At 38.5% G+C, this 144,179-nt stretch overlaps 1 protein-coding gene across 1 annotated transcript; it reads right to left on the reverse strand.

Annotated features, from left to right (window-relative positions):
- Positions 1 to 9,611: 9,611 nt before the first annotated feature.
- On the reverse strand, positions 9,612 to 80,915 carry BARD1 (BRCA1 associated RING domain 1). Its single transcript, XM_059052785.2, has 11 exons — positions 80,621 to 80,915; positions 70,152 to 70,208; positions 65,706 to 65,854; positions 52,243 to 53,207; positions 45,327 to 45,407; positions 43,464 to 43,636; positions 28,780 to 28,888; positions 22,863 to 22,995; positions 21,985 to 22,077; positions 12,345 to 12,442; positions 9,612 to 11,299 (listed from the first exon to the last, which is right to left on the reverse strand). The coding sequence occupies exons 1-11, from the start codon at positions 80,761 to 80,763 to the stop codon at positions 10,967 to 10,969; spliced, it is 2,334 nt and encodes a 777-aa protein (XP_058908768.1). The 5' UTR covers positions 80,764 to 80,915; the 3' UTR covers positions 9,612 to 10,966.
- Between the last annotated feature and the right edge of the window lie 63,264 nt (positions 80,916 to 144,179).

Genomic DNA, 144,179 nt, shown 5'->3' on the forward strand with positions numbered 1-144,179 from the left:
TACATGACCTTTCAATAGCATTCAATCTATTTTTTTACATTATGAAAGCCAAAAACCAATTTGTCAGTTTATGGTCCCTGAATTTGGCTATTATTTCCTTCCTTGTGTTTTTGTATGTTGCAAATTTTCTACAGTAACTATGTAATACTTCTGTAAGAAGAGTTATTAAAAAACTTGAAGGTAGCCACATTGGTAAAATTTAGAAAAAGACCTATATATTTCACTGATGGAAGAATATTTTGGCAATATTATTTTAGCCAGCAGGCAATGGGGAGTGATTTTGAAAATTTTGTAGTATTAATAATGAAAATATGACTTTCACAAGTTATAAACCAAAGGCAGCAAAAAATCAACTTTTTTTTTTTTAAAGAGATATGTAAAGTAAGTTTATCCCAAAGTCATACAGCAGAAGGGCTGAGGTGCCCAAAAGGGATTGTGACACAATGCTGACAGGAGAAGTTTGGCCAGTGCTTTCTAAGGGGCATATATTAAATATGGAAGGCAAGTAGTCTTGGTACCCAAAGTACATGCATTCAGGGGATGAAAGCCAAACAAAATCTTACCTGAATGGGTAGGAGAGGCTACATAGCTGGGGAAACTTCACTCATAGCTGGGGAGAGAAGTCAGACGTGAGAAATTAGCCAGACAAGCCAGGTCCTGGATGTTGTTAAGGCTAATGTCAGTAAAGTGAAGATAGGACAGCCAGCAGTTGAGCTGGGGATTGGGACAATAGCCAGGATGATTCAGGACCAAGATGAGCTGTGCTACCCAAAGCCACTTTTCAAGAGCTGCTTTTAGAGATGTCTCTGATCCATCTTGCTCACACAGGAATGAAAGGTGATCCTGTGCCTGCAAGGTGCTCAGTGCTTTCATCCACCTTGACATCCAAGTGAGACAGACAGTATTACCCTAACTTTATAACTGTACACACAGGTTAACTAAACTAGTAAAGAGATGGTAAACAAACCCAAGTCCAATTGACTTCAAAGCTTGTGCAGGAGGAATGCCCTTCCTGGGTCTTTAATCCAATCTTCAAGCCTGATGTTAGGCTCACTGACCTCAGAGTGGCTTGCGCAGGCAAACTGGAGCACTGGGACCAAAGGAATCCTTTTAAGTGCTGGGGTGTTAATCACAAACCCTTTAAGCCAGGTCAGTCAGAACAGTTTAGTGTTTTCCTCACTTCTCCCATATCACCATTCTAAAAGAAACTTCCAGGTATGGAAAGGTGCACTCAGAGCCTTAGAAAGCTACACAAATAATCAACAATCCCTAATTCATAAGAGAGTATGCAGCTAAGTAGCCAAACATAATACATATCAGTTGACTGGGAAAAAAAAATTAGAACTGCTTAGTTTTCATTTATTAGTTGCTTTGATGTGCATATTCTTGAAAAGGGCTGACTTATAAAGATATACATTAAGTTCACAATTTGTAGTTCACTCCATCTTCAAATTAAATAGTAGCTTATCATTATCAAATAAAAACATTATTTCCTGCCACATTTAGAGGATATTTGTGACTATAATGAGGTCCACAAAACCTTTAGAACATCATTGACTCTTTTTTCTACCCCAACTCATGGAGGCAGTAAGAGCTAACGTGTAATGTGGTCCCCCTCTCTGCATCTTATTTCCACAGGAAACATCAACCCTTCCAAAACACAATCTTCATCTATGCAGAGGTCATTAATTGCTGAATTCACAAAGAAGGCTCAAAAGAAATCAAGAAAGATGAAATAAATGATAAGTCTTACCTATGAAAATTTACGTATCTCTTAGGTGAATCATTAAAAATCTCACACATTGTTTATTTAACCTTATTTCATCCATAATTCTAATATACTTCCTATCTGGTTTCCATTTCCCAGAAAGTCAAAAGAAAAAAAAATTAACAAATTAGATAGGGTAATGTATTCATGGAAATAGATAAGTAGCTATAAAGTAGCAGCTGTCAAGGGGAAAACTGCAAAATATAGGTAGAACTAGAAAACAGCCATGTGTAACACTGTAGAAAAGCTCCCAACCCTCTGACTTCAGTAGAACAATAAGACTCTGACAGAGGTGATTCAAGATGGTGGCATAGGAAGAGGCTGAACTTACCTCCTCCCACAAACACGACAAATACAAAACTACATTTGGATCAATTCCTTCTGAATAGAACCTGAGAACTAACTGAATACTTGCTCCACAAGAAAAGATAAAAGGACATCGAGATGGGTAGGAGTGGCAGAAACACTCTTGCCAAAAATCCCACCCACACCTGGTGGCACACAATAAGGAGGGATTTCACCGGGCAGGTGCGTCTCCTGGAGGAGCGTGGAGTTGGGGCCCCACATCAGGCACCCCAGCCCCTAGGATCTATACCAGAGAGACCAGCCTCAAAAATGTCTGGCTTAGAAGAGGTCCCAAAGTGCTATAGGAAATAAGACTTCCCTCTTAAATGGCACACATGTGGTCTCTCTCGAATCAAGACTCAGCTAAATAACACCAGTTTGAAAAGTGCTAAGACTGTGTGTAAGAGAGATATCTGCAAATCTGAAAGCATCAGCTGGAGGGGCTGGGATGGTGGAAACACTACCCAGAGATTGAGCTGCTGGGAAAGGCCATTGTTGCACTCCCCACCTAACCTGCTAGCACAGGTGGGCCAACCCACCCAACGGAACTACACAGACAGCAGACTGAAACACAACCCATCTTCCTTGTGAAAAGCCTATTTACTTAGCCTGGAGCTTGATCCTGAGGGGCAGGCTTCAGGATTTCCCCAGATGTAGAGGTTAAGGGGGCACCCACAGGGAATGTAAGCAGGGTGACACCAACCTTATTCACCTCCTTGGTCTCCCTAGAGCTCAAGGAGACCCCCCATAAAAGAGCTTATACACTCATCAGGAGCCCTAATTTTTGCAACTGTTGCCCAAGGAACACCTCTAGATCTCCTTGGAACACTGACAGGTATTAGCACACCCTGAACAACAGAGGCCTATCAAAAATAAATTAGGCAGTATAGACAACCACAAAGACCCAAGAGACAACCAAGAGCTAGTGCAGGGTTGAATGAGAAGAATCAGCACCTATACGAGGCCACTCCTTCAAGACTGAGAGAAGTAGAAGTTTTGCCTAATACACAGAAAAAATACAGAGAGCCAAGAAGAGTGAGGAAACAGAGAAATATGTTCCAACTGGAAGAACAAGACATCAGAAAAAGACCTTAATGATACAGAAATAAGTAATCTATCTGATAAAAAAAAATGGTCAGAAATATGCTCAGTGAACTCAAGAGAATGAATGAACACAGTGAGAACTTCGAGTTACAAAAATGTAAGAGGGAACCACTCAGACTTGAAGAACACCATAACTGAAATTAAAACTACACAGATCAGCAAAAAAAAAGAACACGAAAAGAAAAACTGAATTTTAAAAAATGAGAATAGCTTAAGAGGCTCTAGAACAACATCGAGTGTGCTAATGTTCACATTATAGGGGTTCCAGAAGGAGAAAAGAGAATGGGGCAGAAAATTTATTGGAAGAAATGATGGCTGAAAACTTCCCTAGCATGGGGGAAAAAAGAGACATCCAGGTCCAGGAAGGACAGAGTCCCAAAGAGGATGAACCCAAAGAGGTCCACACCAAGAAACATTATAATTAAAGTGTCAAAAATTAAAGAGAGAATTTTAAAAGCAGGAAGAAAAAAACTTCTAGTTACATATAAGAGAACCCCCACAAGACTATCAGCAGACTTTTCAGCAGAAATTTTGCAGGCCAGAAAGGAGTGGCATGTAATATTCAAAACACTGAAAGGAAAAAACTTACAATCAAGAACACTCTGACAAGGGTGTCATTCCGAACATAAAGAGAGATAGAGATTTGCAGATAAGCAAAAATTAAAGGAAGTCATCACTACTAAACTGGCCTTACAAGAAATGTTAAAGGGAATTCTTTAAGCAGAAAAGACCATAAATAGAAATAAGAAAATATTGATATATGAAAAACATAAATCTCATTGGTGAAGGCAAATATATAGTAAAGGCAATGAATTAACCACTTACAAAGCTAGTATAAGACAAAAGTAGTAAATCAACTGTAACTACAATAAGAAATGAATGAATAAGCACCAAAAAGATGTAAAATATGTTACAAACATAAATCTTGGGGGGGGATGTGGTGTCTTTATTTTATTTTTATAAATTTATTTATTTTTGGCTGCGCTGGGTCTCCGTTGCCATGCATGGGCTTTCTCTAGTTGTGGTGAGCAGGGGGCTACTCTTCATTGAGGTGCACAGGCTTCTCATTGCAGTGGCTTCTCTTGTTGTGGAACATGGGCTCTAGGCACACAGGCTCAGTAGCTGTGTCTTGTGGGCTCTAGAGCACATGCTCAGTAATTGTGGCGCACAGGCTTAGCTGTCCCACTCCATGTGGGATCTTCCTCTACCAGGGATTGAACCCATGTCCCCTGCAGTGGCAGGTGGATTCTTAACTACTATGTCACCAGGGAAGTCCCTAGTGTTTTAAACTGTGCTCAAACTTAAGCAACTATCCACTTAAAATAGATTGCTTTATATATAGACTGTTATATATGAACCTCATGGTAACTACAACCCAAAATTTCTAATAGATATATCAAAAAATAAAGAGAAAGGAATCAAACATAACATTAAAGAAAATCATTAAACCACAAGGAACAATAGGAAAAGAAAATAGGAACAGAGAATTACAAAAAAAAAAAAAAAACACAATTGACCAAATGGCAGTAAGTTTCTAATTATTAACAATTCCTTTAAATGTAAATTAACTAAATGCTCCAATCAAAAGACACAGGATGAGTGAATGGATTTTAAAAAAAAAAAAAAAAAAAAAAAGAAGACCTATCTATATGCTGCCTACAAGATACTCACTTCAGATATAAGGACACAAACAGGATGAGAATGAAGGGATGGAAAAAGGTATTCCATGCAGATGAAAACAAAAAGAAAGCTTGGGTAGCAATACTTATATCAGATGAAACAGACTTTAACCAAAACTGCAACAAAAGACAAAGAAGGACAATACATTATGATAAAGGGGTCAACCCAACAAGAGGATATGACATTTGAAAATATTTATGCATTCAACAGAGAAGCACCTAGATACATAAAGCAAATATTAGCAAACATAAAGGGAGGAATTGACAGTTATATAATAATAGTAGGGGACTTTAATACCACACTTACATCAATGAATAGATCACCCAGACAGAAAATTAATAAGGAAACGTTGACCTTAAATGACACATTAGGGCTTCCTTGGTGGCGCAGTGGTTGAGAGTCCGCCTGCCAATGCAGGGGACGTGGGTTCGTGCCCCGGTCCGGGAAGATCCCACATGCCGCAGAGCGGCTAGGCCCGTGAGCCATGGCCACTGAACCTGCATGTCTGGAGCCTGTGCTCCACAACGGGAGAGGCCACAACGGTGAGAGGCCCGTGTACCGCAAAAAAAAAAAAAAAAAAAAAAAAAAAAAAAGACACATTAGACCAGATAAACTTAAGAGATATACACAAAACATCCCATCCAAAAACTGCAGAACACACATTCTTTTCAAGTGCATATGAAACATTCTCCAGAACAGATCACGTTATGCCACAAGTCTCAAAAAATTTAATAAGACTGAAATCATCATCAAGCATCTTTTCCAACTACAACAGTATGAAACTAGAAATCAATTACAAAAAGAGAACTGGAAAAAACACAAACATGTGGAGGCTAAACAACATGCTACTAAACAATCAGCCAATGAAGAAATCAAAGAGGAAATCAAAATATATCTTGAACAAATAAAAATGTAAACACAACTTTCCCAAATCTGTGGAATGCAGCAAAAGTAGCTCTAAGAGGGAAGTTCAGAGACAAGATTGTGAATAAGAAAATTTACACCTGAAACTAACACAATATTGTAAGTCAACTATACCTTAATTTTAAAATAAAAATTTAAAAAAGAAATAAAATATACAAATAATCTAACTTTACACCTAAAGAAACTAGAAAAAGAACAAACAAAGCTTAAAGTTAGTAGAAGGAAGGAACCAATAAAGATCAGAACAAAAATAACTGAAATAGAGACTAGGAAAATAAAAAATAGAAAAGATCAATGAAAGTAAGTGCTGGTTATTTGAAAAGATAAACAAAATTGATAAGTCATTAACCAGACTCATAAGGGTGTGTGTTGGGGGGGTGGGGTGGAGAGAGAAAGAGAAGTCAAATAAAGTCAGAAATGAAAGAGAAATTACAACTGATACCATAGAAATGCCAAGGATAAGAAATTACTATGAACAATCATATGCCAAAAAAATCATACAACCTAGAAGAAATGGCTAAATTCCTAGAAACACACAATCTTCCAAAACTAAATCATGAAGAAAGATAAAATATGAATAGATTAATTACTAGTAGTGAAATTGAAACAGGACTTTAAAAACTCCCATGGGAATTCTACCAAAATTTTTTAAAGTTAATACTTATCCTTCTCAAACTGTTCCCAAAAGTTGAAAAGGAACACTTCCAAACTCATTTTACTAAGCCAGCATTAGCCTGATACCAACACCAGACACCAAAAAAAGGCAAACCAAAGTCATCAACAATACATTGAAGGATCATACATCATGATGAAGCACAATGAAATAGGATTTATTCCAGCAATGCAAGGAGGGTTCAATACCTGCAAATCCATCAGTGTGATATACCACATTAACATTAACAAACAAAGGATAAAAATCATACGATCAACTCAACAGATGCAGAAAAAAGCATCTGACAACATTCAACATCCATTCTTGATAAAAACTCAATAACATGGGTATAGAAAATGTACCTCAACATAATAAAAACTATATACGACAAATACACAGCTAACATCATACTCACTGGGGAAAAGTTAAAAGCTTTTCCTCTAAGATCAGGAACAAGACAAGGATGGCCACTTTCACTGCTTTCACTCAATGTAGTATTGAAAGCCATAGCCACAGCAATCTGACAAAAAAAGAAATAAAAGGAATCCAAACTGGAAAAGAAGTAAAAATGTCACTGCTTGCAGATGACATGATACTATATACAGAAAATCCAACACGCCATGAAGAAACTACTGGAATACATAAATTTAGTAAAATTGCAGGATACAAACTTTATAGAAATCAGCTGCATTTCTATATACCAAAAACAAGTTATCAGAAAGTTAAGAAAACAGTCTCATTTACAAATGTATAAAAAGAGAATAAAACACCTAGCAATAAATTTAACCAATGAGGTGGAAGACCTGTACTCTGAAAGAATTTGAAGACAGCATAAATAAATGGAAAAGATATACCTTACTCATAGATTGGAAGAATTACCACTGTTAAAATGTCTACACTACCCCAGGCAATCTACAGATACTATGCAATCCCTATCAAAATACCAATGGTATTTTTCACTGACCTAGAGCAAAGAATACTAAACTTTGTATGGAATCACAAAAGACCCAAATAGCCAAAACAACTTTGAGAAAGAACAAAGCTAGAGGCAAACCATAAAACTCCTAGAAGAAAACATAGGCAGTAAGCTCTTTGACATTGGTCTTATCCATATTTTTTTGAAGCTGTCTCCTCAGGCAAGGAAGGGACACAAAAGCAAAATTAAACAAATAGGACTACATCCAACTAAAATGCTTTTGCATAGCAAAAGAAACCATCGACAAAATAAAACGGTAACCTACTGAATTCATAAATCATATATTCAATAAGGAGCTAATATCAAAACTATATAAAGAATTTTACAACTTAATATCCAAAAATAAAACAAAAAACAACAACAAAAAAAACCCAGAACAACCCTATTTAAAAATGGACAGAGGACCTGAAGAGACATTTTTCCAAAGACATACAGATGGCCAACAAGCACATGAAAAGGTGCTCAACATCACTAATCATCAGGGAAATGCAAATCAAAACACAGTGTTTGTCACCTTACACCTGTTAGAATGGCAATGACCAAAAAGACAAAAAATAACAAGTGTTGGAGAGAATGTGAAGAAAAAGAAACCCTTGTACACTGTTGGTGGGAATGTAATTCATGCAGCCACTATGGAAAATAATATGGAGGTTCCTCAAAAACTTAAAAATAGAACTACTATATGATCCAGCAATCCTACTTCTGGGTATTTATCTGAAGAAAACTCAATCTCTAACTTGAAAAGATATATGCACCCCAATGTTCACTGCAGCATTATTTACAATAGCCAAGGTACAGAAACAACCTCAGAGCCCATCAAGAGAAAATGGAAAAAGATGTGACTTATATGTACAATGTTTGTATACAATATCAACAAATTCAGCCATAAAAAAAGAATGAAATCTTGCCATTTGCAACAACATGGAGGGACATAAAGGGTATTATGCTAAGTGAAATAAGACGGAGAAATGCAATTTCTCTATGATTTCACTTATATGTGGAATCTAAAAAACAAAACAGAAGCAGTCTCACAGATACAGAAAACAAACTGGTGGTTGCCAGAGGGGAAAGGGGTTGGCGGGTTGGGTTCAGGCAGAATCAGTGAAGGGGATTAAGAGGTACAGACTTCCAGTCATAAAGTCAAGTCATGGGGATGTAATGCGAAGCATAGGAAATATAGTCAATGATATTGTAATAACTTTGTGTGGTGATAAATGGTAACTAGTTAACAAGGTGACCATTTTGAAATGTATATAAAATATTGAATCACTATGATGCACATGAGACTGATACAGTACTACATCTATTACACTTCAGTTTAAAAAAAAAAAATGAACCACAAGGGAATCACTGTGTAATAAATGAGTCTTAATGATGATTCCAAACTACCAAGGTTACACTGCATTCAAAAAAGTTTAAGTAATAAAGTACCTAATATACTTTAGAAATACAGTGCTCAAAAAGACAAGCTTTTGTCAGCTGAAAGACTTCCTCACAAGTCTTGCAGAGGCTTGTTCTTCAATAGTGCAGAGTAAGTCACCTCTGTAGAAAAAACAGAGATGTGGAAGCACAAAGAACTTTAGTGATTTATGGTAAATAAAAAGGAAGCTTGAATCTATGACTGAAAAATGAAAATAATTGCAAATATATCTATACAGAAAATACAAGTTTTAAGAGCTTAACATCAATTAGCTGCTGCCAAAATAAATATTTAAAGAAACCAAAAACAAAACCGCTTAAGAGTGGGACACAAAACACTACAAAGAGGGAGGAGGACAAACCAAGAAAGTGAATGAAGGAAAGCGAGTAGCAACTCCCCAAAGTGTGTTTACAAGTGGGGATTCAGATCAGAGGAACAAACACAAACCTGTCTAGGAATATGACCAATGAGGCAATAGAAAGTGACTAAAAGTCAGTTATAAATCAAAAATGACAACCAAAATCCCAGAGACTTAAATTATTTAATCCAGACATTATCTAACCCCTCAGATTTGCTTGGTGATATGTTGTTTATCATTCTCCATTTGAATGAAATGTGGAACAAACACAATACTGGTTGGAGAGAGTGTTTCAGAGCTAATTCACCCTTGAAGGTCAGGGTCAACAGTATTATTGTGTTCACATAATTTATTTCTTCATATGGAAAAATAACATGTCAAAGAAGGGATTAAAGTAAATTTTATTTTGAAATAATCAGCTGAATCTCAAACTTCAAATAAATGGCTCTTAAAATGTTCATGAACTTCAGAATCTCAGTATTCTAATCTAGTGGTTACCAAACTATTCCCTTTGGCCCAAAAGGGACCAAACTGGCAAGTCTCAACAGTAACACCCTTTCCATGTCTTTAATATTATACGTACATTAAATTTCTAGAAAGACTTATTAAAGAATTCTACTACTTAGAAAATGTTTTTAAATGATCTAGTCTACCTTATTGATTCACAAATAAGAACACTCAGACCAGAGTAACCTTTCCAGGTCTCTCCATCCTCAGGTGACGTCCTGTCTACTATTCTGCAGCCTTGATGGTCCTGATATTATGAATAAGTCCTTTTCACTACTACCATTAAACTTACTGTCATAGCCTTTTGTATCACCTGGACAAAAATCTGTTCTAAATCAAGTAATCACCAACTTCTGCCTCCCCAGCAATCCAAAAATGAAAAACAATTTATGAAGAAAGAAATTAAGAGCTACAGGAATATTATTTTAGCAATATGTAAGGTCTACCAGAAAGACTGCTCCCTAACTTATTTACATTTGACTAACAATGTCTCTAAAATGTGTTAGAGAAAATGTTCTACACATATATATATAAACAGTTATAAGTTGATTAATAAGCAAATATATACAATAAAAATATATATCATGAGCCCAATGTTGACTTTCACCACCAGAGAACAGTAATATTGAGACTCAAATCATGATTTCCTGATTAAGAGACAAGATTGTTTTTAAAAAGGGAACAAAAATGTAGGAACAAGTAAATTATAAGTAGCAAAATAAATACAACTGTAGACAGGAGAAGAATTTAACACCTATGGTGGCAAATTTAGACCAGGTAATCTATTTTCATTATAACAAAGCCAGAATAAATTATTTGACAATATTATCTGCTAACTAAACGAAGGCAAGTATTTTTGCTGGTGGCAGGTGTGGATTTTTTTCATCAAAGAACATTAAAAGGGTGAGACATAATGATACCACTTGTATGTTTAACCAACAGTTCTGATCCCCTCTCATTAATCTTTGACAGGTGATAATGTGAATAGAAAGACATGATGAATCAACACATATGCCAGTTTTAAAAAGAAAAATCCCTTAAAGCAATCTCCGCATCTAAATGGTAAACATAGAATGAATTCATAATCTGGCAATTTGGTTTTTTTTAATTCAAGGGAAAAAAATGTATGAATGAGTCTACCTATTTGTAAAAATGTGAATGATCAAAACAGTGCAGTCACTGGGCTCTCACACTGTGTAAGTTCAATTTGAAATGTACATCTGGTATAGGATTCAGCTATCAAGAGGGAGCAACTCAAAGGACATCACACAATCTATAAACCAGCTGGAAGGAGCCATCCAGACTTTGCCCTGCCTAACTCTCTCTGGGCGATGATTAGACATATCCTCATAGATGATATACTGTGTGCAGAAGTGCTGATCAGAATCAGGTTTGGCATGGTATGCGACTGTATTGATGGTTTGAGTCACGTCACTGTCTGGCTTGGGCTTTCTACTGAGGATCTGTCCCCCAGCTGCAGTGACAAGTTTAATAAGGTTGTCCTTTGGATGGTGTATGAAGGTTCCCCTCAAATAGAAATAGCATCCATCAAACAGCTTTGGCAACTGAAAAAAAAACAAAAAAAAAGCTCATTAAAAGCAGACCAAAGTATTTTAAAACACTGCATATGAATAGGGAAATAAAAAGAAAAGTCACAAGCAGTTAAGAAGCTACTTAATGAGGTGCTAGGACAAGTTGTATTTCAAATAAACCATTTAGGTCAAAAACATACTCACGCAAATAAAGGTTTCCTACACAATTTTTTCCTTAAGACTCTGGTGCTTTTCACTCTTCTCACATTTTAGGTGTGCTCTGTGTGTCTGTGTGTGTGTTATACATCCACATAAAACCTATTCATCAAGCGTCTTATACCAGAATATTTATTCATATTTCATGGGACTTAAAGTCCCAAGAATTCCTTCCTAGGGTATCCGAAACATGCTTCACGGATACCAAGCTAAACTTAATTGTAAGAGTAACAGCTTTTCTATGGAGTTTTCCAATTCTGCCCATCCATATTTAGGTTCCTATATACTACCAATCTAAGGTCCCCAGGGCAGTGACGTGGGAGTGTGGCCTCCAGGATTCTAGAGATGTTTTCCTTAGAACACAATACATTATAAGGCCATGGCTAGGGATCCAACTAGATATGAAACACACTTCTGTGAGCTTTACAGAAAAAGTTTCACAAGTCCCTTCTACAAAAACTTTTCTCTGGCATTCTTAATATACCTATATGTTAACAAAGTAATGGAATTTTATCCCTTAAAACTACAATATGTGGTAATAAAGACATGGTTAACTAAATCCGAACAGTAGCTCTAAGTCTTCTCTCAAGCTACTTCCTATATCTGAGACTCACCTCAGATTCTGAAAGGTTTATGCGAATGTTCAAGATGCCCCAAATCTAGTAACAGTATGAAATTATTACCTTCTGGTTTTTCCTGCTCATTGTGATCATCTCTCAGAATCAAGTGCTTGAAATAAGCACAATTAAAATTTTAATCAGTCACCTGTACTTGTTGAAAGGGCAGGAGAAGTTTTTCCTGACGGTAATAATAGTATTAAGTCATAATAAGAACAATAAAAGTAGTATCAAAAGGAAAATACCAGCTGTTCTCTGTTGAGCCTGCTTCTATGTGGTCCTTCAGGAATTTCATACTTTTCTTCCTGTTCACATTCTTTTCTTTGTAGACATGCTTTCACCCCTGGGAAAAAAAAAAAACGAGGATAAAAGCAAAATAAATATCAAATGAGCATTATTTCTTTCACATTGAAATTATGCCATTTACCTAAGTGATTTTTCTTCTTCATGGTTAAATATTGTTCTGAAACAGAAAAAGAAGCCTTACTTATGCCAAAACAAAATGTAATAAAACTGGTTTTCCATATAAAGAAAATGTAAGAAATCTTTCCTTCAGAGGACTAAGCAATGAAGTAGTACTGAATACAAATTTTAGTTTTCTTTCTGAAAAACCTAAATCAGTACATTATTTCATGTACAAAAATAAAAATCTAAATTTTAATTTATAACCATTATCAAAATTAAAGTGAATGAAAAGTCCCTCATTTAGTTCAGCCCACAATGATCTGACCCTGAGGTCTTATCATCTGCCCCACTCATTCCAGCAGTCCTATGCCTAACCTCCTGTTAGACTATAAGTGATCTGACCTTAAGGAAAGTACTTGAGTCCAGAACACCTCGCTTATTAAGCTGGTCAAATAACAGGGACTCTACAGCTCTTGTTAAAATAAACAGTAAAGCAGAGTCTGGGACGTGTTTGGAATTCACAGGTGCACACTGAAGTCACCAGTCTAGAGATGACTTGGTGAATATTTCAAATGTTTTAGAGCTGCTTCAACTGAGATATTCCAAGACATTGCGTAATATATAAAAGTTAGAATATTTTAATGACTGAATACATCTATCTCACCAAAAGCAGAGCTTTTTCAAGGGACTGAATTTTTTCTTAACTTGGGACTATTAATGCATATTCCAGTTGAACACTCAACCCTGGCATATCTATAATTCCCTATCATGTGATTCTTAATTTTTTGCTGGTTTTGCCTGTGTTTTAGTCCCCAGTGTTTTCAATACAAGGATCATATTTAGCTAAGTTTGCTACACTGAATTCTACTCTTCTCACTAACATCATAAATATGATGGTTTTTATAAAAAATTGTTGGTTTTTTGCATGTAGTAAAAATTATATTTTAAAAATAGAATTTTTAATAACTACTCACAGGGTATAAAAAACGATCTTTCCAATGAAGCTAATACTAAAATATTAACTTTACTGTATACTGAAAATGAGTCTCAAAATAAAATTTTTGACTAGGTCAAAATCATACAAGAAACACTGACAGTGTGCTTACATGACATCATATATTGGTTCTACATTAAACACCAATGCAAAAAACTTACCAATCTAGCCAAATCACTGACTTACCTCAAACTCATTATTTCACATATAAATTACTTTTACTTTTTATCACTTAAGCATGTAACCCCCTTCCTAAACCTCCTTTTCTGATGATATTTGAAGAGCATTTATACCAGTATCTTTAGATGAACTGTATATGCCAGCATATAAAGCCAAGGACTGAACATTGAATACTCCTATAATATCAAGTAACTGTAACAAGTAAAGAGCTAATGTCTAACTACAGAAATAAATAAATGGGCTGTGCCTATGCTGGCTGCTTATCCATTTTATGGGTTTATTTGACCGGTTATTTAAACTATCAAAAAAGCACACTAAAATGGTTTCAATTGATCCAGGCAATATGCCAGCATTAGTCAATCAACAGAATGTAGTCTTAACAGATACTAGAATGAGATAAGCATGGCATCAAGAGAAATGAAATGAGATGACCAAGAGGGCAGCATGGCACTCCCAGAGGAAGATGCCAGTACTCTTTCAGTGTAAATATGCCTCAAGTCACAAAACTTTCAGCCTTATAGCAATTGTTCAGTAAATTTCTGTAAAGGCAGGCAGAAAAATCCAATGCTCTAATTACAATTACTGAGCTAAATGAAGAATGTGTTCCTCTGATATCCTTTTATTCCAAGTAACAATTTGCCAACTCTCTCTACCACTTAATATCAGTTAAAGAAGGAAAATACAGCTTCCCCCTGAAAACTAAGGAACAGTTTCTAGGTCTGTAACAATCCTTTAGAATTGCCATTGTAGAACAGAAAACATGGAGAACTTTTTGAAACTCGGTGTGACATCTAGTCCTAAGACTGTAACTCGAATGCCTACAAGGGCCATTCAAATTACATAATCATGTGGGGAACCTTGTGTTGAGTGGTAGGGAGTTATGGAGACTGTAACAAATAGGAAAATGTACATCATACCTAAAGACACAAAAATTAAATGATTATGCTGAACTAAACCACATAAATTGTATCTGTTTTGGACTTAGATTGCCAATTTGACTTGATGCTTGTCTAATCAACCTCTTCATTTCATAGATAAGGAAACTTAAATACTAAGAGATTTAAGCAGCTTTCCCAGTGATACATGTGAGATGAGAACTCAGATATCCTCCAACTTCTAGATCAGTGTTTATCTTTATTTTATTAAAAAAATAAAGCATCTTAGGAAATGCCAGGTACTCTCTACTCAGATTTAATATACTGTATCTTAAAATAAATGACATAACCACTTAACAGATGACTAAATAGGAGGATCCTTATTTTTAAGAGATTAGCCAAAAAGTATACCAAAATGTCAAAAACTGCTGACTACCTGGGAGTGGGGGGTTGGAGGGTGGGAGAACAATGCATTTGGCTTTGTCTTCAGTGAATCAATGAGTTTGTTTAATCTGACTGATGCCAAAGCTGCCACTCTCTCATTTGTACCTTATGAGTTTCAGAATGTTCATACTTCTCAGTAGACATTTACGATAATTATATTTCATATCAACTTCCTAGATTTCTTTTCAATTGAACTGATTTACCAAAACAAGAATGAAATGCTTTAAACTTTCAGCAACCTAAATGCTGATATATTAACATCATCAATGAAATGGAAGAATCTACAAGCCAAAATACTACCTAGTTAACAAACCTAAATAATAGATAATATTTTAAGGTTTTAATTACTCAACATAAGTTAGTTAAGCAAACTGCAGCAAGAAGTGTTAAATCTATTTTCCATGTTAAACAAACTATCAGAACTTTCACAACATTCCTAGTCATAAACTCATCTAAAGTATAATATATACTGTAATCCTTAATCTCTATTATAAAAATTTTAAAACAGGTCTTTTGCCACCAATTTAAAGATATTTCCTTACTATAGAGCACGCAGAACTATATCCAATATCCTATGATAAACTACAATGGAAAAGAATATTAAAAAGTGTATATATATGTGTAACTGAATCGCTTTGCTGTACAGCACTAATTAATACATTGTAAATCAACTACACTTCAATAAAAAAATACATCCTAAAACTCAACCAAATTATATTTTGTATTTGTACTTAATAAAGTCCATACTATTCCATTATCTGCCAATAAAATAGTTCAGCAGAAATGGATTCTTGTGAAGAAATATGCATATGCAAATCACTAGATAAATTTCTCAGCTAAATAGGAGGATGTGAATCCAAACTGAAACGACTATACATGAATAATTTATATTGTTTATGTAAACACAGGAGATTTCTGAATATGCCAGAATGATATATATACGTTAAAATGTGTCAAGCCACTATCCTTGTAAAATGTATGCTTTATATCATCTTTCTTACTTTTCACATGTTCTATTATATTTTAAGATTTTGACCAAAGCTATCATTTTTCAGAAATACAGGAATCAACTACCTATCTTATTAAAACTAAGATTCTTTTCAGTGCAGATGTACTCCAGATCATGTCTACCATTTCAGGTAAGCTTTCCTTTTGCCCTGATTTCATTACTTTTTTATATAGAGGTAAGCAGCCCAATTCCCAAAGTACTGCTTAACTCAAAGTCATTAACTCAAAGTCATTAAAGTAGTTCTGGCTACCTAAGCAAAGTCTAGAATCTGTATACTAATGTAGCTTATGAATTCTGGGATATGATTTTTTTTTTAAAAGAAGCTTGTACCATCCAGAAATGTATTCCTTTATTCTGAATCTCTAGTAGCCACTCTTGCCTCCTACCTCATAAAAGCACATATATCCATGGAGGTATATTTTCATTTCAGCTGCATGAACCACTGATGATGTTCATTAATCTATATTAAGCTTAGTCACTTTTCCTAGTTTTAGAAAGAAAAAAAGGATTGTACAAATGGGAGGGAGTAGAAAAAAGGGTTTCTGAATCTACAGCTATATACAAATGATTATAGAATACAATGAAGACAGAATGAAGCGTTAAAATGGAGATCTGTTAAATGTCCAAAGGGGAAAGTATCCCTCCATGAAGACCACAGAATGTGCTTACTCTCTTCAAAAGCTAGAGCAATAAATTCCTAATTTAAAGAACTGTTATTCTTCTGAAGCCACTGGCTATTTGTAACTGAAATAGCACTGAAAATCAGAATTAAATATTACTCTTAGCCAACACTAAATGTTATCCTAAAAAAAAAAAGAAAATACAGAATCAAATATTTTATATCAAAATCAAAAATCCTAATAAATATGTCATTAGATCTAAACTGGGCACTTATGTAACTCAAGAAAACCGCATATTAGTAAAATAAACACTGAAGAATTTCCTTTCTGATTGCATTGAAAATGAACACCCAAATTGTAAAAACAAAAAAAAATATTTTTAGATGCTTTTCTAGTAGGCTTTTTAGTCAAATAGGCTATGATATCACTAAACTTCAGACAAAAGGAAATGGTTTTTAAGAGGAAACTTTTTACAACAATGACAAAAATGGAAAAACAACTTTCACTCTCACTGTAATTTTTTAAAAATTGGATGGCAAGTAAAAGAAGAGCTAAGCCCAATACTATGAAATTCCACAGTGAAGAGTGGAAGAACAATAAAATGAAGGCTAAAAATGTAAAATAAAAGGTAAATGCTCCTCTCGTGCTATCATAAACATTTAGATTTAGGAAATCAACTGTCACAGATCATTAGATTTTGTGTTTTCATATAAATACCATTGAACAACTGTTTATTTTTGGCTACTTTTTAAGCCAATATTCTAATTATAAGCATATTTACACATAAAAATACATTTCCTCATAGGATAGTTTGCTAAATTTATTTATTTTACTTAATGCATATTGAGAAGCAGGTCAAATTCTATCACAAAAAATATAATACTGTATCATAAAATTTGCTTGGGCAATATCTGGGTATCAATTCTAAAACCTCGTATTATGAATAATAATATCAAAACAATCCTTCTCTTTATAAATGTGGTTAAAGACCAAACTCAGCCTAATGTCCAAAATTTTTCTCAATAATTTAAAAATTCATACTTGGTGTTCATTTTTAGTCATATATTTAAAACTGAAATATTTATGTAAGACTTCCATTTTTACTGGACAATAACCATATTAAAATTTATCTGCTAGGTCTGCACAACAGGTATCAACAATCTGGTGTACCAGATTGGAGCAATATACATACACAAGTTCTAATTTCTCTGATTAAGAATGAAACCCTTACCTACCCATTAATTTTTAGAAAAGATCAAAAAGAAGATCTAATTGTTATTAGAACTTAAGAATTTGAATTTCTTCATAAAAAACTTGAATTTAAGAGACATACACTCATTTTAAAACTGTTATAAACAAAAAGACCTCTACCTACCAATCTACAACTGTTTTGACTGTTTCTTTCCCTGTACATATTCACACATTTATATATTGACAGTGAAGATATAATTGTTTTATGGTCTTTAAAAAATTTAAACAAATTTGTTCTTTCATATTTCAGTCCTACTAATTATCATATAAAATTTTTTTTTTTTTTTCAGAAAACACCTTTAAGCATTCCAGAATGTTCTTAATTTTCTCATATTCCGGTTATTCCCCCCTACTTCTTGCTATAAGAAATAACAATGCAAATAGTTTTTTCTCTTTCTTTTGTATTACTTGCTTGGAGTATATTCTCAGAAGTAGGACTATTATATCAACAGATGTTAATTTTATTTTATTCTTAGACAATCTTTGTAAAATATTTCTCTAAGCATGAAGTTGCCTAATCAATCTTAGCTGACAGAAATGCTTTGGGGTATATTTATTTTTTGATAATTAGCAAAATATGACTAGTAAAAGCTACCTGTATTTTTAAAATTCCACAGCTCACTCAACATCCATTTGAATAAATTTTAATAGAAAAGTATAAGTTTATTAATCTGATTATGAAGTTATTTATAAAATGATGATATAATGATTGCCTCTTAGGCTCCATCTTCCTCATCTAAAACAAAAACAAAGAAACACCGTATCTGGCCCTTCCTCTCCTCACAGACACAAGTCCAGTGCAAAATGTCTGGCACATTCCCACAGCAATTCCCTTAGGTGCTAAGGCCTTTCAGAACTTCTATAGCAGCAATTTTATTTAAACTTAGACGAGAGTGGAGAAGAGGAAGAGATTATGAAAGAAGACAACCATCTGCTCTCCCCTTCACAATGAGATGAGAAATGAAGAGGCAGAATTAATTTTTTTTTAAAAAAAAGGTTAGGCTAGAGGAGATTTTGAAAGCAGTGTACTGAAAGAACAGGTCAGTAAAATACATTTTCACTTTCTGAAGGCTAGTTTACATCCTTAGGATGCAATTCCACCTTTTTCATTCTCTAAGAGATGAATAAAATGGCATATTCATATATCTTCTAATCTTCATTCTAGTCACCTCTTTAATTACCAAAATTCACCCTGTACGGGGATGGTTATTAGTTGCCTGTGAGGAATTAGCACCAAAACTAGGACTAAAGCAGAATCTCAGGCACAAATTTAATCTTGAAGAAGGAACTTTCCTAGCTGTATCTCCCGTTTCTGTAAAATAAAGATAAATACCATTTGATAAAATATTTGTAAGATAAATATGATGAGACAGAATGGCTAGCACAATAGTATAATTATGCCCTATTCTTAGAATGTTCATTCAAAGTTCATTAACTATGACACTGTAAGATGCTCTCTCTATATATAATATAAAAAAATAAGAGATATGAACCAATTAAGACAAAATAAGTTTCAACAGAAGACTTCCAATAGTTAAGTTTGGATCCAATGGATCCAGACTGTTTTGTATAATTCTTTTTGTTAATTTGTTTAAATTTGCTTAAGTTTTTAAATAAGATAGTTCTCTACAGAGAAAGTTTAGATGAAATTTCCTCTTTAATCTACTTGGTTTGTGGAAAATGCCATAAAAGTTGATACTAAACTTTCTATATAGTTCAGCCAGTAAAGCTTCTGTCTACCAGGCAAGCTGGTAGATATCCTCAAACACAAGATCTAGTTTTAATAAGTCATAAATCTTTATGATTAATTTTGAAAGCTTTGGTCCACCACATCTTTCCTTAATATAGATTGTTTTCAACTAGTTTTGAATAGCTGTGAACATTTTTTTTTTAAATCACACTAAGTTGCCTGACATTAAGAACAACACAGAAACCATAGAAAAATGTATTAGGATAGAAAGCATTTGAGGGTTCTTGCTTTCTTTTTATAAACCCAATGGCTATTTAAAGTAATTGTCTCAAACCCTAAACCTATTTCTCAAACCTATTTGAACTTTGTATTAGACAATATGGGGATATGAACTTCAGTAAGAGATTCCATCCATCTTTTATCCTAAAAGAATGACTGATATTAGAGTATATTATTCACTACTGTGAAAATCACCAAGCAGCACGCTATTAGGTCAGCTTGAGTCCATCAGTGATTCTATAAAAATGACGTGACCAAGCCATTAAAGTGAAAAAACTTCCATTTCTTAAAGAAGGCAGATATTATGGAAATGAATCATGTAGTCTGTATACGTAACCAGATGCAAGTCTGGCGAATTCACAAGAACTAGACTTACTGGGTAAGTGGTAAATGTCTTAATATTCAAAATTTCACATGGCTTCTTTATTACTGAGACCTTATTATCATGAAAATCCATTCCTTCCTAAAACCACAGGCAAGGTTTCTGACACAAGTTCTGTACAAAAATCTATAATCATGGAACCATTTTAAGTCATTTTTTAAAATACTGAGGCCCAATAAGACTTGCCACAGATTAGAAAGGGAAATGAAAGTTCAAAAATAAGAGACATAAAGAGAAACCTTTTTTTTCTATGTAAATGGCCAATCAGTCCAATTGTTTATCATACTGGTTTAACTGGTTGACAGGCAGAGTCTAGTAACAGATATTGACAAGAACAGAGAGAGTAGCATGACTAGTCACAGCTGACTCTGCAAATCAGTGGAGACGACCATCACGAGAAAAGTGGTAGCTGTATTTTATAAAGACGTGAATATCAGTTGCTAAAAGGAAACTGTTTTACAAACCAAGTTAATTTCAAACAACAGATTAAATTAATAATATAAAGATTCTGATTAAGTCAAGCATCTCTGTCATAAAACCTTCAAAACACAAAGCTATAAAACAAAAGATTTTTCAAAACTAATCCATCCTTTGCTCCTTAAAAGGAAAGTTTCATTAAAAATACTCACTATTCTTTTTTAACTTTTTAATTCGAAATAATTATAGATTCACAGGCAGCTGCAAAGAAACATACAGGGAGGTTCCATGCACCCTATCTCCAATGTTAACATCTTACACAACAATAGCACAATTATCAAAAGCAAGAATTTGACACCGATACAATCCAAAGAACTTATTCAGATTTCATCAATTATACATGCTCTCTTTTGTGTGTATGTGTGCGAGCATGCGCACGTACATCTGACATTCAATCACATGTGTAGACTGTGTAACATAACTACCACTAGGATCAAGATACTCAACTGCATCATAACAAGATTCCCTGTGTACCCCCTTTATAGCCACCATTCTTTTATAAACAATTAGTTAGCAAAAAAGGTCATTTCACTGTCCTATATTAGCCATCATATCACAAGTAGATACTTTTGTGATTGAGGAGTAGAAAATAACCTTGCATGAGCTTTCTTTGTATTTTGTTAAGTCCTAGGTGAATCCAAGGTTAAGAAAAACAAACAAGTGAGAGCTGGGAAGGTGAGAGGCAGCTCCAAAGGTAGTGGTGTTTGACTACATAACTAGAAAGGGGTAATGGGGCCATATTTTCATCAGAGGTTTAGAGACTACCTAGTGTATTTGCCCCAAACCAGGTAGTACAGGGCAGTCTAAATTGCCAAACAGCTTCCTAAAATATACCATATTAGCTAAGAGAGCAAAAGAGAGTTATACAGTTAAGTTTTTAGGAATCAAAAAGGGAAAGCAATAAACTACTTTCATTTCATAGTTGTATATTTAAAACATGCATTTATTAAGTTAAATATATCATGTAATGGTAATACAGATTGTTTAAGCTTACAGGTCTATTACATGATCCACTTACTCTTGATTAAAATAGTTGGTACTGTAGAATAAAAGATTTTGAAACCAGGACATACTTGTGGATATTTACTAAGAACATCTAAATGATACCATTAATATAAGATGCTTTTTCAAAATGCAGTGACTAACCAGAGGCAAAAAAAATTAGCATAAGGTCCTTAAATAATTATTGGCAGTAGTGCATTATAAAAATGAAATTAGTCAATTTCATTTTATTTCATTACTTAATTCCTTTTGTAATTCTCCCAAATCTAATACTTACATTCAAATTTTAGGATCCAGCAACCACTGAGAATCCCAAGCATACATTTCAGGGTGCTTTGAACTGTATCACCAGGTACAATGACGTGAGTTACTGGAGAACAAAAAATGCAATAAGAGAAACAGAAATATAAACCAAAATAGTTTTTTAACCAGTCTGCTTTTTATAACCAGTTAGTCTACATTTTATAAACGTACACCTGAATTTTCTTGAAGGGCAACAATTTTTATACTTAGGTATAAGACTTCTTTTATTTAGTTTCATTCTCTATTCTGGCTACCAACATGAAAAACCAGATCATAAACCATATATCTTAAGGCCACAGTAGCCAACACATATTTTTCTTTTCTATTTCAAATTATAACTAAGGAATTAAAGCATTACGCTGCATTACAATTTAGTTGTCATTAGCAAACTCATAAAATTGCTCTGACGTACTGTTCTGTCTTAAAATAGGTGCAAAGCTTTAAACTTTATATTTCCTAACTAAATTAAGACTTGTAAGTAGTTTATAACTGTAAAAACATTTCAGAATTATTACCAGATTCAAAGTATATAGTCAGATCCCAATGGTTAAAACATATAAATTATCAAAGGGAGCTCTACAATGGAATTAGCCATTTAAAAATTTCTTCAGAGCTTCCCTGGTGGCACAGTGGTTGAGCGTCCGCCTGCCGATGCAGGGGACACGGGTTCATGCCCCGGTCCGGGAAGATCCCACATGCTACGGAGCGGCTGGGCCCGTGAGCCATGGCCGCTGAGCCTACGTGTCTGGAGCCTGTGCTCCGCAACGGGAGAGGCCACAACAGTGACAGGCCCGCGTACCGCAAAAAAAAAAAAAAAAAATCTTCAACCAAAGATAAATAAATAATCCTCACCTGTACTGTCAAACTCAGCACATTTTTTAGCCTTGAGAATTGCTGCAAGATCACTAAGCATTTTCTGTTGTTCTGAAGAAAGTCCACTGCCTATAAGTACAAGAGGTCCATCCCTGCGCTGACCAGTATTTACCTGTCAATGGAAGAGGAGATGTCAGTGTTAAAAACATTTAAAGATTAGAGAAAAATTAAACTGACTTTCAGTTGATACAAGCTTGGATTTCATTCCTTAGTTTATCTAGTAATTCCCCAAAATTTCCATTGAACCTTAATGCTCAATGCATGTGAATAACTGTTTCTATTTCTTTACCCCCTTCTCTCAATAAAACAATACTTGGGGCTAGCTGTCTGTACCCAGGATGTCTTGTTTCCTTGATTCTATTTTTTTAAAATAAATTTATTTTATTATTTATTTATTTATTTTTAGCTGCATTGGGTCTTCGTTGATGCGCAGGGGCTTTCTCTAGTTGCGGCGAGTGGGGGACTACTCTTTACTGCAGTACGCATGCTTCTCATTGCGGTGGCTTCTCTTGTTGCAGAGCACGGGCTCTAGGTGCGCGGGCTTCAGTAGCTGCAGTGCATGGGCTCAGTAGTCGCGGCTCATGGACTCCAGAACACAGGCTCAGTAGTTGTGGCACACGAGCTCAGTTGCTCCAGGCGGCATGTGGGATCTTCCCGGACCAGGGATCGAGACTGTATCCTCTGCACTGGCAGGTGGATTCTTAACTATTGTGCCACTAGGAAGTCCCTCCCTGATGCTAAATTGGGTCTCTCTAGGGTTTTACAACTTCATTCTGTCACCAGTAAGCACTCCCCCCTCTTTTTAAAGTAACCCAAAATACCCACTTAAAATGATCAATTCTCTATCTCCCCCCAACTAACTTATTCCAATGGAGTTAAACTCAACTTGGTCTTTTAAATTTAAACTGAGATTACGTAAAATATTAAAGAAAACTAAGGCTTCTAGAACAGCACTGATCTCAAAGACAGAAAACAAAATTTTAACACTAAAACAGTTACCTCTCGAAACCAAGAAAGTGAAAACAGACAAAGGAATACCAAAGTTACATCAGATCCACCAACAGTAGTAAGTCAATGCAGCTTATGAAAAGGGAAGTGATCTAACAAAGACTAATATTTTCATTTTAATAGAAAGACTTAGAACTTACAGAAGACAAAAAAGACAAGAATAAAAAGGAGGCACCAATGGATACCGTTAAAGATTAGACATGAAAGATTCAAAGAAGCAACGGGACAGTGTTTTCAATAGTAGACAACAGAAATTTAATAAATGAAATTGGAGTGAGAGTTAGCCAAAAGCTACCTGATAAAAGAAAAGCAATGACCCAGCAGATAAGAAAGAAAACGTAAATCAGCACTACTGTATTACAAGATAAAAAGCCAAACACAATAGTTTAATTTTCAAACACCATACAAAGGGTCCTTCTACATGTATGAGTGTATATGTATTCTGGACATCTGGGCTCTCAAAAGTTCCACAGAACATGAGTGAAACACTGCAGGTATAATTACCAGTATAGTTCAGCAAAGAGATTGGAGAAAATTGATATTAAATATTCACTTCACATATCTGAGTAGTGATAATTTAATTTATCCAGTCTGATGCCATACAATATTACGCATAAATTGTTGGCTACAACTGTAAACAGACTGATCTCAATAATTCATTCACTCAAAATACATTAAGTAAGACTCTACTATGTATTTAAATGTGTATTCAAGACATTTTTTTAAAGATTTCTATAAAAAGTTTTTTTTGTTTTTTGTGCAGTACACGGGCCTCTCACTGTTGCGGCCTCTCCTGTTGCGGAGCACAGGCTCCAGACAACGCAGGCTCAGCAGCCATTGCTCACAGGGCCTAGCTGCTCTGCGGCATGTGGGATGTTCCCGGACTGGGGCACGAACCTGTGTCCCCTGCATCGGCAGGCGGACTCTCAACCACTGAGCCACCAGGGGAGCCCTATAAAAAGTTTCTTTAATGGCAATATTCAACACTTAAAAGTTCGGCTTCCTGAATTACTTCTTTCTCTCAGGTTCAAGTTGCAAAGGTTTTCCTGGATATGCTGTGCACACACCACACACATACTGACATCACATTTCTGTCCACTCATCTTTCCTATTCACTAAATTATAAGATGAGGTAACCATGCCTAACCTAAACACTGTAAACACTCCATACGATGAAAATAGTTCAGTCTACTTCATCAATCATTCAAATGCTATACAATAATATTAAAAAACAGCATTTCAAATATTCTGGTCAGTTATACAAGTAAGTGCCATAAAATAGCTCTAAATGGAACACATTACTTTTCAATTTATATAACTCCACTTCAGCTAAAGTAGTTCTCTGCACAAAATAAAAAATGAAGATATCAATTCTAAATATAGCATATGATACTATTTCCACCAACCTCAGGAAAGCACCAAAGTGGGTCAAGCATTTTCCTATCCAGTTTCTAAATTAGAATAAAAAATAGAAACTGGCACTAATTTTTCATAGTTAAGGAAAGCTCTTTAAAAAATGAATAAAACAAAGCAAACAGCTATCAAAGCCACATTTCTGATATGGGGTGGGAGGTGGGAGTGGGGAAGGCATCTGATTTGAGTAAGCAGAGGTCTCAGAACGAGGAGGTTCAAAAGATGTTCAGAAAACATCCAAAAAGTTTCAATACTCTGCTTTTAGAGAGATTAGATATTATGTACACTGGCATTAAATACACTCTTATTTAAGGAATAATTAGATATGAAACTTTTTCTTAGAAAAATTAGTTATTCTGAATTTATCAAAATTAATGAGTTTACCAATAATAGGAGCTGAAAAACAACACAAAGAGTCGAAGGGAGTGAGGAAGCATGCCACGTGTACATCTGGCTCCCTACATTTGTTCCTGGTGGAGAAAACAGCTCATGCTAAGGACCTGAAATGGGACTGTGTTCGGGGAGGATTCAAGAAACAGCAAGGCAGCCTATGTGGCTGAAAAAGATGAGTGAAAGGGAGTCTGATAGTGGCTGGGGAAGCAGATCCCAAAGCTTGATTTTAATGAGTACACGTAAATAAACAACCCTTTCAACTTAAGGACTTGTTACCATTCAGTATGGTTTCCTTAGCCAAGGATCTACCATTAAGATAGTAAATAACGATATTCACAGGCTATGTCCATGTGACATGAAAAAAGTATAGGTTTCTTACATTTAATAAAAACACGATAGTACTTCATAGTTGAATTAAAAGGAAGATTGCCACTCTCAGATTCCGATAATACCATAAAGATATCTTTATTTTTGACATATCTAAAATAATTCTTTCCCAGCTTTTACATAAAAGAAACATTGGCAGATGACAACTTAGTTATGTTATGTTCTGCCAGCTGAGTTCAAGTCCAAATGAATAAAGTAAGTGCCAATTTATAGTTAAGTATGATGGGACTGAATAAATGCTGATCTAAGATTTAAGAAATTTAAGTTCTAATTGATCCATTTTAAAAGTTTTTTTTTTTTTCTATGGCTGGTTAACCCTGGGCAAATCACACTACATCTCAGTTTTCTCATTTACAAAATGAGGAAATTAAACTGCTAATTTCTAGGTTCTCTTCCAATGCTATAGAAGGGGCACACTTAAAAGGCTGAAGTCTAGAGCAAGACATTAAGAGTTTTCAAAGTATAAGGGTAACCTAACCAGCCTGTGACAGCACCTGTGACCCCCTCAAATTATAAACACTTTCGGTTACCTCCTTATTTAAACAATGGGGTCAATCACTACTCCACGGCCCTCACTAGACAAGAAGTCTTCTCTGAACAGTTCTAGATCTCAGCTCATCCTCTTCTCTCATTTTCCCCCATCTGAGCAATTGCTAAGATACAGTGCGTCCACCATCCCTCTCTCTCTAAAACCCCTCGTCTCCTCTCCACACACCTCCTCCTTCCCCCACCACCTGCAGTTCCAGTGCTCACCATTTCACACCTGGATCCCACTTCGGTAGCCTCCTAACCAGTCTTCAGTCCCAGCCTGCCCCCAACCATCCCCTGCAGAGTCCCATTCCACTTAGAGACATGCTGAAGGTGCCCCACTAACTGGGGAATAGAGTCTAAACTCCTCCACAGGGAACTCAAGGTCTTTCACAATCTCTTTACCTCCAATTCCTCTTTAACACACCTCATGCTCCTCTAACACTAAACTCTAGTTTCTCAAATTTCCAAGGTCCTTCGTGTCTCTGTTTCTCTGACCAGCTGTCCCTTAGATTTGGCCTGCCATCCCTGCTTCGTACACCTGATTGCAGCAGGCAGCCAAAATCCGTTCCTCAATCCCTCCACACTAAGAGAATCCTAATTTTGTTCAGACACCCACTCTTCAAGGACTGACCCTATCTTCAAACCGTGATGTACGCCAAAAACAATTGTGTGACCAGTTCTGACCAGTAAGACATAAAGGGGAAAGTCCACTGGAAGGCTTCTGGGAAAGGTTTTGGTCCTAATGCCAGACACTGTCACATCTGGAATTGTGGCAATTATCCTGCAGCCACTAGGAGGGAGATTAGTGAGGACAAAGCCACCAAGTGGAGGATGGCGAAGTAGAACAGAAAGAATTTGGGTCTTTGGTGCAGCCTCGTAATTGCTAACCTAACCAAATTCAGAGCTATCCTATATTGGGATTATCTTTATATAAGATAATATGTTGTCTCTAAGCATTTGAGTGAACATTTTCTGTTATTTGCAGCCACTAGCATTCTATTAGATACCTTGCTAAAAGTTGTACCTTTAAAGGCTTACTTAAACACCTTGTCACCTTCTCTTCTGATCCCTCCTAAAGTCGGCTTCTTCCTTCACGATTCTACTGTACATTTTCTACGGCATGTATTACAAATTCACTGCAGTGTGTAATAATTTTTTTTACATCCATATTCCCCACTAAACTAGAGGTTCCTAAGGAATAGGCATTCTTGCCACAAGGCAGTAAATGGCACCACCATCTTCTCCACTATTAATTCTACTCCTTCTCCACACTTTGTATGTAATCCATCCAAAAGTTCTGGTGGCATTAACTCAAAAATACATACTAATCTCATTACTTCTCATAATCTCCACTGCTGTTACCTTAATCCAGGACAGTATCTTTCTCCTGTCACAAAGAAACAGTCCTAAGTGATCTCCCTGCTTCCACTCTTGCTGCCACCCCATGTCTCTTGATTAGAAAGCAGCTAGAGTGAACTTTCTAAAGCATAAATCAAATCATACCATTCCTTGCTTTAAATCCTATCAATGGTTTCCCATTACTCTTAGACATGCCCTATTCACTAGCAATAATGACCTTCTCTCTAATCTTCAAATACACCAGGGTCATCCACTGAAGGGCCTACATACTTGCTGTTCCCTCTGTTTGGACACTTGTCCTCCAGATATTCACCTGGATGCCCCCTCATTGTCATTCAGGTTTCAGACCAAGTATTGGTTCTTTAAAGGCCCTCCTCGATGACCCAGCTAAAACAGTGCCTTTTGGGGGGCCCCCATTCTCCACACCATTACACTCTATAAAATCTTCTTCAAAGCACTCATTTATAAGTTTCCGAAATTATTTATTTATATTAGTTTACATATTTACAGTCTTTTTCTTTCCTAGCTCTCACTAGAATGTAAGCTTCTTGAGAAGAAGAGTTCTATCAGTCATATTTATTGCCGTATGAGTGCTGCCTAAAACATAGAGGGGGCAGGTCAATAAGTATTTGTTGATTTATTCTGATTATGTCTTTGAACTTGAATTCACAATAGCTACTACACAGAAGTGCTCAATAATGGGTGAATGAAAGCAGTTCACTAACTGGAAATGTTGCCATTATGTTCATTTTATAGCTGATTTCAATAAAATACATAAATTTCCCCAAGCTAAAACCATACTCACTACTGGACAATGGCTAGCTGATGATGATTCATTCTTCTCTGGTAGCAGCAACAGCGATTTCATATTTTCACTGTCTGTATAATCCACAGGCCGCAGACCAAATATGTTACTGGTAAAATAAGTGCAGATGGGTTTAAGTAAATAAAATGTGTGATTTGATTCTTAACTAAATGAATACACTAGTGGAACAACTTTTTCAACTTCCTTAATAATATACAATTTTTACTAAAATAAATGACTCAAGAATTCACACAAGGCATAAGGATCAAGTACCACAAGCTGCTGAATAGAAAAAAGATATAAAATTTCAATTTGACACCAGACCATTATAGGGAGTATTTCTAACTGAATATATTGTTACTTACACATGAATTTTTTCACAACTCTGTATTCTTGTATATTCATATTCATATTTTAAAATATAGCTTCATAATCATTCATCACTGTGGGGTGAAATGCTTTAAAATGCAAATAAAAATCATTTACTGTAGCTATTATAGGCTCCACAGTCTATATAAACAAATAAAGAAATTAGATAAATTCACAAGATAGGAATTTAGATCCACTAGAAGGAAAACTATGCCACATGACAAACAATTTAATAAAGTAGTAAACAGGGCACTTTAAAAATTAATTTAAAAAAAACTTTTACTATGTATGTACACTATAATCTATAATAATCACAGCCATCACAGAGCAAACTGACGTGATGCAGAGAACATGCTGACGCAGAATTCCCAGCATACACTAATTCACGAGTCACAGAATATTATACTGGAAGAGACCTCAGAAACATGGTACAATGGTTATTTCATAGATTAGAAAACAGAGAGAAAGGTTCCAATGACTTGACAAAGGTCATATTTTCCTTCCGTTCGTTCCAACAATATTCCATACTGCCCATGACTAGTCTTCCAATAATAAATAAATTGTTAAAACTACAGTACCTTGTCTATTATTCCACTTCTTTACATATGGTTTCAAAATGATTTTAATTTATTATACCATGGCAGAAAAATTTTCTAAAATGAGCATTTCTTTTAAAATCTTCTATGGGGCTTCCCTGGTGGCGCAGTGGTTGAGAGTCCGCCTGCCAATGCAGGGGACGCGGGTTCATGCCCCGGTCTGGGAGGATCCCATGTGCCGTGGAGCGGCTGGGCCCGTGAGCCATGGCCGCTGGGCCTGCGCGTCCGGAGCCTGTGCTCTGCGGCGGGAGAGGCCACAACAGTGAGGGCCCGCGTACCGCAAAAATAAATAAATAAAAATAAAAATAAAAATAAATAAATAAAATCTTCTATGTTTTTTAAGATTACAGGATATCTATATAATGGTCATTAATGTTCATGTAAAAAAATTCAATGTGTTAAACAGGATATAAAATTATAAACTTGGTACAATACCAGTTTTTTAATTTGTATTAAATGTATAGAAACAGATCTGGAAGGAAACGGAGGGAAACATAAGGGGAAGAAGAAGGAAGAAGGTGTCAACTCTGATGCTGCCTGGAGGGCAGAGAGATGAGGGATTCGAGCATCTACTGGGTTTAGATATAAGGTCATTAATGACCTTGGAGAAAGCTGTTTTGATGGCAGAGTAGGAAAAGAAAGCTAAAAGATTAAGAAATGAACCACAGCAAATGTTTCCCTAATGACTGCTATTCATGACTATCAGGTTCAGTCACTCTTTCTTCTTGGGAAAGTGCTATGTAAACACTGATCAATCTTTGTGACCACCTGGGTGGGGGGATAGGGAGGGAGGGAGACGCAAGAGGGAGGAGATATGGGAACATGTGTATATGTATAACTGATTCACTTTGTTATAAAGCAGAAACTAACACACCATTGTAAAGCAATTATACTCGAATAAAGATGTTAAAAAAACAAAACAAAACACTGATCAATGTGTATTCTCAGATTCAACTATATGCCCAGGTCCTATAACCTGTAACTTTCTTCTGGCAACAGTTTTTCTCGAACTGAAGTACAATACAATCAACTGTATTTCAACTTCCTGATTTACAGCAAAGTGACACAAGTTACTGTACTGGAAACTGGGTCTTCCCAAATTCCCATACATTAAAGCAGACAAGCTCACCTTATTTCAAAAGGTAGCTGGTCTCATTCACTACACTTGATACTTTGCAATTTCATTCTCTATTATGCCCATGTACCAAATATACAAACTCCTCACATACATATGCTGTAAGTATGTATCAAAAAGGAATCAATAATCTAGATCTTAAATCACCAAGTTCAAAAATGAATAAACAAACCAAAAAAAGGTCACTACATGCATTAAAAAAAAAAACCCAATCAATGCACACATAAGGACTTTTTCACAAAGACAAATGTAGATTTCTCCAAGGAAATAAAATTTAAGAGACCAATCAGTGTACTTTAAGGCACAGTAACTACAGAATAGATATTTTACACAAATACAAATAAAAGTCAACTATGACAACATTTAAAAATGTTAAGTGAAACTACTTCCCAAAGAACGACCATCAGCTAATGAGGACTTTAAATTAAAAAATAACCAATGAAACAACTGTCTTTAAACAAGTGAGATGTCTTCACCATCTAAAGAACAGCTTCATAAAATGACTAGCAAGATCCTAATTTACATTTAGAGTCCTTAATACAAAAGCTTACTATCTGATATGGCTTTTAACCATGTGGTTTCTCCACTTGGATTATGGATGGCTTCTACTTACACACAATTTGCTAAACCCTTAGCCCTCCTGCATTGCTAATGAACTGGAGAATGGCATATTAAAAATGCTACAGATTGAAATAATCAGTTAACCCTTAGTCCTGCTTCGTGAGAGATGGAGCCTATTAAATCCTGTCATGATTCTGCTGTGCTGTGGACCACTGAAATTTGGAATTAGACACAGTATTTTATGTGACACCTTCGAAAACCATAGCAAGAGAAGACAAAGCATACGTAAGACTTCTCTATTATGTGGGCACAAGAAAGTCATTAAACTTTTTTTCTCATAATATTTGAATGGAATAATACTTTGCTTACAGATTTATGTGAAAAATCAGTTTAAAATATATATAGATTTATTCTTTTTAAAAAAATAGGCAGTACATGGAGGACAAGTCACAAGGGAGTATCAATGTGACTATTTTTTAAAATTTATTTATCTTTTATTTATTTATTTTTGGCTGCGTTGGGTCTTTGTTGCTGCCCGTGGGCTTTCTCTAGTTGCGGCGAGAGGGGGCTACTTTTCATTGCGGTGTGCAGGCTTCTCATTGCAGTGGTTTCTCCTTTTGCAGAGCACAGGCTCTAGGCACATGGGCTTCAGTAGCTGTGGCATGTGGGCTCAGTAATTGTTGCTCGTGGGCTCTAGAGCTCAGGCTCAGTAGTTGTGGCGCACGGGCTTAGTTGCTCCGTGCGGCATGTGGGATCATCCCGGACCAGGGCTCGAACCCGTGTCCCCTGAATTGGCAGGCAGATTCTTAACCACTGTGCCATCAGGGAAGCCCTCAATGTGACTATTAATTGAAGACAGTGATAAATCAATTATTCCCCATCTCTACATAAGGAAGAAGTGTGTTTTGTTTGTTTTAGATATATTGTAATACCATGGACTCAGGATAAACATCAATAATTTAATTTGCTATTTTATTAGAATGGGTTACTAAGGGAGCTTATAGAATGATTTTTTTCTAAGTGTTCTTAAATAGAGCATGTTCCCTATTTTCTGACATACTTTACCTAAAACCTTAACCTTAAACTAGGTATTTTAGAAGGATACATAAAACTTAGAAAACACTGTCTTTGCCTGTAATCCTGAGGACAAATACTCATTCAAGAGATAAGTATAAAACTGATAAGGTATAAACCAAGACACAAGTAATGAGGCAAAATGTGAGATAGATTTCAAAGGAGGCTAAAAAAAAAAAAAAAAAAGATACACATTAGCAAATAAAATGACCTCAAACCCAGGACTAGAACCTAGAATCTGGTAGATGAATGTGAAAGGCCTGTAGAGGGAATAAGCGATGTGATTGTTGAAATGGATGGAATGAATGGAAGAAAGCCTTCCATCAAGGCTGAAGAGTTTAATTACTATATGCTCATGTGTCTGAGCCAAACACGATATGGAGAATTGATGAAATAATCAGGCATAAAGCAATAGTCATTATAGACAATGATAGTATGTAGCTGTGAAAACAGAGAAGCATAATTGTCTACTGGCTAAACTATATGGGTCAATGCAACACCAATATAATTAAAACTATTTTCAGAACATAGGAAAACATCAACATCTTCACTGCTGAATTTACATATAGTACAGGACAGTATATTAATAGCTTTCAAATGCACCACTTTTGACAATGCAGTTCTCTTAATGACCTTATCAAAAAAAGCCCTTTATAATTCAGTGAATTGTAAATGATTAGATATACTTTATCAATCTTAAATCATAAAAATTGGTAACTGAAACATTTTATATAGTCACTAACCAAGAAGGTATCTGATTCTAAATTTTTTTTTTCTGTTACTTCACAACACAGTACATTGGCAAATTTTACCAGTTTTTTTCCATCTGATATATTCGTGCTCTATTCCTTTAGCTGTGATTTTAAATCATAATTTAAAGAATATTTCATATAAAATTTTTGAAGATATGACTTTTGAAGATCTAAGTGCCTGTAAGTTATTGCTTTTTACTATCAAAAAGTTACTAATAAATATTGAAGGATCATTGTTATTGATACAGATTAATGATTCAACATAAAAGCACATGTATATATTAATATGCATAATATACATATATCACAACTAGTAATAATCATTTATTTATTTAACACACACAGAATGAGTATATGTGTACACAGTCAGCCCTTCGTTTCCACGGGTTCCATGTCCACAGATTCACCAAGAGCAGTCAAAACATTAAAAAACAAAATTATTTTTTTAGGAAGTTCCCAAAAAGCAAAACTTGAATTTTGTCATGTGCCAGCAACTATTTACATAGCATTACATTGTATTAGGTATTATAAGTAATCTAGAGATGAATTAAAGTATATGGGAGGGGATTTCCCTGGTGGCGCAGTGGTTTAGAATCCGCCTGCCAATGTAGGGAACACAGGTTTGATCCCTGGTCCGGGAAGATACCACATGCTGTGGAGCAACTAAGCCTGTGTGCCACAACTACTGAGCCCACGTGCCACAACTACTGAAGCCCATTTGCCTAGAGCCCATACTCCACAACAAGAAGCCACCGCAATGAGAAGCCCACACACCACAACAAAGAGTAGCCCCCGCTCGCCGCAATTGGAGAAAGCCCATGTGCAGCAGCAACGAAGACCCAATGCAGCCAAAAATAAATAAATAAAATATAAATAAATTTATTTTTAAAATAAATAAATAAAGTATATGGGAGGATGTGCATAAGTTATACGCAAACACTATGCCATTTTATATAAGGGACTTGAGCATCCATAGATTTTGGTATCTGTGGGGGGCCCTGGAACCAGTCCTCTGTGGGTACCAAGTGGTAACTGTGTACACATAGGGGAAAAGCTACAAACACCACTTCGCACTCAGTTTGACAAACAGTCGTTCATTCAAGTACTTCTAACGACTCTTTTAGTCACTAAAGAACCAATGAGATATAAGGTCTGCACAGAGCTCAGTGGGGCAAAAGCAGAGGAAAGAAAATAGGAAGAACTTAAAAGCCTAGTGAAGCTGCTTAGATGTGAAAGGAGAAAGAATAAAAGGAGGTACAGAAGTAGAATGAGTCTCCCAGAAGAGAGGAAACCTTGTGCGAAGGCACTGAAGTGAGCTAGTGTGGCCAATGAGAAACACCAAAAAATTTAAAAACAAAGAGAAGAGCAATGGGCTTCCCTGGTGGCGCAGTCGTTGGGAATCTGCCTGCCAATGCAGAGGACACGGGTTCGAGCCCTGGTCTGGGAAGATCCCACATGCCGTGGAGCAACTAAGCCCGTGAGCCACAACTACTGAGCCTGCGCATCTGGAGCCTGTGCTCTGCAACGGGAGAGGCCGGGGCAGTGAGAGGCCCGCGCACTGCGATGAAGAGTGGACCCCGCTCACCGCAACTGGTGAAAGCCCTTGCACAGAAATGAAGACCCAACACAGCCATAAATAAATAAATAAATTTAAAAAAAAAAAAAAAAAAAAAAAAAGAGAAGAGCAAGAAAGATAGAAGAGAAGGAGGAGGAGAAAGACAGAGAGAGAAGAGACAGAATGCATAGAAGAATGGGGTGTTCTGGAAATGTAAGCTGTGACCAGAAACAAAAAGGATGGTACTGAAGAGGTGGACTGTCTCCTTAGGGCACAAGAAACCCTGAACAGCTCCCTAGACGGTTCTGAGCAGAAGGGGTATCATCAATACAGCAGGGCAGCTAAGCGCTAGAGTTACACAATCAGACAGCCTGAATTTAGATTCCAGCTCTGCCACTCAATAGTTGTATGACTTTAGAGGTATTTAACCTCCTATGCCTCTGTTTCCTCATCTGTAAAATGAGAATACAACCTACTTTGTAGGATTAATATATGTAAGGACCAAATGAATTAATGTATATGTAAGGACCAAACAAATTAATGTATCAAAAGCACTTAAAACAGTGCCTGGAAGAGAGTAAGTGCTCAATAATTGCTTGCTATTAATATTATCAGATTGGCATTTGGGGGGAGACAGATACAAAATGAAGATATAGGAACATAAGTTACATCTCCAGTGTTGACCTCTTCTCTTCATTTTCTCCAACTTTATGACATACTTCATGTATGCTTTGTAATGACAATTTAGATGTACACTAAAGGGAAGGACAGAAGCCTGGTTTCTTAGCAACATTAAAATAGGAGTAGATTTAGGTTTTTCTATATGGTACAACATAAAAGATAAAAAGTATGAATGGTACAATGTAAAGATAAAAAGTATAAATTGGATGACTCTGAAAATTCCTTTCCTCACTAGGATTCTTTTTAATCACTAAGGCTAATAAAAAGGAAGTTTAACACTTCAGCTTTTTTTCAGGAGTTTAACATTTTGGCTTTACCCCAAAGGTAGAGTTCAGAATATAGTATAGCACTTCAATGTCCTCTTCCCCTCAAGAATGATAGAATAGACACCCACTTACAACTGTGCCCAAGATGAGTTTTACCACTAGTAGAAGGGTGGAAGGAGAGATGGGCAAATTTAAACTTGCACTTGCACATATAGATAGATCATTCAATCCCAAACACACATGCAAAAAGGCTTTTTTACTAATGCTAAACCTATCATGCATGACAGAATACCAAGATGGTCCGTGATGAAATCCTTTATGAACAACTATGAAATTGCAAACATAGATTTTAAGTTTTCAAGTCACCTGAATTGCGGTGAAGCAAGAAAAAGCAGAGAAAGTCGAAAGAGCAACATGTTTTTTTAAAAGCTATAAAACATAAATTATCTGTTACAGATTAATTTTTTAAACATTAACTAGGGCAGTGGAATAATAAGTCCACTAATTAAGAATTCTACATCCTTGCAAGGAAAACTCTGTTAATAGCAGACCAAGTAACAAATCCTAAACTCTGTATTTCTGTTAAAAAAAAAAAAAAAAAAGCATATGATATTCTCCAAACACTCAAAATAGTTCTGAGGTGACTGGAATAGCTTTGGTTTTAAGTTCACACTGGGATGCACAGAAGGCAGTGCAGATGGACAGCCAGTGAGGTTTTGGACAGTTATCAATATAAATATTCTTGAGCAACAAAGAAGTATAGGAGATATGAACCTTATTCTCATATCTGAAGTTAATATAGAATGAATTTTCCTTCTTAGGTAATGGACTCTTATTTTAGTCCTTAAGAAGTAAATTTCTCATGAAAAACACAAGAAGATTCAGAGTTAAATGAATTAACACTGTATTCAAATGTAAGAGGCATTTAAAAAATGCCAAAGTTTGCACAGCAAAAGCTCAAAGCACATAAGAAAGTACTCTAAGCAAAATGTGACTTTAAGAAAACAGTAAAGTATTAGAATATTAAAATTAAATCAAAATAAAAGATAAAGTCAGAAGTACATATATGGCCTCAGATAAAACTATAAAACAGGTGAACTTTGTATTATAGTCCACAGGGATGATTTCAGAATAAATTTAATGGGATAACAAAAAGTCCGTTTCTCTTTAGTTCCTGTACTCTATTATTAATACATTAGTATTTCTGAGTGATAACAACTAGTAACCAAATTGAGAGAGATCTCCAAATACTATACAGTATGAAAGTTATCAAAATAAATAATGTTCTATCAGGTTGGAGACAAGGGACAGGGGATGGAAAACAGGAGGTAGGGTGGGAATTATTTCTGTAAGATACACCATTCACATCCCCCAGACCAGAGAAGGTGAAAAGCATCCTGATTATTTTTAAGAAGCTGTAAGTATGATTTTCATATCAAAATCTGAGGGCAAAAAATGAAACCTAAAACAACAAACCATTCTAACTTACACCTATAGATGCAAAAGTCTTAAATAAAACCCTAGCAAACTAATGTAAAGTATTTGTTTAAAGAATAACAACAATACACTAAGTCAAGTTTATCCCAGGCATGCAACATAGTGTAATATTTTAAAATGTGTTAATGACATCAACAGGCAAAAAGTCGAAGATCATCTCAAAATCATTTAATAAAATAAAATAGAGTCTTGTTTAAAAATGGTAAAATAACTGGGAGGAAGATCTTTTTTTTTTTTAATTGAAGTATAGCTGATTTACAATGTTGTGCTATTTTCTGGTATATAGCAAAGTGATTCGGTTATACATACATATATACACATATATATATATATATTTTTCATATTCTTTTCCACCATGGTTTATTATAGGATATTGAATACAGTTCCCTGTGCTATATACAGTAGGACCTTGTTGCTTATCTATTTTATTTATAGTAGTTTGTATCTGCTAATCCCAAACTCCTAATTTATCCCTCCCCCATCCCCTTTCCCCTTTGGTAACTATAAGTTTGTTTTCTATGTCTGTGGGTCTGTCTCAGTTTTGTAAATAAGTTCATTTGTATCATATTTTTAGATTCCATATAAAAGTGATATTGTATGGTATTTGTCTTTCTCTGTCTGACTTACTTCACTTAATATGATAATCTCTAGGTTGATCCATGTTGCTGCAAATGGCATTATTTCATTCTTTTTCATGGCTGAGTAATATTCCACTGTATTTATACATATAGCACCTCTTCTTTATCAATTCCTGTCAATGGACGTTTAGATTGCTTCCATGTCTTGGCTATTGTAAGAAGTGCTGCAATGAATATCAGTGTGCATGCAGCCTTTCGAATTATGGTTTTCTCCAGGTGTATGCCCAGGAGTGGGATTCCTGGATCATGTGGCAGCTCTATTTTTAGTTTTTTAAGGAGTCTCCATACTGTTTTCCATAGCAGCTGGACCAATTTACATTCCCATCAGCAGTGTAGGAGGGTTCCCTTTTCTCCACACCCTGTCCAGCATTTACTACTTGTAGATGTTTTGATGGTGGCCATTCTGACCAGTGTGAGGAGGTAGGTACCTCATTGTGGTTTTGATCTGCATTTCTCTAATAATTAGTGATATGAGTACCTTTTTCATGTGCCTGTTGGCCATCTGTATGAGAAGATCTTTATTTTTAATACTGATTTTAATAGTGACTTATAAACTACAGTCAATATTTTTTTTAAATGAGAATAAAACAAGCATGCCAACTATCAATATTATTTTATAATATTGTTCTGGAGACTGTGACAAAGGCAGTAAGAAATAAAAGTTAATAAATGACCATTAAATCCTTCAAATTAGGTGTTGGCTAGGTGTAAGAGAAACTCACTAAAATCAACAGCTTTCCTCTATATCAGGAATAACAAGTTATATTTATTAACAGAATATCCACTTCACCAGGGCAACTAAAGGCTCATATACCTAGGAAAATCTCAATAAATAGTTAGTTGCATGTGTATACAAACACACATATATAAAACAGATTAAAAACTTGACTAAGGGGCTTCCCTGGTGGCGCAGTGGTTGAGAGTCCACCTGCCGATGCAGGGGGCGTGGGTTCGTGCCCCGGTCTGGGAAGATCCCACATGCTGCAGAGCGGCTGGACCCGTGAGCCATGGCCGTTGAGCCTGCGCGTCCGGAGCCTGTGCCCCGCAACGGGAGAGGTCACAACAGTGAGAGGCCCGCGTACCGCAAACAAACAAACAAAAAAAAACTTGACTAAGATGTATAACAGAAGACTTAAAATAAACAGAGAAACATACCAAGGTCCTGAGTGAGAAATCAACTTTATTAATCCACTATAATCTAAACACTTACCCAATTTTAATCAAAACATAATAGGATATTTTTGAAACTTAACATAGTAAATCAAACTTCATGTGAAGAAATAAATTGATAAAAACAGCCAATTCCCCCTCCACCCCCCACTGCTACTGTCACCACTTTAATTCAGACTCTCATCACTTGTCCCCTAGATTATTGGACACACCTCTTCACTGAACTTCCTGCCCAGTGTGGAGGTAAAAGCTTTCAACTTAAAATTTGAACTCTGGCACACAAGGCCTTTCACTGCTTCTGCCCACCTTCTCTGGTCTCTCATCTCATCCTCCTCCCTCCCTTCATTCCAGTCTTGTATCAGCTCCTAGAAGTGAACCAACAAGCAGTCCGGACATAGTACCTTAGCACCCATCATCCTCTTTCTGAAAAGCCCATCCTCCTATTCTTTTTCTTCAAATTCAGTTGAAGTGGTACTTCCTCTAGAAAGCCTTTCATAACATCCTCTAGTCATATTTCTAGCCCCTACCCTGGATTTTCATAGAATCTTGGGGCATTGAACTATGAAGGCCTGTATCATACTGTTCTGTAACCACTAATATAACTGTCTGTTCACTCCTACTAGAATACAAGTAGCAGATAAAACAACTGGGGAGGTGAAGAAGTAAAGGGAGTGAGGGAGAAGAGAATGAGAAAACCTAACAGCATTTCATTGGAAACCCAGGAAAAGCAGGCATCTAAGTAGAAAGAAGACTTCAACGTTGAGATAATAAAGATCGCCAAAATGTCTGTTCTAGAGCTAAAGAATGCCATTTAGAAATTTAGAATAAGCAACAGGACCCTACTTATCTACAACTTCAATTAGTCAAAGTACCAAGGTCTAAAGAAGGAAGATAAAAGAATGGTTTTTGCCCTTTCTTCTACTCTAAGAGTAGGGAGAAGGTCCCTACTCTTCTCCCAGGGATGGAGAGAGTCTAGTCCTGGTTATTGAGAAAAGAGATACATTAAGAGTAACCGAGAAAAAGAAGAAGAGCATGTTTGCCAACTCAGAGTCTGGAGTCTGAGATATTGATGGCTTAAAAGGAACAAGAACTTCAGGCAAAAAAAAAAAAAAGAGTAGTAAGAACACTGTACAGTCCCCATGCCCCGCTTCCTAGGGATGGAGGAAGGCACAGGAACAAACTTCACCTATTCTCACCTGGAAGTACTTAACTCTAGAAAGACAATAGACAGAACACTGGCAGAAAGAAAAATAGACCTTAAAAATGCCAAGGCTGGAGGAATTACTTTGGGAAATTATTTTGTGATCCCACAAAAGGAAACATGGATGCCTAATGGGCAAGAGACTAGCAATGCTGCTCAGGGAGCACACGTCATTTACTGTGACATCTACCAGGAACCCATTCTACCGGCCTAGACGAGGTGCAGCTTACGGAAGCTTGGTTTTAGACGTCCTCTTCACAATTATAGTCAAGTTGGGAGCAGAGGGAAGCGATTCCTATTTTCAGCTCATCAGCCCCTTTTATCGAGAGGACAAAAATATACCATCTTTTTATGCATTCGAACACTTACTAATTCACTCTACAGATAAATGTGGGTACGGACTACGTCAGGCACTCGGCAGGACCTGGGACAGCAGGCACGATCCCTGGCACCTGGAGCAGACCACCTGATGAGAAGATAGTAAGAGACAGAGGCACTACCACCTCGGGTCTATGACTGGGAGGAAGCGTCACATACAGACAAAGGATTCGGGAAAGCCAGCCAAAAAGAAATGACACCTAAGATGAAACCCAAAGAATGAGAAACTGACCACCAAAAATGAATACTCCAGACAAAGGGAAAGCATATTTAAAGGTTAGGAAGCAAAAGAGCTTGGCACATTTTAAGGAAATAAAAATTTAGAAATGCTAGTGCAAAAAAAGGCTGAAGGAGAAGGGGAACAGGAGGAACTGTGGAGAGACGGGGCTGCAGGGATGAGGAGAGCCAGACCGTCTGGGGCCCCACAAACCACGTTCTGAAGTCTGAGTTGTATTTTAAAAACATTAAGAGGTGCCAGTGAAGGGTTTTAAGCAAGTAAGTCATTTGACCAGAACTGCATATTTTTAAAGCTCTTGGGCTGCTTTATGAAAAGTAATCTGAAAAGGAAACCAGTTAGTAAATGGCAAAGCCAATCAGGTCAACAACAACTACCACAAAATAAAACAGAAAGCGGAAAACACAGAAAATACTTAAGTATAATGACCAATAGTCCACAAAATAAGGATGTTTAGAAACAGCTCCCACCCTGTTATACCCTAGATTAAATCGACTCATGCATTTGCCCTACAGTTGCCTTACTATCCTCTCTCCAACATCATTCGGAACTTCTGTCACCAAATAAACCTTCCTTCCCCACTATCCTAACTGTATCAACCAGCTCTCTGGAATGCAGTAGCCACTTGGCATATGCGACTATTTAAATTAATTAAAATACATTTTGAAATTTATTTCCTCAGTAGCAACAGCCACATTTCAACTGTTGAATAGCAACAGATGTCTAGTAGCTACTGAGTGCCCAGCACAGATATGGAGCATTTTGAGCGCAGAAAGATCTACTGGACAGTGCTCGGCTATCGATGTACCTAAAACTGCCAGTTCACTATGTAAGCCTACTGAGAAAAACACAGCTATCTGAGAAGGCACCTGTGAAGGCAGACCCGCTCGCTGTCTCAGGCCCTCACCTTGTGTATTAATGAGCTTCACAATGTAGTGAAGAACCATGGTGTATACACCATAAGACAGGCCCTGTGTTTTGGCTCATTAATCCTCACTATGCTCTGAAGAAATAGAAAAGCAGCCGCCATCACCCATGTTTTATAGGTAAGGACACCAAGGCACAGAAACTAACCTGCCTAAGGCTACAAAGTCAATAATGGAGTCACAAATAAAAGCTGGAATCCCTAATGCCCTGACCAGTGCTCCATTCATTAGAGTAGTCACGGCTGATTTAAGAACCCATGAATAGAAACTATTCTGTTTCACCTGACCCAAGCAACCACTTGCTCTATCAAATGGACTGTTATGCCCACAGGAGGGTCATATCTGTTAGATATGTATATATATGTATATAGATACACAGACACACAAACCATGTACGTGTATGTGTGTGCATGTAAAAAAACAGAAAAATTTTAAAATATAAGATATGTATTCCCTGAGCTTGCCCTATCTTATTATCATGTGACGGGAAATAAAGTATATTAAAAAACACTTACCAAAACTAACAGCACCAAGGTATGGTACATTCCTGTGTTATTAACTTGTTTTTCAATTACATTATATGATTACCTATAAAAAAATTACAACCGGTTTCCCTGGTGGCACAGTGGTTGAGAGTCTGCCTGCTGATGCAGGGTACACGGGTTCATGCCCCGGTCTGAGAGGATCCCACATGCCGCGGAGCGGCTGGGCCCGTGAGTCATGGCCACTGGGCCTGAGCGTCCGGAGCCTGTGCTCCGCTACGGGAGAGGCCACAATAGTGAGAGGCCCACGTACCGTAAAAACAAAAAACAAAAACAAAACAAAACAAAAAAAATTACAACCTAGAAGCTCTGCATTTTGTAATCCTTATTTGCCTCTGTAACCAGCGTTAAGTCCTGACTTTTGTGTGCTCCTTCCAAACCTGTAGAAGTAATGCTGGCACAGAGAGGCAATTCTTGCATTTTCATTTCAACTACCTCATTAACTGAAAAGAGCAAAATAATACATAGGGAGACATGAACCAAGTTAAAGATATAAGACCCACATACAGCATTTGCTTGTGACACTCTTGACAACAGCAATTTTTAAATGCAGCTGCCAGCATTCACTATGTGTCTCTCTGCCCTAACACTGCAAAACAATTTACCCAGAGCTCATCTGAATGATGTAAAAAAATCTAAGAAATAACGTGACTGCACTTGCCTAACATCTGAATTCTTACATATTTTAACTGTGGTTACACTAAATATGCAAAAGAAAAAGGAGAAAAGGAATAGAATATTTAAAACAATTCTAAAGTATTGGGAAGCATACAAAGTAGTTATATGCTTCTAATTTTTGCCTTATTAATAAGTATGAATCACTTTATATAATATAAAAACTAAGTGAATTTTTCCAGAAAGTCAAAGCTTCCAAAGTTAACTTGACAACTGTTTCTGAATTAAAAGAGCAAATCTCCCTCAAATATGTATCATAAAGGAAAAGGGCATGAATGCTGATTTTAAATCCAGAATATAATGGCCACATCTAAATTTAGTTGTGAAAGAAAACAGAGCCATCAACTTGGGTAGTAAAGTCTCTGTTTCATCACAGACCTTGATTCAAGAATAAGTCAGCGAAAAAAAACAGTGTTTAAGTTGAACTACTTACACTGCGTTCCTGGAGGCTCCATAGGAGAGTAACAGCTTGACTATATCCACGTGCCCATTCTTGGCTGCATCGTGAAGAGGTGAGTCGTTCTGATATCCAGTGGTGTTCACCAACGCCTTGTGCTGGAGCAGCAATTCCACCACCTTCAGGTGCCCGTGATTGCAGGCTTCATGCTAATTAAAGAAAAAGAAGAGTGAGGAGGAAGAGCAATGAACAGTATCATAACAAAACCACACTTTAGAAAAATAAATGTGAACCTCAATCAGTAAATTGGTTCTTACCTGAATACTCATACTAAACCATAAGTTGTTGACAGAGTAAAAGCCACTATTAATAGTCTTTATGGTAAGATGCATGGCGATCAAGATTTATGCAATTCATGGAAAAAGATTTTTTTCATTTGAGCCTTGGATCAAGCTCTCTTAATTTGGAAGAAAATATAGCTTTGGGCCAATTATGGGTTCTAAATTGTTCTATAGTAAGAAATTTGAAACAAGAAAAGAAAACACATAGAAAATATTTAACAACCAGATCATGCATAAAATATGAAATCCTCCAAGGCTGAATAGAACTCAGCAAATCAGGGGCTTAGCCATAAGCTAAGCAGTGCACCTGCATGTATATATAAGCGCCCAACAAAGTGAATATCCTAGAATACGTATTTATAAGAAAAGCCTCTCCAACTGCTGAAGCTACAGATACTGTATGGCTGGTGCCAATGATAACAGAAAAAACATAGAGTAGGCACTCAAAAAGAGCTTACTGAATGAATGTTCAAAGATGCTTTACATGCACATCTTTCCTTATGTTTAAAGATCTGCTAACAATGCCACTATGTTGTATTATTCTAATAAACCTCTGGCATGCCATACTTTTTAAGTATATACATTGAAATCTTAATAGGTGATACACCACATTAAATGTCTGTAGGTCTATTTCTAGGAGAAAGGGATCCAAATAAGGCATCAGGTCCTCTAAATCATTCATCAACTTCTACTACAGTTTGCCTTCGTGGCTTAAAAGAAAAATTAACCATTCTTTGAAAAGGTTAGCCAGCCTGTGGAGTCCAAACAACAAAGTGACTCTGATCCAGACTAAACACTCCCAGCTTAAAAAATTGGCATGGAGAAGTCATTATATACAACTTTAAAACCCTATTTGCACCTGTTCTAATGAGACTCTCTCAATTTCTGTGAATTTACAGTTCACAGAATAAGGGCATACACCTCATCTCTTAACACTTCTATGGCTGCATTCAAGCCACATGCTACTTACTGTCCTAATGTAATTAGCCGATATAGCACTTGTTCCCATATATTTGTACCATTCGTTTTCCAGACTATCCTTCACACTTTTTTTTAGTAATAATAAGCAAAGACTTTTTAAAAAATGTTTAACATGAGGAAAGATTTCTCCTGCCTCTGTGTCTCATACCCTGGATAGGGTATAAGTGAGACTAAGACAGATCCTCGATAAGAATCACTGCCTTGTGATACATTGCTACACCCAGTTCCTCTGACCTCTCTTTGTTCCAAGAAATGTGGTTCTAATGACATGCAATGCTGAAGAATGGAGCCTGATGCCCGCTGTAGCAGTTACCTCTCCATAAATGAGCTAAATTCAGCAATATGGTATAAATGGATTCTTAAATCTAAATGTAATCAGTCAAAAGGTAGCCAATTTTTCGCCTGTCACAACAGAAAAGCTAGATAAAACATAATCATTTACTCTTATTTGTTGAAAATATAAGTTCTCCAGATTAAAAAGAGGTTGTATATGTGGTAGAGGATGATATATAGATGACTACATAACTATAAAACACAAACAGAATGATAATAAAAAAACAAACAACTAGAAAACTACCAATGGTGTCCATCCAGCATGGTCTTTAACATTCGGGTCACTTCCATTTTGTAAGAGGTATTCAACAGAAGGTATGTCGCCCTAGTAGAAAAATGAAAAGGTAGAAAGAAATTAAAAATCATCAAGGACAGAAAAAAAATATTAAGATTTTACCTTCTTCAAGATAAAATTTAAATCTTTTCTCTTCTATGCCTATTGCTCGTGAGTCAATAAATAGTAAGCATCATGGACTGTTCTGAGATGCCAACTCATCAAAGCCATGTGGTCCATCACTGAATACAGAGTACAAAATCTCTGCTATTAACAACCTGTATCAAACTTCATTTCAAAATACCAAGGACACTAGCCAAAGATCACCTGATCAAAATGAAGTTTTTAAAGTCACCATTTCGTTTTTAAAAAACATTCTTTCTGAGCACACATGAAAATGGTTTCTGATTTCTGTTTAAAACAAAATTAAAGGGCTTCCCTGGTGGCGCAGTGGTTGAGAGTCTGCCTGCCGATGCAGGAGACACGGGTTCGTGCCCCGGTCCAGGAGGTTCCCACATGCCGCAGAGCGGCTGGGCCTGTGAGCGATGGCCGCTGAGCCTGCGCGTCCGCAGCCTGTGCTCCGCAGCAGGAGAGGCCACGACAGTGAGAGGCCCGCGTACCGCAAAAAAAAAAAAAAAAAAAAAAAAAAAAAAAAAATTAAAGCCAAGAGGGATGCTCAGTGAAACCGATGTTAGAAAGTCAAAAACTGTTGTCTTATTGGCAGTTAATCCACTTATCCTCGAGATATTAATTTAGTGTATATTCACCTTATTTGCTCAAAGATATTTTTTAGGCAAAAGCAAAGCTTATTTTCTCCAAAATAACTGACAGCTTACTCTGAAAAAGGCTGAATAAATAACAGTTACATATGACAAAAGTCATACGTGCCAATGTTGTGTTTTGAAAAGAGCTTCTTTAGGGAGAAGGACATCTCCTCCCTCCTACCACTCCCAGAGCCAGCACTCTTCTGAAATGAGTTTTTCTCTATTGGTTTGAAAATGTAGAAGTCACTAAGTCCCCTAAATACAGTAACATTTGCTTTTATTGGATTGTTTTGGACTACCTCTCAAATACAGCAAATCTTAAGATGGTAGCTTACTCAGTTTTCTAAAAACAAACAAACCTGCATACAACATAAGATCCTAAATTAGCAAAATGACCTTAAATATTAAATGGGCCTAAAAAAACAAGTATTCTATATGTTTCAAATCAATTGCCCCACTTCCAATGAATGAAATATTTCTCATAGTTCCTTAGAGGTACAAATTCTACACCTCTAGCACAAGTTAACATACACTTAGCAACTTTTGCACTCTATTCAAGTCAGTTCCAATAAGCTCAGGAAAATCTGTCAAGATACAAATTTGTTTTTTTTTAAACGATCCCATGAATATTGGGGCAGATGAACTGCCAGAACCACACACATTCCTGACCTTCAAAATGAAAGTAACCACAAAAAAATACATGTAAACCTTCTCAAAAATGTCCTCAGTCTAATTCTACATGGCAATCACAAAAACATATTAACCTAAAGAAGCCTGTAAAATAATATAAACACAACTGTGGAATGGAAGAGTCCCATGGAAGAGTCACAGAGACAATTAGTGACAATTTAGAAGCTAAAAGCAGAATCTCTTTTCAGGTTGCTAGCCAGTGGTATTTTTCTTTCATGTCACCTCTTCATATTATCAAAGGTGTCTTCCGTTAACATTTTACCCCTATACTTCCCTGAAATGTATAGCTGATTTGCAAATTGCTTGCTTTTTATACCCGATCTGCTTTTTCCTCCCTCGTATTTAAAAGTTTGTCATATTTTCTCCTTCTACTTTATGTAAATTGTCATGCACATAAATAAAATTATGATAATTAGATAGGGTCCACAGTAACTACGTAAGCTTGAACCAATATAAAGTTTCCAGGAAACAAATTAACTTCTGCTTCTGATTTCTTTAAATTACTTTCTTTTCAAACAATATTTTCTGAGTAATAAGCACTCACTTTTAGGCTTCTCACAACTCAAAAGAATAACTGAGATTCTCTTAACATCACAGGGGGGGAAAAAAACCATCTAAGAAAAAAGTATTTACCAACGCTTATAAAAAATTTTAAACAGACTTGGTGTTTTCAAATAAAACCTTAAAGGCTGAAAATGAGGGAACATGAGTGTCGCATTGAATTTTCTTATTGCTAACCTTTCATTCAAAGGAAATATTCTTCATACATGCATATGGCAGCAGTACAAGTTAACTTTCCAAAAACAAATACACACACACACATAAAACTCTTTTTCCTTATAAAGGTTAGCTCTTCTAAAATACTATTAAGAATAAATATTTTTATAAAAATAGTACAGGACATTACAATTAAGTACAGTAATGATGACTTGCCCAAACAGTTAAGCTTTTCCACATAAATGAACTAACCAGGTACCTAAAATTTCTCCTTTTAGCAACTAGGTGTTGTTAAAAAAAAAAAAAAAAAAGTTTAGTCATCTGGAACGGAGCTCTAAAGTTTATTAAACATTTTCTGGATGTCTTAGTTATTTACTGAATAAAATAATTTCACAGATGACTCAGACAACCTAGCCATCGTGACAGTAAGTTACTGGTATTACAAAGATGGTGGGTGACAAAGGGAAAAATGGAGACGGACTCCAAGAGGTGCTCTAGAAATTGAAATCTTGAAAATATCACAGATGCCAGTTTGCTTTTGAGTCCTTTGTTATAGTGTGAGAAAGCCAGTATGGAGGATAAGTAATAACATGACTTTACACACAATATAACATGACTGCCTTAAGGTATAATGAATGGTTACAAAGTCAAACCCTAAAGGAGATGCCTCACAAGGGATTTTCTCTCTACCTAAGAAATCCTCACCATCTGTGTTATGTTAGGCATACCATCCCTTGTAAGTTGCCTTCAAAATATTATCTATTATGTCTGCACCTTAAATACATCATGGCATGTCAACTTCAAGCCATTCTTCTATTTCTAATACATTCACTGCTATGGCATGAATTATGAGTAATCATTACCATTTGAAGAATCTGTGCTAGAGAACTTCGGGGCGGTTTATTCCAGCATCAACAAATTCTCAAGCAAAGGTGAAAAAATAGAATAACAAATCAAATTTTTCTCTCTGTATAATGAAATGTCAAATACTAGGATTTCTCTTATTAAATCAGAATAATAAACAATGAGTGTTTATCTTAGTTTCTAGTAGGCATAACGCTTCCTCATAAAATCTCTTGTTTATATTTATAACATAATGTTCTCAAAATCACTTTAGCCATAGGTGACATAGATATTCACGTACAAACATGGGGGGCATGAAGGGAGCACAGTGAATCTCAACTTTTGCTCTGGTTGAATAAGGATACTCACAACATCCCAGACAGAGTATTAATAAATATTCTGCTTGAAATTCCATAGTGTAAGAAAATAAATGTATAAATAACGAATTCAAGAATAATCCTGTCTAAGGTATGCATGCAAATGGCACTGAATGTCCAAAAACTAGTTGGCTGGCCTATAAGCCCATGATCCTGAGGAGAAAAGGATCTGAGAACTGAGAACATAAACATTATCTGCTGATGATACAGTAACTGTCTACATTCAGGCAGCCTGAATATTTAGGCAGTCTGGATATTTAATAAGAGCCTTTTACTGCCAAGTACGGAGCGTTTCAAGATAAATAAGGTTAACAGATGCTTTACATTAACCCAAAAGTCACACTTCTAAGAACTTATCCTAAGGATATACCTGCTCACATATGAAACAAAGATTGCTCACTGCAACACAGTTTATAAAAGCAAAACAATGGAAACACAGGAATCCATCAGTAAGGGACCAGTAAAATAATAAAAATTCACAGAACGCTATGCTACAATAGAATGTACAGAAAGTGTGTACTAATATGGAAAGCATTTACTTATATTTGTATAAAGTAATTCACAAAAGATACACAAGAAAGTAAGAAAGGGCTTGTCAGCAAGAGGGTGGCTGAGGACAGAAATGGGAGTGAGGCTTTCCACTGTAAATACTTTTATTCTTATTTTTGAAGCATGAAGTTATTACTCACATTTTGAAATTACATTTTAAAGGGGGAATAAACTCCACATAACCACAAAGTCAAATTGAGGAGTCATATAATAAACAGAAAGCTAAAAACATACAAAGGCAAACAAAACAATGTCACCATACAGGAAAAACCAACTCTGGGAATTCTGTAAAAGACTGATTCAGAAGGCAGGCTAGGGCTTCCCTGGTGGCGCAGTGGTTGAGCGTCCGCCTGCCGGTGCAGAGGACACGGGTTCATGCCCCGGTCCGGGAAGATCCCACATGCCGCGGGGTGACTGGGCCCGTGAGCCATGGCCACTGGGCCTGCGCGTCCGGAGCCTGTGCTCCGCAACGGGAGAGGCCACAACAGTGAGAGGACCGCGTACCGCAAAAAAAAAAAAAAAAAAAAAAAGGTTATACGAAGATTTCGACTATGTGGAGGTCAGCCCTCCAGACCCCTGCTTTGTTCAGACCCCTGCTTTGTTCAAAGGCCAACTGTAGCTTTAACTCTAGAGCCACCTCAAATCCATTTTTGAAGTAGGTGGATACAAAGCATAAACAAGACAGCAGGATTGCAGCATTTGGTTTTCAAGTATGCACAGATTATTCATTCTCGGTTGCAAACAAAAAAATTAGGATAGAAAATGAAATGAATACTATTTATAAAAGGATAAATATACTGATAAATCCTTTGATTTTTCTTCAAGTATTTGTTTGATTATTAAAATCAAGCTGAGATGGGGACATGCATTCAACTTATAATAAATTTGTAAAAGAGAACATTATTGTTAAATAGGCATTTTAAAAAACAATAGAAATCAATTAACTTTTCTTAAATGTACTATATCAGAATCTGCCAATGAATGACAGTATAGTACTTGATAAGTTCAAGAGAATCAAAATGAGTAATTCTAATTCTGGCAAGACAATTGCTAAGTAAAATGACAATCTGACAAAACTTGTATTGAAGCAATCTTGAACATATCAATGGAGAAAATTCACCAAGATGGCATCATGCCCCCATTTTTTCCTGTCTTAAGATTCCACTGGGCTTTTTTCCACAGCCTACGCCAAGCACACATAAACTACGGCCTATAGGCCCAACAGCTAATTTCATGTGTAAAGTCTTATTGGTTTACATATTATCTATGACTACTTTTGCACTAAAACAGAGTTGAATAGTTAAGACTATATTCCTACAAAGCCAAAAGTATTTACTCTAATTGCCTCTTTAAGAAAGATGTGCCAAACCATGGCCTCGACTCTAGGTCCTAGAGATCCTCACTAATAAAGATAAATGATTCTTACAACTGAGTGAAAAATTCTCCACCAATGAAAGCAGATGCTTAACTGCTGGTCTGCAAATAATTCCCAGTAAGCAAAATGTAGAAACTAAAGCAGTCTACATGTACGTATTAGCCAGAAAAATGAACAAAAAATATTTATTATTATGCTAGCTACTTATATCTATGAAGCATTAATAACATTATAATGTTAGGATTATTATACCTTATATATTATATAATACACATACAAACACACATATATAAATAAAACAAAGAGGACAAAAAATATAGTCTGCTTTTTTAAAATCATGCTTTGCAAAAATCAGACTAAAATGTAACCAGCGCCAACTCCAAAAATTCAATTTGTTCAAAGGATACGAAATGCCTAGAAAGTAGTCATGTTGCAGGTTCTCCCCTTATTGGCATCAGGCGTAGAGATCCTACATTCATCATTTATTGGAAGATAAAGCAAGAAAAAAAAAAGCTTTGGAAGAAACTCACTTTTGTGCTTTTCCCTTTCTCCATAGAAAAATACAGGAATCTCTGGGCTCAATGCCTATTCCATGTTCTTCCCAGACATTTTATGCTGCTCACCCAGCTTCATGTTCAGAGTCTCAAGGGGCTCTTTCCAGACCTCCCAAAGTTCCCTATCCATGCAAAGGACCCAAGGGTTTCTCAGCAAATTTACTGAAAGATCATAAAAGCTATGCTAATTTAGTATTAATCTCTCCCATATTGTATTTTCATAACATTTGCATGAATTCACAGACCGAAGTCTATAAAGATATGATGCTAACTGCTCCCCTCTACGTGCAGCACTTGCGTCAATTTCAAAGATTAACCACTGCAAGTACATACACCACACATGCTCAGCAAAATAGCCAAGTTCCAAAAAACGAACACTGCCGCATCCCAGGTGTAGAGGCAATAAAGGTAGCTCAGTGAATAGGCTAGTAAAAGGAATGGGCTGACTGTGGGCCCCAGAGAAGCCCCTTTGTGGTGAACCACAGGAGCCATTTCTGACAATCAAATTTTCAGGTCATTGGAGAAATGTACAGACCACGTCTTGCAACCTCCCAGATCCCGGCAGTACCCACTAGGAGTGTCAACAATACAGAAGCTCATCCCCTCTCACACTGCCCCTGAGCTCTGAAGTTAGGTAATAAAGATGTGTTGCCAGCAGTAACCTAGCAATTGTCTGTCTAGATCCATAAAGCATGAGAAGAATGGGTAAACAAAATGGTGAAAACTGAAAAAAAAAACATTATGGAATAGACAAAAATGAAAGCACTTGGCAAAGCTGAAGCTGAAATACGGAAATATTGGTTTTCTCCTGCAAGATCACGCTCCTCAGGACCAGGGGCCACGGCTCTGAGGTAGGGATACAGTCCTTATGAATTTTTGCTTCTCTGGTTCACAGGAAGCATCACATCTGGTTAGGTTAATTAGCCTAGTAATCTTGTATCATTTTCCACAAACTCCAAAGAAACTGTTTTATACTGGGTCTCATTCTGAAGCTGTATTTTCGAGTAAGCATCCTACCTTAATTGAAGCAATATGGAGCAGAGTCTCTCCTCGATGATTTCTTTTCACAGCCATAAGACTACTGGGCGATAGCTTCATTGATGAGGGACTACACATCATTCGTCTGTAACTTGGACTATTCAGTGTAGAAGGGGGCGTACCTGGTGACAGGCTAATGGATTCATCTAATATATTACTGCTTTTCCTCCTCGATGTGTCACCAACTTTACGTTTCTTTGAAGGTGGTGAAGAACATCCAGGCAAGGGCATGTTTTTTGAGAGCACTGTTTGCTTAATAGAATTTCCACTGGTGCTCGGACTGCTGCTTCTACATCTCTTAGGAACAGGACTGGAAAGTCTGTTTCTACGCCCACGTTTCCCATTATGACCTGATGGTAAGGATTTCTTAGATGTAAGATCATTTTCACAGAGAGTCTTCTCAGGAATCACTACTTCTTCATTCCTGCTCTCAATTTCTGGAGACTCTATTTGCTCAGCCAATGGTAAAGAGACTTCAGTTAAGCTTCTAAAACATTCAGATCCTGTTACGGAGCCACTTGCTAGTAAGTCTATTTTACCATTTATCTGCGGACTAGCAATAACAGATGGTTGGCTACAGAAGGATACTAGCTTTTCCTTAAATTCCTCTTTGGAGTCAAGTTTACCATCTTCTTTTTCTGCCTCTAAATTCCATTTTTGGTTGATTTCAGTCATAGTTTTCTTTTTCTGTTTTTTTCCAGATTTTGTGGAAGCCTTCTTAGACCTCTCAGAAACATCCACTGGAGGGCTTGTAGAGACAAATTCGTACATGGAGGCCTGCTGAGCATTTTCACTGTTTATCACAGGAGGCTGAGTTTGCACTGAAACTTTACTCACGACATACCTGACTTTCTTACTTCGAGGACTAAACCACATTTTTATTGAATTCTTCTTATATTCTGCATCACTAAATAAACTTTTCCTAGATGTTTCTTCTTTCAAATCTGATAGGAAAAAGGAAAAGAAATCTGTTACACGACAGTCTCTCCCATCTTGAGCTCCCAAAGAACTTTGTTGATAGCTCTCCTAAGGTGTATCACCTTTTATTTGTGTACTTCTTCCTTCCCTCCTAGATTCTGAACTCCTTGAAAGCAGATATCCTCATTCAACAAATATTTACAGAATCCTACTTTATTTCAGACAATGTTCTAGTGGCTGGAGATACAGCAGGGAACGAAACATGGGAAAGATAAAATATACAAATAAATAAGTAGAACATACAGTCTGCTGTATGGTAGTGATAAGAACCATGGAAAAAGTTATACTAAATAAAGAAACAGACTGATAGGCAGGTATGAGATTTAATAAGCAGTAGTCAAAAAAAAATTAAGACTTATTAACTGATGCTTAATTTTTTAAAAAGACTTTTGAAAATCAATCAATATAATTCACTGTATCAACAAACTAAAAGAAAACCATGTGACTTTTCTCAATAGATATAGAAAAAAAATCTGGCAAAATACAACATCCATTCATTATTTTTAAAAAGGTTCAGCATGAGGGATAAAAGGAAACTTCTTCAACCTGATAAAGGACATCTACAAAACTACACACCGCTAGTACCATCCTTAATGAAGAAAGACTGGAACTACTGTTTTGTTCCTATTATCTTGTTCCTGTCATCAAGAACAAGGTGAAGATGTCTGCTCTCACCATCCCTATTCAACGTCATACTGAAAGTCCTGGATAGCACACCAAGGTAAGAAAAAGATAATAAAAGGCACACAGATTGTAAAGGAAGATATAAAACTCTATCTATTCACAGCTGACTTGACTGGCTATATAGACTATCCCAGAGAATCTTTTAAAAAAAATTAATAAAACAGGTGACTGTAACAAGGTCACAGAATACAAGGTCAATGTACCAAGTTCAACTGCAACTGTATTTCTGTATACTAACAATAAACATGTAAACTGAAATTTTTAAAAAATCTGGTACTGTTTATAATAGTACCAAAAAAATACTTAAGTACAAGTCTAACAAAATATGTACAAGCTCTGCTTGCTGAAAATTGACAATATTTATGAAAGAAATCCTATACAAGTGGAAAGACATACCGTGTTCATGAACTGGAATACTCATTATTGTTAAGATGTCAATTCTCCCAGACAGATTTACAGACTGTAACATAATCCCAAGAAAATTCCAGTATGTTTTTTAAAAAAAATAATAGACAAGCTAATCCTAAAATTTACATGGAAGAGCAAAGTAACTATAAAGTGGAAAAGCAAAAGACCTGGATGGCCAACACAACACTGAAGAAGAACAAAGCTGAAAGGACTACACTACCTGATTTCAACTTACTTCAGACAAAATGAATCCAGGGAATTAAAGGTAATAGTCACAACTCTTCAGGTACCATCTAATATAACCTCGAGCTATATGAACAAAAAACTAACAAGAATGAATGAACTATAACTATATACTCAAACACATTCTTGAGCAAAAAAAGCCAGATATAAAAGAGTACATAGAAACAGCTGTAACTAATCTAACGTGTTAAGTCAGAACAGTGATCATCCCTGTGGGGCAAGGAGGCAGTGACCGGAAACAGGCAATGAGAGGGGCTTCTAGAGTACTGTTTATTCTTCTGGGTAAGTTCAGTTTGTGAAAATTCATCAAGTTCTACACTTACGATGTATGTATTATATACTATATAAGAAAGTGTTTTTAAAAAAATACGTATTTCTAATCAGGAATTAAAACACAAAGATTCGGTAGAATTTTTAAAAAGAAAAGAATCATTGTCCCTAAGTAGACAAGGTGTGATATTTTGTGAGCGAGCACTCCTTTGCACAAACACCTTGCTGCTTCAGCTAAGGTCATGAAGAAAGGCCTCTCTGAGGAGCTCACTTTTAAGTTGAGACCTAAATGACAAGAGGGAAGCAGCCACTTAAGGATCTAGGAAAGTGTTTCCCAAGCAGAAGGAAGAGTAAGTGCCAAGGTCCTAAGACGGGAACAAGTTTAGTATATTCAGTGGATAGCATGCTATTGTGTCTGGACCTGGAGAAGGAGCAGAAAATGGAGGGAAATGAAGTCAGGCAGGTAAGCAGAAGCATTCTATAAAAAGCTCAGTCTCGGGTTTTTTTTTGCTGGTTCTCCTCATTCCACTAACTTCTGAAGTGGCAGGGATCAGGACTTTATCTGCAGTCTCTCCCTTAATAATCATAAATATATATAACATACATGCAGCTATTTATGCATACACTGGCAACTCCAAATGTATAAATGCAGCCCAGACCTCTCCCCTGGACTCCAGGCTCCACTATTCAACTGCCTACTTAACGACTCTACCTGCATGTCTGCTCCTAGTAAGTATCTCACACCAAGCATGACCAAAACTGGGCTCCTGATCCACATCCTCCCAAACCTGCTCCTCCTACAATTTTCCCATCTCAGTAAACGGCACATCCATCAGTCTGGCTGCCTTAGGACGAAACCCTTAAGAGTCAAACTTGTCTCTGTTCTCTCTCTCACATCCCATATGCAAATTGCAAGTTCTACCAGCTCTACCTGAAAACTACATCCAAACTCTGACAACTTTTTGCACCTCCACTCTTACCACCAGGGTACCATACTGTCTCACTAGATTACTGCCCCACCCTCCTTTGTCCTCTCCTCTCCCTGACATGTCTTTGCCTCCTCCGCTCTAAGTCGATTCTCAACACAGCAGTCAGTGGTCCTTTTATAACTGGTCAGATCCTGTCACTAAAACCCACCAAAGACTGTCAATCTCACTCTTAATAAAAGCCACAATTTTAGTCTAAAAGGCCAGAAATAACCAGACCCTCCTTTTCCTTCCTGATCTCACCTCCTGTTCTTTCCTTCCTCACCATTCCAGCCACCTGGCCTCCCCGTTCTTCCTCAAACACACAAGGTATGCTTCTGCCTCAAAGCCTTCACATTTGCTGACCCTCTGCCTGGAGACCTCTTCCCCAAATATCTGCATGGATCACTCTCTCACCAACTACAGGTCATTTGCTCAAATGCCACATTTTTTGTGAGATCATCCCTGACACTCTATTTAAATTTACAAATTCTCACCTCCTATTTATTTTACATCTCTTTTTGCGTCTTGTCTCTCTCGTCCTATCAGAATATAAGCTCTAGGAAGGCAGAAGTTTGTATCTCTACCCTGCCATTCCCCAGTGTCTACTCAATGTCTAACACATAGTAGATGTTCAATTAATACCTCCTGCTAAATGAATGAAATTAATGGGATCATAGAATCCAGCTAAAGCAAGCTGGATCTCATTCAGACTCAATTCAGGGAGAATAATGTTTTATGCTTTAGAATGATCACTCTGGCTGCTATTGAGAAGGAACTTTAGAAGAAAAGAATGGACACAGTGACCAATTACATAGCTATCATCCACTAGAAAGATCACAGGGGCTCTGACAAGCACTGTAGCGGTAGAAATGGTAAAATACAAATCCTAAAAGGCTACTAATTAACTGAACAAAGAGGCAGGGGAGAGATGATAAAATGCTTAAAGCCCAGTAGCAAGAGGGCGTATGATGTATTTCAGTAACTAAAAGACAACCAGTATACTTGCCTTGCAGAGAGACCAAGGAAGAAAGTGGCTTAAAGATGAAGACTATAAAGCAACAGGCAGACCGTGCCGATTCCTGCTGGCAATGTTAAAGACTTTGATACCTATGCTAAGAGCAATACAAAACCAATAAATTGCTTTATATGAATCAGGTGGCATGACTACATCTGTGTTTTTAAAAGATCCCTCTTGGCTTGAGTGTGGGAGAATAGGTCGGAAGAAAGCAAGAGTGGATGCAAGAATAACCATTAAGAGGCCGAAATAGGAGACTAAGTAGAAGATGATAGCCTGGGGAGGTGACAGTAGAAAAAGAAAGAAGTACAATTATTTGAAAAATATTTCGGAGATAAGATTTACAGGATTTGGTGATGAAATGAATAAAGGAGAAGGTGACAAAAACAATTCGTATGTTTCTGGCTTATACCACTGAAGGCACCTAGAGAAAAAACACTGATGCTGGAAGAGACAGGCCGCCCAGGCTCCTCAACATCCCTACATACTCTTGCAGGATGTACCAAGAAGGCAAGGCCCTGGCTGCTTTTTACCCAGGCCATTTCTCAGGGCTGTGTTTGCAGCAAGCCACCGTGAGGGATGTGGTAGTATCTCCCCAGGGGGAAAAAAAGCACGCCTATTTCTGCTTACTATAAAAACAGTCAGTTCCCCAAAGCTCAGAGCTCCTTTCCTGATTGCAACCCCCTGTACACGCAGGAAGCCATGATAGGCCCTTTGCCAAGTATCAACAAAGATGCAGCACTGCACTGAGGAATTTCAGGGGCAATGTGATAAAATATTTGCAAATTTTACATGCACATGCTCTTTCACAAAGCAACTTTACCTCCAGTAACCCATCTTACAAAATATACAAAATATTCATACATGTGCCTGCAAACATAGATGTGTGTTAATTGCAGCCATATTTGTAATAGCCCAAATTAGGAAAAAAGTCAGTATTCATTCACTGGAAACTATTGTTACAAAATCTTATGTAGCCGTGATACATGTCAATTAACATGCAAACATCCTCAAGACACTTTAAGTGTAGCACAACCCTATTTACATTTTTAAAGTTCTATTGTGTTTATGTCCAAATATTTTCATAAATTCATAAAAGAAAGACTAGGAAGGTTAAACAATGAAAACAGTACCTCTGAAAAAGATTTTGTGTTTTTTGGTTGGGGATAAAGGGTGAAGGGGGGACTTTCACACTTTACACACTTTTCTATTGCTTAATCAGTTGCTAAGAGAATGTTCTCTTCTATTTCTTAGGTAAATTAAACAAATAGAAAATAAAACTTGCATGAAGTTATATACCTAATTGGTGATAGAGCTGGCATTTGAATTCATATGTTTTCACTAAGTAAACATTCAGAAGTTTCACTAAGTACACACTATATGTGATATTGTGATTTACAAGAAATATATATTTGGTCTTTGTCCACTGTCCCAGGCACATAGTTCCTAAAACCCCTGTAATTTCCTGTATGAACCACAGGGGCATCTTTTGTTATATTTCGTTGTGTTCCCAGTCCCCAAAATAGCTCCAATGAAAAAGGTGAAACGGGTGTCTTTTACTATTCATAACAAGCCCCATTTCAACCACACCTGAGTTTATGTTAATGAGGTGACTTTTGGAAAGCCCCCAATGACGGGGGCTTGTTGCCAAGGGAACCAACCTGGATTATAGGGTTAGCACTTTCAGTCCCACCCCCTGACCTCCAGGAAGAGGAGGGATTGAGGTTGAGCCAATCACCAATGGCCAATGATTTAATCAATCATACCTAGGTAAAGAAGTCTCCATTAAAAAACCCCCAAAACAGGGTTAGAGAGCTTCCAGGCTGATGACCGTGTGAAGCTGCTGGGAGAGCGGCCCTTTACCCCTTCAACATACCTATTAGCCCTAAGCATGTCTTCTGTCTGGCTGTTCCTGAGTTATATCCTTTTATAATAAACCAGTAATCTGGTAAGTAAAATGCTTTCCTGAATTCTGTGAGCCACTCTAGCAAATTATTCAAACTGAGGAGTTGACGGGAGCTTCCAATCTATAGCCGGTTGGTCAGAAGCACAACCAGGACCTGAGACTGGCACCTGGGGGTGAGGGGAGTGGGGGTGGGGGGGAAAGGAGAAGTGAGCCTTTCTCTACACACATATAGTATAATCTTTGTATGTACTGTAATTTTTCAGACCTACTGATCTTGCCTGTTAACAGATGCTCCACAAAGAGTCAGTGATGAACTGTACCGTTTTCCCTTTCTGATTCTGGCAGTGATCCCTCTTCAGGTTCCCTTGCTTTGTTTTTGCCTTTAAGCCCATTCACTTTTCTTTAAAAAATATTCCCCTGAAATTCTCTTCTCTCACCCCATACAGGCAGGTAAAACCAACCCAGGTCAGCCCAGCACAGAGGTGTGCACATAAATCGTGCTCAGAAAACATTGATGAACTGATGAATAAATTACCTGATATCCTCTCTTAAATCTTGACAGGTATTTTTATACAACGGAGGTTAGAATTCAACTTAAGGGCTAGAAGAAATCTTGAGGATCACCTGGTCCAATTCTCTCATTTTAAATAAGAGGCAGTGAAGTTTAAAAGGAGAGGAAGGGAGTCTCCTAACTCCCAATCCAGTGCTCTTGTCTCCACACAAACCGGATTATCAAGAGGCCATTTCAGGTACAAAAAAGAACACCAGAAAGGCAGGGAAACTAGAAAAAACACCATCACCATGACCACCACCACTTGACAGGACTGACAGTGACTAACAAATAATTTCACACGGCCTGATACTCATTCTCCAAATTAACACAGACTGAATCTCCTATAGGCAACTAGGACAACTGAAATACGTTTTATGTGTCTCATTTTTTAAAGAAGAAGGAAAAAGGACATTATTTGAGTCATGTTTTTCTCCCGAGGTCACTCCTCATTCAAGCTGAAGAGAACTCTGTATAACAGTTCTCTTACATTATGGAATCAAGAGAAAATTTTGAATGAACCAAGTGCTAACACTAAGTTACTTTAAGAAGAAAACCAACAGTCACCGGTGCACCTTTCGCCTAAGGACTGGTAACCGCCACTGTGTAGGGAATAAGCATGTCTGGCGTTACTACAGTGTTATATAAAATTGTCAAGTGTGCTCTTCCTACAAAGCTTTCATAGTTAAAAGAGACAACATAATTTAAATTTCATTTTTCTTATTGTTTCTGGGAATACATTTCAACATTTCTCATGTCTTAAAATATTAGCAAAAGAAAAGGAAGTTATGAAATATTATTTTTTGAATTCCTTTTAGATATTCTTTATTCACACAGAACACTTTATTATTTTATCAGTTTAAAATTATTAATACACAAGAGGATTAATAAACTAAAATCTCAGATCTTCTCTAAAGTTCAAAATCTCTTGCCTATTCTTTCACCTCATGTTTCTTAAGTACAAAAGTCCTATCTTTATAAATAGATCTGCCAAGTAAAAGACAGCACTTTAAACAGACAAGAAAAAATGTAACAGTGGATTCTGAAAAACAATTAGCATTTATCTCTGTAGAAATTTCAGAGATATGATCCCTGCCAAGCAAAAGAATTCAAACTCCACTCCACTCCAAAGAAGCAATCCCTTCCTCCTGGAAATGGAAAAGGAAAGCACTGCACAGAAAAGTCAGTAAATGACAAACCCAGCTGGAAGGAGGAGTGGGTATCCGAATAACAGCAGACCCTCTGATATCCTTTTACATTCGAACTGAACATCACCTGCTCAGAAAACTGCTATTAGGACAGGATCTTGGAAATAAAAGCAATCGGAATGAGGATCCATTCACACAGACTTTATGTCTAAATTCAACAAGGTCTTTTCTCTGCAGTGACAAGTAGATTTCAAAACCAAGTCCTTTCCGACATAATCTCGAGACTAGAGAAAAGGTCAAAATGAAATGTTATCAAGATTACTTTTTAAGAAAGACTCAGGGGCTTCCCTGGTGGTGCAGTGGTTGAGAGTCCGCCTGCCGATGCAGGGGTGACACGGGTTCGTGCCCCGGTCCGAGGGGATCCCACGTGCCGCGGAGCGGCTGGGCCCGTGAGCCATGGCCGCTGAGCCTGTGCTCCGCAACGGGAGAGGCCACAACAAGAAAGACTCAGGATTACAAAGACTTAAAGGTTAATCCTCTGGTAGTCTGTAAAAACTCGTACTTGATTTTTTAAAAATTTATTATTAAACATATATGATGACATTTTCAATTAAAAACAATGTCAAATTCTAAAGTCCTCAACACTTATAAAACTTCCAAAATGTAGAATTAGGCATTTTAAAGGAAAATTAAGGCTTGTAGGTAGTAACAACACAATCAACTAAAAAATCTAAATCTAAAAAGACAACAAAACTTCAAACTCAGGAGCACATATTTCCTAACTTATAAAGGAGTAAATGCAGAGAGCATATATTTATGTAGTTTACATTGTACACAATAATCTCACTAATCATCCAGTAATAAATTTACTTAAGAAGATTTTGATTATGCATCTTGTCCTAACTAAGCAAGAACCACTACAGCAAGCATGATTTCAAGTTCTGGATTTTACACAGTATAACTAAGTTAAGACTGTAAAAAGCAAAATCACCACCACTGCTGGAACATAAATCTTACTACTAACAGCTACAACAGTTTTTACCGGTGAATGCTTCTAAGCATGATAAATTATCATACTCATTTCATGAAGAAAAATATTGGTCCTTCCTCTACACAGTAAATTTCTTAATGATGACATTTTTAAAAGAATTCTATTCTCTGAATTTAAATATTTCTGAGTACACCACAAAATATCGAGGAACAGACACACACATGTTGCTAAGGAGCTGCTTAGCCAAGTGTTTTTCTTAAAATTTAGTAATAAACTATGGAAAAGGGAGGCCATTAGAAAATGTGATTTAGCCATCATTAATCTACATCAAAGGATTATAATGATGTACACGATGTGCCTTTCAAATTATTCTCTATTATAGGTTTCACAACAGAAGTTGAGAAATCTCTTTGACAAACTAGTCCCTTATTAAAAATCAAAGGAAAGTACTTTGCTACCATCTGTGCAACATTAACGCCTTCACTAAAGAATGATTATTTTGTAAGTTAAGAAGTATTCAGTTCTATTTAAAACAAAACAACAGCGACACAGCTATTCAAATGCTCATCTTCATCTATTATAAAAAAGTCACAGCATATATGAAACACTATGTAATTTGCTACAGAAAGACCAGGATCTCTCCCAAACCAGAAAACAGAAAGGAAAGTTGGGATCCTATGAAAGCATAATCAAAGCATTTTTTTTAATGTCACCAACACCAACATATGCTTCACAAAACCTAACCAGCACCTGCAAGGTCTGATTTAATATGATAGGCAGCAAGAGAAAATAAAAACTTTTAAATTTAACGCCACTGGTAGAAAGCAGACTACGTTTTAAAGAATAAGGTAAAATTATTCATAAATGGTTGTCAGAAAAATTTATGACAGACAAACTCTTCTCTTTAAAAGTACACTGAACCAAGAAAAATTTCTTCAAGTATTGAGAAGTTGATTTGAGAAAGTATTACTATAAATCAAGCTTCTTTATCTCCAGTATACTATATACTATGTCCACGATTTAACAAGTTCTTCCTAATTACCCATCTTAACTATAGTAATTATATATTTTATAGTAAATGAAAGTAACAAGGTTCATTTGGAAGATGAATTGTGAACTACAGGTTTAAAAAAATAAATACAGAAAATGTGGGAGATGTCCAACCATTCCGCTTAATTCACCATCTTCAGGACTTGACTATTAAACAGAACCATATGATTTTGGAGCTAGAACTCAGGAATCACTTAATCTAACACCTTTATTTTATAATGATATCATTTTCCAATTTCCTCATTATAAAGAGGATCAACCATTATTTGTCCCCAACTGTTAGTTTCCTCTACATATTCACTGAGTTTGCCTTATACTTTAGTTTTAGAAGTACTTGCTAGATAATAAACTAACAAAAAGGTATATATACACGAAATATATTGAATAGATAAACTATAAGGAACCAAGGGATATACCGAAAGAAAACACCTCAAATGCCCTTCAAGGCTAAATTTGTTTTGGGGGACCTTAGGAGGAAAAGTTGGTAACAATGCAACTCACAATAAGTAGAAAACACTTTGTACCATGGAAATTACAGATCCAGATAGAAAAGTAGGTTTATACTATAGACTTATTTCATCTTCTCTTAAATGTAGCAAAGGAGGATGTCACCATTATAAAATGGATTATTGAAACCAAAACCTAAGAGTTTGTTTTAAAATTGTTTTAATTAAGTCTAGTCTCTAGGATATGAATTAGTCTTAACACTGCCAATTTTTCCTCCAACACAATTCAACAACTAAAACTAATGCCCAAACTTCTAACAAAAGCACCATGTTAAACGATAAAACAATAAGAAACTGACAGCACGACCACCCTGCTTAACCTAGGCCCTCAATTTCCTCACCTACAGCATAAAGATCCTAAAATTCTGATTATAGGTTAGGCAATTAGTGAAATTTCACTTCACCTTAAAATAAGTAAACTATTAAAGCCGGCACAGCTAAAGTCTGGTAATGACTAAGGTAATTATTATTCATTATAGTAAGGAAAATGAACACAAAATGGCCTTTGGAAAGTGAATCACCATAATTCCTTCCCCAAACTCCACCTCTCCTGTGAGATGAGAAAGACAGCATTCCAAAAGGCCTCAGGGTCCCACACCAAAACTTGTTCTCAACTCAGCAATTTTCCTAAATATCTTTAATGATGAAATATTAAGGCATTTCATATTCCATGGTCCACAAAATATGAAAGACTTACTGACAGTTCAAACATCACTAACTACAGTAAAATTTCTTGAGGAGTCATCTAATTCTTTGCGCCAAATGGTACGCAATACCCCGGCATGCGATAACTGACTACAAGCAACCCACTGAAGGCTATTCTGCTCCCCCATTATCATCATTAAAAATGTCATATTACTTGTTTATGGGTTAAACTGTGTCCCTCCCAAAATTCATATATTGAAGTCCTAATCCCATTACCTCAGAACATAACCTTATTTAGAAACAGGGTCACTGCAGATATAATTGGTAAAGATGAGGAAAGTGGGGCCCTATGCAATATGAATGGTGTCCCTACAAAAAGGGGAAATTTGACACAAACATGCATACATGGAGAACACCATGTGAACATGAAGACCGCCTTCTACAAGTCAAGGAGAAGTCTGGAACACACGCCTCCCTCTCAGACCTCAAAGTAACCAAACTCACCTAGCCCTTGATTTAGAACTTCTCCCCTTCAGAACTGTGAGACGATAAATTTCTGTTGATAAGCTACCCAGTCTGTGGTACTTTCTTACAGCAGCCCTAGCAAGTTAATATACTACTCTACAGCAACTGAAGAAGAATCGAACATCATGACAGCCACAGACAAAATATAGATAGCACCCAAATTTCAATGTATGGCCAACATTCCTAACAGATCACATATCTTTAAGAATCTGAGGAAAGACTTTCACATAGACATGAACATTTTTCATATTGTACACTTAACTCAAGAGACTCGCTAATTACCCCTGCCCCACGCCCCAACACTGCTAAAGATGCATGGACTCGTAATTAACAACTCCTGTTTTAATCAGTGGTAAGGGGGCGGGGGGAGGGGGTACAGATCATACACTAATCTGTTTTAAACAGAAAATAAAACACTATCAGCACTGTCTGATAAAGAAGGAAAACAGCCCAGATGAACTAATACAACTTTTCCTCACTGTGCTCTTAAAGAGGTTTACTACATATTATTTTTAAGTACTTTTTAAAACATGTGCATATATAGTTACATCTGAAAATCAGTAAAACTTTATCACCATAGCACATTTTGTCATGAAAGAATGGAGTCTAATACAATAATCAGAAAACCAGACGAAGAAAACTTTTCTTAGGTAAACTGTGATTTAAATTCTTCTCAGAAATATAGACCTGGTCAATAAGACTCAAAGTAGTTGCCTTATTTCCTTATTTTGCCCAATCAACTTCACCTTTAGTAGCTGACAATAACACATCATGTTGGAAAATTAAGATCAAAAGTTTTCAAAACAGAAATTCAACCATTTTATATGAGATGTATCAATCATTCGTGGCATACTGCCAGTCAAGAAAAGGTTCTCCCATAAACACAAGCTAAAATGATGTTATCTGGTCAATAAAAAGACAATTTCAATCTGATTATGAAGATTCAAAAACTCTTTACTTGCTTTCCACAGCTAATTAGTTCTCAGCGGAAAGCACAATGGGAAAATATATAGTTAATACACAGTGTAAGAACAATTTGAAAAACATTAACCTCCATTCAAATAGAAAAGAAAATGAATATTAGATTTTTGCTCTTTCAAAAATGTGCAAAATTAATCCAACTAATTTGTAGAAAAGTGATACCCAAAAGGTTGTATTCTATCTGGTGAAATAATAGTTAACCGAGTTTAAGGACAAAATCACTATTCCATATATACTATACAGAAATTACTATAACTAAAAAGCAGGTAGTATAGGTGGTGAAAAAGTCTCTGGACTGACAATCAGAAGAAACGGGCTCTATTTCTCCTGCTCCTGGTACTAACTGCACGTGTGACTTCAGGCAAGATCATTTAACCTCTCTGGACCCTGGTTTCTCATCTATAAAGTAAGGGAGTCAGACCTAATTACCCCTAAGGTATCTGTCACCTCTCAAAATGATTCCTAACACTATAAATCTTAACATCTGAAATATGTCATTCATATTTTACATACTGTATGAAATCAATATGAATTTATCAGTTATTTAACTAAGAGAGACAGTGAAATTTCTCACCTGAAAAATCAGTGTCATGCAGCAAATTCCGAAGCTTACTACAAAGCTGGATCATGCTGTCCAATTGTCTATTTATCTTCACATCTTGTATCCAGGCTGGGGTGTAACACACTGGACATGCGGTTCCAATGCAGTCACTTACACAATTACTTAAAAAGGATCAAAAAATATATAGATATCAATACATTCAGCAGGATCTGAATTGAAAAAAATAAACAGTTTGAACTGAAGTAAAGGAAGCAGAGGCTGTTCTAATAAACAATGGTCAATTATAAAATATTAGTTAAAACAGTGTTTTTGAAAGAGTATGACACTGACACACAAACACACACACACCCTATCTAAATCTAAAGTTGCTTATGTAATTTGCTATGTAGAGACTACACTTGGCCAGACAATAGTTTGCATAATTTTTCCCTGCAAATAAATCTATAGTTTCTAAAGAGAGTACAGAGGGAGATATAAAAAAAATATTTAGTACCTAATGAATGTAAGCCATGCATCTCAACCTTTCCTACTCTAAACCTAACACTGTGCTTCATGGAGATACCTAAAATTATTGCAAAGAAATGGGGAAAGGTGTTTTTTCTTTTATTTTTGTACAAGCGTCTAAAGGCTTTAGTTTTTGAGAAAAGATGTTTGGTTCCTTCAGGTATTTTTATAACCTGTAGACTCAATTAAATTACCTCAGGTTGTATGTCCAAGAGTTACAGTCTCATAGTTAGAAAGGTTTTTCCTAACTTTGGGGGTTACAAACCCTTTGTGACTCTGATGAAGATGTGCACAAGCGTTTGTTCACAATCCCCCCTGAAGCCTATCTGTGAATCCTGAAATAAGAAAGCTCTAAATCCACACCTCCCTTAGCTTCACCAGATGGGCTCTAGCAGGACTGGGTAATATAACAGTCGTAAAAGCCACATCTCCTCCAAACACTACATCCCTTTTCATGTAACCCTCTCGTTTGTAGGGCCAGAGGATTCTTACAATGGAGCCCCCTTCAAAATATGTAAATATGTAACCTGTCTTCTACTCAGCAAAATAAAGAAATCTGCAAAAATGAGTGCCACTCTTCTATTTTTTCTTTAGTTTGCAAAATAGTTATTTCTCCTTAAAAAGTGTTATTTATTTATTATGTAATGGGTTTTTATTGTTATTTTTAAATGAATTAGTATTTTTTAAATGTCTATTTTATATGGGAAATATGCACACAAGTAAACAAAATCTCTTTGGGGTCATCAATTTTCAAGAGTGTAAAGTGGTCTGAGACCAAAAAGTTTGGGTCCTCCTGCCACATGACTTAAAGACTTCTTTTTTTTTTTTTTAAAGACTTACATCTTAAAGAGAGTCATGGACTACTTTTACTAGGGACTGGCATGAAAGTATTCTGAAGCTAGCAGAACATGGCCATAAGATAAAAATCTGTGTTCCCTCCAACCTCCCCTCGACTCCAATGCTTCAGTTGCACTGCGACATATCAAACCCATCTTTTAAAACTGCATGGCACGGGCTTCCCTGGTGGCGCAGTGGTTGAGAATCCGCCTGCCATGCAGGGGACATGGATTCGTGCCCCGGTCCGGGATGATCCCACATGCCGTGGAGCGGCTGGGCCCGTGAGCCATGGCCACTGAGCCTGTGCGTCCGGAGCCTGTGCTCCGTAACGGGAGAGGCCACAGCGAGAGGCCCGCGTACCACAGAAAAAAAATAAACAAAAAACTGCATGGCAGGAGGTCCCTGGTAGCCTAGTGGTTAGGATTCTGGGCGTTCACTGCCATGGTCCGAGTTCAATCCCTGGTTGGTGAACTGAGATCCCGCAAGCCGCACAGCCCCCCCCCCCCCCAAAAAAAATAACAAAGAATAAAAACAAAACTTCAGGGCTTCCCTGGTGGCGCAGTGGTTGGGAGTCCGCCTGCCGATGCAGAGGACACAGGTTCATGCCCCGGTCTGGGAGGATCCCACATGCCACGGAGTGGCTGGACCTGTGAGCAATGGCCGCTGAGCCTGCGCGTCCGGAGCCTGTGCTCCGAAACGGAGAGGCCACAGCAGTGAGAGGCCTGCGTACCGCACACACACACACAAAAATTCATGGCATTTACAACACTGCTCAGCAGCTTTACATATCTCCAGATCTGCAAAGAATACAAACAGCTACCCTAATTCTTGGCATAATATAATGAAAAATGAACCATACTACACTGAATCAATTCTTTCCTCTGTTCATATACAGATGACCATATTCTCTTTTAAGATGTTCGCATGCCTTCCTTAATCTTTCATTGGCCATTTAAAGTCACAGAACCCTTTAGAATCCAATTAAATGTATGGAACACACACATATAGACAAGCTTTACATACAATTTCATTACATACAATTTCAAGTTTGTTATGCTCCAGGTTTATCACTAATCTATTATATACAGTGAGTACAACCCTTGAAACAAATTTGCTTGCTCCAGAGTGGAGACAGGGAGTGATCAAAATTTTATACAGGAATAATGGGAGGCCTCTTGGAGGAGGTAATATCTGAGCTGAAATGGAACTGATGAAAAGCTAGCTCCACAAAAATCTGGCAGAAGTACATTCTAGATGGAAGAAATAGTAAGTGCAAAAGTCCTGGGGCAGGAGTGAGTTTGATGTGTTTAATGCACTAAAAGGAGAAGGTGGCTAAACAGTGTGAGCCAGAGGAATGTGCAGTCCGAGACGCAGGCAAGGACTGGGCCCTGCACAGGGTCTCCTGGGCCTCAGTGCAGAGTTTGGATTTCATTCTCATTGTAATAGGAAGTCACTGAAGGACTTTAAGAGCCGTAATGATACGAATGTGATTTACATTTTCAAAAGATCTCTTGTGAGATCACTCACAAGAACGTAGAAAATGGGGACGCGAACCAGCTATGAACTTTTGACAATAGTCTGAGGAGAGATAATTTGATGGTGGCTTGGACCAAAGTATAAACAGTAGTAAATATAGAGAAAAGTGGGAAAGTTCAAGATTTAGGGCACATTTTGAGGTGAAACTTAACAGAACTCAATGACGTGGGATAAGGAAGAAAAATAGCAACCAGGTATGACTACTGGCTTTTGCTTTGAGCAACTCTGATACCATTTATTCCAGTGGCACCAGTTACTGCTATAAAGATTACCGAGGCAGGAACAGGGTAAAGGGGAAGATGATCAACAGATCTGCTCTGAACATATCAAGTCTGAAATCCCATTTCGTCATCCAGATGGAGACATCAGGTAGGCAATAGATACTATTTCCTACCCCATCCTCCTTCTGGATATGCCCTATGTAACAGACCTATGTTTCTAGAAACAAAATTGGGACCCCAAGCACAGCTGCCCTCCACACATCCCCAGCCCACTGAAGTCATACAGTAAATTACTTCCACATGTGCTTAAACTTCATATTACAGTCTGCGCATGCCAGATAATCACAGTCATAACTTGAAATAATTAAAAGACTGATTCAGAGGAGGATATATTAACCCTGTCTCAGACAATTAAACTATGACATTCGCTCCTTTAATTGATTCCTCCTGAATAAGAAATAAGATGAGATGAAAACCTAATATACTAACCTCTCAGCCAGGGCGTTAATGGATATAATTTTATAATAACTGTTATGGCTTAAATTGTGTCCCACCGAAAGATGCTGAAGTCTTAAACCCGAGGACCTGTGAATGGGATCTTATTTGGAAATAGGGTCTTTGTAAACGATGAAGTTAAGATGAGATCATCAGGGTGAGTACCCTAATCCAATATAATTGGTATTTTATAAAAAGAGGAAATTCGGACACAAAGACAAACATGCACACAAGGGAGACTGCCATGTGAACATGAAGGCTAAGATCAGAGTGATGTATCTATATAAGCCAAGGACAGAATGCCAGAATCCAAAAATTCTCCACCAGAAGGTAGGAGAGAGGCATGGCACAGATTTTCCCTCATCACCCTCAGAAGGAACCAACCTACCTGACACCTCGCTGTCACATTTCTAGCCTCCAGAACTGTGAGACAATAATTTCTGTTGCTCTAAGCCACCCAGTTTTGGGTACTTTGTTATGGCAGCCCTAGGAAACTAATCCAGTAACGATAAGAACTAAAGTTTCACAATTTGCAAAGTCTGGATTCAAAACTAACTGGAAAAATAAGAGAGACATATTTGGATTATATAACAGATATTAACTTTTCCCCAAAACTTAGCAAAGCCACTTACTAAGCTTTGTAACTGTCAACAAGTCATCCTCCTTGAGCTTTTAGTTTCTGATTTGTAAATTAAGACAGCTGAAAGGACCAAAATGAGATAATGTACAGTAAGTCACTTTACAATCTATGAGAGTTACACAACATAAGGTAATATTAGTATCATATGATTGCATGACTATTACCTAGTAAAAAACATAGTTACACTAAATTTGTGTGTATCTATCATAAACCATAATTACTTACCTACAGAAGATGTGCTCACATCCTCCTAAACACACAGGCTCCCTCAGAATATTAGTGCTGTTTGAAGAAAGAAAAATAATCAAGACTTAGGTCGTTGTTAGATAAACATTTTTTACTCAACGTTTCACAAGTCCAAGACCCAACACTACCATATTTCTTTCTCAAAACAGAAGAAATTAAGGATGTATTCATTTGAAAGGTTGTTACTCCCTGATTAAATATTGTCTCATCACACACCTGCTGAATTCAAATAGCAACTACCAAACTCAGTACAAACTGTAACACTTTTTATAATGCATATACTGTGAAATCATAGAAAGAAGCAACTTTGTTCAATATCTCTGAACCTCTTACAAAAGGCAAAACCAACCCCTGGCTGCTTCTTTCAACTAATGACTCAAAGTGTAGACCATAAATCTCAAAAATCAGACCCACAAGTAGAATGACTATGTAGTATATTGTCCAAATGAGAACACTTCTGAGTGAAAACTAGATAGAACAGCAGGACTGCCACAGAAAAATAGGACATCTGGTCACTCTGACCATAAGAATTTATGGTTTCCCATTAAAAAAAAAAAAAAATTGGTTTCCGGTTGTTGTCAAGTACCCACCAATTTTTTACAGATGTCTTATCAAAAATGCAGCCATTCTTTCATTTTACAGGAAGTTGTTTGTTTTCTTTAAAGCAACTGCAAATGGGAATCATCAGGTTGGCTGTCTGCAGACAATTAAGTATTTCCAACGTTTCCATCAAAAAACACCTGCTGAGTTTGATAATTCTAAGAAGGTAATGCTACTTGACTAATAAGCACATATCAAGTCATTATATTCAGAGGGCATAATGAGGCACGAGCAAACAGGAGAAGTAAAGCTTTTAAAGCGCGAACATTTTTGTGCTCCGTTTATTATTCTAACCCTATAGGACCTGTAGGTATTTACACCATTATTATCCAGTTACCTCTGTACACATACCATATATCAATAAAAACAGTTTTCCACACTTCTTGAAAGATCAAAAGGATCACACTGCACATTTTAATAGATATGAACATTAAAGTGAAATTGAGCTTTCAGAAAGAGTGCTAAAAACACAGCACACCCACAATGTTATATACTCAAGATAATGAAAATGGGGCTCACTGACATTATAAAACCCATCACTTTTTAAAAACTCAGAATATCTGATTTTTCTATCACACTACATAGAACATGGTGATAAAAATATGACTTGTGATGTGCCAGCCACTTCTGTGATTCTGGCAGTTCAGACGATTCTTACTACAATGCTCATGCTGGTCCTATAATTTTTGTTCATTACTTTACCTACCAAACCGAACCTCTGATCTCGAATCACATGTGAATTCTACTCCATTATGAACTCTGCCTCTAAGATCCCCAAAGTGGTGTGATCTCACTTCCTCCTATCATAATATCCCCCTTCTCTTTTATCCCATCACCCTGACCAAACCTCCATATTCAGGTTGCTTTCCACATGGAAAGACTTCCATTCAGTATTAGCTCCTTGGATTCCCTACCAGCCCAGGGCACAGAGCTATCAGCTAACTCCATCTCCTTTCCTTCCTGGCTTTAATTCCCACCACTCTGCTCAAACTGCTCTCCAAAGCATCTTTTGGTCCTCTTTCTCGAACTTGACCCTTCGTGAAATAACATCGACCTCACCTTCTTTCCTGAAACCTTCCCTTCCATTAGTTTTAATTTCCTTACAGCACATTTATGTGCTGATTTCAGCTCGTCCTTAGCTGCTTCTTTTCCCATCTCTCCATGTAGGTTTACCCCCAGGACGCAGTCCACAGCCTTCTGGCTTTCTCTGCCAATACCTGACTCAGTGCCTTGATTCTACTTCAGAACTTAAATTTCCATCCTAAGATGACTCTGTACCCCTTGATCTATAGTTCTTACCCTTCACCCTAGCAACAAGATGCTTGCTACAGTGCAAGTAGCAATGAATCTAGTACCACAAATAATTGATCAACTCTACTAATTATTCTAATTAGTGACCTAGAAAATACTTTTTATTGCTGTTAATAGATGAGAAAAGACACTGGGAGAGTGAATGAAAAGTATGTGCACGCATGTGTTGGGGGAAGGAGCAGAGAGAGGAGTGTTATAGCCAAAGCTGGGAGATGGTAGTGCCAAGTTCAAAAGAATTTTAATGGAAGAGCTCAAAGAATAGATACACTACACAGAAGGTGGCACGGATCTTTGTCAAAGCGAGACTTTCTGAAAATGTCTAGAGCTTAGCTGAGAAGACACTCTGGAATAAAAGAATTCTTATTACATCCAGACAGTATCTATCAAAATTTTAAATGTACCAAACTTTAACTCAACTATCCTACTGCAAGGATAATCTCAGATGCTTGAAAAATTGAAATTTCAAAACACTAAAGATATCTATCTAAACAAAATACCAAAAGCTTCCAGAAACTAAGAAATAATAAAATGTCAGATACATATGTGTGTGTGTATAAATATATATATATATTTTAAAGGATTCAGAATTGCATAAGACATCTCACGGGGGACAAGGAACAAACATTTGGCCTTCACAGTAATGAATGAAAATTATTTTGTACTTTGAATTCTATATCCAGTCATCTTCCATAGTAGAAAGTTCATCATTGGTAATAAAAAAAAAAAAACTCATCTTTCAGAGTAGGAAGTTAGGAAGTTAACAAAGAATGTCTAAAATGGAAAAAAAAATCTAGAACTAGCAATAGAAACACATTTTGTAATCTGGAAATTAAAGAATTAAAAGAGATGAAAGAGGTTGTATCTGGAGTATAGAACTCAAGGGTGATAAGGGATGAGGCAAAAGAATGTTTTCATTATAATCTTTGTCCTATTATTGACTTTGTCAACTGTGTTCACGTATAATTCTAATAAAAAATTTTTAATGTAAAGGCACATGGACAAGGAGATTCACTCCAGCATAAGTCTTGTTTATTACAGCACAAGACTGGAAACAATCTAAATTTCTACCAAGGAAATGGTTGAATAAATCATGATACATCTACCTGATGACTGGTACCCTCTCATCCGAGGTACAACCATAGAGAACCTCTTAAAGGATACACAAGAAACTGATCAGAGTGGGTTCCTGAAGAAGATTCAGACTTATTTGTCATTCACTTAACAAATATTTAATAACCATATACCATGTTATTTTAATTCTTTGGCATATACATGTATTACTTTCAATTTTTAAAAACTTAATATTAAAAAGTTCTTCACCGTCTGGTTACTCCAAAGCCAGGCAACCTTTGTTCTCACTGCTCCTCAACAAAACTGCTCTTACCAGGCCAGTCAGTGTCTGTACCATTTGCCAAACACCTTATGACCAATTCCAAGGCTAGTACTGCTCAGACTGTCCCCAGCCTAGAATATACTTCCTCCTACCACAAAACTATTCAAGCCGAACCCATTTTCCAAATACTATCCAGGATGATACAATAAAAATGACACTCAACAAAGAAGCACAGAATTTCTTGGAATTTAGTTTCCATGCCATCACTTGTACAGAATCTGTACCCTGCAGCAGACACATACAAAGGACACAAAGTTGACTGCATTACACTCTTTCCTAAGGGGCTTATAATCTGGCTGGGTAGTTTTATAAGCCGAGTTAACATATGACTTAAGTACAAAATGCTCTAAAGTTCCAGAGATGGCATCAAGCTGGGGCTCTGGAAATCAACGTTGAAAACTAAGTATTTTGTATTTTATCTGCCTGATTCTTTCTTTTCTTTTCTTTTTTTTCTTAAGTCTCCAAATAGATTGTAGTCCTACAGGCAAGAGATCTTGACTTTCAATTCTTCTGAGTTCCCCAACACACCATTACCTACCTAGCTATGGTGCTATGCGAACAGCAGGATTTCAATAAATCCTTAGTGAACGAACTAAGTGGAAGACTACATACAAAATGCATTTATGTTAACAATTCTATTTTATCCTTACTCTATTTTTTGTTTGATATACATATATATTAGAAGGAAAAAAAATCCACAAGAATAACAAAAGACATTTGCATGGTAACAGGACTTCTGTACCTTGAAAATTCAGCTACTTTATTTTTTTCCATCTGCAGTCATACGTCTGTTACTTTATATGTAGTTGGTTTGGAAAGACCGGTACAGTCAGAGGATTATAACTTAGGGAAGAACTAAGTAGGGAAAATAAACTTTTTTTTTTTCTTTTTAAAGGTCCTATTGAGAGAAAACTTTCTTTGCAAAGAAGAAAAGGAAAGTAAATCCAGTTGAGATTACAATACAGAGGCAGACCTATTTCTTAACTGAATGACTCCCTAAGCTTCTATGAGATATCAACTGCTATTTAATATTAGGCAAGATAGCTACTACAGTGCGCTTGAGTTTTAGAAAATTCCCATGCTATTTTTAGCTGTGGACCAACACATTTAACACCAAAATGCAGAGGCTCCCCAAGCCAATTAAACAATTGGCTTTATTTTTCTTGAGGAGAATAAATAAAATTGTTAACAAGTAAGGGATATGGATAATGACATGAAAGCATCTTATTTTGTATAGTTATTTTTATGCCATATTAAAGTAAATCACATGGGAAAAATAGTATCTCATGTCTAATTGTTCAGTGTCAATAAATACTGAATAAATCAATGAGCCAAATATCCCCAAAATCAAAGGAGTAATAGAATTCTATCTATTAATGACTATTTATAATAGAATCTACTATTAGGAGACAGATAAGCCACAGAGAATATCATGTATACCCAGCTCAAACAGTTTTGGTTATTTTGTCTTCTATATTCCCTTTCCTCCAAAGCAAAACAGTATCTAAGTAATTGCTGATATTCCTGTCCTTAAAGCATCACTTCCTCCACCCGATGTTCAAATATTGAGTTTCCAGGCTCAGACATAGGCATTCACCTTTATACCCTCTTCCCAGCTCACTTCCAGAAGTATGCCTTCAATTGCCACATATACGCAGATAACTTTCAAATTTGTACTCTCAGCCTGAAAATTGTCCTCTGGGCCCCAGACCTGCATATCTGTAACTTCACTTGTAATTCCATCTCCTCTGCTATGGAGGACAGTACTAAAGGGTGCTCAATGTGTCTGGAAAGTCTCCGTGGCAGTCACAAGCCCTATATAACACCAGGCATGTGTAGCCTGTAACAGGACTGTGCCTGTCGTGGTTCTAGCTTTAAATCCCAGGGGGAAAGACCTGCACCTTCTGCATCTCCCCTGAAACTTTAGTCACTGTTTACTACCAGGAACCTCTGGAGGATTCTTGGCAATTCAAAGTGAATTAACCAGGTCCTCTGGTATTTCCATCTGCAATGTGATCCTAACTTAATCTAAATTTTCATGTCTTAATTTAACAAACACTAAGAAACTATGTGTCCAGCACTGTGACTGCAAATGTGAACCTGTCTTTATGAAATGTGCAGTATAACTGAAGGAGACAGGTGTCAATCAAAGAATCAAAATACCACAAAAGTAAATAAATCCCATAATTTGGAGGAACATATGATACGTGAACACCAATGATTTTGTGCCCTTTTCTATGTGTATGTCAAACTTCACTAAAAAGTTTTAAACAATATTTTGCATCCAAAGGACACTAATAATTCCAGAATCTGTGAATTGGAGAGAGCCTGAAAAATCAATTCATCCATTTTCCTCATTTTACATATAAGGACACAGGGGTCCCAGGAAAGTTACACAAATTGCTCTCCTCAGGGAGTAACTATGTGAAACAATGTTAAGCTTCTAATCCCTAGGATCTGACCTTGTCTTTAACACTGCCCACCTGACTCACTCCCCCTCTATTCTACATACTTTTTAGCATATTTTTATTTGCTATAATCCTCTACCCGGCTCACCTATAAAAATCTCTCCAAGCCCCAATTCAAGAGTCCAGGACTCTTTCCTCCACTGGTCCCACCCAAATACTCTTCTCTGCATCCCCTTGGCCTTCATCCTAATTCACCGTGAACTGTGTGTACACTTCATGTCTTATAACTAAGAATAGCACCTTAAAGGTGGAAAGCCTCACTGCATCACCACTTACACAACTTCCAGTGCCTCAGGGACTGTTTCCTAACAATGAAGGGAGTAATCATCCCATCAAAGGATGAACGGCCTATAAGAATGCCTCTCAACATTCCAAACTAATGAAGAAACACAAAGGCTAATGGAGGAGTCAGGAAATCTACCCTTTATTTTACAAGCATTCATATAGCACTTAGAACATAACACACACTGCTCTGAGTACCTTACAAATTAACTCATTTAATTCCCCTAACAAACTTATAAAGTAGAAACTACTACTAACTCATCGGCAGGTCAAAAAAAGGAAGCATACAAAGATGAAATAATTTGTCCAAAATCACTGAGCCAGCATTTGAAGCCAGGGTCCAAAATCCATTCTCTTAACCACTAAGCTATGCAGCCTCAAAATATAAGAGAAAACAACCTCAATCAACTTTACTAAAACAAGAGATAATTTAGAAAAATAAAATCACCTAACTTAAAAATCACAAGACTGTTTTTTGACTTTTTACTTAAAGTTGATTAGAACAGAGCTTCCCTGGTGGCGCAGGGGTTGGTAGTCCGCCTGCCAATGCAGGGGACACGGGTTCGTGCCACGGTCCGGGAAGATCCCACATGTCGCGGAGCGGCTGGGCCCATGAGCCATGGCCGCTGAGCCTGCTCGGAACCTGTGCTCCGCAACGGGAGGGGCCACAACAGTGAGAGGCCCGCGTGCCGGAAAAAAAAAAAAAAAAAAAAATTCACTAGAACAACAAGGTCCTACAGTATAGCACAGAGAATAGTCAACATCCTGTAATAAACCATAATGGAAAACAATATAAAAAAATGTACATATATGTATAACTGAATCACTTTGCTGTACACTGGAAGCTAACACAACATTGTAAATCAACTACAATTGTAAAAGTCACTAGAGGACTTCCCTGGTGGCGCAGTGGTTAAGAATCCGCCTGCCAATGCAGGGGACACGGGTTTGATCCCAGGTCCGGAAGATTCCACATGCCTCGGAGCAACTAAGCCTGTGCGCCACAACTGCTGAGCCTGCGCGCCTAGAGCCCACGTTCTGCAACAAAAGAGGCCACTGCAACGAGAAGCCCAGGCACCACAACGAAGAGTAGCCCCGGCTCACCACAACTAGTGAAAGCCCACACGCAGCAAAGAGGACCCAATGCAGCCAAAAATAAATAAATAAAAATTTTTAAAAATTAAAAATAATAATAAATAAAATAAAAGTCACCAGAACTCCGAATTAAAATTGTGGCAGATGCTAAACCCCAGCCCCCACCAAAAAACAGATCAAGAGGTATCTAATTATTTAAATTTCCAAAACAGTGTCCTATGACACCTGGACTTTTTCACTACAGCTCCCATTTCCCGCTTCCTTTAGGAACCCATTATTCTCACGCTTCCTGTCTCATTTTCCCAAATCTTTAAATAGCTTCTATCTGGTTGTGAGGGTTGGACCTAACACATATGTCACATCTGGCCTCTTGAACAATTTCATCAGCTTCACCTTGTAGTCATACTTATGTTAAAGGTCAAGAAAAGATGCCCTGTAATGTAGCCAATCCACCCTCACTCACAAGTAATGCTTGCTGCAAAACAGATCCAATATGCTACACAGGACAGGTGACAGCTGGGAGCGCGAGATGGATGACAGCTGCAAGCTGAATGTGAGGGTAATTGGGGTAATCACTAGCCCGCTGGGTAAAACTTTGAAGCTGTAAAAAGGACAGACACACTGACACACAATTTCAAATAATATGACACTGTTTTGAATGATGGGTAGCAAAAGCAAGAAGCAGCCCATCCTGAGTTGCTCCTTTGGAGTAACGATGTCAGGCAGCTACTAGGCAAAGCACAGGAGGGAAGAATGGGTTGGTTTTTTCTTATGCTTTACTCACTACAGACGATGCCAAACGTGCAGTGACAGGGAGAGGAACACTAGTCATTTCTAAACACTAAACCCCATGTGACATTAAATTTTACACCAAAATGGATTTTTAACCTTAAAATGTTTTACCTGTTAAAACAGTTTTGCAAACTACTGCCTATGCACGAAATCAAGCCAGTAGCCTGTTTTTGTACAGCCCTTGAGGTAAGAATGTTTTGTTTTTAAGGGTTGTAAAAAAAAACAAGAACAGACACTGTTTGTGACAGCAAAGTCTAAAATACATACTATATGACCCTTAACAGAGAAAGTTTGCAGAGCCCTATGTTAAAATATGCACTGAAAGAAAGAGCTGAGATTTAGTTAATCCATCAGTGGTTCGTATATTAATTTTTTTTTTTTTCTTAATCACTGGAGGGAATTCCCTGGCAGGCCAGTGGTTAGGACTCCTCGCATTCACTGCCAAGGGCCCGGATTCAATCCCTGGTTGGGGAACTAAGATCCCACAAACCGCATGGCAAGCTGCGGACCAAAAAAATAAATGTTTTTTTAATAAACAAATCACTGGAGTTCAGTATCATTAACCATCCACGACGGGTTGTATTAAAAGTCTGGACCTAGTTATTGATGTCTACTTTCAGTCTTTTGGCTCGTACTGTCTGCTCACTTCAGTTAGAAACTGGAAAAATACTGGTAGGGGATAAAAGTGAAACTGGCTTTATTAGATTTCAGGACAACCTATAGATTATTCCTTTTATTCCTCTTTTGTCTCCCCCAAACCTTTCAGCAAGCAGACTGTATTTTTGTATTTTCATAAAACACCTGCTGTTAATCACTTACTCTGTTAACAATCACCACATTCACCACTTTACTTGTATAATTTCATTTAGTTTCTTCCCTCCCATAGAATGTTAGCTTCATAAGGGTTGGGGTTTCTGTCTGCTTTGCTTACTAATGAATCTCCAATGCCTAGAATAGTCTGGCACTTGGTTGGTGTTCAATAATATATATTTTTTATTATTACTGAATCCTCACAGGAGGATGAGCTGAGCACCATCGTCACTCAGATAAGGAAACTGAGGCACAGAGATGTTGAATGACTAGGGCCATTCAGCAGTATCAAAGCTGGAACCTGACCCCAGCAGTCTGACTCTACGTTCTAAGTGAGGCATCACGCTGCCGCCCTAGTAGTGCCTTCCATACAGAAATGTGCCATCTGAATGTCTAACTTTCGTTGACCTATGAAGGTGTGACTACAACTGCTTCTATTATAGGAACCAGCAGAGCCAGTTTTAAATTTCTTAGTCTCTGATGGATGACCCTTGTCCTATGGGAAAACACACACAACATCAGAATGTCTTCATTTACAAAAGTGCCACTTTTCTAAGGAGGATAATGATGTCATTTTGTCACAAGGTTTAAAGTTTTTGTAAAACAAAATATAAGTGTGAAACTCATACAGTTACATCCTTTCCATTTTTAAAGAAAGAGTTGCTATGTTACTTATGCTTTACGTACAACAAAGTTCTTCAAGTTGGATATCAGAGGGGGAAAAACAATCAAAACAAAGTCCAAAAAAGAAATAGGGTAGAACAGCTACCAGCAGACAGAAAACCTGCCAGAGTGATATTGATGCAGAAATACTGAGCTGTGCACACAGCAGGAGCTCAATAAATGCTTTTGGAAGAAATGAAAAGTGAGATAAGTCCTTCTTGGGTTTTAGAAACCTTCTTTATTTCTATACTAGGAGGAGCTACAGGAAAAGCAGCAGCAAGGAGTACCAGTCAAGAAAGTGATGTCTTCAGATGAAATGAAAACTTTGAACTTAAAGGATTCCCATGGTGTAACAGCATGAAGGAAAATAAAAAGCAAAAAGTAATAATAAACAGCATCTCTTAAGAGCTGGAACCCCAAGCCATACAGTATTTGATCAAACCAAGGAAGTGTGATATTGAAAGAGAAATTGGCGGTGTCCAGCATCCCGCCATCTTCAATCTACCCTTCAAAAAAGTCCCCCAAACTCTCCTCCCTCCCCAAATAAGGCTACGACGGAGAAAAGGTCAATGGGGCCTGCTCAGCAAACGGTGACAGCTGCTTCAAATTTAGTGGGCCTCTTCAAACCTAACAGCCCTCGGCCTAAGGTTCTGGAATTACCCTGGTCACAAGAAACACGGGCCCGATGAACACTGCAAATGCCTCTGCGCTACAGATTCAAACTCTGGAGGAGGGAACAGGAATCCGCATCTTTAGCCACGCCTCTAGACTCTTAGGCCCGCGAAAGTTCGAAAACTACCATCTTAGTTGGGTTTGGTGCAAGAAAGGCTAGAAAGCCGCCCAGAAAGGGTTGAATGGGGGCCCGGAGTGGGGATAAATAACACCGATCTCTGGGCAGGTACTAACTCTGCTCGGCGGCCCAACTGCTGGGGGAGGTGGGGAGACGGGAATGAAAGGAGGAAACTGGAGGTTTGAAAAGACGCCTGCCCCCCGCCGAGGCCCTCCCGGCAGCCCCCTCGAGGGTCGGTCCTTACCAACGCGAGCAGCGCAGCAGCTTCTCCAGCCGGTACAGCGCGGCGCGGCTGTGGGCCCAGGCCCCGCGACCTGCCGGCTCCATGGCGGGCGCGGGATGAGGCTCGTTCCCGGAGCGGACCCTCGGCTGCCGGTTCCCCCGCATCGCCCCGTCCTCGCGGAGAAGACTCCTGGGAGAGCGGGAGGCAGGGCGAACTCGCGCTACCACCCAGATAGCGCAGGCCTGCGACCGGCCCCCCGGCCCCCCGCCCCAGCGGTTCCCGCTTCTGTGCCGGCTGGACGCCTAGGGGACTGGGCGCGCGGGGTGGGCGGGGCATGGCCAAAACGCGCCAAAACTCCCGGCGCGCGGGCCTGGGGCGCGGCCTCGGCGCGGGGGCGCGGCCTCGGCAGGACCCCCGCTGTCGGCGGGAAAGGGGGCGGGGCCACAGGGTTCCCTGAGGCGTGAAGGCAAGAACATGAGCAAGTCCATGCTTTCCCAGGGCGAGGCTACTAGGGACTCTTAGCCGAATTTAATCAATGGAAAGTCCCAAACCTAGAAACTTTTTAGTTGAGCATGATCTATAAGGAGTGCTGTTTCGACTACTGCTGAGCTTGGAAACGCTTTGCTCGTAACATTGACACTCTTAATTCCTAAGAAGGTAACTTTCTTTTCTCTTCCCACCCCCACCCCCGGCTTTAAATTGATGGCCATATATACAGATACACCTAGCACGCACCCCTTCACCCTCCGCATCCAGTCCGCTGCCAAACCCTTGCATTTTTTCCCCCTTACTCTCAAATCTTCCCACTTTTCTCTATCTTCACAACAGGCCCAGTTGTATCATTTTCACCTGGAGTGTTGCCGTAGCCTTCTAGCTGATAACCCGGTGTCCACCCAAGTCCCGCTCAGTCTTTAAGCTATACGGCAGCCATCTAAAACATTTCCAAATAAACACGTGGTTAGTAGACGCAGAACGAGTAAAACTAAATAAGGTCTTATATAGGGTGTTTTACCTGACCTATGATAGCACATGAAATTAACCAAATATATATAAATATATATATTTAACCTCACAGGTAGGCAAGAAGTTAATCCTTGATTTTTTTAAGCCATTGCTTACCCTTTGCAGAGAAATCAAACTCTAGAGAACTTAAAATGTTAAATGAACTTGGAGAGGTGCTATGGTGTATAATGGAGTTAGTTGGAGACTTCAGGAGCCGGGAAGTCCTACTTCTAATCCCACTTCCTCCACTGAATAATTGTGTGATTTAAGTCAAGCCTTAAGTTCTCTGAGCATTTGTTTCCTTATCTGCAAAACGGGGATAATAGTATTTAACCTGTAGATTTGTGGGATTACAGTAAATGTAAAAGCACCTACATCATAAGTACTCAAAACTATTGTGAAGATGATCAGTACTGTGAATGCTTTACTTACCACAGAATGACACTGAATATTTTTATCAGATGCTTTTTTTTTATTAGGGCATAATTTAACTGTGATCAGAGTAAATGAAAATTTCACATTTTGGTCAAATGCTTTGAGGACCAAACAATTGTTACTGGCCTGTTCCTACAGTGCTATTAAGTGAATTACGATGCAGGTGTACTGACTTCTTTCTCCTATTGGTTTCCTCTTCCTTCCTTCTACCACTGCTCCATTACCTCTCCCCGAACTCACAAAATTCTCGGCAGCTGTTTCATGGTGGCCACAGTACACTGGTCAAGAGAATGAGCAAGGTTACTCTCCCATCTGCCACTTCCCCTTCCATTTGCTTCCTCCCAGCCCTGCAGTGCTACAGCTCAGGTGACTGATGCTTAGCTTTTAGCAGAGATGGAATATGTGGGGTTTTTTTGTTTTTTTTTTTTAACATCTTTATTGGAGTATAATTGCTTTACAATGGTGTGTTAGTTTCTGCTTTATAACAAAGTGAATCAGTTATACATATACACATATTCCCATATCTCTTCCCTCTTGCATCTCCCTCCCTCCCACCCTCCCTATCCCACCCCTCTAGGTGGTCACAAAGCACCGAGCTGATCTCCCTGTGCTCTGCGGCTGCTTCCCACTAGCTATCTATTCTACGTTTGGTAGTGTATATATGTCCATGCCACTCTCTCACTTTGTCCCAGCTTACCCTTCCCCCTCCCCACATCCTCAAGTCCATTCTCTAGTAGGTCTGCGTCTCCATTCCCATCTTACCCCTAGGTTCTTCATGACTGGTTTTTTTTTTCTCTCTTTGATTCCATATATATGTGTTAGCATACGGTATTTGTTTCTCTCTTTCTGACTTACTTCACTCTGTATGACAGACTCTAGGTCCATCTACCTCACTACAAATAACTCAATTTCGTTTCTTTTTATGGTTGAGTAATATTCCATTGTATATATGTGCCACATCTTCTTTATCCATTCATCCGATGATGGACACTTAGGTTGCTTCCATCTCCTGGCTATTGTAAATAGAGCTGCAATTAACATTTTGGTACATGACTCTTTTTGAATTATGGTTTTCTCAGGGTATATGCCCAGGAGTGGGATTGCTGGGTCGTATGGTAGTTCTATTTGTAGCTTTTTAAGGAACCTCCATACTGTTCTCCATAGTGGCTCTTTCAATTTACATTCCCACCAGCAGTGCAAGAGTGTTCCCTTTTCTCCACACCCTCTCCAGCATTTATTGTTTCTAGATTTTTTTGATGATGGCCATTCTGACTGGTGTGAGATGATACCTCATTGTAGTTTTGATTTGCATTTCTCTAATGATTAATGATGTTGAGCATTCTTTCATATGTTTGTTGGCAACTGTATATCTTCTTTGGAGCAATGTCTATTTAGGTCTTCTGCCCATTTTTGGATTGGGTTGTTTGTTTTTTTGATATTGAGCTGCATAAGCTGCTTGTAAATTTTGGAGATTAATCCTTTGTCAGTTGCTTCATTTGCAAATATTTTCTCCCATTCTGAGGGTTGTCTTTTTTGAACCAACTCTTCCTCTCAGGCCTGGATCCTGAATTTCAAGAGCCAATTCTTTCTCCCATGTCCATTATGTGTGCAGGTAAATGATGGGTGACCTACCCAGGATGAGGTACACCACACCAACAGTGTGTGAAATCCTGAAATTCTGTTCCCAGAAAAAACTTCCCCAGGCAAATGCAGTCCAGCTATAGGGTCCTGGTAAAGCCTTAGCTTAGGGCGTTAACAATATCACCTCTCCACTTTAAAAAGGGATAAATGGTATCTTATTTCCCTTTCCATTTCCCTGCAAGGACCCCCTGAGTCCATCAAGTTTAGGTTTGTTGCTCCATTTCACTCCTTGTCTATCCTCCTCTTCTTCCAGTTAAGCAGTATTCCCCAGAACCTTAGAACCTTCAACCCTTCCAAAATTATTCATCCTACCCCAGTGTAACTCTCCGGTCCCAGGGGGGATTCTGAGGCATACGAATTGGCTTGCTTTAGCCTATTTACCCATTCTTCTCTTTCCATGCCCCGCCCCGCATCACTTTGATTACCATCTGTAATTCTACTGTACTCCAAAGGCATCTCCAGCCTGGATCTCTTTCCCAATCTCCAGGCTCAATATAACAGTTTGTTGAAAACAGTCTAAATGCTAATTTTTTTCTTCTGTTGTGTTGTGAAGTATTTTACAAGTAGTAACTCTTCCTCCTATTCACTTGGATAAACATATAGAACAAGTAAAATGGGACAAGCGTTAACACCCAGACTCTCAGCCCGTGGAATGTGAAGCTATCTCACAAATTCAGCATGTACACTAATTCTTCTCTGGCTTTTTTTTTTTTTTTTTTTTTTTGCGGTATGCGGGCCTCTCACTGTTGTGGCCTCTCCCGTTGCGGAGTACAGGCTCCAGACGCGCAGGCCCAGCGGCCATGGCTCACGGGCTTAGTTGCTCCGCGGCATGTGGGATCTTCCCGGACCAGGGCACGAACCCGTGTCTCCTGCATCGGCAGGCGGATTCTCAACCACTGCGCCACCAGGGAAGCCCTCTTCTCTGGCTTTGAATTATGGTGTCATGCAGTGAAATCGACCACCTCAATTCTTTTGAGTGCACTCTCTTTGACAGATATAAATTTCGTTTGCAAGGACCTCTATGAAACCTAGAGTTACCCCCAGGAAATGCAGTTTGGAAACAATTGATAAAGAACAATTGAATGTGGTAATTGATGGAGTGGAACAAACCTCCACAGCATCTAGGAGTATGATGTGTGCTCTCTGCATTTGACTGAGCTAGCCTTCCTACGTGAAAATGCCATTAACTTAAGTTAAAGTCATCAGCTCTGTGCCGTTTTTTCTGGAATCCAGTGTGGCATAATGATTAAGTGCCATAGAGCTCTGGAGTCAGGCAGAACTGGGTTATAAACCGACCCCTGCCATTTCCTAGAATTGTACCCATGGGCCCATTGTTTAACCTATCTTGGAATTTAGTTTCATCTTTTGTAAATGTCAGATTAATGTATACTGACCTCTCACGGGGTTGCTGTGAGAAAGGAATTACAAACTATGAAACTGTTCTAAACCAGGAATGCAGCACAACCAATGCAAATCCCTTCACAATGGACTGTCCTGAACTTTAATACATATATTGAAGCTTAAGTCACAGCGCACAACACATTTTCCCATCTTTAGAACTGGTTTTAGCATTGTTGAGTTGCACTAAGCCAGTTATGCTTGCTTTAAAATTCTCTTACGAAAGAGTACATCTTCTGAGCTAGAGGGAGCCGCTCAATTCCGTGACTATGGGACAGAGATACTTGCCGTAGCAATTCCTTTGCAAATATGGTGCAATAACTCTGCAAGGAAGCTTGAATTTTGCTTAATGACCATAATCACTCTTAGTATCATCGCAAATGAAGTCATCTACTGAATTCCTAACACCATCCTTGGCATGCTGTTAGGACCCGTTAACAAAAATCCTTATAGTTTCGTTCAGTTAACTTGGAGATCTTTTATTTATTTTGTTCTTCCTTTAAGAGCAAGGAAACCTCAACAATTAAAAACAGTAATTTTGCCCTATGTACTATAGACAGCTTATATGAAGCAAACAAAACAGTATGGCCAAAACTAATCAGTACCTACCACCCACAGACACCATATGATGAATGTGGACCCCTACTTGGGCAGTACAGTTGTAGAGACATGTATTGATCAAGTTAGTGGCTACAGTCTCTCTGAGTTGCACATATAGACACGGTCTCAAAGTCATGTAGACCTTGGCATTTACTGAAAAATTACCTAAGTCACTAGAAGCATCTAGGTATTTTGAAATGGTATTTGAAAGGATGTTAACCCCATTCTAGTGGGCACCTGCCAAATTTCTGTTACAGAATCAAAAGTATGCAGTCTAAGGACATAGATATATTATTATGTCCCTTCAGCAATGGTTTTAAAGGTTTTGGTATCTTCTGGATTTCCTGATCATTTATCAAATTCAGTCTGACACAGATATTTCACTCGTCATTGTTTTTGGTTCAACAGACTTCAGAGTTCAGCTCATTCCACTGCCTTTTATTGCTCTCTGTTTTTAAGGCGAGATCTCAGTAGAAACCCCCTTTTTCTGTACAGTGTAATTACTGAAGCACATAAAGTGGTTATAGCAGGAATTTATCACTTTCAGGTGGAATACTCCCAGCCAAATAGAAGATAGAGTAGGAATGCCAGAAGCAATTTATAACAGGCTCACTGACATTTTGTGTTGAGAAACTCTACCACTGAATAAGTATTAAGTCATAAATCTCTGTAAACGTGATTAAAGCCAGCAAGTTATTCTTTGACGGGACACCATAATGAAAGAATGTTGTGATGCAAAGCAAGAAGATTCTGTTGACAAAAATCACCAAAAACAGCTGTCTGTAAAATTTACAAACAGCTTGTTTTAAATTCTGTTGAATTCCAGCAGCTGTTTGTTTGCACATAAAATGTTCATTTAGGAAATGAGCATTGACCCTAGTTTGGGTTCCATTGTGTTTCAAAATTTTGTAATCAGTGCAATCAAAATTCATACAATAATGTAAATTTCTTTCCAAGGACATGTAAGAGGTAACCAGTATATTTAAGTATGCCTTGGACACAGTATATGTTCAATAAATAGGGAAATGAGTGAATGACTGTATACCATTGTCCCTGAAAGCAATGGCCAGTTACCAAGTGCATTTCAGCTTTATTTTTTTTTTCCATTCACATATACTGTTTTGGAAATTATGCCTTGTTCACATTGGATTCATTTTGCTAGTACTGATAATAACCCTTAATAGGCCTTTAGGGGCTTCCCTGGTGGCGCAGTGGTTGAGAATCCGCCTGCCGATGCAGGAGACACGGGTTCGTGCCCTGGTCCGGGAAGATCCCACATGCCGCGGAGCAACTAAGCCCGTGAGCCATGGCCGCTAGGCCTGCGCGTCCGGAGCCTGTACTCCGCAACGGGAGAGGCCACAACAGTGAGAGGCCCGCATACCGCAAAAAAAAAAAAAAAAAAAAAAAAAAAAAAAAAAAAAAAAAAATAGGCCTTTAGAAATACATTTTGGAGTTTAGAACATTGAATTAAAATTTAGTTACTGTTGTAAAGTCACTCTCTGTGACAGAAAGTTTATTAAATCTCTCCTCAATATTTTTGCATTGCCTTCATTTAGTTGCTTTTCTTGCTATCTCAAAAGATAGCTTATATATTTTTTCATCTGTGAAGTAGGGATAATAGAAAATACCTCATTGCTGTTGCATGGATAAAATAAGCCAATAACCTTAGCAAAGTCCTCGACACACAGTAAGTTCTTAATAAATGCTGTCACTTATTACTCTATAATTCTAGGTTCAAGAATAATAAAATGGGGCTCCCCTGGTGGTGCAGTGGTTAAGAATCAGCCTGCCAATGCAGGGGACACGGGTTCAAGCCCTGGTCCAGGAAGATCACACATGCCGCAGAGCAACTCAGCCCGTGCGCCACAACTACTGAGCCTGCACTCTAGAGCCTGCGAGCCACAACTACTGAGCCCGTGAGCCACAACTACTGAAGCCCGCACGCCTAGAGCCCATGCTCCACAACGAGAGAAGCCACCACAGTGAGAAGCCCGCGCACTGCAACAGAGTAGCCCCTGCTCACCGCAACTAGAGAAAGCCCATGTGCAGCAATGAAGACCCAACACAGCCAAAAATATATAAATAAAATAAATTTTTTTTAAAAAAAGAATAATAAAATGATAAGAAATTTATTCTTAGAGAATAAGAAAAATATCCTCTTGGATAGTCAGGTAGACTGCAATCCAGTATATTTCAACTTTTAAAAATATCTGTTCCCCCCAGCCTCAAAATAATATATATATATATATAAATTGCATATATATATATATATATATATATATATATATATATATATATGCAATTTTTAGGTGTTAATTGGGAGATTGGGAAGTTACGTCAACGAATAAACCTTATCTTGAAAATAACTATAACAACACTTTGCATTGTTAAGCCAGACATACACAATGATAGTCTTTCCTTTACATGAATTAATGAAATCATTGAGAAAAATATACAGTCATTCCTCAGAATGGGACAGGGGTCAGGGGGGTAGGGAGAGGGTGTTGGTTCCATGACCTATCACGATACCAAAATCCAAGGTTGCTCAAGTCCCATGTAAGCCCTCTGTAACCGGGGTTCCATATCCAAGGGTTAATCCAACCTTAGATCAGGTATTAAGTTTGGGATCCATGGTTGGTTGAATCCGTGGATGCTGCAACTACAGATAGGGAGGGCCAATTGTGTTTATTGAAAAAAGTCCACGTATAAGTGGACCTGTGCAGTTCAAACCCCTGTTGTTCATGGGTCAACTGTATCTGTTGGTTTTAAATTTCCACAAAGAGTCTATATAATTTAGACTTTTCTTATAAACCTAACAATCACATGAAGGTAAAGAGGTCATTATCTATCCAATTGACAGAAGGGGGAAAGGGGCTTCAGGCTGTTTAGTAATCATCCCAGGGACACAAAGGTTGTAAGCGGCAGAGCAGGGAAATAGATTCAGGGCTGCCTGACTTCAAAGCCCAGATTTTAAGCACCTGCATAACCTAGTTTTAATTAACTTCCAAGGACTTTAAGTCCAAGTCAGTTTAAATGTGTACTGATTTTCAGCACAATTATGCATTGTACGATTACAGAAGAAGTTTAACTTATAGTCTTTCCCCTCAGAGAATTTACTGTCTACAGACAAGATTAATATAAGAAACAATACAAATAATATGATATGAGACAGGTTATAATTTAGTGTTCAATTATGTGGTGCACATGTAAGTATCACAAAAGGTCAGGGAAGAGAATGCTTAAAATTGCTTACCGTTTCCTGTTGGTCCAGTGGTTAGGACTCAGTGCTTTCACTGCTGTGGCCCAGGTTCGATCCCTGGTCGTCAGGGAACTAAGACTATGCAAGCCTTGTGGCCCGGCCAAAAAAAATTGCTTACAGACGACTGGGGAGGACTTCCCTGGTGGCCCAGTGGTTAAGAATCCACCTACCAATGCAGGGGACACAGCTTTGAGCCCTGGTCTGGGAAGATCCCACATGCCGTGGAGCAACTAAGCCTGCATGCCACAACTACTGAGACTGCACTCTAGAGCCTGCGAGCCACAACTACTGAGCCTGCGTGCTGCAACTACTGAAGCCCACATGCCTAGAGCCTGTGCTCTGCAACAAGACAAGCCACCACAATGAGAAGCCTGCACACTGCAATGGAGAGTAGCCCGCGCACCACAATGAAGAGCAGCCCCCGCTCGCTACAACTAGAGAAAGCCTGCACGCAACAACAAAGACCCAACAGATCCTAAAATAAATAAACTTATTTTTAAAAAAGAAAAAAAAAGAAGACTGGGGTGATCGTGGATATCTTTGTGAAAGAAGTGAAAGCAGAAGTTAAGTCTTAGAGATGAGAGGTTTAAAGTAGTAGAAGGGTGGAGAAAGATTATTTCAAATGGGCAAAATTATATAAACACAGAGACACAAATGATGGCGTAACATCGGCACCAGTTTGACCAGAGCAAAGACATTGGACTGAAGCATATGAAATTACTGTTTTTGTAGGTCAGAAATGGTCAGATAACAGCAATTTCATCTGGCTCAACCTAAGGCATATTAGATAGTAGTGATTACATATAGTACATAGCTGAACGCAATAAGGAACTTCTGGAATTTGGGGAGGAATTAGTGAAAAGTCACCTTCTTGAGAGGGAAGCTAGCAGGAATCAACAAATAATGGTTGAGATTATTATTTGCTCATTTATGCATTGTAAGAGAGATTTGGAAATAGGTTGCTTAGAGATTCAAAGAAAAGCCCCAGTCCAATCAAAGCAAATAGAGTAAAATTAAAGGACTGAATTTTTTTTTTAACTTGCCCTTTCAGGGCAACTTGAGCCTGAGAATAAAAATTGTCACATCATTAATAATAACAATCTACATTTATATAGTTTTGGCATCTACCAGTGAGGTGTGCCAGCTGATTTATACAGGCTCATAAGAGCCAACCTTATATTTGTAGGAATTTTACTAGCTATTTGTTAAACATAGCCATTATTAAAAACCATATTGTGTAAACTTAGAATTAAATAATTTCTTAAAACAAAAGTAATAAATATTTAAAACTCATCACTTCCTAAATGTTTACTACATTTTTAAAATTATCTAACCTCTTCATGTGAATTACATTTTAAAAAAATGTCTATGATGGACATGCCATAGTATATAATGGTATGGCCTTGCACATTTCTTGCCAACTCCTCATTCAGTAACATCACCTTGGTAGCTTGAAATCTATGTTAATAATACAGATTAATATGTCACGTCTATAGCTCTTGTATCATGAATATGTACAAAAAATTGATGATTTATTTTTCCAGTATTCAAAACTGATTGAGAAAGCAATTCACTCACATCACTAACAAACAAGTTTCACTTTTATCTTACTCATGAGTTGAACACAAATATCAGTGAACGTGTGTGGGAATTACTCTCAGAAAGCCCGTTGTTCAACATTTACCCATACACCAGCGCATCTTCCTGCTGTGTTGGATCTGGTGTCTCCCCCGCCCAGTGGAAGTCTTCTGGCTATATTTCACGATTACTCACAAACACGGTGCTATTGGCTACCGTACTGGCATCTAGATTTTCCCTCTTCCTAGGCTTTGATTCTGAGCCCTGCAGTGATTTCTGCTGCCTCGGCTCAGAAGCCTGATATGCTCTGAGATGGTGAGATTCTTACTCCTTTGGACTCCACAACCCCTCCAGGTCAAAATCATCTCTAGCTGCTGCCTTTGGAAGGTACTCTGGGTCAACACTGCTTTATTAGAATAGGGAGATTTCCTTTTTCCCAATCTTGTACCTACTCTGTACTAATTATGTTGCCTAGTGCCTTCAAGTATCTCCCCAAAAGGATGTATGAAGTTGACGCTTCTGGTTTTGCTGTGCTTTTGTGTTCACATCACATGCCTGGACTGGAGGAACACTTCCTACCCTATTTTACCTCCTCTGTGTGTTTCTGGTGGGTATCACTAGCTAATACATTACATATTTAACTTATATTTACCTAATTTAGTATCTTCGTTTCCTCGTGGAATGTAAGCTCCAGGAAAGCAGGGATTTTTTTAAAAATTTTTTTTAGATGTTTGGGGTAGGAGTTTTTTTTAAATTATTAATTAATTAATTTATTTTTGCTGTATTGGGTCTTCATTTCTGTGCGAGGGCTTTCTCTAATGCAGAGAGCGGGGGCCACTCACTATCGCGGCCTCTCTTGTTGCGGAGCACAGGCTCCAGACGCGCAGGCTCAGAAGTTGGGGCTCATGGGCCCAGCCGCTCCGCGGCATGTGGGATCTTCCCAGACCAGGGCTCGAACCCGTGTCCTCCGCATTGGCAGGTGGATTCTCAACCACTGCGCCACCAGGGAAGCCCCGAAAGCAGGGATTTTTATCTACTCATTGCTATAACCCCAGCACACAGAACAGCACCAGGAGCTTAGTAGGTATTTACATGAATGAGTGAGGGAATGAATGAGGACAAAGCGACAGATATGCTGTAGTCAGAATCAGCTTGGACCTTTGATGCTGGCGGCATTATTTCTGGACCAAACTTGCTCTACTTTCTCTTCAATTAAGATAAGTTTGTTGTTTTCGTTGTTTTCTCTAGACATTCCTAAATCATTCGTGCCCTCCAAGTTCTCTAAAGATGATTAAATTCTCCTTGGTGGGTGCTGCTTAGATTCTGCTCCCCACAACATTCCCCAGTCATACATGAAGTCATAACTGGAATGTTATAATGTAATCTAACTGAATGAAAAGAAATAAAACCTATGAGTGTGTTAAATCAGAATGTTAAAAAAATGCATTTTCTTAATGGTTCAGAATTTCTTTTGTGAGATGGTTTGGGAAAATTCTTGATAAGGTGCTTGGCTAAGAGGGATATTAGCAAAAGCCAAAGCAGCAACAGGCAGTGTTTAAACTACTTTCCATGGACAAGAGAAATTAGGTTTGGGGCTTGGGAAGGAGGAAGGGGAAGAGAGGGAGAGGGACAAAAGGAGGAGGCAACAAGATTGTCACAAGATGGGAACTGCAACAGGAAAAGGCAGCCAGTGAAGAGTCCCAGGAGTTGGGTGACTAAGAACCTTAAGAACAAGTCCTAAATTATGGAACTCTTTTAGCTGGATATAGGATTACTGTGGAAACAAACCGGAAATCTGTGGATTTATGGGGCCTGGCTCCCTGGAAAATGCTATGGATGCTCTCTGTGTACACTGAGTATAGAGGTGATAATATTTCATGTCTGAACAGGTAGGTCTCTTGTGCAAGTGAACTGACTGAACACATTATTGCTTACAGATCAGAGTCAGAGCACATCATCATGTAGCCAGAAAAGAAAGGTAGGAGCTGGCTGGCAATCCGGGACCTTGAAATGATGAGGAAAGTATGAAATTGTTAGCAAAGACGGTGAGAGCTCAGATTTGCACCAGTCGGGTTTGAAATCTAATCTTTTGTTTTATCTCAGTAGGGCTGGGTGAGAAACTTCTGGTTTTTGTTTTTTTTAAAAAATATCAGATACTTCCTGCCCCCAAGGGGAAACGGTTTCCTACCAGAACAAGATGGACAAAGGCCGTGGTGCTGGAAGATGTTTCAGGCTTTTATCGTCTCACTCTCAAAACTGTCCAAACAGCCCAGCAAATGAAGGCTTATCCTGCCAGAGGCAAGAAACGACAGTCCGGGTGGGTAAAATATATTACCTGAAATTTTTTCTGATCATATTATCTTCTCAATAGAGTTCTATTTTCACACTCAGTGACTTGATGTCAAAGATTTTCACGTCTTTCTGGCTTATTACTTTAAGTGAATGTGGATGCTGTGATAGCAGTAATTATCAAAACCCAGAAAGAACAGGAAAAGGAAAAAGACCCTTTGCTTTCCAGCTCTTTTTAATGGTTAAGAGTATTTAAAACTAAAAGGAGAAATATACTTTAAAGTATACATATTTTTAAGAGAATTCATGAGCATCTCTTGGGGGAGGAGCAGGCAGGAAAAAGCAAGAGAGGTGAGATAACAACTAATGAATAAGCAAAACAAAAACAGGACATTGTTCTTGAAACTATAAGATACATGGTCAAGCCCTGGCCCTGCCATTTGCGAATTTTTTTACCTAAGCCATTTAATACATTCTTCCAATTATCTCATGCATCAGATGGTTCTTGAGCGCTTACACACCAGTCACTATCGTAGGTGTTGGAAGCCCAACCTGACCCCCTCATCACAGAGTTTACAATCTCTGCTTCCCTTTTATTAACTCGACAATGGGAAAAATAATAATTGCCTTCTCATACTGTTTCTGTGACGATCAAATGAGAATACCTTACGTAAAAGCAGTTTGTAAACTATACACGTGAATGATTATCATTATATTTCTCTTTATCCAAACTCAAAATAAGAGGTACTCAGCCAACCCTACATTTGTTAAAATTAAAACAAATATTTTAAACTTCAATCGTCAGTGCACAATGGCCTCTGCCGAAAAAAATACCTTCTTTTAAAAAAATCTATCAAGATTTTGTGCAACTCCCATTATGATCAATAGACAATGTGGCTTGCTTTGAAATGTCTCCTCTTCATTTCATTTCTAAGTAGGAATTAAATTTCTTTTCTTGAATAATAGGGTGCCAGAATAAATGATTGAAGCGTTGGGGGAGAATCACAAAATCACACTCATTCTGTTCTGATATTTGAACCACAGCCAAAAAAAAGTATCCTATAATTTGAATAGAGATATCCTCAGACTTAGGTAGTATTTAATTACACAACATCAGTACAACATAGTTTTAAAAAAAAAAAAAATCTAAAGATCTTTTTTTTTTTTTTTTTTGCAGTACGTGGGCCTCTCACTGTCGTGGCCTCTCCCGTTGCGGAGCACAGGCTCCAGACGCACAGGCTCAGCGGCCACGGCTCACGGGCCCCGCCGCTCCGCGGCATGTGGGATCTTCCCGGACCGGGGCACGAACCCGTGTCCCCTGCATCGGCAGGCAGACTCTCAACCACTGCGCCACCAGGGGAGCCCATAAAGATCATTTTTTAAAATACTGAATTAAAGTAACAGTTTAATCTGCTTACTCAGAGAATAAATTTAATATCAAATCAAACAGAACCATAGCCCCACATCCTCTCTTATTCTCATTCATGTGCTATATCTCTTTAAATAAAATTACAGCACTAACATGGTCACAGGTCGAGCAATCTTGACAAGCTCAGCTCGGCTTAAGTGTGTTATAATTATTCAAAAATTGTTAAGTATTACTTGGAATGAGTATTTCTTATATCTTAAGTATTACTTGCTGACAAGCATACCAGTTTTTAAATGGTGGTAATACCTATTTTAAACAGTATTTGATCCATTGATCTTCTAAATAAAGATGCCACTAACTTTTGAAAATAAAGGTTACCATAAGACAATAAAATAAATACATCACCTTCTTTCCTACAAACTGAACTACGTTTGCAGCCTTTGTCAAGGCTGCAATACAGTATGTGTATTCATTTCTCTGTTGTGCTTTACTTAAATTTACAACCAAGTAAACATAGAACAAACCACTACATAATACAACTAAGATCAAATGCATACAAATGTAATAGTATGTACATACAAATATATTATTGTAGTTGGATATAAGATTAAACTGACTCATTCTTAAACTCATAAGGTTAGAGTTGCAGACTCTAGAAATATAGGAAAGAGTTTTTTCTGCAGTAAATTATAGTAGACAGTTGGACATTCCAAAGTGCTAACAACTGAGCCCAAGCAAGCATAAAGAATAAACAGATCACTAAGTTTGGTTTATGCAATGTTTAAGCACAAGCAATGCAGTTTTCGCCTTTATAAGGCAAATGTATTTTAAAATCAATTTGTAATGTGACAGAAAGACAATAAAATAGTTTCAGTAGTCATGTGATATACTGTGATGGTTTAGTTCTGTGCAAACATGAATCAAGACATCCATATCCTGTCAAGGCAACAAAGGACCTAACCTTGCTAAGCGAGAGCAATATGAAATCCAAGCAATGCGCTTCTTAAAGGAAACATTTAAGGAGAAAAATGGCACCAACACCAAGCTCTTTGGAAGAGAAGTACAATCTTATTCCAAGTTTATTGTACTGCAGCCTCTGTATTTTAAAGTAGCTTCACTTGTTATCTTCTTCTTTGGATACTACTTAATACATAGAGTATATTTATTAAAATTCCTAACGAAAATTTGAATACAGTACTCATTATTTTACAAGGTTTGGCATGTCTTTTAATATAGTAAAAGTTAAAAATATTCATGTTTGTGAAAATCAATATTTTTAACTCACTGAAATGAAGTTATAGGAAGAAAAACTTTACAATTGTGAATTTGTTTTTAAAATAATAAACTTTCTTTTGTAGTTTTCCAACATGACTTCGGAGGGGATAACAGCTCCTTTCTATGATATACTATTCATATTCTGCATAAATGAAATGAAGAATATCATGAAACAATTTATAAAAGTTTATAATCAGTCAATGAACTACATTTTACTTAATAACTATTTAAGTGAAATATAATAAAATCCTGTATAAATCATGTTTTTATAAGGCATAATTATTTCACATTTTATATTGGAGCTATGTCACTTGTGAGATTTTCTTTAAAATAATCTATTAAGATCAGTTGTAAGGTATCTGAAGAAAATAAATGGCAAATATGGACAGCCTCTTAAGATTCAAACTCAACCTAAAATTTATGCTTAATATTTTTATTGGGCATCTATACTAGAACTAGGGGTGACCAAAAGACCCAGCACTAATGACCTATGGTTCATTAGAAAGCACTGGCAGGGTAGGTACCTATAGTTCTTATTCCTCACTTGTATGGATGTTCTTGGCTGAATCATAATGAGCAAAGCTGTTCAGTCATATCCCCTTTTTCAATTACTCAAGCCAGGGAGAGAATGAAAATGTATTCTGGTGATGGTATTCTCTGATACTTAGAATTAACGAAAAGAATACATTGAATAGAAAGAGATTCCATTTCAAGTCCAGAATGAAAGGGAAGGATGTGAGAGATTTGTTTCCACACGTTGCAGAATAGTAATGCAACCAGAATGGCCTCCTCCTGAGATTGTGCATGTTGTACCTGTTCGATTTGTTGAAACTTGATTTTCATTAGAAAAAAATGTGTTTAGGTCAGACAAGTATTTAGAAAGACCTCCAAAATGTCCCTGTTTACCACATGGTAAATAAAGCATGGTAAATAAAACCTGATTCTCAATAATACAGGACATTCAAGGAGAAAGTATTGAGGAAGAGGGACGAGAACCTCAGGAACTGATGACATTAGGAGGCAGGAGAAGCGAGATGATGCAGATCAAAAGAAAAAATTCAGGTACACGGGAAGCATCACTTAAGTTTGAAAAAACTTATTTTGAAGAAGAGCTTGGGATTGTACGTGAATACGGTGGGTGCTGGAAGGAAGAGACTGAAAAACATCGCGATCACATTCTTCTTTTTAAAAGAACTCTCCTCCAGCGCTGAGAGGTCAAGTGTTGAGAACTGGGAAAAGGCCACTGATTTTGGATATTCTACCCCCGAAAGATGATGGCATTCCAGAATAAGTGTTGTTCCCTATGTCCCAAAATACCTGCTCTTTCATCTTTTTCAGAATATTGAGATCTGAAATGGCTCTGGCTCATTCCTTTTTCTGTTTTTGCCCAGTAGGTCCCTGGGATCTGACACTATTTCGTACTGGGGAAGGTCCACTTGAGGAGGGTCCTCTTAACCCCGGGGCAAAATTTCATAACAAATACTAAAGTAGGAGAATGGAAAAAAAAAAAAAGGAAGAGGCGATGGAGAAGAACGAAGAGGAAGATAAAAGAGATTTGATAGATCTTTAGCTTAAAAAATGAAATTTAGGGCTTCCCTGGTGGCGCAGTGGTTGAGAATCCTCCTGCCGATGCAGGGGACACGGGTTCGTGCCCTGGTCCGGGAGGATCCCACATGCCGCGGAGCGGCTGGGCCCGTGAGCCATGGCCGCTGAGCCTGCGCGTCCGGAGCCTGTGCTCCGCAACGGGAGAGGCCACAGCAGTGAGAGGCCCGCGGCCCGCGTACCAAAAAAAAAAAAAATGAAATTTAAATTGTGAAGATAAATGATCTTAATTAACATTTAGGTTATAACTGCAATTATGTGTTCATTTTAAAAAAAAAATAAATTTATCTATTTATTTTTGGCTGCGTTGGGTCTTTGTTGCTGTGGGTGGGCTTTCTCTAGTTGCCGCGAGCCGGGGCTGCTCTTCGTTGCGGTGCGCGGGCTTCTCAGCGCGGTGATCTCTCCTGTTGCAGAGCACGGGGTCTAGGCACGCGGGCTTCAGTAGCTGTGGCTTGTGGGCTCCAGAGCGCAGGCTCAACAGCTGTGGCTCATGGCCTTAGCCGCTCCGCTAATGTGGAATCCTCCCGGACCACGGCTCGATCCTATGTTCCCTGCATTGGCAGAAGGACTCCCAACCACTGGGCCACCAGGGAAGCCCTTGTGTTCATTTTTAGAATGAACCAAAAATGAGCCAAAAATTCATTGGTTTGAGGTGTAACATGGCAAAGAAATGTTTTTGGTAGTTGGACATGGCATTATTAATCCACTTTTTCCCAAGGGTCTCTTGGCCCTTGGGAAAAAAATTAAGAGATTAAAAAATTTTTAAAAATTAAGAGACTAATCCTTTGATAGTCAAATAATTCTCTTCTGAAGCTCCTACCTTGTCATCATTGCTTCTGCTTTCTTTTCTCTTCTCCAGTGGTTGACTGGTGAAATTCTCCTTGCTCAAGATTCTAGAAACTGTCCATTGTCACTTTCAGTGACTTCAAGAAAGTTTGCATCTTATGCAATATTTGTATTTTTACTTTGAATTTGATTTGCATTGTATTTATATCATATTGTCCAGATGCTGATGCTTTAAGCAACAGGGAGTATAGAATCTAGTGTTAGGCATAGAGAATTCTGTGTTGAGTGAGTACTAATTTTATAAATGGCCAGTTTTGTATTATGTATTTATAAGTATTTTGTATTTTCTTTCCTATACAATCTTGTATAAATCCAGGAATTTGATTATGAGAACTCAGAAGAAAGACCTCTCTGATCTCTAAATAATCAAGAATGGCCTGTCTTCCCAAACATCCTATAAATGACTTGATTTTTATATAAATGAAATGTAATCATTGAGAAATATCATTTTATATAAATGAAATGTAATCATTGAGAAATGATTTCTCATTGAGAAATAAATTGAGAAATATTATTTCACCCTCAGAAATCTTGTTATGCTACTCTCATGTCATAATAATATATTTTGGGAATATATGCCTAGTCTTTTAACAAGTTAATCATTCATCTCAAAATTTAACTTAAAAAAAAGCAGAAAAATAATTGCTTACCCACTGTCTGACTGATGAGCTGTTAGCAAACAAAAGATTCTCTTTTTTTTGCGGTACGCGGGCCTCTCACTGCTGTGGCCTCTCCCGTCGTGGAGCACAGGCTCCGGACGCAGAGGCTCAGCAGCCATGGCTCACGGGCCCAGCCGCTGCTCCGTGGCATGTGGGATCGGGGCACGAACCCATGTCCCCTGCATCGGCAGGCGGACTCCCAACCACTGCGCCACCAGGGAAGCCCAGATTCTCTATTTTAATTGCTTTTCTCTGTGGCAGTTTAAACTGGTTTAAAAAAATGATTAGTCAGATTGTTAGATTTGTCTTTAACTTTGTTGTTTGTATATGTAGGGAAAAGATAACTGTAAATTATGACAATTTGAAATGCAATTATAATCTTATGATACAATGCATATTCACAGTCAGAAAAATACAACATTGGAATGAAACTTGTTGCTAGGAAATGAAGCTCTCTCTACCAATTAGCATTTCTGGAAATTTTCACTTAAAGTGATGTATTGATTCATTTTGAAAGTTTCTCTGGAAAAATTTGAATTTTCAAATCAGGTTTACATAAGGAACTAAGATGATAAAAAATGTAAATCAAACTTAAATCTATCCAATCCTTTTCAAAAAATAATTAAGAATGGTCATTCTGGCAAAATCCCACATATAATTTTAAATCTCCACATTCTATTTGTACTAGTGATTTAGGAAAAATAATCATAATGCATCATAAAATTCACCTGTTTGGCTTTACAAAAAAAAGATTTGCTTTTGGAAGAAGCACTTTCAGTGCCCAAATTGTTTTGCATTTGGTTGCATTAGAAACCAAGCCATTATTGGCCAACAGATATTCAGTAAATGCAAAGACTCAGTAGAGGTGCACCTCCTTTCTGACATCTTTAATGCTTTTCTATTCTAGTAATTTGGTCCATATCTTGCCCTTTTTGAAACATCCTTTTTTTTCAGTCATTTCTTTATTTAGAATCCTGTGACCCTTCTCATTGCTTTAAACAATGGGGACCACTTCTGACAATACACTGTTGATTCTACTTTTCCCCCACTGTCAGCCACAGACATGCTCTAGTAGTTATTAGAAATGACCAACCAATTTCCCTAGGACAATGGCCATAAGATTTGTTTTTAGAACTTGGTCCATGGCAGGAGCAAAAGAACTCTGTCTCATATACACTATTTCTCTCACTTTCAAATGAGTAACAAAGAAGTGCATCCTATAAGAATAGGTCAGGGAAATAATATAAACAACAATGATGTCTTAGGATGATTCTCAATTATTGTTAGTCTTGTTTTGAATTAAATTCTTCGATAAACTCAATCACACAGTAATTTTAGTTCATGCATATCAAAATTTAGTAAGTTCCTAGAAACTCAGCAGTACATAAAAATTACTAAATGATTTAAATTTCCCAAGGAGGTCTAAAAAATTATATATGACTGTGAGAGGTGCATGAGAAATAGATTATAAAAATGCTAGACCGTGGTAACTGCCATGGCTTTCTGCCCAACAATCTCTATGGAAACTATAAACATCATCTGTCATTTTACTCTACCTCTCTGAAGCTTTCAAATTCATGACAAACTAAATGACAGACATCAAATTATGGTAGAAGAACCCTAAATTGTGGGTCTCTCACTCACTAGAGAAGTCATAATACCCATAAATTTAAGCTTCTATTGCATCCCCTCATCTGCTTTGCTCCAACTTAATTCGTCTGCTGAAGTCAAACAAACTGCACCTTGATCTTTCCTATGTGTTTCTCACACTTTTACTTTCTTCTGTATTTATTCCTGCACTGAAAGTATTTTTCACTTCCTTTCTTCCAAAAAGAAGAACCTTTCTTCATGCAAGAAATCAATAAAGATATAACAACTCTTGGACAGTTTTCTCAAATTTAACCCACCTTCCTCTTCACCCTAAGCACTTAGCAATCCTTTTAGCCTTCTATATAGCTGTAACTGATAGTGAAAAAGATTTCATAAATTTGGGTATTCTTCCTTGAATTTATCATATCTCCTCAACTGTAGCAATTTAGTGACCCTCATTACTGCATAGGCTCTAGAATCACGGAATCCATTCCAATTTTACTAAAGAAATTATGCAATTAAACTTGCATTTAGATTGCCCACTTCTGAGAAGCTGCCTACCTTCCCCAGAGAAAGTGCTTTATGCATAACTGGACCCACTGATGCTTATCCCATAACTGTTAGCCCAGGCTAGGCCTGGCACAAAAGCTCTGTCCAAAGGAGATAACCTATTATAAATGCTGCTGGGCAAACCAATTGAATCCTCACCCTGGGGAAGTCAAAACTCAGGCTCAGAGGAGCTAAATTGCCATGATGGTAGACAAACAGACCAGGGAGATTTTCTGTGCTGAAAAATATGATAGTCTGAAAAAATAAGCCGATTCATGCATGGATCACTGGGATGGCCACCAATCTCATGCTTGTGTCTACACTGCATTTACATTTTATGTACCAAGTGAAGGCCAACTAAAATCAGTGCGAGTTTCCCAGGAATGGAACTTAAGAAAAGTGTTGGAAATATTGAGTGATTACACAACATGCTGAGTTCAAAAAAGTCTTCACCACAGTACAACCACACTTGCAAGGAGATTGTGGCAGGATTATAAGAGGGAGGTAGAGGGAGACTTGACTACAGAGACAGAAAAGGAGAAGGTGGTGTGATGGTGAAGCAAAGACAAATCTGAAGATGGAGGAAGGAGCCATAAGCCAAGGAACACAAGCAATGCAGCTCTAGAAGCTGGAAAAGGCAAGGAAACAAATTCTCCCCTAGAGTCTCCTGCGGGAGCTTGGCCCTGCCGACACTTTAGTCCAAACCAGTGAAACCGATTTTGGACTTTTGACTCCAAGAACTGCAAGATGATAAATACGTGTTATTTTATGCCACCAAGTTTGTAGTAATTTGTGCATCAACCATAAGAAACGAATACAGAGGGCTTCCCTGGTGGCGCAGTGGTTGAGAGTCCACCTGCCGATGCAGGGGACACGGGTTCGTGCCCCGGTCCGGGAAAATCCCACATGTGGCGGACCGGCTAGGCCCGTGAGCCATGGCTGCTGAGCCTGCGCGTCCGGAGCCTGTGCTCCGCAACGGGAGAGGCCACAACAGTGAGAGGCCCGGGTACCGCAAAAAAACAAACAAAAAAAGAAACGAATACAGAGATGTATTGTGCATATTCCAGCTTTGTGTTTGGTAAATAGAATCATAGATACACATTAGAAATTTTTTTTTCTTTTCCTCACCACTAACTGGAGTTAGGTACCTATTTTTTTAAAATAAATTTATTTATTTATTTTTGGCTGTATTGGGTCTCCGTTGCTGCGCGCGGGCTTTCTCTAGTTGCAGCAAGAGGGGGCTACTCTGTTGCAGTGCGCAGGCCTCTCATTGCAGTGGCTTCTCTCGTTGTGGAGCACAGGCTCTAGGTGCACGGTCTTCAGTAGTTGTGGCACGCAGGCTTAGCTGCTCCACAGCATGTGGGATCTTCCTGGACTAGGGCTCGAACCCATGTCCCCTGCCTTGGCAGGTGGATTCTTAACCACTGTGCCACCAGGGAAGCCCTAGGTACCTATTTAATGCAAATTTCAATAAATTGACAATCAAGGGTTGCTCTGGACAAAATTTAGTTAATTACATGATCTGATTATCTTCAAATAGCAAGCAAATTCTTGAAATTATTAATACTAATGTGAATTAGCATTATTTGTATTAGTATTATTGAGGTTAAAAATGTACACATATTTTAACATATTATAAGATGGGATTGAAATAATACTGTAAGAAGTGACAGGTAAAGATGGTAGAAAACAGAAAAATAGAATAAAGGTCCTTGATTGTCACAGTGGTTAAAAAAAAAAGTATACATAAATATAAGACCTGAGTCTGTAACTTTCAAATCTTTCTATTATTTATTTTATCCAGTCTTTTATTTAGTTTTCTATTTAATTTTACTGAAATAGTAGCATGAGACAGTTAATGTTTTCAATTTAAATTGCATTGACTTATACTTTGATTTATATTTAATTTGCAATTTTGTTGATTTTTTAATTTCTGTATTTATTTTAGTTTATAAGAGCTATTAGCTTAAGGAGTTTAGGCTGAGTCTTACCTTTGTATATATATACATATATATGTGTGTGTGTATATATATATGTCAACTTCAGTATCAGAAACGTTTTTTTCCCTTTAAAAGCCACTATTTTAAAAGCTATTTTAAAAGCTTGACTTGACTCAGAAACATTATCCAAAGTTTCTGTGAGGCTTAGCTAGGCAATGGCTTTCTATTCCTCCATACTTGCCCAACAAACTTCCAGGAATAAAGTGTATCTCTCCAAGCCTGAGAAACCTGACAGCACCCATACAGATGTGCACCTTATTGATAAAGAAATTCCCAAATACCTTTGCTCTGGGATGTAATTTGCTAAATTCAATCTTTATGATGGATTCAACAATTAGGTGAGTTAAGCATAGTTTTCAGAGTAATTACATACTCACTCTAGTTGGAACTCTTGTAGTTTGAATATGCAAAGTTTCAGTTAAGGTAATATTGTTCCTTAGATGACAGTTTACATGATATAAATTCCACAAGTAAGGAACAACGGACAGTGAATAGACAATGGTGACAGGTGTTAGAAATGTGAACTCCTTAGATCTTACTCATCTCTGAAGACTCAGCTGCTTTGTCATTCCCCTCCAGAAAGGCTTCCTGGGCCCCCAGGCTCCAGCAATGGGCCTGGTACTACTCCTGTAGACTCTCAGGGTACCTGTCCTTGCTGTGCTGTTTCCCCACTGAACAGTGGAGAAAGGAAGGGGGTAGGTGTTGGTTTATTTAATCTCTGTATTAGATAGAAGGCCTGTCTCAAGGCCTCAGACCAGCATGCCTAGTGTAGAGTAGACCCTTGATTAATGTTTGTTGAATGAGTCTAGTTCCTACAAATGCTATGTGCCAAGAGGAAGAATACTTTTAATAAGAGGCCCTTTCTCAGGGGCTATTCAGCAAATGTCAAGCCTTTTAAACTGTTGCCTAGGAAAATCTGACACTGGAAACTTTAACCTTTAGAAGTCATATCAGCATTTCCTTGAAAGCTATGTTTTGCAACGAATAACAGGTTACATCTAATGTCAGCTAACTTGTACTCCAATAATACGGATTTAATAAAAATGTAAAGTGGATAGTGAAATTATCAAAAACCATAAACTCCCAGCTTATTACTCTAAAGCAAAGAACATATTCTCTAGTTAATCTTCTATTTCCCAATGATCTATGGCCACTTAATCATCCCTAGAATCAAGCCAAATTAACTATAGCATTAGTTCTTACAGCTTCCAGGAAGGAATATCCTTCATCTGGCCACATCCTCACGTTTCCTTGTGGATGCAGATTTCATCGTATCATCAGGTGAAAGCTGATTTTTAAAATGACATGTTGAGTGATTTTCCCTATTTGAAAAAAATGAAAAGACAGGAGCTGTGGAATCAGCAACAGTACAATTGCACTTAATCTGTGTCCACTCGGGCTTTCTCTATGCTCACCACTTTGCTGAATGCATCTATAAATAGTTTATGATTCTTAGTTTTTCATGAACACACGTACTCGTAATTATTTTATATTTTATACATATTTGCACTCATTCAACAAATATTTCTTGAGCATATACTATATACCAGGCACTTTTCTAGTTCTATAATATATGTATATTTCTGCTAGTAAAATATTTCTAGCTTATATGATGAAATTAAATATATCAATGCTTTATAAAACTGTGAATCTATGTGTTCCGCAGCTAAACGCAATCACAGCCCTCCCAAGATAGAGCCCATTAAATTATTTGTGCCCATTGTTTAGTCTTTGAAGCAGAAAAAAAGATAGGTCTGGAAGAACCATGTTTCATACCCCCCTAATTGCAGTTCTGCTACCAGTGATTGGTTTATTTTTTGTCTAACCTGATAGATATAGTATTCTGGTATGTTAGCTTCTCCTGCCCGGTTTCATACTCTTCATAGAACTCTGGATTTATCAAAAACTTATCCCTCCCTTAGCCTTCCTATCTCAGTAAATGGCACGGCCATCAACACAGTGCCTCATTTCAAAAATTCAGGAGTTATCCTTGATTTCTCTCATCTCCTCCTCAGTATCTAATCTAGTATTTTGATAACTATTGGCTTTACCTTCAAAGGTACCACAAACCCATTAACTTATCTCCATCCCCTCTGCTCTCACCTGGGCCACCACCATCTCTCACCTCGTCTACTGCAATTACTTTGCTATTAGTTTTCCCATTTCTGCTCTTGCAATTTTGCAACTCATTCCCTGCACACCAGCCAGAGTGATGCCGTAAATGTAAACAGACCCTGTAACTCCAGTACTTAACGCTCTTCTGTGGCTTCTTCTTCCACATGGAGTGAAACCCAACCCCCTTTCTGTGATCTTCATAAGCTTGATGATGTGGGCCCCACTTCCATCTCTAACTTCCTGTCCTGTCCCTCTCCACTCTGCTCACTACGCTACAGCCACTCTGGCTACTTGCAGAAATACTAAAAAGGCCAAGTCTCTTCCTTCTTCAGGGCCTTTGCTTTTCTATCCCCTGGGCCAAGAACATTCTTTCCTAGTTCTTCGTGGGTTTGGCTCCCTCTTGTTCTTCAGATCTTCAAACAGATTTCATGTTCTCAGAGAGGGCTTCCTGGCCACCCAATCTAAATGAGTCACCTTCCCTTTGTCTGTCAATCAGTCTTCCTCATTGCAGTGCTTCATGATCTTGTTTTATGTATTTGTTTATGGTCTGCTTCTACCCACTTTATCGTAATCTCTGTGAACGCAGGGTATCCTTTCTCTCTTATTCATCTGAATGCCTGGATCAGGCACTTGTTCACCTAAATGGTTGCCGGGCACATAGTTGGCCAAAAGTACTTGTTGCATGCATAAGTAAATGAATACTTGAATGAAAAAAAAAATGTTTTTAAGGCCAACACACTCAGAGTCTCAATGTGACTCATGACATTGCAGTTCGCTTATCTGACACTATGCATCTACATAAATGGTTCCATGATGTAGGTACTTGAGTTTGAGGATGGATAGATGGATTTATCTGTTTGTTTACTGTGCATCAGGGTCCGTAAAGCTCAGTGAAGCTCAGTGGCTCATTTGATTTGGGTTGAGAGGGCATTGCCTCTGATTTAGCAACACAAGCAGCCATACTCTTTATTTTATTTTATTTTATTTATTTATTTATTTATTTATTTATTTTTGTGGTACACAGGCCTCTCACTGTTGCGGTCTCTCCCGTTGCGGAGCACAGGCTCTGGACACACAGGCTCAGTGGCCATGGCTCACGGGCCCAGCCGCTCCGTGGCATGTGGGATCCTCCCGGACGGGGACATGAACCTGTGTCCCCTGCATCAGCAGGCAGACTCTCAACCACTGCGCCACCAGGGAAGCCCCAGAACAGCCATACTCTTACCTAGTAGATATCACTTTAACAGAAAATAAACTAACAGATTCTTTTCCTTTTTCCTAGAATAACTCACTGCCTATTTTCTGAAACTATTTTCTGGCTTCAGAGAAAAACACATTCACAAAGACCACTTTAAACAGAGACCAATCTTTACACAAACTTTCAATATGAGTAGACAGTGATCATTTTTATTCATGCAAATTCAAAACATTTGATTAAAGGAAAAATTTAGTGGCTTAGTGATATGCGGGAAATATGAAATACATGCTAATGTTTGAACTGCATACATTTGGTAGGCAGAAAAAAGTAGTTTTTTAAAAGATACGTTTCTATAGCTCTGTGTAATTCGCTCATAAGAAGAAATAAATATAATATTTTCTCCTAATTAACTAGGAGTTAATAAAGGATCTGATCCATTTTTATTGAAAATGAAAAAGTGAGTTATTTTAATAAATATTAAAGTTCAGCTCTTGGATCAGACAGAAAAAAAAAATCAGGTCATATAGGAAAATAAAATGCTCTTCTGGGATAAAAGTAAGGAAGGCTGGCAGATTCCAGCTGAGACAAAAGACAGAATTCAAAAAGATTTAAAAAATCACTGCAAGACACATGTATCATTTTATTCTTAAAGAAAAATGCTTTCTTGCTTTATGACAATATTCAGCACCTCTCCCTAAATCTGCATGGAATTACAAACTCTACTGAATGCAGAACAGAATACAGCAACTTTGTCTGAGGTCTGAGAATTATGAATAAGGAAACTCTAGACTTGCTTTGAATGCCAATGAATGTCAAATTCATAACTTACTAATAATAGCACTAACATTTGTGTAATACTTTATAGTTTATGGACACTTTCAAATACATGATCTCATTTGGTTTTCAAAATAACCCTTGGGAAAATCAGAATATGTTTGGTGATATTTAAGTGATAGGGAGAGTTTAGGGCAGGCCCAAAGTCACTTAAAACCGTACTGAAATAAGCAAAATCCTCCCTGCAGCGTAACTTCATTTTCCTTGGGAACAAAGCCTCTCATTCCACAAAAGTACCTAGGTTTAAACTGCAGCTGCCCTGGGAGACTTAACACAGCAATTTATATTTCCATTAAGATGCAAATGACTGATTACAGATCTTTTTCTGTGGGAAGATTTTAAGAAAAGGTGAAAGAGTCTGGGAGCCCTCAGCTCCAGAAAATGTGGACGTCCTTTAGTGAGGAGGTTGCTGGAAGGAAGTAGGAGCCCTTGAAGAGAAACCTGGCCTTATTCACAGGTCATCTCAGGCCACCCTGTCCTCACTTTAAGCTGTGCTAGTGAACATTGTGTGTGAAAGTGTATTACTGTTCTTGAAAAGGTTCAGATGTGCTGATTTTTTTTACGCGGGCCTCTCACCGTTGCGGCCTCTCCCGTCGCGGAGCACAGGCTCCGGACGCGCAGGCCCAGCGGCCATGGCTCACGGGCCCAGCCTCTCCGCAGCACGTGGGATCCTCCCGGACCGGGGCACGAACCCGTGACCCCTGCATCGGCAGGCGGACTCTCAACCACTGCGCCACCAGGGAAGCCCTGATTTTTTAAAATAATGAATCAAGACATAGTTTAAATTTGCTAAGCGATGTTTAGACTGAGATGGGAAGAGTGAGTAGGAGTTAGTCAGGTAAGGAGGAAGGAAAAGCAGCAGTATTCCAGGCAGGGAAAGTGACATGTGTGAAAGCCAGAGGCAAGAGGTGGTATAGCCCTCTTCACTACTATGTGCCAGAATCATTCACTGAGGAATTAATTTGTGTTTTGTTTGCACAGCTATAGATGGATCAGAAGCACATTCATACATTTAGAATTAGAGATATTCATTTTCACAATGATTTAATAAACTCTATATTTTACAATTGTCACGGTCACCAAGAACAGAAACCAATATATATGAACATAGGCCATGCAAAGGTAGAACATTAACCACATAAAGGTAAAAATAAGAGGAAACGCTCATACACACAGCACAAGCTCTTTTCTAAGTACTGTTTTAAGTGAATGAGCTAGATTAAGTTGCATGATATTCTTAACAACCCTACAGATAGGTATTATTTTTATCCCAAGTGTGACTATTGCCATGAGAAGGATGGTGGATGAAGAAATGCAAACACTGACTAGGCAGGATTTTCCATCAGGAGAGAAGATGATATTGAGCACCAATGAAGTAAAGCTAAAGGTAATTCCTGGATCAAAATCAAATACTATCAAAAGAGAAAAATGATCAATTATTTTTACCGACGTTAAAACCAGACACAACAACTTTTGCCACATAGAGGATGGATGACGTGATTATGTGAACTTATTTTGCCCCCTCCTTTCTGGGAGTCAGTTGTTTTTTGTATGTAAGGCTTTTTGGCATTATCCCTCTTGAGTTTTCATTGAACAATGAAGGCTTACTGTTGGGTGATTTCCAGCATTATCATTAGGAGGCTGCACCACCCTGAATCCAGCCATCATTTCCAGGCATCTAAGGACCTTCCATTGATTGTAATAAGCCAAAATACTCTGAAATTGAAAATTTTAGGTACTATTGCTCAATAGAATCTACTATCCAATTTATTTTACAGCAAAATCTATCACAAAGCATTGAGTAAATTAATCTGGCTTGACTGCCAGGAGATTCTAATGTTCCAGTATTTTCCCCCCAGAGCATCGAGGGGAGTTTGTTCATCTGCCCTTCATATTATTCCAGTGTTTTATTGTCAGCGACATGGCTGGCCCTAGGCAAAATGGCAAAGCAGCCAAAGTACATTTTAAGAGTCCTTCCTTCTTTTCATGCATACCCTCTTCATCTTCTTGAGAAAGCATGGATTGTATCTAGTCCCAGGAAGGCTCAGATATCCATAGAAGCTCGCTGGATTTATGAAGTGTTTAGACAACCAAAATCTGTCATCAGGATTGAATTGACCTTCCCATTGCTAAATCCACTCATAAATGCTTAGTCCTTATTTGACCTAACTTAGCAGCAGCATTTGATACCTCTTCCTTGATATATCATTTTTCTTTGCCCTGTTGGCCTCCCATTTGGACATCCCATTTCCTGGGTTTTCTTCCTATTCTACTGCTAGCTTCCTTTTGATCTCCGTTGTTCCTTCTCTTCCCTAACCTTTTAACATTCGAGGGATGCAGTGCTCAGGCTTTGGTTGTCTTCTCTTTCCCTCTGTATTCACTCTCTTGATGATCTCATTGCTGGAAATATCATCTATATACCAATGACTGCCATTGTATCCCTTTGGTGGAGCTTCCTCCTGAACTCTAGACTCATGTTTCCAACTAACTACTTGAAAGCCTCTCTGGAATATTTAGTAGGCATCTCAAAGTGCAGCTGACCAAAACTGAGCTCTGTATCTTCTCTAGAAAAATTGCTCTTCTTGAAGTCTTTTCCATCTTACTTGAAAGAAACTCAATCATTCCAGTTAATCCAGGCAAAATCTTTACAAATGTCCTGGGCCCCTTCATTACCTCATATCATACATCCAACTATACACATCTAACTTCAAACTACATCCAGAATTCAATCTCTCCTGACAACTCCAATTATCTCCAGTGCTACCACCCTGACTGAACCATCATCGTCTCCTGTTGGATTACTGGCAATAACTTTGTAGCTATTTTCCCTGTCTCTACCCTTATAAACTGTCTTGGCTTGGGTGCCTCCAATAGCAAATCCTGAGCAAGAATTTGGGTATAATTTATTTAGGAAGTGTTCCTGAGAAGCACTGTAGGATGTGGTGCTGAGAGAAGGATAAGGAGAAAAGCCAGTAAAAGATTTAGCGTTAATGAGAAGGTCACCATTGTGGACAACTGGGGCTCAATCCTGCTGGGGATCTTCTGAGAGACTGAGAAAAACATATCTCTGAATTTTACCACGAAGGAGCAAGGAATGTCATATAGTTAACCCTACTGATAGGATATCTCCCAAATCCAAAGAGAACTAAAGTGCTGTGCCTCTTTCTTTGTGGTAAGGGTATAATAACTTGTTTGTCAGGATTGAAGGGATGTCCTGGCATTCCTCAAAACATTGGGCCATAAAAATATCACTAATGTACTATGAATTTTTTTAGGGTTTATTTATTTATTTAATAAATTTATTTATTGGGTCTTCATTGCTGCGTGTGGTCTTTCTCTAGTTGAGGTGAGCAGGGGCTACCCTTCACTGTGGTGCACAGACTTCTCATTGCGGTGGCTTCTCTTATGGTGCAGCACGGAATCTAGGTGTGCAGACTTCAGTAGTTGTGGCACGCAGGCTCAGTAGTTGTGGTACATGGGCTTAACTGCTCTGTGGCATGTGGGATCTTCCTGGAACCAAGGCTCGAACCCATGTCCCCTGCATTGGCAGGCGGATTCTTAACCACTGAGCCACCAGGGATGTCCCTAGGGTTTATTTAATTTCCAGTTCACATATGACTTACCAGAGCACTTGCCACTTCATGCTCACTAGTTTGATTAATATGATGTTATTCACCTAGTGGCCCAGCATGATGTTCTGTGGAGTGCTCCTTTAGCTTCTACTGCAAGAGAAAGCAAGAAAGTTTACAAAGACCTGGGGCAGGACTCTAAATGTATACTGCTCTCCATCCAGATGGATGTAAAGTGCTTTTGATTCTCTTTCCTGATAATGATTTTTTAAAATTCATTTTTCAGGTCAATAGCAGCTGTGTTGGTTTGTTCTAGTAGCAATATAGCATATGACAGCAGCTGTGCATAAGGTCAGTTTTATGGTAGTCCACTATTATGTGCAGTCATCAACCTGATTTTTATATGGGCTATACCAATGGATTAAATGAGAATGCAATGGAGTCTATCTTTTAAGCTTTGAGGATGGCAAAAATCTCTGGCATTCCAACTGAGGTATAGATTGATTTTGATTTACTATTTTGCAGGCCCAGTTTCTGAGACTTGTCGTTGGTTTTTCCTATCACCATGGCACTTATTTAGCAAGTCAAGGAACCAATGGGAGGTTCCTGCTAGCTGCAAGGGATATCCAATTTTGCATTTATAATGGAGAAATGATCAATTACCGGGGGACTCATTGGACTCAGTGTGAGATAGACATGGGACAGGACCCTTATTTGTCATCTGGCCTCCATGTATTCCCACTTGAACAGGGGCCATGATGACATTTTGTGTCCCTCAGCATCAGTGTCATCTTTGACTCATTTCAAGCAGTCCTTGAAAGGTCTGGGTGTTACCCTTTCTCTAGTGGACAGTTAATATGATAAAAGGCCTGAGGTTCTTCTGGAGAAGATTTGGTGAAATCTTTATTTTATATACTTGCTATGACATTGCAAGTCCCTTTTTGAAGGGAACCTGGCCTCCTCTTCTTAATTAATGAGTCGTGGGTCTGATAACTGACTCAGATGTGAACACTAGTTAAGTGATCATGATTTGCTATTGCAATGGCTGACATCAACCATTTGCTTTCCAGCTTTGATTGTTTTTGCTTATACAAATCAAGCAACAATTGTTATTGGTTGCCTACTTATCTAGTTCCAAGGCACACCCTGGTCAATTAACCATCATCACAGATCCTTGTGGATCAAGTGTCCTTGGTTACCACTACAGTCTGTGCCTGTTACACAAATAGTTAAGTGATGCCACCTGGCCTCTGTTATTCCAGAATCTTTTCATCTCCCTCCCTCATCACCAGGATGCTCAGTTTCATAGCAGTCTCCCCTATTGTCAACACTGACCTAGAGATGACATCCATCACTTAGTTTTTCAATGATGCCAGCACCCCCTCACTAGTGCATCTTTCGAGTTTTCTTGAAGAGTGCCTGCCCAGGCCCTTCTAGGTAACAAAGCCAGCTAGTGGGTTCCCTGGACTTAATTAATAAACCCATCCCTTTGAGTATCAGGACCCCTTTCTCAAAATTTTGCTGAGGCAGTGCTGGCATCTCCATCTCCACTGTAGACATCCTTATCTCCAAGTTCAAGGCGTCATTCTAGCAGCGTACTGAGACCGACTCCAGGCATCCTTGTCAAGGTGTTGCACTCTAAGTCACAGGAGAGCACCCCATATTGATAAACTCTTCCCTAGTAAGTTAATATTCTGTCCCCACCTGACCCCCAGCCCCCATTCAACCCCCTCAAAATTCATATCATACAAACCTCCTGGTTCTTGCTGATATATAAACTAGCCAGGTTCTGAAGAACTCTGGGGAAATTAGCTGTTTCCTAGAAAACAGGGACAGTATTTCCCCCATTAGATCCATGCTGAGACCTGACCCCAGTCACTGGTCTAGAAGCCAAGAGGGGAGGTGAAGGCAGATCTTGAGGAGAAGAAACATCATTTTGTGAGGCATCTGCCTCAGGAGAGGTCTTTGCATGAGCCCCAGGCAATGGGAAGCTAGAGAGAAGGAGGTGCCCATGCTACCCAGAGATGCTGGAGGGTTCGTGCCAGTAGTAGCGACCCAACCCTCAACAAATAGCGGAAGGGGCTTGCCTGGGACTCACAACGCAGTGGCACAATTCTGAAGTGTATTCCACACATTCTCTTAAAAAGTCTGCAGCAAGATTGAGCTCTGGTCATTGACCGTGGTAACCTGCTCATCATAACTTTAAATAAAAGATACACAGATGCATAACAGGCCAGGCATCTGTGCTAATCATTTAACAAGAAGTACTCCTATTGTTCTTGTAAGAAAGGGAGGAAAGCCCATATACAGTGCATTACTATCAGATGTTTGCTCCTAAAAACAGAAAATTAAGATGACTAAAACATGGCTTTTGGATTTATTTGAATTTATTTTTGCAAAAAAAAATCTCATAATCGTGTTTTTGGTTTTAATTGGAAAGTTTGAGTTAGTCTAGAGCTCCTAAAGGACTGTGTTCTATCAATCCTTGTCCTTGCAGCAGCTAGCCTTACACCTGGTTCATGGTGACATCACCACTGGCCAGAGAAATTAATCATTCTCCAAGATGTGGGAAGGTAACTATTAGAAGGACAAAACCATTTGTTTCAAGTTATATGTGAAATTTTAAAATATTTTAATTGATCACGTTAAAATCCTGTCAAATGAAATAAATTTTATACTTGTATATGCTAGTATTTGAAAAATTATCAATTCAAAAATATTTATTAGGAATCTACTATTTGTCCCAAAGTGTGCTAGAGACAAGATATTAATTCTCATAATCGCTGTCAGTGGAAGTTTCCAAGGTAGTTAATCCCATTCCTGGTTTTTCTTCTCAGCATCATTCTCATAGGGAAACTGTCCATTCAGTGGATTACAGAAGGATCCTTCTAGAGAATTGTCACTGGGCTGTGATAGAAGTTCCAGGATGTAGAAAAGAGAATAGTCTGCTATAAATCTCAGTTTTCCTTGCTGTGTGTTTCAGAGCTGTGTTTCATCACATGGTTGTCCCCTGTGGCACAACACTGAGCTATACAGGAGAGCATTGATATTTCCCACCTCTGTACTCCATGAACAGCATAGAGACTGGCCTTACTCAGTGCCTCTAAAGAGAAAGGTATTTCTGTAAATGACTCTACACACTAGCTCCCTTTATTGGTTTGGACTCTGAAAGTTGTACTCCGGCAAGGGAAACATGTCAGTGGCATGATGAAAATCAGTGAATCTGTCCAAAGAAAAGCAAAAAAGGTACAAGATTCCTCATCAAATGCTTTAAAAGAAGATCTAGCAATAATTTGTTTCTTGTCCTTGGATGTCGCTGGGGTGGCCCGCTGTGTCCTTACTGTAAAACACCCTGTGGTGTGCTGGAGCTGGTTCTTCCCTGCTCTTGCTGATCACACCCACGTCTTCCCAGCTGTGCACTTGGTGACATCACCACTGGTAGTTTGAAACCAACCATAAGTAAAATGTATGTACATCATGGAAATCTAGCAAATGCTACAAATCCTGGCCTTTTTCCCCCATGGAGACATTTACCAGCATACCACTGACACCCTTTATTTAACAAGTAGATGGTTCCTTGCACCCAAACTCACTGCCTGGAATAAAAGTTCAAAGCCATGAAAAGACATGGAGGAACCAAAAATGCTTATTCTTAAGTAAAAGAAGCCAATCTGAAAAGGCTACATACTGTATGATTTCAATTATATGACATTCTGGAAAAGGTAAAACTATGGAAACAGTGAAAAGATCAGTGGTTATTTGGGGAGGGGGATGTATAGGAGGGCACAGAGGATTTACAGGGCAGTGAAAATGCTCTGTATGATATTGCCGACCTAAAGCAAATAGACTGCCAGATATTTCTCCAGCAAAAATGGGATTTATTCAGGACCAGCAGAGAATTGAAATTTGGGGTACACAACCATGATGAGCCATGTGCAAGTTTCCCTATGGCAAGGGAAGGAGAGCACTCTTACAGAGAGAGAAGGATGGTGGGAGGGCTATAGTAAACAAAAAGTCCACAGCTTTTCACTGGCCAAGTCCTTGCCAGGAAAGAAGAGGCAAGTTCATGTGTTCAAGGCACGATGAGGCCATACAAACTGAAACGTCGCAGCTTGGAGCAGAGAAAGGTTTATTGCAGAGCCAAGCAAGGAGAACAGGTGGCTTGTGCTCAAAATCCCCTGAACTCCCTGATGATTTTCAGGGAGAAGTTTTTATAGGCAAAATTTGTGGTGAGGTCTGCAGGGTGATTGACTTTCTTCTGATTGGTTGGTGGTGAAGTAAGAGGGTGGTACTCCAGGAATCTCAATCATCAGCCTTCAGATTTTAACCAGTCTGGGTTCTCAGCATGTAGTTACTTTCTTCCACATGGGTGGGGGCCTTAGTTCTTGCAGAAGAACTCAGAGATACTGTTACGTATGTTCCTTGAGGAGGAACCAGGACCCTGCCCCATCTGACTGCTCTTCCTTTGTTTCTGCATGCCCTCCCTTCCCTGATTGGCAACTGTTTGAATCTGCCCTTTGGTATTCCAGAAGGTCTAGGAGACTGAAGTCTTCTTCCTGCAAATAAGAAATGGGAGATGGGGGCAATGTGTTTAGGGGGGCAGAATTTGCCACCCCAAAATGTGTCTCTCTGGAATATTATGCTAAGCTGGTTATTTTTTAAGAAACAGTAGACATGGGAAAAACTCTGAAAACCAAGTAGAAGTTACCTTTTCCTAAGAAACATTTACATTTATAAGGGAAATCTCCCTTTGTAATAGTGTCTCTCTCGCTGTACCAGGAAAAGGAGGATGACCAATTCCCTAGAAACTTATCAAAGGATGGTATTTAAGGTGAGGGCTTCAGCTCTTTTGGTGAATTAATCAGTTTTCCTGGGTCTCTCCCACATATACATGTTACTAAACTTTTGTTTGATTTTTTTCCTGTTAATCTGTCTCATGTCAATTTAATTCTTAGACCAGCCGAAAGAACCTAGAAGTGTAGAGGAAAATTTCTTCCTCCCCGACAGGGGTATATGGGAAATCTCTACCCTCCTCTCAGTTTTGCTGTGAACCTAAAACTGCTCTAAAAAATAAAGTCCTTAAAAAATATATCAATGGATACCTTAAACAAGAAAAAAAAAGGGGGGGAATCAAGTTTCAAGTTACTTTTCACTTGGACAAGTTACTTATTCTCTTCGAAGGCCAGTTCCTCATTCACAAAAATGTTAACTATGATACTGCCTTATTTACAGAAAATAATGATTTTATAAGAACCTATTAAAATACAAGTCATCCTATAAAAACTTGATGAAACAGGGATCAACGGTATTTCAAAGCATTTTATTTCTCCTGGGGTAACTCAAGTGTCTAGCAGACAACTTGTTGCTCTGAGCTCCTCCCACAAAAGACAAAAAAAAATAATGCCCCCCATGAAGGTATTAGTAAGAAACATAGGATTTACAAGTAATTTCAGAGGAGAAGCAGAGGAACTTTACTCCATATGTCACTTAGCCAATGATTTAATAATATCTTCTTAAAATTTTCTCTTTTCCTCTGAAATCTGTTAGGTTGGGCAACTGTGTCCTCCTCTTTTTTCCAGAAACTTGCCCTTCCCAGCCCTTATGTCCTCCCCTCCCCCTGCTTCATATTAAAATTACCTTCCTTTTTCAAGAAACGTAGGGGCCAACTGAAAGCTTCCTTAGACCCCACTACTGGCATCTCTTCAACAAATCTGTGTCTTTTCCCACAAAGGAATTCTCCTGCCAGCTGCAAAGAAAAAAGCGTTTTTCCCCAGGTACTACATATTCCCCTGAGAAAATATTTCCTCCCTGACAAAGCATTTATAGAGACTCTGTCCCTTTAGGCTGAATGAACAGAAGAGAAATACAAAATTTATACGTGGTTCTCAAACCTTAGGGTTCAGCCCCTCGTGCTAGGATGGGCGAGGGTACAGGACACAGGAAATGTTTTCATCTCTCCCCATAGGGCATCTTCCCCATGCTAGCCCACCTCCCACTCTGGAGAATTCTCCTGTTCTTCATGCAGAAGTGGATTTCACTGGTTCATTACAGGAGCTTGGGGATATAAATTTGCCTGGGAAAGTAGCTGGGAAGCCCACGCTGGGTCCTCAATTACCCCAGAGCCCAGGGCTCATCTCTGGCCTTTCACCCCTGACCCCCACTCCCACTGTCTCTGAGGGCTACACCTGGCTTGTGTCAGCCTCACCTTCAGGCTCCCTGCCCCTAGTGGGAGGAAAGGGGGCTGAGAAGGTAGTAAGTCTAACAAGCTAGAATACCTTCACAAATACCTAACAAGCTGGACTACATCCCTGCCTTATTTTCTTGTCTCAGTTTCTGGAGGACCAGGGTAAAATTTGTCTCATAGACGTACTCTTTCAAGATGCCTATTCTTCTCAAAATAGGAAAAAAAAAAAAAAAAAAAAAAAAGAAAGAAAAAGAAAGCTGATTGTTTCTCTCAACAGAGTTCCCAGCCCTTCTTTGTCTTCCTCAGAATGAAACAGGAGGGAAGGGGTCAGAGCACTAACTTTAAAAGAATGACAGAGCCATTGATGATATGACATAAACTGGTGAGAACCAATCAGGCCCAAGATGGTGAAAGATTCCACATCCAGTGGACCTGGAGCCTCTTTATGTGCTATTATAATACATTAGGATATGCTAAATGACACACCCACAGGTGTCATGGCAGTTCGAGGCTGACCATAAAAGGCTAAAGAGTGGGCAGTGGCCCAATTCCTAGAAATCCCCACCTCTTCCCTCCCATTCACTAGCCTATAAAACTACCCAGCCCATAAAAACTAACCACCCCATATTTCAGGGCGTGCTCTTGCCTTCTGAGATGGACCACATTCTGCCTATGGAATGCATATCTCTCTAAACAAACTCACTTTCACTTTACTATGGCTGGCTCTTGAATTCTTTCCTGCGCAAAGCCAAGGACCTCACTTGGCGGCCCGTCACAGGGACTCACCTGAGACCTGGGACAAGACCGTCCTCTCAGGCCCCACTTTTCCTGCAACAGGAATACCAGAGGACTGGTGCACAGGTGGTCGTGCCTATCCTTTCAGGGAATAGGCAGCCTAAACCAGCTGTACATGAGTGGCTGGAGCTTAACCAGGACCTGAGCTTCTCTGTGCACCCTTCTGTGGAGGACTGGGTTTTCCTCTTTTTGAGAAATCTTCCTGTGGGGAACTGGACTGGAGCTTGGAGACTGAATCATAACAAGTAACTCTAGTTCCCCAAGTTTGAACTGGGACTTACCTGGGCAAACTCCCTTTTTGGTTTACCTGTAACCTGACAGCGGCCGGATCTCTCCTTTCCTTTCTTCTTCTAAATTATCTACACCAATTTTGGTACATTTCTTTCTGACCTTGCCTCTGTCTCTTAGCTGTCTGAGCTCCTTCAGAAAAATCTTACTGTAAGTTGTTCCTGTACCGACCCACAGAAATCTTTCCGACTTTGTCCCAGAGCATCTAGTTTAAATTCATATCGACACAGTCTCTCCAGTCCTGGTACAGGGGCTGAGGCCTTGTCTTCTTGTAATTGTATCGTCAGAATCGACCTATCGATGCCAGCCCTGGTAAATCCCTATATTCCTGAATATCTATTGATATATTCCCAGACACCTGTTTGAAGGTTACAAGAGACATTCGAGGACTTAAACTCCTGAATAATTCTGAATGCCAGGTCTAGAAATTCTAATTTTCATCCCCAAATCCTCCCATCCAGTTCCTGGCACTGAGCACCGTGAAAATGCTTATATTTTCTAGAAACATGTAGCTCTCACTTGATAGGCACTTGCTACATAGTCCGATGTCAGCTGCTAAAGGATGGAAAAGGACCTGAATTAGCCATTTCTCATAGCTTCAGATTCTGATCTTTCTCCAGGAACACTCCCACTTTCTAAAACACTTCCATGGAGACCGGGTTAACTATTAATTTCTAGCCTGCTACTTCATGAGCTTGTTTCTTGCACTTAACCATGACCCATTCACCCGATCCTGCATTTATCTGATTCCCAGTAGGATCCATATAATCTTGAACCTTGTCATCTCCCCAAAGACTAGATTGCCAATGTCATTATAGTTTCCACATTCTCTTGCAGAATTTCAAAGGGTGTTCCAAGAACTGACAATCTCCTTGAACTCTGTTCTGAAGAGGTCAGGGTTCTGCTGGTGTGGGTACACTCCTGGCTCAGTTCCATGAAAATATCAAGACTCTTGGAATAGTCATAGTGGAAAAGAACTCTGTAGCAGACACAGGAACACTCGGTGCCAGCCTTAGCTCCACCACTAATTAAATGGTGTAACTAAAAACAAGTCACTTAACCTTTTGGTGTCTCATTTCCCTCATCTATCAAAAGGGAAATAATAACTAGATTTGTTGTGAGACAAAATTCAATAATGAGAAAGTGCTTTGAAAAATATGAAACTGTACCAGTGTGAGGCAATTTTGTTATTATATAGCCTAAGTTGCTTTGGTCTTCTAATTTTAGTTGAAATTAAACATTTGAAAACAAAATATCAATTCTATAAAGAGAATACAGCAGAATAAACAGTAGTAAAATGATCAATTTAATCTAGACTTCATGTTTTTATTATGTGAAGTCATTTAAAAAGAAATGGTATTTTTACTTATAACTTTGGTTTAAGAAAGGAAATATACATTGGAGCAATTGCAAAGAATTGGGCTGTAAATTTTATTAGATTTTGACAACCTTTAAACATGCTTCAGGTAAAGGTTATACGTTTGTTTCATGCTACCAAAATGGTAAACTCAAATGATAACACCGTATAGGGAAAATTAAAAGGGCTTTTATCTTTTGTGTTAAAAAAAGAGGGGCTCTTTCTTTAAAAATATTAGTACTGTAAATAGATTTTAATAATTTTTGCCTGTGAATTATTACAAGCCATAAGAACAGCAAGTAATAATTCTTTCACTTATAATTCATTATGATTAAAGATTTTAAGTATAAATTTGCATTTTTATAATTAAAAATTTCAACAGAGTTTTTAAACTCTTGTCCCTTCTGGTTGTTGCTGCTGGTTTACAAGCCTACAGTCAAGGTGATTCAGCAACTCCTCTGCTTGCTTAAAATGATTTGAGTTCTATTCACAATCACCAGGGTGAACAATCACAGTGCAAAGAAATCCCTAAACAATCTTGTTTTCAGGCAGCCTCCCCATCTTAATGCCTTGTATTGCTGGGATCAGAACACCTTGCAGCAGACAGAGCCCATTGTGCTATGCCTGGGCTTTTCCATCAGACAGGTCTATTTTTCCAAATGGAAATTAAAGTTCTTTCCAAATCTGGTGTCGAGAGCACTGGTCTACATGTATGTGAAGGGTGCATGCTGATATATTTTTTACAGATAGGACTGTTGCTCACATATTTGGAGTATACGTGTTTAGAGCACCAGAAAACACTTATTTGATGAATGGTGAAATACCTAGAGATCTACAGTTGAGTTTTGTCTTTTAACAACTTCTTATTTATCTCCTTTTTTTCCCCTTGTCCTCCTGGTTCTCAAAATTGTGAACAATTCAGCTCTGAGTTTGACATTCAGCAAAACAGAAGTCCTAGACTTAAATTATTCTACCCAAGTGAAGAATTAGTTCAGGGACTATATTCCTGCATCTTCAGAATCTCATACACACCCCCAAGTGGCAAAGCAAACTATTTAGTCTCCTCTTTAGGGGTTAGAAGGTAGATATTTGGCATCCTGTTGCTAGTAAAATTTTTTCTATATGTTTACATTTGTAGTTATCCTTGATTTATAAATACAAGTGCTTGAATTTATACTTTTCTATTGTCAGGAAGGAAAAACTTTCCCTCTACACTCTTAGATACAGTGCTGGGGGCCTGCAAATGTAACTGACAAAAGACAGATTAATAGGAGAAAAAGAACAAATTTATTAATTTATTAATATAATTGAATTATATTCACGGGAGTTCACAGAAAAGAAGTGAAACTCAAAGAAGCAGTTAGATACAGAAGCTTATGTACCCTTTTTAACAAAGGAAAGATGGTTTTGAGCTTCAAGGTATGATAAATTGTGGGGAAATGATTAGGAAATATACGGGAAAACTAATGGACAATATGGGTCACTTTAGTAAGCTTTTAAAATGCAGATTCATCTTGGTGCTCGTTCGTTCTCTGGTGATAGGGGTCACTCATCCTGGTATAGGATAGGGGGAAACTTAGGTCTTATTTTTAGGCAGATAAAGGGAAGGCAAAGAACTCTTCCTTTATTTGTTGATTCTTAATTGCCTTCAGCTCAAAATAATCTTTATGCCAATGTGGCATATTTTGGGGTGTCTTATCCAGTCCCCTTCACTGTCAACATCTACAATGAGTCAGCATCTTCAGCCTCTGAGGCAAACACTCGGTCAGATGAGTCACTGTTTTTCCAAAACCCTTTCTCCTTTGCCTTCTTCCATACAGGGGTGGTAAAAGCTACATATTATTTTCCCAGGTTCCCCTCCAGCTAGGGGTGGGCAATAAGACATACTAGAAATCTCTAGCTTTCTTAATAAGAGGACAGCTATGACTTGCCATCTACTCTACTCATTGCTAGTCTCAACATGGCTGTACCATTAGAAGCTGCAGCCAGCATCTTTGCCACCATGATATGCTAATCTGAAGGAAAGGCTGAGAGAATTGTAGAGGCTTTAGCCTGACATATCGTCAAGCCACTGGACTGAAAGCCAGCAGATTCTTTCCCCCAGAATTGTTCTGAGAAAAATATATCCCTCCGTGAGTTGGATTTCTCTATTACTTGAAGCTGAATGCGTTTTGTGACCGTAATAGCCTTCCCCTGCACAAGACAACAATAGTTTGCCTTCGGTTACATCCTGCATTCCTTTCTCAGCAGTTCCCATTGTCACATTAGCTTTTCTTAAATGTTGTACATCGACAAGTCAGATATCTCTGCTTCCTTCTGCTAATTGGATTTTTTTCCTCCTTTTACTGGAGTTTATCCCTAGGAACTCTTTCAGAAAGAACTCACAGATGGTAACTTTTTGAGCCTTGCATGTCTGAAAAATGTCTTTATTTTGCTCTCACACTAAATTGACTGGATATAGCATTCTAGATTTGAGCGGATATTCCCTCAGAACTTTGAAGTGCTTGCCTCACCATTTTCTAGCTTTTCTTGCTAGCAGTGACAAGCCTGGCTAGGGTGCTGTATTACCAACTGCAGGCAGCACAGTCTGTGCCGCGGTCTTATGTGATTGATCCCTCGGGGGCACAGTGAGAGCTGCTCCCACAGGGGATGTAAATTCCTGGGCGCCCTGAGCCTGACACTTATTCGATTTTCATTCCTTCATAGGAATATGTTTGGTTTTTTTTTTTTTTCTTTCTGAAAGTCTTGAGATTTTCTCTTTACTCTTAGGGCTCTGAAATACTTGTAGCATGTGTCTGTCTGTGGGTCTTTTTACATCAGAGTTTCAGCACGTGTTGAGCCTTTTAGCTCTGGTGAATTTCCTCCTTCACCTTCCTTGCCGTCTCCTTCCTTTCCTCTTCCTTCTCCTCTGTTTATAATTTCCTCCCTTTCATTTCCTTTGCTCTCTCTTTCGTACTGCCTGTGGGAACCTCTAAATGAATGATCCAGTCTTATCTTTGCTGTTGTACTTTCTGCCTCTTCTGCTGAGCCGCATTCTCAGAACTCTACTTAGCTCCGCTGGCCCCTAACTAAGTCAGCCTTGGTTTGTTCCCAGTCCGTCGATCTACTGACTGTTTTGGGGTAGGGGTCATATTTTTCATTTCTATAATCTCTCCTTGTTCTTTGCATAGTCACTTATTCTTGTTTTTCTTTTCTTTCTTTTTTTTTTTTTTTGCGGTACGCGGGCCTCTCACTGCTGTGGCCTCTCCCGCTGCGGAGCACAGGCTCCGGACGCGCAAGCTCAGCGGCCATGGCTCACGGGCCCCGCCGCTCCGCGGCACGTGGGATCCTCCCGGACCGGGGCACGAACCCGTGTCCCCTGCATCGTCAGGCGGACTCTCAACCACTGCGCCACCAGGGAAGCCCCTTATTCTTGTTTTTCTATTAAACGTCTCCTTTGATGTGAATTTTCTGTTGAGTTTGGTGCCTCTATTTCACAGTTTTTCCTTCTGTGTCTGGTGATTTTGTTTTTTTTGTCATGTAACTAATTGAAAATTCTTCTTTCTCTCTTGGTGACTCTACGTTCTGTTTAGAGCAGCTTGTCCCTGGCAATTACAGGAGGGGGGAGTGCGTGAAGCCAGGGTACATAGGGATGGTTTGGCATCAGGGCATTTGCGTCCTCATTCCTCCCAGAGAACGTAAGTCACCAGGGCGCTGGCCGACCTCCTCTAGCTCAAGCACCCACTCTTTGTGCCTCCCATATGAGAATTTCTACTTTAGAAAATAATACTTATGGTTCAGGTCAGTCTAGGGATGAGTCAGATTCTCTCTTGCCTTTTCTTCAGTCCTGCTGTTCTTAAGGGGATCTATAGGGAACTCAGAGCCTGCTCTGCATCTCTTCCCAGCCCTAGCACTCACGTCAGGAGAACTTCTAGTCAGACAGTTTCCTAGCTTTAGAAAGCAGTTACCAGGGACTTCCCTGGTGGCGCAGTGGTTAAGAATCCGCCTGCCAATGTAGGGGACACAGGTTCGAGACCTCGTTGGGGAAGATCCCACATGCCACAGAGCAACTAAGTCCATGAGCCACAACTGCTGAGCCCGTGTGCCACAGCTACTGAAGCCCGTGCTCTGCAACAAGAGAAGCCACCGCAGTGAGAAGCCCGTGCACTGCAGGGAAGAGTATCTCCCACTCACCACACTAGCGAAAGCCCACATGCAGCAACAGACCCAATGCAGCCAAAAATAAATAAGTAAAATAAATAATTTTTTTTAAAAAAGCAGTTATCAAAGTGTTAGCTGGAGAGCAATATCCATGCACCAATATTCATGTTCCAAACACAATTAATTAATACTCTGATGATATTTTGATACCTCTCAGTCTCTCTTGTTTCTTTGAGTTTGGGATATATCTGGACTTTCTCTTATCTCTCCAGTCATTTCCTCTGGTGCATTTCCTTCTTTCAGTCTGTTTTTCTACTGATATGCTCCTATCTGTTTTCTATCACTTGGGACTCTCTGTTCCACTGATGGCACCCTTGCTTTTTAGCACCATGATGGAAACACCTTCTTGAAGTTATGTTTTCTGTTACGTAAAAGAATCCTAGACAGGAAGGCGGGTAGATGTTTGATTGGTCTTAATTTTTATAGTAGTGTTTGCTGGTTACTACTCATAAATTTGGAAATGCAACTTGAGCCAAAAATAAAAATTACATAACCCCACTATCTTGAGATCATCAGTATTAATATCTTGATATTTATCTTTTGGGATATTCTACTGATATTTGTTGAAACAAAAATCGGATCACTGAAAATCTGTTTACCTTTGTGTTTAATAAGTGCCTAATGAGTAGCAAGCACAGGGATAGATGAAAAGATTTAGAGATGTGATGAGGACACAAAGGAAAAAAAAATTCTCTGCCTTTAAGTAGCTCCCAATCTAAAGGATACAAAAAAATATAAATATTACTACTTTCTCCCAGTTAATCAAACATGAATCTAAGTATTGCTATTAAGGGATTTTTCAGATATAGTTAAGGTGCTACAGCCGTCAACGTTAAAGTAGCGAGATTATCTATATATGTCTGACCTATTCAAATGAATCTTTTCTTTTTTTTTTGTGGTACGCGGGCCTCTCACTGTTGTGGCCTCTCCCGTTGCGGAGCACAGGCTCCGGACGCGCAGGCTCAGCAGCCATGGCTCACAGGCCCAGCCGCTCGGCGGCATGTGGGATCTTCCCGGACCGGGGCACGAACCCGCGTCCCCTGCATCGGCAGGCGGACTCTCAATCACTCCGCCACCAGGGAAGCCCCAAATGAATCTTTTAAAAGAAAATTTTCTCCAACATGGTTTGGGAAGAGGAAGCCAGAGATTTGAAGAAGGAGAAAGATCAGACACAGAAGGACTGCTGGCTTGCAAGATGTAGGTGTCCACATGTGTAGGAATGCAGCAGGCCTCTAATTGCTAAGGGAAAATCCTGCTGGACAACCAGTAAGAAAATCAGGACCTCAATCCTACCACAGCAAGGAACTAAACCCTGCCAACAGTAAGAATGGTCTTGGAGGCCTTGAGTTTCCTCAGAGCCTCCAGATGAGAACCTAGCCTGGCTGACACCCTGATTTCAGACTTGTGCTACACTGAGCAGGAAACCCAGCCACACCACGCTGGACTTCTGATCAGCAGAACTGTGAGTTAAGAAATGGGTATTGCTTTAAGCCAAGTTGGTAATAATTTGTTTTGCAGCAAATAAAAACTAATACAACCCACACGTTGCTATAGGACTTAGCCAAAATATACTGGCAAATCTGGGGAGTACCCACAGGACTGGATTCTGAGAGTGTTGGATCAAAGGGAACAAAACACAGTGTTGTTTATTGATTTGAGAGCTCTCTTTATCACATTTAATAGTTGAAAAAGACTACAGGTTATGGTGTTTTTCCTAGAAGCATGGAGAGAGTGGTAACCTACAATAAATGAGGTATTAAATATCAGAATTGCCATAGCAGACAGTGGGAGAAAGGATTAAAAAGACTCAAGAGAATTGAACATGCTCTGAAACGGCTCCCCTCTCCAGGCAATACAGTAACTTAAAACCAATACTGCATCCCAAACAAATGGCAGAGATTAGTGTGACCCTCTAAGATCTAAAGGATAGAAGGGTGATGCTCCCTTTCGTATCTCCACTTAGTTCACCAGTTTGGCTCCTGCAGAAACTAGACAGATTCTGGAGGTTATGGTGGTCTACCACAAACTCAACCAAATAGTCTTCCCGGTTGCAGCTTCTGCATCAAAGATCTGTGGGATCTTTACTAGAGTGTATGAACATGGCCGCAGGTAAATGGTAGATAGCCAATGAGCTGCCAATTGCATTATTTTTCCACCCCTTTCAAAAACAGGATCAGAAAACTTTTCATTCACTTAGAACAGACAAATGTACACATTTACAGCTTTGCCCTAGGACTATGGCAACTCTTCTGCCTTCTGTTCTAATATGGTCAGAACAGACCAGGACTGGCTGGATTTCCCACAGAACATCACACTGATTCACTCTCTGGATCCCAGCTTGTCAGGTAGGGGGTCTTTGTAAGACACAAGCCATCCAGATGTGGGAAATAAATCTACAATACAAAGATTCTTGGACCCAACACATCAGTACATTTGGTAGAGGTTCAGACATCTGGGGCATCAAAGACACATGATCATATTTTGAACTTCCTTTGATGAAGAAGGCAATACAATGCCTGGTTTTTTATTTTTGAGGCAGAAGATTCCACACTTAGGAATACTATTCTACTACTCTAAGCTACATATCAGGTGACAGAAAGTGGCCCTGCTTCTTTGGCCACACAGCCTTGGGTTTCCTACTGTATTAGAGGTATGAGTGGTAGGAAGAGATGCTCTTTGGCATTTATGTCAAGTCCCAATGGAAGAATCACAACATAGATCCCTAGGGTCCTAGAGCAAAACTATAGCATCTTCAGTGGAGAATTATACACCTTTCAAAAATAATATCTGGCATGCTATTAGGCCCTTGTGGATACTAAATGCCTGACCATGTTATATCAATTGATCATGTAGCCAGAACTGCTCATCATGAGCTGAGAGCCTCCATACGTGATAAAAATCGGGTAGTGTATGATAAGAAGGAGGTGGCACATTCGATATTAAGCATGAAAAGACTGGAAGCACATGTATGATGCACAAGCCTAGATCTGTTTAACATCCATCACAGTTTCATCAGCATTTCTCCCTCAGTTCACACCTATGACTGCATACTGGTTCCCTGATGACCAGGTAACGGAAGAGAAAAACGTTCAATCTTGGTTCATGGATGGGCTGCGTTGTTATATAGATGCAAGCTGATATGGATGGCAGCTATACCAGGGTCCCACTCAGAGGGGACCTTGAAAGAAAATAGTGAGGCAAATGCTTCTAATGAATGGAACTTTGGATGGTGCAATGAGCCATTACTTTATGTAAAAGGAGACATATTCTGAAGCTAGAACATATACAAGCTCATGCCTTGGCTAACTGGATAGGGACCTGGAAGATCTGCAGTAGAGACGTATGAGTGGATATATGCATGTAGGCACAGAGTGTGAAAATATTTGTATCACGTGTAATGTACTCAGCAAACATTCAGCAAGGAAGAGGCGTTAAACAATCAGGCAGACCAAAAACTCATCCAGTTGATATCAGCCAGCCTCTTCTTCATCTACAACAGTGCTGTCTCAATGGGCATAAGAATGAACAGCTATGATGGCAAGGTTGGAGGCTATGCATGGACCCAACTGCATAGACTCTCACTTATTTAGACTGATGTAGTTACTGATGCTACCAAATGTCCAATTTTCCAGCAGCAGAAACTAATGAGTTCCTCAACATGACACCATTCCTCACGGAGAACAATCAGTTATTTAATAGCAAGTTGATTACATTAGATCATCTTTACCATGAAAGAAGCAGCTGGTTTTTTTGACAGAAAGAGAGAGATATGTGAGGTATTGATTTACATGTCTTGCCCACAAGGCCTCAGGTTTATACAGTGTTTCCTCCATTCATGTGGCATCCTCGTACGTTGTGTTAGAATAAGGAACCCTTTTGATGACAAAGTGTGGGAATGAGTACGTGACCAATGGATCCACTGGGCAGCTCACACTCTACACCACCCAGAAAGCTGACAACACAGCTGAATGGCAGCCCAGAGGCGATACTTTGCAATGATGGCTACCATCCTCCAGTGTATGCCTCCAGTATGTATTTTAATCAGTGCTTCTCAATCAGGGGCAAATTTTCTCCGAGAGACCTTTGGCAAAGTCTAGAGACATTTTTGGTTGTCACAATTGGGGGTTGCTACTGGCATCTAGTGGATGGAGGCCAAAGATATTGCTAAACATCTTATATTACACAGGATAGCTCCACAAAAAATTATCCAGCCCCAAACGACAATAGTACCAAGGTTGAGAAATCTTACTTTAAACTGATGACTTTTATAGGGCAGTTTCCCTGGAGTTGAATACATTGGTCTGAGACCCATGAGTAAGAAACAGAGTGGCCCATTTACCATCACTTCCACCTCTTCTCTCCAGCCCTTGCAATCTCAAGAACATTCCCCAATAAATCGCTTGCATATAACCTCTATCTCAGTCTGCTTCCTCGGGAACCCTATCTATGACAGATTATAAATGGAGCCAAGGCAGTTGCAATAGCAATAAAGCCTGCATAGCAATTTTAGAATATTTTAAGGAAAAATAGAGTTCATTGTCAATTGGATGTAAAAGGAAGAGAAGATGGAAGACTTAATTATAATTTCTAGGTTTACTTGGACAACTGGGTAGTCAGTGGTACATTCAACAAGATAAGGAATATAGAAATAGGAGAGAATTTGAGGGGGAAAATGACCAATTTTTTCTGGTACATTTTCATCATGTATATAAAGGAAAATGCAACAATATAATATGTATAAAGTTATTAGGCTGAATCATATGAAATTGCCATTTTTATAGGTCACAAACTGTCAAATACTGGCAATTTCAAATAGATCAACCTAATAATTACATATTAGCTTCTACATGGGAAAATTTACTATTTTTATTAAAACTGATATAGGCCATATAAGATTTTCAAAAGACAATCTTTTGGGTAATGATATATCATTTACATTTAAGCTTGCAAAGCAAGACTATAAGTCACATATTATTGCTTTAAGGCACATTAGGGGATCTTGATGAAATTGGAAACTGTATTTTATATCAATTTTCTTGTGAGAGTTGAGACATAATTGCTATAAGTAGAGCCAGGAAAGGTCACAGATAACTTTATTTCCATGCCAAAGCGTTCAAAAACATGCTATCATCTGTCGGGCTTCCCTGGTGGTGCAGTGGTTGAGAGTCCGCCTGCCGATGCGGGGGACACGGGTTTGTGCCCCGGTCCGGGAGGATCCCACATGCCGCGGAGCGGCTGGGCCCGTGAGCCATGGCCGCTGAGCCTGCGTGTCCGGAGCCTGTGCTTCGCAACGGGAGAGGCCACAACAATGAGAGGCCCGCATATCACACACACACAAAAAAAAACCAAAAACAAAAACATGCTATCATCTGTCATAAAAAAAAGAATCTAAGACAAATGTAGTATGCTATGGCATTTGATTTCCCTATCAACAGGCTCATCTGCAGAACCCAAAATGCAGTTTTAGGTGAGATCAAAACTGTGAACTTATATAGACAAGCTCACATCACTTTTATAGGCTGAAATACACACTCATTATACCAAGTTATACCAAGGTTGTAGCATGTAATGTTGATTGAGTATGGGCATCCAAATATTGCTGATATAAGTGATTCAGAAAGGTAGGTGACCGGGTGGAGTCAGAAGAAGGCTGTGCTGCTTCTTATTGTGCTAAGCCTGAGAATTTGGTTTTCATTCCTTAAGTAGAGAAGTAACCCCCTGAATCTATACTACATTGATCAAAGAAAGATAAATATTCATGCCTAATATTTTGTTAAACCACTGACCTGGAGACATAGAAAATTAGTACATGCACAAAGAAAAATAACAATGCTTTTTAAAAATATAAGCATCGGTTCGAGGACAGAAGAGCGACATCGTTCACAGAGGATATAAGCGAGAGATGTGGTGAAAACTATCAATACACATATCACTTAGAACAGACTAGGTTGTTCTGAAGTTAAAACAAACAAGCAAACAATCTGGAAATCTCAATGACTTAAAACCACTCAGTTTATTTCTGGCTCACATTATCTGTCCGCTGCAGGTTGGCTGCGGTCTCCACTCCGCATTGTCCTGACTCCAGGACCCCAGGTGAATAAGAAACCATTGACTGAAACACTGCCGATCACCCAACGTGAGCAGAGAGCGTGATGAACTGCACACTGGCTTTTAAAGCTCTGTCCAGGGTAATACACGTCCTTTTTTGCCTCTCCCGTTGCGGAGCACAGGCTCCGGACGCGCAGGCTCAGCGGCCATGGCTCACGGGCCCAGCCGCTCCACGGCATGTGGGATCTTCCCGGACCGGGGCACGAACCCGCGTCCCCTGCATCGGCAGGCGGACTCTCAACCACTGCGCCACCAGGGAAGTCCTACACATCCTTTTTGCTCACACTTTATTGCCAAAGCAAGTCCAAGGCCACTAATAACCCCAGGGGGATGAGAAAGTGCAATACTACAGTATACTTGGGAGGAAAAAATAAAAATATTTGGCGAGCAGCACTAATGACACACTAAGACTGCCACTTCCTTAGTCTGAAGCTGAGACCAAAAAAACGGCAGTGCTGCGAGAGGCAGTAGCGGAAGAGACAGGACCTGGCAGACCAAGGAGAGTAACGGTAGAGGCATGAGGCCAGAACATGACTCACTACAGACGGCTTTGAAGTTTCAGGAGGCACATCAGCCTTTCCTGGAGGTGTGAGAGCAATTATTTCTCCCATACAAGTGCATAACTCCTAGATTTTGTTATCGTCCGTAAGTAGAAGAGACGCTAATATAGGGAAATTCGAGGTTTAAAAGGGAAGTTGTGATGTGCAAGAGTGACTTATGGAATCCTTTCTCCTCTTGGTGACATTCAGGAGCATAAAGTGTGCCACTTTTTATTCATCTCCCAACACCCTGTATTCAACTTCAAATCACTGCTTGAGGCCAACATTATTCATTAAGACAGAATTTTAAAACAGAATAAAAAGTACACGTTTTAATTACTCCCTAAAGTGCTATTTCTGTATGAATTCCACATTTCTACTGGTTTTTCTAGAGTTTATGTATTTGATATGATTTATTAAAATAATTATTCATTTACCCAATTATCAGCTGTTATACTACTTTTTATGGTTTTAATCTATAGGGATAGGAACTGTAACTAAGAAAACTGCATGGAAGCATTTGCATGACTTTAGACGGGCTGTATGTACTGTAAATAATTCTGAGCAAATGGCATCATTCTGCAGACTATCTGCGGCTGCTCAGAAATGTTCACAAAAGAGAGGAAGAGGCCTTTCTATTTTCTTCAGTCTTATGTTTGATTTTATGAATAAGATTTATGCAAAAGCAAAATGATGTGGTTATTAAATCTTACAGTTAGGTTTAAATATACCTGTAAGACAGATTGTTAAAAATTTGGTTGCTGGCAAAAAAAAAAAAGTAAATTGGTTACTGGCTATGATGACCAATATCTTGTCACAAAACTATACTAAAGAAACTGCACCAGGTAGTTCTTAAATTGTTTTAATTATTATGGGCCACTTTAATGCTTCCTTCAATATTCAAACAATAACAACTCCTCCATCTGACCTCGCAGTTACAAAATCAAATAGTGTCCATGAAGTAGAACAGTAACGCCACATTTTAAAGTCAGTGGTCACTTTCATCTTCATAGCTAGTATGGAGAACTTTTGTGAATGAAAACAAGACGCGAGGGAGAGAGAGATAAAGAAAAGAAGAGAAAGAGAGAGAGATTTTTAGAGGCTCTGAATGTTTCCAGTAACTAGCACAATGTTTTGTACATATGAAAAACTCAATGATTGTCAAAATGAACTGAGTTTAGAATTAATTATTATATACTGAAAGTTCTTTAATTCCTCTTTGATTGAAAAAGCTGAATTAGGAGGTTTATGTTATTTTATCTTATATTTTTGGTATCAGTGTAACACTGGCTGTATAAAATGAGTTGTTTATGGATGTATATATGTCCAATCATACAGGATTAGAAGTACTCCTATCACCTCTATTTTCTGAAAGAGCTCATGTGAGATTAGGATTATTTCTCTATTAAATGTTAGGAGGAATTCACTAGTGAAGCCATCAGGGCCTCGAGTTTTCTTTGTGGAAAGATTTTAACTATGGATTCAATTTCTTTAATGGATTTTGGGTCAGTTCTGCTAATATGTATCTTTCCAGGAATTTTTGTTGTTGTTGTTAGTTGGCTGAAACATGGACAAAAAGATGCCCCAGAATGAATGTATTAGAAATGCTTGACCTGCTTCAGTTTATTTTACTTTATTATTTTTAAGACTGTTTTATTTTTTTATACAGCAGGTTCTTATTGGTTATCTATTTTATACATATTAGTGTATGTATGTCAATCCCAATCTCCCAATTATCCCACTCCCTGCCCTCCACACCACTTTCCCTCCTTGGTGTCCATAGATTTGTTCTCTACATCTGTGTCTCTATTTCTGCCTTGCAAGCTGGTTCATTGGTACCATTTTTCTAGATTCCACATATATGCGTAATATACAATATTTTTCTCTTTCTGACTTACTTAATTCTGTATGACAATCTCTAGGTCCATCCACATCTCTAAAAAAGACCAAATTTCCTCCTTTTTGTGGCTGAGTAATATTCCACTATATATATGTACCACATCTTCTTTATCTATTCGTCTGTCGATGGGCATTTAGGTTGCTTCCATGAACTGGCTATTGTAAATAGTGCTGCAATGAACATTGGGGTGCGTGTGCCTTTCTGAATTATGGTTTTCTCTGGGTATATGCCCAGTAGTGGGATTGCTGGATCATATGGTAATTCTATTTTTAGTGTTTTAAGGAACCTCCATACTGTTCTCCATAGTGGCTGAATTTATGTTCCCACCAACAGTGCAAGAGGGTTCCCTTTTCTCCACACCCTCTCCAGCATTTGTTGTTTGTAGATTTTCTGATGATGGCCATTCTGACCGGTGTGAGGTGATATCTCATTGTAGTTTTGATTCACATTTCTCTAATAATTAGTGAGGTTGAGCAGCTTTTCATGTGCCTCTAGGCCATCTGTATGTCTTCTTTGGAGAAATATCTATTTAAGTTTTCTGTCCAATTTTGATTAGGTTGTCTTTTTAATATAGAGCTGCATGAGATGTTTATATATTTTGGAGATTAATCCTTTGTCAGTTGCTTCACTTGCAAATATTTTCTCCCATTCTGAGGGTTGTCTTTTCAGCTTGTTTATGGTTTCCTTTGCTGTGCAAAAGCTTTGCAGTTTCATTAGGTCCCATTTGTTTATTTTTGTTTTTATTTCCATTACTCTAGGGGGTGGGTCAAAAAATATCTTGCTGTGATTTATGTCAAAGAATGTTCTCCCTATGTTTTCCTCTAAGAGTTTTATAGTGTCCGGTCTTACATTTAGGTCTTTAATCAATTTTGAGTTTATTTTTGTGTATGATGTTAGGAAGTGTTCTAGTTTCATTCTTTTACATGTAGCTGTCCAGTTTTCCTAGCACCACTTATTGAAGAGACTGCTTTTTCTCCATTGTATATCCTTGCCTCCTTTGTCATAGATTAGTTGACCATAGGTGCATGGGTTTATCTCTGGGCTTTCTATCCTGTTCCATTGATCTATATTTGTTTTTTTGACAGTACTAGATTGTCTTGATTACTGTAGCTTTGTAGTTTAGTCTGAAGTCAGGGTGCCTGATTCCTCCAGCTCCGTTTTTTTTCCTTTAATTTCTTTATTTTTGGCTGCATTGGGTCTTCACTGCTGCACACAGGCTTTCTCTAGTTGCAGTGAGCGGGGGCTACTCTTCCTTGTTGTGCACAGGCTTCTCATTGCGGTGGTTTCTCTTGTTGCAGAACACAGGTTCTAGGTACATGGGCTCAGTAGTTGTGGCATGCAGGCTCAGTAGTTGTGGCTTGCGTGCTCTAGAGCACAGGCTCAGTTGTTGTGGCACATGGGCTTAGTTGCTCTGTGGCATGTGGGATCTTCCCGGGCCAGGGATCAAACCCATGTCCCCAACATTGGCAGGTGAATTCTTAACCATTGCACCACCAGGAAAACCCTCCAGTTCCATTTTTTTCCCTCAAGATTGCTTTGTCTATTTGGGGTCTTTTGTGTCTCCATACAAATTTTAAGATTTTTTGTTCTAGTTCTGTAAAAAATGCCATTGGCAATTTGATAGGGATTGCATTGAATCTGTAGATTGCTTTGGGTAGTACAGTCTTTTTCACAATATAAATTCTTCCAATCTAAGACCATGGTATATCTCTCCATCTGTTTGTGTCATCTTTGATTTCTTTCATCAGTGTCTTACAGTTTTCTGAGTACAGGTATTTTACCTCTTTAGGTAGGTTTATTCCTAGGTATTTTATTCTTTTTGTTACAGGGGCAAATGGGATTGTTTCCTTAATTTCTCTTTCTGATCTTTTGTTGTTAGTGTATAGGAATGCAAGAGATTTCTGGGCATTAATTTTCTATCCTACAACTTTACCAGATTCATTGATTAGCTCTAGTAGTTTTCTGGTGGCATATTTAGGTTTATCTATGTATAGTATCATGTCATCTGCAAACAGTGACAGTTTTACCTCCTCTTTTCCAATTTGTATTCCTCTTCTTTTTCTTCTCTGATTGCCGTGGCTAGGACTTCCAAAACTATGTTGAATAATAGTGGCAAGGGTGGACATCCTTGTCCTGTTCCTGATCTTAGAGGAAATCCTTTCAGTTTTTCACCATTAAGAATGATGTTTGCTGTGGTTTTGTCATATATGGCATTTATAATGTTGAGGTAGGCTCCATCTATTCTCACTTTCTGGAGAGTTTTTATCATAAATGGGTGTTGAATTTTGTCAAAAACTTTTTCTGCATCTATTGAGATGATCATAAGTTTTTTATTGTTCAATTTGTTAATATGGTATATCACACTGATTGATTTGCATACATTGAAGAATCCTTTCATTCCCTGGGATAAATCTCACTTGATCATGGTGTATGATCCTTTTAATGTGTTGCTGGATTCTGTTTGCTAGTATTTTGTTGAGGATTCTTCTGTCTATATTCATCAGTGATATTGGCCTGTAATTTTCTTTTTTTGCAGTTTCTCTGTCTGGTTTTGGTATCAGGGTGATTGTGGCCTCATAGAATGAGTTTGGGAGTGTTCCTTCCTCTGCAATGTTTTGGAAGAGTTTGAGAAGGATGGATGTTAGCTCTTCTCTAAATGTTTGATAGAATTCAGCTCTGAAACCATCTGGTCCTGGACTTTTGTTTATTGGAAGAGTTTTAATCACAGTTTCAATTTCATTACTTGTGATTGGTCTGTTCATATTTTCTATTTCTTCCTGGTTCAGTCTTGGAAGGTTATACTTTTCTAAGAATTTGTCCATTTCTTCCAGGTTGTCCATTTTATTGGCATAGAGTTGCTTGTAGTAAGGTGTCATGATCCTTTGTATTTCTGTGGTGTCTGTTGTGATTTCTCCTTTTTTATTTCTAATTGTATTGATTTGAATCCACTCTTTTTCTTGATGAGTCTGGCTAAGGGTTTATCAATTTTGTTTATCTTCTCAGAGAACAAGCTTTTAGTTTTATTGATCTTTGCTATCATTTTCTTTGTTTCTATTTATTTCTGGTCTGATTTTTATGATTTGTTTCCTTCTACTAACTTTGTGTTTTGTTTGTTCTTCTTTCTCTAGTTCCTTTAGGTGTAAGGTTAGATTGTTTATTTGAGATTTTTCTTGTTTCTGAGGTAGGATTGTACTGCTATAAACTTCTCTCTTAGAATGGCTTTTGCTGCATCCCATAGGTTTTGGATCATCGTGTTTTCATTGTCATTTGTCTCTAGGTATTTTTTTATTTCTTCAGTGATCTCTTGGTTATTTAGTAATGTATTTTTTGGCCTCCATATGTTTGTGTTTTTTACGTTTTTTCCCCTGTAACTCATTTCTAATCTCATAGTGTTGTGGTCAGAAAAAATGCTTGATGTGACTTAAATTTTCTTAAATTTATCGAGGCTTGATTTGTGACCCGAGATGTGATGTATACTGGAGAAAGTTCTGTGTGCACTTGAGAAGAAAGTGTAATCTGCTGTTTTTGGATGGAATGTCCTATAAATATCAATTAAATCTACCTGGTCTATCATGTCATTTAAAGCTTGTGTTTCCTTATTCATTTTCTGTCTGGATGATCTGTCCATTGGTGTAAGTGAGGTGTTAAATCCCCCACTAATATTGTGTTACTGTTGATTTCCTCTTTTATAGCTGTTAGCATTTGCCTTATGTACTGAGGTGCTCCTATGTTGGGTACATATATATTTATATTTGTTGTATCTTCTTCTTGGATTGATCCCTTGCTCATTATATAGTGTTCTAATTTGTCTCTTGTAACATTCTTTATTTTAAGGTCTACATTAACTGATATGAATATTGCTACTCCAGCTTTCTTTTGATTTCCATTTGCATGGAATATCTTTTTCCACCTCTCACTTTCACTATGTGTCCCTAGGTCTGAAGTGGGTCGCTTGTAGACAGCATATAGATGGGTCTTGTTTTTGTATCCATTCAGTGAGCCTGTGTCTTTTGGTTGGGGCATTTAATCCATTCACATTTAAGGTAATTATCAATATGTATGGTCCTATTTCCATTTTCTTAATTGTTTTGCGTTTGTTTTTGTAGGTCCTTTTCTTCTTTTGTGTTTACCACTTAGAGAATTTCCTTTAGCCATTTGTTGTAGAGCTGGTTTGGTGGTGCCAAATTCTCTTATCTTTTGCTTGTCTGTAAAGTTTTTGATTTCTCTGTCGAATCTGAATGACATCCTTGCTGGGTAGAGTCATCTTGGTTGTAGGTTCTTCTCTTTCATCACTTTAAATATATTGTGAAACTCCCTTCTGGCTTGTAGAGTTTTTGCTGAGAAATCAGCTGTTAACCTTATGGGAGTTCTTTTGTATGTTATTTGTCATTTTTCCTTGCTGCTTTTAATAATTTTTCTTTGTCTTTAATTTGCATCATTTGATTACTATGTGTCTTGGTGTGTGTCTCCTTGGGTTTATGTTGCCTGGGACTCTCTGCACTTCCTGGACCTGGGTGGCTATTTCCTTTCCCGAAAGTTTTCGACTATAATCTCTTCAAATATTTTCTCGGGTCCTTTCTCTCTCTCTTCTCCTTCTGCGACCCCTATAATGTGAATGTTGGTGTGTTTAATGTTGTCCCAGAGGTCTCTTAGGCTGTTTTCATTTCTTTTCATTCTTTTTTCTTTATATTCTGTTCCACAGCAGTGAATTCCACCAATATGTCTTCCAGGTCACTTATCTGTTCTTCTGCCTCAGTTATTCTGCTATTGATTCCTTCTAGTGTATTTTTCATTTTAGTTACTGTATTGTTCATCTCTGTTTGTTTCTTCTTTAATTCTTCTAGCTCTTTGTTCTTTAATTCTTCTATGTCTTTGTTAAACATTTCTTGCATCTTTTCCATCTTTGCCTCCATTCTTTTTCCGAGGTTCTGGATAATCTTCACTATCATTATTCTGAATTTATTCTGGAAGGTTGCCTATCTCCACTTCATTTAATTGTTTTTCTGGGTTTTTATCTTGTTCCTTCATCTGGTACATAGCCTTCTGCCTTTTCATTTTGTCTATCTTTCTGTGATAGTTTTGGTTCCACAGGCTGCAGGAGCATAGTTCTTCTTGCTTCTGCTGTCTGCCCTCTGGTGGATAAGGCTATCTAAGAGGCTTGTGCAAGCTTCCTGATGGGAGGGACTGGTGGTGGTGGGTAGAGCTGGGTGTTGCTCTGGTGGGCAGCGCTCAGTAAAACTTTAATCCACTTCTGTGCTGATGGGTGGGGCTGAGTTCCCTCCCTGTTGGTTGTTTGACCTGAGGAAACGCAGCACTGGAGCCTACAGGCTCTTTGGTGTGGCTAATGGTTGACTCCGGGAGGGCTCACGCCAAGGAGTACTTCCCAGAAGTTCTGCTGCCAGTGTCCTTGTCCCTGCGGTGAACCATAGCCACCCCCCGCCTCTGCAGGAGACCCTCCAACACTAGCAGGTAGGTCTGGTTCAGTTTCCTATGGGGTCACTGCTCCTTCCCCTGGGTCCCGATGCACACACTACTTTGTGAGTGCCCTCCAAGAGTGGACTCTCTGTTTCCCCCAGTCCTGTTGAAGTCCTGCAATCAAATCCCACTAGCCTTCAAAGTCTGATTCTCTGGGAATTCCTTGTCCCTTTGCCAGACCCCAAGGTGGGAAGCCTGACGTGGAGCTGAGAACCTTCACTCCAGTGGGTGGACCTCTGTGATATAATTGTTCTCCAGTTTGTGTGTCACCTACCCAGTGGTTATGGGATTTGATTTTATTGTGATTGCACCCCTCCTAACATTTCATTGCAGCTTCTTCTTTGTCTTTGGATGTGGGGTATTTCTTTTGGTGAGTTCCAGTGTCTTCCTGTCGATGATTGTTCAGCAGTTAATTGTGATTCTGGTGATTTTGCAAGAGGGAGTGAGTGCACATCCTTCTACTCTGCCACCTTGAACCCATCTAGCCTACTTTGGTTTAATGTAGAGGAAGAAATCCAAAGGCTTAGGGAGATTAGAATGTTAGAGTGGATTTGTCATTTAAGACCTATTCACCTACACTGGGAGGGTCCAGAATACACGCTTTCACAGTCTGTGAGAAAATAATTTTTGAGCTGAGCCTCGGCATCCTTGAAGGGTTCCGTGATCACTCTTCTCTGTAGACCAGACTTTGCAGTGGGAACTGCAGTTGCTGAATTGAGAAATCTAAATGAATTGGGAGCAAATTGGATCCCAGAGGTGGCAGGAGCCAAATGGCAGCACTCAGCTGCCAAAGGCAAGATAGGCATGGTTGCTATAACAGAAAGCAGAGTCAAAACAGCAATCAGAATACTCTAACTCCCAAAGACCTATGGTGTTGGCTAGTTGATCTTGGTGTCCTAGAAATAGATGGGAAGCCCACTGAATTCTCACTTGATCTGTATAAGCAGAAATGTTCTAGGTCAAGTGTTATGGACTGAATTTTTGTGTCCCCTTAAAATTTGTACATTGAAGCCCTAACTCTTAATGTGGTGATATTTGGAGGTGGGGCCTTTGGGAAGTAATTAGATTTAGATGAGGTCATGAAGGTGGTGCCCTCATGATGGGATTAATGTCTTCATAAGAAAAGGAAGAGATGTGAGGCCTCTCTCTCTCTCCATATATATAAAATACACACACACACACACACACAAGCACATATCGAGGACAGGGCATGTGAGCACATAGTGACAAGGCAGCTGTCTATGAGCCAGGAATTGGGCTCTCACCAGGAACCAAATCTGCCAGTATCTTGATCTTGGAATTCCTAGCCTCCAAAATTATGAGAAATTAGTGTCTGTTGTGTAAGCCACCTAGTATATTTTGTGATAGCAGCTCAAGTTGACTACAACAAGTACTGCAGCTGAAGTGGTAGCTATAGCTATAGGAGAGTGTTGCCTGCTAGGAGATGGGTTCTCAGTAGAGGAATGCAGGCCTTGGCAAGGCAGGAGGTGAGAATTAATACTCCGAAGTTACTTTCTTCCTGCCTTCCAATATCTTGCTGGTGGCTCCTATGTGCCAAATCTAACTGGAAGCCAGAAGAGTCTGGTTTATGTAGTCCAGGGGTCAGCAAACTGTGGCCCACAGGCCAAATCCAGCCCATGGTCTCTTTTTGTAAATAAACGTTTATTGCAGTTTTATTCATTTGTTTACGTATTGTTGGTGGATGCTTTCTTGCAATAACAGCAAAGTTTATTTGTTGCAACAGGGGCCATATGGCCCTTGAAGCCTAAAATATATATCCTCTGGCCCTTCACAGAAAATGTTTGCTGACCACTGATACAGTTCACATGATTCAGTCTCTCAAGGCACAGAGCAGTGTGGAGAAAGATGGAGAATAAATCTGAAGGGGCAAACAAAGACTATTCAGCATAAAACGTAATTTCATATTTTGTCAGTGCATATTTGAAGTAGGTTCCTAGAAGTGGGATTGCTGAGTCAAAGGCTAAATGCCTGTGTAATTTTTCTAGATATCACCAAGTTCTTCTTCATTGGAGTTATAACATTTTGCATTTTCACTGGCAACATATGACAGGGCCTGTTTCCCCACAGCGTAATCAGCAGAATATATCAAACTTTTGGATTTTTGCCTATCTGATAGGTAAGAAGTGGCAACACAATGTATTATTTCAATTTATAACTTTGTTATTAAAATTGAACACCTTTTTGAATGTGTAAGGGACACTTTTATTTCTTTTTCTCTAAACTACTATTTGTTTATAGGAGGAATAAGATTTTTTTTTCCATTGAAGAATAGCATACTGTAAAGTGCATTGAATGTATAAATATATAGCTCAATGAATCTTTTAAACAAAGTAAATATTCTCATGTAACAACAAACTAGATCAAGTTATAAACATTCTCAGCATCTCTAAAGCTTTCTTCTTGTCCTCTCTTGGTCATTATCCCCACAAAGATAATCACTATTCTGTCCATCATAAATTAGTTTGATTTTTAACTTTCTATAAACAAAATTGTATAGCATATGCTCTTTGGTTTCTTTCATTCATCACTGTATCAGTGAGCTTTGTCCATATTGTTGGTGAAGCACTAGTTTGTTCTTTTTTTATTGCAATATGATAATCTATTGTAGAAATATATAATTCATTTATTCATTATATTGTTGATAAGTATTTAAGCATTTCCATTTTTCTGCAATTAAGAATAGTACTGCTACAAACATTCATGTCCATGTATTTTGGTGCATATATGTATATATCTATGTATGATATATACATAGAAGTGAACTAGAGGGTCATAAGGTATGACTCTGTTCAACTTTAGTAGATAACTGATGAAAGCTTTTCCACAGTGGTTACATTAATTTTTACTCCCATCAGTAGTATCTTAGAGCTCTAGTTGCTGCATTTTTTTTTGCCAGAACTTGGTATTGTCAGAATTTTAAACTTAGGCCTATAAATCAGATATCCATATATAAAAAATATAACTGTAACCTCTAGTTTGCACAATTCACCAAAATTTACTACAGGGCTTCCCTGGTGGCTCAGTGGTTGAGAGTCTGCCTGCTGATGCAGGGGACGCGGGTTCGTGTCCCGGTCCGGGAAGATCCCACATGCCGCGGAGCGGCTGGGCCCGTGAGCCATGGCCCCTTAGCCTGTGCATCCGGAGCCTGTGCTCCGCAACGGGAGAGGCCACAGCAGTGAGAGGCCCGCATACCGCAACAACAACAACAAAATTCAGTCTTTCAAAATTTACTACAGATGGATTTTAAGCCTAAGTATGCTTCAACAGCCTTCAGTGAGAAGGGATTTATGGTCCATGCCAGATTAAGTTATGTCTTTCCTTGTAATTCAGTAAATTATCTACCTATCTATCTATATATATATATTTTTTTTTTTTGTGGTACGCGGGCCTCTCACTGTTGTGGCCTCTCCCGTTGCGGAGCACAGGCTCCGGATGCACAGGCTCAGCGGCCATGGCTCACGGGCCCAGCTGCTCCCCGGTATGTGGGATCTTCCCGGACCGGGGCACGAACCTGTGTCCCCTGCATCGGCAGGCGGATTCTCAACCACTGCGCCACCAGGGAAGCCCTATCTATCTACATTTACATCCATATCTATATAATCACTATTTACTTCTATCTATGTCCGAACATGAATTACTGTCATTTTTATGCTTTTTATTTGCTCCAATTTCTTGTGGTTGCAAGACTGAGGCTCTCAGCTCTTAAAGGTCACCTTCAGTTCCCCACCACGTGGCCTTTTCCATGGGCAGTTCACATCATAACAGCTTACTTCTTCAAGACCAACAGAAGAGTCTCTTTTTTCAGTTTACTAAGACAGGATCAGATAAGGTAACATAATCATGGGAGTAACATCTCATTACCTTTACCATAAGACATAACTGAATCAAGAGAGTGGCATTCATTACATTTGCCCTATTCTATGAGTCAGAAGCAAGTCACAGGTTCCACTTGCACTCAAGGGGAGGGGATTATACAAGGTAATGATTCACTAGAGTAAGTCCACCACAGTGCAGTTATCACAATGTGTACACAACATGCTTGGAAGTAAGGGAGATGAGAAGCCAAGAAGGGTATTGCTCAAACTGTAAAATTAATATAAATCAAAGATGGGGACTTCCCTGGTAGCGCAGTTGTTAAGAATCCGCCTGCCAGTACAGGGGATATGGGTTCGAGCCCTGGTCCAGAAAGATCCCACGTGCCATGGAGCAGCTAAGCCCCTGCACCACAACTACTGAGCCTGTGTGCCACAACTACTGAAGCCTGCACACCTAGAGCCCGTGCTCCACAACAAGAGAAGCCACTACAATGAGAAGCCCACGCACTGCAATGAAGAGTAGACCCTGCTCGCCGCAACTAGAGAAAGCCCACGCACAGCAACAAAGACACAATGCAGCCAAAAATAAATAAAGAAAATAAAATTTAAAAATATATAAATCAAGGATGAATGATCAGGAAACTGAAGACCATCAACTTAGTAACAAGTTATAAACTCACTTCCAGTTTCTGTACCTGAGTCAGTGTCTGACTCTAAACTTAACGATTGAAGAAGGGGGACTGTAACACAATGACAAGTCATTTCTCAACAGGAATGACAGGCATTTACTTGTATAATCAAATTCTGAAGGAAGAGGAATACACAAATATTTTGAGGAGTGTTAGATGTCAGGTCTGAGTTGACATGAATAATAGAGACATAAAGCATCATCATTGTCCCTATGTTAAAGTGAAGGCATATGGTGGCTAGACAGGTAATAGAATTCTGGCATAAGTCCAACTCACAGTAGTTGGTTCACTGGGTTCACTGACTCCCAAAGTGATTGTTTCCTTGGTCCCAGGATATGTAGTTAGAATGGAGATCCTTGGTAATTAGTGTTCATTACAGTGCAGAATATTCCAGTGGGAAGGCTGGGTGGAACTTTCTAAAACTACCCCCCGATCCCCCCGCCATCCCCACACTTGTGAAATATATTGAGTAAAAAAACCCAATATTGCATTTCATGGGGAATAACAGAAGCCCTAAAAGATGCAGAGGCCACGGGTCCATCATATGATGATTTAATTCACTATTTTGGCCCCCTAAAATGTCCAGATGGATCCTGACAATGAAAATAGACTACTGCAAACTCAGCCAAGTAGTAGCACTAATTGCAGTTGCTATTCCAAAAGAGGTATCTTTGTTAGAGTATATCAGCTTCAGGTACATGGTATTCAGTCACTAATTTGTCTAATTCATCTTTTATTTCCTCCTCTGTAAGAAAGAAGGATCAGAAGCAGTTTTGTATTCATGTGGGATAAACGTTTATAAATTTGCCCCATTAACAGGTTAATTTTCACACCCTCTGTCATGATATTGTCTAGAGGGACCCGAGTTCAGACATCTGTATAACATCATTTTGGTCCATGATATTGATGACATATTAATTGGACCACATGCGCAAAAAGTGGCAAGATAAGTACATTGGAAGCCTCATTAAGACACATGCTCCACAGAGTAAGAGATAAACATTATGAATGTCAAGTACCTGCCACCTCAATTAAATTTAGAGACTCATTGGTTTGAGGTATCCTGAGACATCCCCTCCAAAATGGTTAAATTATCGTGTCCTCACATTTTCTATCACTAGAAGAAACACAATGCTTGGTGGCTTTGGGGGATTTTAAGGCACTTTTTTTGCACACTTGGAAATAATGCTCAGCTAGCTTTGAGTGGGACTCAGAGAGAGTAAGGTCTGTGCAGTAGGTCCAGATAGAGAGAATCCAGAGGCAACTGTGATATGGTAGCTGTGAAGTTAATGACAATAGGATAATCACAATTCCAGTACTTGTGCTTTCACGAGTCCACAGACATAAAGGAATTGGACTCCTGGGGCTGTACTGAAGGAATTACACTCAAGGAGACTCATCCACATTTGAACATGATTTAAATGAGGTGATAGTGGACTTTGATCTGATACTGTAATGGATTGAGTTTTACAGGGACCTAGAGGTGGCGAGTATATTTTTCATGTGAAAGGGATGAGAATCACCTGGGGCTGGGGAAATATGTGCTTATTAAATGGCTCCCTATGATTCCCACCTTCTGGTACTCTCCTGTGGAATCCCTTCTCCTTGAGTATGGACTGGACCTAATTACTCACTTTTAGAGAACAGGATATAGCAGAAGTAATGGGATGTCACTTCTCAGATTAGGTTATAAAGACTATAACTTCTGGCTTAGACTCTCTCTTTCCCTGGCTCTTATTGCCTGCTTGTTTTGATAAAGCAAGTTGCCGTATCATGAGATGCCTAATAAGGAAGCCCATGTGGAAAGGAACGGATGGCAGTCTTCAACCATTGGCCAGCAAGGACTGAGGTCCATGAAGAGCTGAATAGTGCTAGTAGCCATGAGTGAGCTTGGAGACAAATCCAAGCTGATCCTTGGAATGACTGAAACCCAGATGACACCATGATTGTAGCCTGTGAGAAATCCTGAAGCAGAAGACAAAGATAAACAGTGCTCAGATTCCTGATGCACAGGAACCTGTGAAATAATGTGTTGTTTTAAGCCACTAAATTTTTGAGTAATTTGTTATAAAACAATAGATAATTAATATAATAGCATGTTATTGCACAGCTTGAAGTTCGTCTATTCAAGAACCTCCCTCATTTTATAGCAGAGGAAAATGAACCCCAGTGTAGTTAAACATGTTCTTTTAACATATATATATATATATATATTTTTTTTTTTTTTTTTTTTTTTTTTCGTGGTACGCGGGCCTCTCACTGTTGTGGCCTCTCCCGCTGCGGAGCACAGGCTCCGGATGCGCAGGCTCAGGGGCCATGGCTCACGGGCCCAGCCGCTCTGCGGCATGTGGGATCTTCCCGGACCCGGGCACGAACTCATGTCCCCTGCATCGGCAGGCGG

Source organism: Kogia breviceps, chromosome 2 (genome assembly GCF_026419965.1).
Source record: "Kogia breviceps isolate mKogBre1 chromosome 2, mKogBre1 haplotype 1, whole genome shotgun sequence".
In the NCBI taxonomy this organism is placed as follows: domain Eukaryota; kingdom Metazoa; phylum Chordata; class Mammalia; order Artiodactyla; family Physeteridae; genus Kogia; species Kogia breviceps.

What these genes read in the sequence shown, in the direction of transcription:
- BARD1 (XM_059052785.2), bottom strand. Translation starts at nt 80,763, where the DNA reads ATGCGGGGGAACCGGCAGCCGAGGGTCCGCTCCGGGAACGAGCCTCAT. An exon ending in TGTGAGCACATCTTCTGTAG is followed by an intron (nt 65,855 to 70,151) that starts GTAAGTAATTAT and finishes ATCCTTTTTAAG; the next exon opens with TAATTGTGTAAGTGACTGCA. An exon ending in CTGGATCCTAAAATTTGAAT is followed by an intron (nt 12,443 to 21,984) that starts GTAAGTATTAGA and finishes TTTTTTTCCCAG; the next exon opens with GGGTGAAAGCATGTCTACAA.